Here is a 144,179-nt window from a genome sequence, read left to right on the forward strand (position 1 = left end):
TGGCAGTTGTTGGTGTTTTTGTTGTTGGTTTGGATAGGTTCTTTTCCAAGATTTTAGTTGTTGTGAGGAGGAAAAACATTTTGATAGATCTACAAGCCTGCATTGGGAGAGGTTTGTGGTCCAACTGTGATTTCTTTCTGATCAATGAGGTCCTGCACATAATCTTTCAGCTTCATGCATATGAGGATGGTGTGCCCTTTCACCCTATGAAACTTACAATACTCATTGTCTTTATACCATGTAGCTTTGGATTGGCCTGGGTTGATTTGCTAGGTAGGAGGAAATTTGATGAGGTTTTCCTTGACTAATTTCTCAAAAATGACATCCAATGGCTCACCAAGGGGTGTATATTTTTGAGGTGCAGGTTGGAACTTGGGCTTCGGTCTTGCAACTACATTGATGGCATTAGCTTGATTGTTAGACCCTTGAAAGTTGGGCTTTGGATTGTGGCTTTGAAAGCTTTGTTGATTCTACTGTTGGTTGTTGATCGCTTGTTGATTGTTTGGTTGATAAGGTGGGTTGGACTAATTTTGGGAAGGACCAACAATATTCACATGTTTGGTGTCAGTGAACCCATCTGTTGCAACGTGCTTGTTTTTGTTCCAATACCTAGTCTTGTCATTTGAATGTGTTTGATTTTGGTTGGCTTCTTTGTAAATCTTGACCACACCATCTTTAATGAGTCCTTGCTCAAGGATCATTCCTTTCTCTTTGATATCTTTGTAGGTCTGCAAATAGTTCATAGTCATGTGGTGAGCCAAGCTAGGATGGGCATTATCAATAAACATTTTCACCAAATGGCGCTCTGGCAAGGTGCAAGATATGTGGGTGGTAATGGTTTGCCATCTTTGTAGATATTTAGGAAGGCTTTCTCCACCTTTTTTCTTAGTGTGGACAAGATCAACTACTGATAGTTTTGTTTCGACAAGATGGGCATATTGGGCTACAAATGCCTCAGACAATTCAACAAAGTTTTTAATTGTGCCATATGGGATTCTATAAAACCATTCAAGATTTGGTCCGACTAAGTTTTTGGGAAAGAGACACAAGAGGAAGACATCACCATATGCCACTTCTTGGCAGTGCATGTAAAATTCTTTGATATGTGTGACAGGGTCTCCTTTTTCCCTAAATTTGTCAAACTTGGGTATCTCAAAGTGTTTGGGAAATGGTGTCATGGTAATGGCTCTACCAAATGGGTAAGGACACACATTCTCAAACTTGAAGGTTTTTGGATCATTTCCCTCCTAGATGTTCTTCAAAGATGTCTTCATGGCTTCCCATTTTGAATTAATGGGTGATGGCTGGGGTGCCCCCAATGTAGGAGTGCCTTGAGGTAGGTATGTGCTAGATGGGGCAATGGAATATGGATGGCTTTGAGGTATGGGCTGGTAGGGATTGTACATGGCTTGGGCAACTGAATGGTGGATGATGGGTTGCTGAGGTGGAGGTGGCACATATTGCTACATGTGTTGTGAGGCTTGCTGTTGATATTGAATTTGAGGTTGGGATTGAGGAACATAAGCTGGCTATGGGATAAATGGATTGGTTTGTGGAGGTAAGGTATAAGATGGTTGTGAAGCTTGGGGAAAGGATCAGGGAGCTTGTGAAACTTGACTTTGGATTTGAGGAGTTTGACCAATATATGTGGGTTGTGCCCCCATTTGGCAAGGTATCTACATGGCAAAAGAGGCCAAGTAATTGGTGGTTGGTGGTGGTGGATTTCCTCCTAGAAGTGGCATAGAAAAATAGTTAGTAATAGGAGGTAATGGATTAGTTGGTGGTGGAGTTGGTGGGAATTGAAAGCTTGGAAATGGAACTGATGGGGTGTGATAGCTTGGTGGCTAGATTTGAAAGCTTAGTAGAGTGGTGGCAGGAGCTTGGGTCACTTGAGAGCTTGGAAGAATATTGGTAGTAGCTTGTGGGGTTTGATAGCTTTGTGGAGTGAGGGCAGTAGCTTGTGGATTTGTGGCTGATGGCACTAAGCTCCAAGGACCTAGTGGAAATGATGGAATTGTGCTCTGAGCTAAGGTAAAAAAGTTGGGGGTGATGAAAGGTTGATTACTTGGCCCCATGGGTGGCATCCCAGTTGTATATTGTTGAAGTTGGCCAAAGATGCTAGCACTGATTTTGGGAGATGGGTGGATTTTGAAGGTTGGGTTGGAGAGCAGCAATAGAAATAGTGAAGGGAGTGAATGATGAGGTGTTTTGGGCGAAGGGGGTTTGGGATGGAGTGGTATGGACCAATGGTGGAGTGGTGATGGCTAGATTGGCTTGTAGAGGGAGATTTCAACTTGAGTGGAGGCTGGTATGTTTGGGTCTGTTGGATCATAAGGATTGGCTTGAGGCTCTTCTTTTGGCACATATTAAGGATAATCTAAATCAAAAGAGCCTATTGGGAGTGGTAGTTGTCCAAACAACGGGTGAGATGGATCTGATAAGGGAGGAGGTCTTCCAAAGTCGAAGGCTCCTATATTGTCCCTTCGAAAGTTAGCCATGATTGTTTCTTTATTCTTGTCTATAATGGCGTTCACCAATACTGCATTTCCTGGTTGGTTCATGAAAGCTTCAATGTCATTAGGTGATGGTATAGTGTTCTCTGGGCTAAAGGATGGTTGAGTGCTTAAGGGGAGCGATGCTGTTTGATCCAAATGGTAGGGTTCCATTGTTTCTTTCTTCTTCTTGGCTAAGCGAGTGATAGGTGGCATGAAAATGTTCCTAGGGATGAGATGCAACAATGTTGATGGATGCAAAAGGGGAAGGCTTTTCTATGCAAATGATTTCCTAGGTTGAGGCAAAGCTATATGACTAACCTAAGGAGGATTGGGTTGGGGATGCTAACTTCAAAGATATGTTGCAAAAACATGAAAGGTTTGCTTTCCTATGTGCAATCTTGGTGGTGATTGTGTCAACTTTAAGGATAGACTGATGATCCTTTAGGAAAAACAAGAGATTGACCACTTGTGGATCCCAACGTTTGGCTCAAGGTGATGAGAGATAACAAGTGACAAAGCTAGATTACCCTAGACAAAGCTCTATCAGAAGGATAACCTCGGTGAGGCTGGTGGATTTGCAAGATGGTAGGAATGGAAAACCTTTGGCAAGGTGACAACAATTTTGAAGGCTTGGATGTGAAAATTAGGGTTTTTGGGATGCTAGCTAGGTTTGGGGGATTGGTTTGATTCTAAGGCAAAGACCTAGATGAGATGGATGAGCTAAAATGATTTAAAGGGATAACCTAGGATGGCTGGCTTTCCTAAAAAGATGACTATAAAGTGAAACTTATGGAAGAAGATGTAGAAAAATGAGGGGGCCTAATCATAGAAATCATGCCTAGTTGGTAAGACATAAGCAGGGTTAACTCCTGGATGCTTGCTAAATTTGATAGTACGATCTAACCAGGCATCCTAACAGGTTTTGTCGGCCACTTTGTCTTCTACTTTATGGAGTTTGGCAATTCAAGGGCTTGGTGTTACTTCCTTTCTCTTGGCTAAAATTTCTTGGTATGCTTGAGAGGGCTTGAATTTGGCTTTGTGAAACTTCTGTTTGGGTTTGGGTTGTTCTAACATAAATTCTTGAATCTGTTTGGCTTTAAGAGATCATGGTTGTTTTGCTTCAACTTGTTCAACTTCTGAAATAGGCAGTGACTACGCTAAGTGTGCCCTAAGCTAGGATTGACCAAGTTTGGCAAACATTCATTCAAAAAGTAAAAGATCAAGCAATAGATAGGAACAACCAGATAGAAGTTTTTTGATTCTCACAATGTGATACGTGTTCCAAGGAGTGTGTATATTCTAAAAATGTTTCAATTAGTCACTTCAAACACATTAACATCCTAGATGGTTGTGTAGAAGGCTGACAGTTGATTTAGCCAGGGAGTCCTCGATATATCCAAGGTACATGAGGCCCAAATTCGTAGATGAAACCAAAACAATGTCACATAGCCGAGAGGAGCGGTAACCCACTTCTCCTCTTTCACTTCTCAAGGGTATAAAGTTCCTTGAGGCTTAACCTGAGTGACAGAATTTTGATCCCAAGAGAGGTGTCTTTGGATTCACCTCCCAATCTTTATACTCTGCTGGAATGCTGGAGTTGAGGTTGTCCCAAGGGGTGATGAAATCCACAAGTAGGCCTCCTAAAAGCTAAGGCAAGATTTTTGATCCTAATCTTATGCACCCAAGATGGCCTTGAAAGATGACAAGGGGAGAGAAGACTTGGATGATCTTGGGCTAAAAGACAAAGTTCTTTTCCAACTGACGCTTTAAGTTTTCTGATCTAGACCTTTTGAAAACACACGTGATTTAAGATGCAAAGGTTCAATTCCAATTTGAAATGCGCCAACAAAAGAGAAGTGATCAAAGAATGAATACACTAAGAAGATTTAGTGTCAATAAAAAGTAAATTTGCCTACCCAGAGGCCCTCCACGTCAAGTATTAATTGATTTTCTTTAAGGCATTCAAGATTGAGTGTGAGTTTTTTTTAAGCCCAAAACAAAGATGTGTATAAAGCTCAATTTCAAGCATGCACCCAGAGGCCCTCCATGTCAAGATTTGTTCAATTTTTATGTCCAAATGAAGTGTTAGCAAGACTAATGTGCATTCAAGAAATTTTTTATCTTAGAAAAACCAATAAAAACTCAAGTGAGTGGAATTTGATTTTTGTGGAGCACTTAACACCTTCTTAGGTAGACCCATCCCCATATATGGCACTAATATTGCAACCAATGGTTAGAATGATGCGTGATTAAAGAGGGTGAGTCCAACAAAAAATTCACTTAAAGTGTCTTTATTTGTTTTTATAACTTAGAAAGTTTCTAAAATGTAGATTCCTTTTATGCTCCAAAAGATGAAGTGTGAGATATTTTAATGATTAATTGACCTTTTGCATTCAAGATTGGATTTTTTGTTTTAATCATGCATTCATAAAAAACAAACAAACTTGATTTTAATCCATGGCACTCAAGAGTGATTTTAGCAACATGCATTCAAAGACAAGTGATTAAACATTCAAGTTTTTTCCTTTGAGCATTCAAGATTGAGATTTTGCGTGTTGTTTTAAGAACTTTGAAGTGCTTTGTTTTAACCTTAGATCATTCAAGATTGTTTTGGACTCAAAAGTGAAAATGATTCTTTGGACTTTAGTTTTTATTCAAGATTTTGTGTTCTAGTTTGCATGTTTTAAGCCCAAAAATGATATTCCTAGATTGTTTTGATGCATGAAAAACCTAAGAAACATTCAAGATTTTGCAACAAGACATTTGTTTGGAACAAATAACAAAGCCTTTTAGGACAATTTTGGCAACCATTTAGGACTCTTAGTTTTCATGAGATTTTTAAAAGAACTTAAAAATATTTGCAAATGAGGTTCATTTTATCCTTGATTGATGCTTTGAGTTTGATTTAGATTTTAGTGTGCACTTAGTTTTGATTTTGAACCTTTTGAAATGGAAACTTGAAGTTCTTTTTAAATTTTCAAAAATGAAGTGTTCATAACTTTGCATGAATGCATCTAAAACCTTGATGTTGCAAGGATGCAAATGATTGGATTGGTTTAGTTTCACTTGTTAAAAGATTTTTTTTTTTTTTTTTTTGCAAATTTTTAGTTTTTAATGGATTTAAGTATGATTTGGAGGTTCATTTTAAGCACTTAAAAAAAAGTTTGTATGATTTTGCTTCTTTAAAAAAAAAAGGCCAAGATCCCTAAAGAAGAAGAAGAAGAAGTAGACAGAATAGAAGAAGAATATAGACAAGAAGAGGAAGAAGAATTCCAAGTGCTTCGTCCACCTATAAGCTTGAAAAATCTGCAAACACTATGAGATAGACTATGAGTTCCTTTGTCTTCTTCATGCTCATGTGGACCTAAAAAACCAATTTATACAATCCTACCAATCACAAAAATAAGCAAAATTAGCCAAAATCAGCAAATGACATACAAAATTTGACTAAAAAAGCTAATAAAGATGACCCATCTAGGGTCCCACCGGGCATACCAAAATGTATATGCTACTTTAGTATGTTAGAAACACTAAATTAAAACAATCAAAAAGCATTTGCATACTAATTTAATATAACTTTATGAGAGACAAAGTGAAGTCCTCAAATGAGAATATGAGCCATGGATAGGCTCTCTCAATGAGGATGATCACATGATGTAGAGGTGTGTCTAATAGCTAAGATGGCTTGATTATGTATGTATGCTCAAATGCTCAAATGGGCTTCAATGGAGGATTTTTGATAGATTTTGGTGAATGGATTTGATGTAAAAATGGCTTCTCAAAATGGCATTATGGCTTTACTTTCTAGATTGTGTTAAAATGGCTTGGGAGAGGATTCCTTAAATAGGCAAAGGGCTTGAGGGATAAAGGGCTAGGATGCAAGGATGGGAAAACGCTTATGGAACGTTTAGATTGAATGAGAGAAGAGCACATGGATTGTGCTTCCTTATAGCCAATCAGGGAGTGACACATGTCATAGAGTCATTGGTTAGAGCAAGGGGGGTTGAGGGGTCAACAAAGGAGGCTCAAAGCTCATAAAGACCCTCATAATGGCTTGTAAGATCAATGAATGGGCTTGTAAGAGTCATTTATGACTTTGTGGGCTTCATAAAATTTTATGGTTGGGATATTTGTGAGAGAGTTGAGATATTTTGACTTGGGTTGGATTAAGAAAGTCTTAAGCTTGATTTAGGAATGTACAAATGATTAAGGTTTGGATTAGGCTTGGGTTAAGATTAGATTAGGGATGTTAGAGATGGCCAAGTGGATGGCATTTAATGAGGGTGGGTGAAGGAGGAGATATTTGTTGGCTTTGGCTTGGGGTAGCAAGTCTTAACCCATGTTTAGGGAATGTGACAAGGTTAGGGTGGGGGATTAGGATTAGGGTCAAAGATAAGGATTGACATCTTCTAGAAGAGTCTAGGCTTTGGATGAGGATGAACACTTTCTAGAAGAGTCTAGAACTTCCTAAGATGAGGATAAATAAGGTTTTTAGGAAATAAATAAAGTTTTATTTATTTTAAGGGTTTGGGTTGAGGAGATATTTATTAAAATATTTTTAATAAACATGAGGATTAATATTTAATCTTAATTAAATATTTTGAGTTGGGATTAGGGGTAGGAAATGATGGGATTAGCCTTTAATCGAAATTTAAGAAGGATTAGAAGATTTTGGAAGAGGTTAGCGGTCTTAAGAAAATTGGCCAAGTTTTGGGCAAAAAAAAAAACTTATTTATTTTAAGATTTTTGGTCAATTTATTAATTAAATAATTAATAAATAAGGAAATAATGTTTAAATAAGATTTAAACATTTTTGGGAGGGATTCCTTAATTAAATATTTTTAATTAATATAAAGGGATTTAATGGCATAAAAATAAATAAATAAATTAAATAATTAATTAATTAATAAATGATGATGTCATCAGGGACTTTTTTCAGAAAATAAAAATATTTTATTTTCTAAAGGATTTTTAGGTGTCTATAGGTGGCTTTCCCAAATTAGGTTTCCATGTTAAATCTTGGTGTCATTTACTTGTGTGTATGTTACTTTATGCATGCTATTTTACAGTTATTTATTTTACTATTAGTTGACACACATACATAGAACAAAGAGTTAAAGAATGTTAAATTGCTAATTATATGCTATATTGATTGAGCTATTTTATGAGATTGATTAAATTTTTTAAGGCTATTAAAAGTTGAATTGGTACATTTGGACTTGATGATAATTGATTCACCTCCCTCTCAGTTATTTTAATCATTCTAACAATTGGTAAAAGAGATGTGGTACTTGTAAGGAAATTTTAAAGGGACTCAAGTCAGAGATCAAAACATATAAGAGAGAGATACCTAAGATGAACAAGGAGAATTTCCTAGAATGGCAACACTTTATGATTTTACACTTATCTAGCATTAGAGACTCTTCATCATACTACTTGGTCAATGAATACATTGAGGTACCTATAACTATGATAATTGAACAAATGAAAGAGAAACAAGACCACAACAAAATGATGATTGAACTTGCAAAAACCCTAAGTTATGCTAAATTTGATGATATGAATGATTGCACTACTGTAAAGAAAATGTGGGCTAAGTTGGCACAAATCCATGGAGGAGACAACAATGTATTTAGGGATAAAGCATAAAGCTTTACAGGCAATTTTGATGATATGAGAACGAAAGAAGGTGATACTATTGCACAATATTGTGGCCAAATTAAAGAGGTTGTGAATGCTATTAAAGGTGTTTGAGGAATTATATCTGAAGAGACTCTAATAAGAAAGGTTTTGAAAACTTTACTTCCTATTTATACTATTAGATTTATGCAATATAAGAGTTGAGATGTACACTTGATAATGATCCAACCTTGGATAGTCTAGTTGGTAGAGTCACTACATTTGAATTGTCAAATTTTGATAATTATTCACCTACTAGTATTGAATTTAATTTTAAAGCACAACTAACCCTTAATGGATATAAGAGAAAGAAGAAGAATAGACATGTGGAAAGTGATAGTGAATCAGATGATGATCTTGATAAACTTGAAGCATTACTGGCTAAAAGGCTACCAAGAGGAAAATACAAATACAAATGTAAACTCCCTATAATCTATTTTACATGTAACAAAGTTGGCCATATTATTGCAAGTTGTCCTGATAGAGATGAGAAGGAAGAAAGAAAAGACTTCAAGAACTGAGGAAGGAGAGACAATAGAGATAATTGAGATAACAAAGACTATAAATATAAAGGTAAGAAATCTTGCTAGTTGTTGAAGAAGATGGTTTTGATAGTAATTATGGTGATCATGATGAAGAAGTTTTTTATATTGTAATGAAAGATGATTTTGATGAACACAAGAAAATTGCATTGATTCCACTTGTAAGTAAGATGATAAATGTATAATTGATAGTGGTTTCTCACATCATATGATCAGTGATCAAGTAAGTTTGAGAAGTTAGAACATTATAATTGAAGTAATGTTAGTTTTGGCAATGATTCACCATGTTATGTGAAAGGCAAATGATCAATTATACTGAATGAAAAGATCAGATGTGACAATGCATATTGGGTTGATAGTTTGAAACATAAATTTTTTAGTGTGGCATAATTGATCAATTTAGGCTACCAAGTTTAATTCTAGACTAATAAGGCAAAGATCTATGATGCTACTAGTGAACTAATTGGAAGTGGAGAGAAAACAAGAGGTAACTTATTCTATCTAGACCTATCTGAAGATACTTTTTTATTTGCACAATTTGAAGATATTTGGCTATGGAATAAGATGCTATGTCATGTGAAATTTGATAATTTGGTAGGAATTAGTAAGATGAAGGGATTAAGAGGATTACCAATATTAAGAAAACTTGATAAAGCGATGTGCAAACAATGTCAAATTGGTAAAATGATAAAGTCTAGTTTCAAGAAGACCTATTCTTTCGATGATATTTTAGAGTTGGTTCATATTGATTTATGTGGTCCTATTGGAGTGAAAATCTATTATGGTGACACATAATCTATTCTATTTTCTGATGATATTTCTAGAATGATGACTATGATGTTTCTTAAAAAAAAAATTGATGCATTTCAAATATTTAAGTGGCATTTGGCTAGAATTGAAAAGGAAACAAGAAAGAGTCTACAGTGCTTGAAATTAGACATAGGAGGTGAATTCATATTAGATGAGTTTAACAAATTCTATAATGACAAAGGAATCAAGAGACAAATGAGTGCACCACAAACTCTTCCATAAAATGGAATGGTTGAAAGAAGGAATAGATCATGTAGACTTTTAAAATTGTCCTAAAGATTATATTAATTTATTTAATATTTCCCTTGACATTATAATTAATTATATTTTTCATATTCTTCTACCTATTTAATTAAATTTATTTAATTAAGTAGGTTCACTTTTCTAAGGTATTTAAATTTAATTTAAATACTTCCATCCTTAGTGTGTTAAATTTATTTAATACATAACCCTCCATAAATCCCCCTTTTAAATAAATCTTATTTATTTAATCCCCTACATCTCATTAATTCCTTTAAACCTATGATTAAATTAAATCTTATTTAATTTAATCTTAAACCTAGCCTAAAAACCTAGTCTACACCCATCACTTTCATCTTCCTAAGCCTATCCACCATTTAATTCCACCTAATTACCTTAATAATTTTGCTAAATCCCTTCTTAAGCCTAAGTGTGTGCTCACATATGTGTGAGGACCACTACCACTTCTCACACCTCTTGCAACTTTGTCCCCCACTCCTCTCTCCAGGTTTGCTCACACTTTGAATGTTGACCACTTGCATGACTTGCCTACTTATCTCCTTGTGGCACTTATGTGGATGCCACATAGATTCCACCTCACCAAGGCCTCTCTCAAGCCTATAAATAGAGCCATTTTCTCAAGCATTTTCATCTCCTCCACATGCATTTTTATCATGTTAGTTTGAGTTTTGAGCTTTCATAGTGATTTCATGCTAGTTTGAGTTTAGAGCTTTCATAGTGATTTCATGCTAGTTTGAGTTTAGAGCTTTCATAGTGATTTTCATGTTGCATACTAACCCTTGGTAGCTGATTTTAGATTGCATTTCCATTGTTAGATTTAGCTTATTCATGCATTTAGATCTTCATTTCAATTGCATACTAGTTTAGTTTTCTTTATCGCATTCCATCTTCGCATCTTTGAATGCTTTCAAACATGGCTTCCTCCATAGGCATTGTTTGAGATGTTCTTCATCTCATATAGCATATTTTCATGGTTTCATCAATCAAACTTGCACCTTCACATCAAGAGATTCAAACGTAGTTGTGTTTGGGAGAGCACACCAAACATCCCTCCAATCTAAACACACCAACAAGGCCTCTCATGGGTGCCTTTGTTGAGCTGTTTGAGGTTTCTTGAGGACTTGAGTTGTTGGTTGCTTTGAGTTGCAAAACTCAAGCAAATGTTAGTTAGTTTTCTTTCATTGTTGAATATTTAATGCATGCACATCAACTAATGTTTTTTTGTTAACTCTTGCTTCCAACAAGTCAATTTCTTTAGCATACAGATCAATTATGGACTATGCAAGGACTTAATGATGGAGAGGAATATTTTATAGAAGTACAAGAGAGAAGTTGTAAGTACTACAATGTACACTCTGAACTAAGTTCAAGTGAAGAAAGGTAAAAAAAAAATGCCTTTTGAACTTTAGTATGACTATGCATTTAATGTGAATTATTTCAAAGTCTTTGGAAGCAAGTGTTACATATTGAAAGATGCAAAAAAGGAAAAATTAATGAAAAAAGTGATGAATGTATATTACTAAGATATTCCACTAAAAGAATGACTTATAAGTGTTTGAATTCTAACATTGAAAAATTTGTGGAAAGTGCAAATGTTAGAGTTGATGAATTTGCAGAGAAGAATGAGGAAGACTGCAAGAGATAACATGAATACTATAGGAATTTTATCTATATTTATGAAGGTGAACCTATCACTTTACCTAAATAATAGAAAGAGGTTGCCAAACATTAGTAGCTAGGCACTACCAAAGTTTAGCAGAAGAGTTATGCTAAGCATCAAGCTATAGGATCTGTGTTATTGACAAAGACTGTTGACCATCAAATAGAGGAAGTTGAGTTACAAGAGAGTACACTAGATGCAAATGAACAAGCAGAATTGAGTGAACCACAATAAGAAGAAAGAAGACCTAAACTTGTCTTGGTAAAGCATGTGAGAAGACATCATACACCATATCAAATCAATGGAGACAAAGGTTCAGGAGTCATTACAAGAGGAAGACTGAAGAATGATACATGCTTGTTATGTGAGTTTGAGCCCAAATTAGTTAAATAAGCTTTGGAAAATGAAGACTAGAAAGAAGAAATGAATGGAGAGATTGAGAAAATTGAGAAAAATAAAACATGGACATTGGTACCCAAAATAAAGTATAAGAATATGATTGGAACTAAGTAGATTTTCATAAATAAGTTGAATGAGAAAGGTAAAGTCACAAAGAACAAGGCAAGACTAGTTTGTAAGAGATATGCACAAGAAGGAGTTGACCAACGCGAGACTTTTCTCCAGTTGCAAAGTTGGAAGGAGTGAGAACTTTTATTTTATATTTTTCTTACAAAGGATTCAAAGTATATAAAATGGATGTCAAATATGCATTTTTGAATGGAGTCTTGGAGGAAGAAGCTTATCTTGAACAACTTGAAAGATTTGTTGATCCTAGCAAGATGAATATGGTATGTAAGCTACAAAAGGATTTATATGGTTTGAAACAAGCCCCTAGAGCATGGTATGAGAGGTTACATAATTATTTAGTGAAATTGGTTTTGCAATAACTAATGATAATAGAAAACTATGATTGAAAAGTAAATATGAATGTAAGATATTGCTAGCAGAATTTTTTTTGATGATATCATATTTGGAGGACAAGATCTATTGTGTAAGTCATTTTCTAATGAAATGAAGAAAGGACTTTGAGATGTCAATGTTTGGAGACATTAAGTTCTTTGTTGGATTGCAAGTTTATTATGTCAAGAAAGATATTTACATTACACAATCTAAGTATATCAAGGAGATATTAAATACTTTTGGAATGGAAGACTCAAGACTAGTTGGAACAACTATGGTTACTAGAACATAAATTGTCAAATAATGATGATTCAACTGAGGTGAATCAAATATTATATAGGTCAATGCTTAGAAAATTGAAATATGTTGTACATAGTAGACCTGACATTACATTAGTAGTTGGAATTGTTGCTAGATTCTCTGCTAATCCTAGAGAAAATCACATGATGGTAGTAAAATGGATACTGAGATATCTGAAAGGAACAAAAGACTATAGATTATGGTAGAAGAAAAATGATAAGTTTGAACTAAAGGTTTATATAGATGCTGACTAGGTAGGCAAAATTGATGACATAAAGAGGACAAGTGGAGGAACTTTCTTTCTAAGAAGGAGATTGATTTCATGGACAAGCAATAAACAAAATTATATTTCTCAATCCACAAAAGAGGTCAAATATCTTGTTGTAATAGTTAATTGTTCTAATATTGTATGGATCAAGCAATTGTTGAAAGGTGTATAGCAAGAAATCACTTAACCTATTGTGATATATTTTGATAACAAAAGTGCTATAAACATATCAAAGAACCTTCTGATGCACACAAAGACTAAACATAGTGAGATCAAGTATCATTACTTGAGAGAGATGGTGCAAGAAAAATAAGTGAGATTGGAATATGTGAACACAAAAGAATAGATAGCTGACATAATCAATAAGGCACTGGATGATTTTGAGTATTTAAGAGGAAAGTTAGGGTTCATTCCTCTATCTAAAGAAAACTAAGAAGAGATGTTGCATTGCATTAATTGTTATAATCAGAATATCTTATACATTGATGTAGCAAGTTACACTTTATGAGCTACCTAAAGGTGTTAAAAGAAATAAATTGAAGCATGAAAAGATGTGACTATAAGGATTCAAGCTAAAGAAAAGTGAATTGATAATATTAGTTAGAGTAGTAACACAAGGAGGATGTGTATAGAGTGTAAAATATGAAAATGATGTATTTGGCATTTTTGTTAAAGATAGAAAAGTTATGCAATTACCATGAGTTGATATCATGAATTGCGGGATAATATGTTGCAAAGTTACCAATAGACAAAGAGTTTGTGCTGAAATGAAAGAGGGAGAATTTTTATGAAGAAGATTATTGTCAAAGAAGAAACTATTAACAAAGAGGAAGCATCATACCAGTCGAGAAGAATGAAACATATAAGATGGAGCATCTAGAGATTGCATAGATGAGAATTATAATGAAGCTAAGAAAGAGAGAACATAGAGGGAGCTGGAAATATAAGTTTAGAGGCCACAATGAAGATTTTGGATGGCATGGTAATTAGAGGTTTTACCATCAATGCCAAATTGATTATTTGAAACTACAATTGCAATACTTGTTATGTTTTCATTGATGTCAAACCTACTAGAGAGACATTTACTAACAATGTAGAGTTCCATATCATTTGATTGATGAAGAGGATTTGAAAAGAGGAGATAACAAGGTAAGCTAGTCAAGTTGTTAAGCAGAGAAGTTAAGTATCATAGAATTAGATTGATCACTTGATAAGTTAGTCATTGACAAGATAATGTGTTATTTAATCAGTACATGAAGTTAAGAAGACAAGTGAATTGACGTGTGAGAGAAATGAAAAATAGTTGATTAAAACTCTAAGATTGACTAAGTATTAGTGTTGGTCAGTTAATGAAGAAAATGAATTAGAATATTAAGAAACTTAAGAAGAAGCTAAATAAATAGTATAATTTGAGTGATAGTAATGGCCGAACAAGTTGATGAAGGAGATATTAGTATTGACTGAGCATTAGTAATGACTGAGTAGGATAGTGAATGCCAAGCGAGATAGAATAATGATTGTTGAGATACACAATGATGAATGAGCATAAGAACTTAGTGATTGTTGAGTGACATAAAAAGTTTTAATTTGTGAAAGAATCAAGTTTGAGGTCGACATAGTTCAAGTTTTAGATTTGGAAAATCACTTGAATGATGAGGATTGATGACCTAGCATATTTAATGTACAATGAGAGTTTGTTATGTGATCAAAGGCAAGGATTTAATGAGAAGTTTCTAAAAGGAGAAGAAAAATAGAATGATGGAAGGATTTGATGAATCTAACCTAATCCTAAGATCTATGGTGGTGTTTAAGTGGAAAAAGATTAAAATTACCTATTTAAGGAGGCATATAAGATGATTTCTAAATTTGGTTCATTATTGATTCACGATCTCAAGGAGAACCTATGAAGAATAGAGAAAAAGAGGAGAAGCATGAAGATTAGTCAAGTGTGATTGCTTGAAGAGATGGCAAGAAGATCAGTGATGAAGAATAATGAAGGCCAATGAATGAACCAATGAATAAGCAAATAGAGATATGAATATGAAAATTGAGTTATATTTTATAGATCAAACCTAATATTATATTCTAACCATTGTGGTAGCTAAAATCCTTTAATTTTCAAAGTTGATCTAATAGTCATTGTGTAAATACTTTAATCAAAGTGACATTCTAATGGAATGATCCAAAGTCCTCTAACAAGGCCACTCCTAATAGGGTGATTAAATCTTTTAACAAGGTCACACCTAACAATGTTTTTTGTAACCTTTAATAGGGTTGGCTCTTAAGTGAGCTCACTTTAGAAGAGTAAAAAAGTGGTAGCATGTTACTTGGTGGTTTTTCCCAAATTAGGTTTCTATGTTAAATCTTGGTGTCATTTACTTGTGTGAATGTTACTTTATGCATGATATTTTACAATTATTTATTTTACTATTAGTCAACACACATACATAGAACAAAGAGTTAAAGAATGTTAAATTGATGATGATAGGCTATATGGACCAAACTATTTTATGAGATTCATTAAGTTGTTTAAAGCTATTCAATATTGAATTGGTACATCTAGACCTAATGATAATTGATTCACCCCCCTTAGTTATTCTAATCATTCTTACAACAATCATCATCCTTGAGTAATCATCCATAAATAGTACAAAGTATCTATCACCATAGTAACTATCAATTCTAATTGGACCACATAAATCAGTATGCACTAATTCTAGAATATAATTTAAAGTGTGTGCCTTGCTAGAAAAACTAGACTTTTTCATCTTACAGATTTGACATTCTTTGCACATAACATTTTTAGGTTTTTGCATATTTGATAAGCCTCTAACTCTTTTCTTTGTACTAATTTTCACCATATTTTAAAAGTTTACATTACACAACCTTTTATGCCATAACCATATTCAACTCTAGCAAATAAACATGTTTCAACTATAGGATCAAGGTAAAATTAGTCACCTTTAGTTTTCACTCCTATTCCAATCAAATTTCCTTCATCATCAAAGATTTGATCTTCCCTTTCTCAAATTCTAGCTTGTGACCCAAGTTATTCAACCAAACTATGCTCAAAGATTATATTTGAGTTCTTCAACCCAATATGAATCATCATAGCGATCTTATCATTCAACATTAATGATCTTTACCTTTCACTAAATATGGAACATCACTCCAAAACTTAATAGTTCCACCATCATTAATTTCTTCAAATTTGTCAAACTTAATTAGATTACTAGTCATGTGATGTAAACAACCACGATCAATAATTCAGGAGTCATTCTTAGTAAAATGTGAAACAAGGATAGTTTCATTTTAGTCTCATACCTTTCACCATTTGGCTTTTCCTTGATTGCAACATAGACCATTTTAACTACTTCCTTGCCATCTGTTGAAATGAAGAATATTGATGGAACCTATCATGAAACAATCATTATTTTGTCATTGATGTCAAACCTACTACTTGTTGGTGAGACAATTTCTTACTTTGGTCTAAATGCTATCATTTGATTGGTTGATAAAGAGTATTTGAAAAGTAAGGATGACAATAATACCTAGAGAAAGGTCGAGTTACATGGTGTATAAAAGGAACACTAAGACCAAGCAAGACTTTGATGATATAGTGTATTATTTATCTACTTAAGGCTATAATGAAAGGATAATTGAGAAATGACTAGAAGAAGGCTAAGTAAAGAAATGTGTCTACCAATCTTGATCGAGAAAATAGTGGAAGCCGAGCAAGTTAGTGTAGGCCAAGAAGAAATTTAGTTGAAGCCAAGTGAAGTAAGTTTAGTATGTACCAAGAAAAGATAAATCTAGTAGGTGTTGACATTAAGTTCAATTTTTCTATCAGTGACTCAATACTTAGTCAAATGGTTATATTTCTACCAAGCTCTATAGTTACTACCAAGCCTATTAGTTAGTTTGTAGTGTTAACCAAATGATTCAGTTACTCTTGAGCCAAGTAGTCAGAATACAGTGTCTACGGAGCACCTGATTCAATTTGCAGTGTTTGCCAAGCTACATAATGTTTATCGAGCTTCATAAACAATGTACAATACAAATCGAGCATAGTAGAGGCTACTGAGCTATTTAGTGGAAGAGAAGAAGATAATAGTGTTAACCAAGCTATGGTATGTTAACCAAATTATACTATATCTACTGAGCTCGCAGTGTTAACAATGTAAATCTAGTGTTTAACAAGCCATGTAGTGATGGTTGAGTTTGAGCTACTTGGAAGTGATTAGTATGGACTGAGCTTCAAGTTCAACTGAGCACTAAAGATTATCAAGCATTGAATTTTTTTTTTGTGTATCAAAACATCACCAAGTTTGTCTTCAGAACCCGAGTTACAATAGTTGGATTGACTTTGTGAATTATGATGAAATTGGTATTGTAGCTAACTCTAGTTGTTGTGATTTGGATTGGTATATATTTAATACATTGTATCATATCCAAGAAAGAATGTGAAGAGACATATGATGAATAGGAGTGCAAATTGAAGAATGTTATAAGAAGTATAAGGGACTATAGAGATTTATCTATCATAGTTAGGTGATCATTGTAATACAAGGAATCTCAACAAACAAATCAAAGTTGCAAATCATAAATCAACCACTGGTTTAGTTAAATCTTTTAATAGGGTAGACTTAATAGTCTTTTGATAAATCTCTTAACTAAGTGCATAATTCATTATATATTTTAAAATCCTTTAACAAGGTGGACATCACAGTCCTTCTTGCTGCTAACATGGCAGATCACCAGAAGTTGTCATTTGTAAGCCTTAACAAGTTAACTTTATACTGCGGTACTAAATCTTGTGGGTATCATCCCCACCCCAATTTTACTTTCTATTTGGAAGGTTTCTAAGTCACCATATCTTGTGTCAAAGTGTTATGAATGTTTTAAATACTTTCATTCTTTCATGCTTGCAATTAGATCAGAATATTATATGAAGGATTAATTGGTGAAGTAAGATAAAGTTTATTTGGTTCTTGGTTCACCCCTTCCCTCTCAGTAACCTTGTCTACCTTATATTTTCAACAATTGGTATCAAAGCATTTGGCTCTCACATCAGAAGTTTAACAACTTGAGACAAGATTAGAGGCAATAGAGGTATACAAGTTAGATAACGCTATTGAATATGAAAAGTTGGATATGGAATTGGCTATTGGAAAACTTAAGAAAGAAAATTGAGTTGAAGACATATGTCCAAAAAGACACTTAGATGAAGATGATGAATCAATCAAAGACCTACTAGAAAAGAATTCCAATCTTCAAGAAGAAGTTAGAAAGCTGAAAAGAAAATAAGAAATCCAATCAGTTAGATTATGTGAAATCATGGAAGAAAAAGAAAAAGCCAAAGAAGAGATAGAAGAAAATAACAATGAAATTGAACAAATATCCCTTTAGAAAGAAGACTTTATTTATCAACTCACTATTGCAAATGAAGAGCTTATGAATCTAAGATCAAAGAATGAAAGACTGCACAATGATCTCAACATTGAAAAGAAAACCTATGAAAGAATGATGAAATCTCAGGAAATCATGAATCAATTGAATGAAAAAAGTTAGTATAGACACAAAGGTAAAGCTATAATATGATACACTAAAGAAGGTGAATCATCTCAGAAAGGAGCTCAAAATAATAAAAGGCCTACTTGCAATCATTGTGGTAAGATAGATCATAATCAAACAAATGTTGGAGTAATGGTAAAAAGAAAAATTCAATGAAAAGTGTTACAGTTGCAATAAGCATGGTTATAGAGAAAGTGAATGCAAAGAGATACCTAAGTTTGAAGGTAAATGTCACAATTACAAGAAACAAGGACACAAATATTTAGAGTGCAAAACCAAGTAGTGGAACCCAAAAAAAAATTTTGTGAAAGCAATATTTGGATGAGATTACAACACATGGTGTAAATGTCACTACTGTGGTGAATTTGGACACATTAGAGCAAACTATGTGAAACATCATATGAGGAAAAGAGATACTACAAAAATATGTTTTATTTGTATAGAACTTGGACATCTTGCCAAGAACTATATGAACATAGGTAGAATTGAAGATGAAAAGAAAACCAAAGCTAACAATATTAGAAAGCAAATGAGGTAGCAATGGGTACCAAAATCTCTAAATAATGCAAACCAAGATCATGAAGTAAATGATATCCAAGTCAATGTTGGAATTTACAAGTGGGAAGATTTACTTCTAAGAGGGGAGGGGGATGAATCAGAAGTAACTAACTTTAACCTCTAAAACTTTTTTTAGCTAAAAACATTCACATGCATATAATTCATCTAATAAACATGAAAGTAAAGACATGCATGAAAATAGATAACACAATAATTTGGTAACCTAGAAACCCTCCAAAATGAGAAGGTAAAACTGGGGTGGAGATGACACCCACAAAGTATCACTACAACAAGATGTAACTATTTAAGGTTACAAAGTTTGAAAACTTCCAATGGTCTGCCTTGTGAAAGGCCTATCTTGTTAAAGACTTTGCATCCTGTTAAAAGTGACCTAGTTAAAGGGTTTACAAACACTCCCTTGGAATGTTACCCTATTAAAGGATTTAGCACCTTGTCTAAAGGCTTACAACATGGCTATTAAACCAACCTATCATCATAGGGTTTTCATTCCTAATACAATGGCTAAAGAGTATTAGAAAGTCTTGACCTGATGACTTGCAATCTTCAATTGCTGATTCCAAATCCTTGCTTTCCTCTATCTATTTTGATCCTTGCTTGATCTGATATGTCTCTCCTTAAAATTTTGATACTCTATTCTTGATCAACTAAATTCTACAATGTTGTTTTGTTCTTTCTAAGTCTTTACACACCCCTCTGAACTTCACTATAATTCACCCATACACTTCTCACATATGCATACACACAATGGGGTTTTGTCCTCCTTTTTAAAGGGTTCAAAGACTTAGGGTTAGGTATGAATCTATGATCAGTATTCATTCCTCTTTCCCACTCAATTCATTCACTTTTCCTAATTGGTTGCATGATGATTACATAGGTAATGCAAAAGATTTGATCCTATCTCCAAGATCCTTTGAGATTCATCCTAAGTCAGCTCAAAAATAGTTTACATCTGAGTTTGTGAAGGCACAAACTCATATGCTAATTCTTTGTTACTTGACACTTACTAGTTGCTGATGCTCGACACATATAAGAATTCTGCCTCACTCAGATCCTATAGCAATTCTATTTCACTCGACGTCTATAATTTTCTTGGCACCTGAAGTTCACTTGGAACCTAAAGTTCACTCAAAACCTATTTAATCTCTGGTTCAACACACATTGTAGCTCAACTTTTGTATTATACTCAGCATCAACTTAAGAATTGGTTAAGTGTGTTGACACTCAATTGTCAAAACCAATCTGAGACCAACAATCTCCCCCTTTGACATGAGTGGAATAAACACTTAACTAAGCATTATGCATATGATCTCTATGAGTATACTACCCATTTTGTTCAACATATGTACAAGATTTCAAAAACTTTTTCAAAATTTTGTAGTACCTCAAAAATTTGTAACTCCCCATGAGTTGATATGCCATTTATGTAACCAAAATTCCCTTCCTACAACCAAAGACTCTTGTGGTGAATTTATCTCATGTTGATGTGTCTGATATTCTTTGTCTTCTCATTCTTTTGCCTCTGTTTCTATGTACCTTATTTTTGATCTATTTCTCTCTTTGTTTCTACTCCCCCTTCCACACATCTTCTTGCAATTTTTGCATCCTTTTGGCTTTATTTCCTTATCTCTCCAAGGTTCAAAATTTTACTATTTCCCCCTTTCTTTTGGGTATATCTTCCCCTAATCTACAATTGTATTATTCCCGCATTCTTATTATTTCTTATCTTTATCTCCCCCCTTTTGACACTTATGTCAAAGGGTCCTAAGAATGAATAGAACATTTAGCCAAAAATGTTTTATTTACCTCCATTATCATCTTCAAAGAAGCATCCCAATTGTCTAAGGTAATTTCTAGTGATTTGAGTTGGATGGCTATCTCTGTTGCAAGATGTACTAGGCCTTCTAAGGTAGAAAGATTAGGGTCTTTCTTTAAAACATTTTCTACATAAGCCACTTCTTTATGAAGTACTTCTAGATGTGAGATAATAACAAATTGTATTTTTATCAATTTGGCCTTAATATTGGCCTCTTTTGCTATCAATACAGCTAACTCCTTCTGAGTGTGAAGCATAGTTGCAAAATACTTCTCACTTTGAGCTAGATCTTTATGTATTTGTGTGCTAGATATCTTCAAATTTCTTTCCAAGCTCAGTATTCTCTAGCTAGTTTCTTGTGTGAAATATGATGAGTCACACAATTTGGAGTACAATGAGAATATGTTCTCAAGTATTGTTTTCACTTTCACAACTTTCTTGGCTAGTTCAACTTGTGACAATGTTATCTCATTGGATATTTTCTCATTAACTTTCATTTGAAATTTCTTTTCAGACCATTCAAATAATTTAACATTTGTATCAAGGTCTTCATTTTGTACCTAGTCCACTATGTTGAACAATTGCTCGATGATGCCCTTTGTTTCATTAGGTATATGCAAGCTAATGCATCAAGGAAAATGTCTTTGATTTACACTAATAGTTGCTTTTGTCTATACTCATTTCTGAGTATTTCCTACTTTTTCTTTCTCTCAAGTGCCTCTTGCACTTCATTGATATGTGCCAATTTCATTATTTTGTAGTCATAACTTGGTATGACTATTTCCTCATCAAGTGCATGGTCTCCATAGTGAAGTACCCTTTCTACCTTGGTGGAGCTTGAGCCTGGTGCAGAGATTTGTAGTGGTACCACATCAGTGCTCAGCTGTTTCGTAGTAGTTCCTAAGGTAGGCAAGTTTACTAGTGTCTATATTTCCTCCTGCTCTCTTTCCTTGGAGGTTTTCTCCTCTTCCTTATCTTCTTCTCTACTACCTTGATCAATGATAATGATTTGAGGAGGTGCACCTTGGCTTTGCTCTATAGGAACATCTTGTCCCATTTTCTCCTTTGTTGGCTCCTCGATAGTTGTTGTTGCTATTACTATATGATCAAACTTAGTAGTTGTGTCTTGTACTACTTGCTCTTTTGGTTGATCTTCTGTAGCTATGGGAGGTTGTGAAGGTGGTTCTTGTGTGTTCACCTTCTCCCTAGTATTCTCTTCTATAGCTTTTTGCAATTCTTCCACACTCACCAAAATAGGATTTGTGCACAATTGAGATTGCAATGTGGTTTGGTGAAGGATCTTTTTGAGATCCTTTGTAGTCAATGGATTGATGTTCTAACTTGAGGTGTTAGGAACATCCTTTAAAATTATAGTTTCTATAGTTTCTCTATGTGGAGTACTGGGTAGAGGCAATTGGGTGTCTTGGACTCTCTATTTTGGTTGCTGCTCCTTAGTTGTTGTCTCTTCACCTTGCTGTGTCTTCTCTACCATTTCCTCTTCTTTTTATTTCTCTCCTTTCTCCTCTTTTTCATTCTCCTCTTCTTCCTCATCATTTATTTCCTCAAATGGATCTTCCTATCCTTCTTTAATAGTATTCAATCCATAAATCAGTTTCCACATTTGTGTGGACTTTTGCACATCTTCAATTTGATTTTGCAGAATATGGAAGGCTCTGTATTTGGGTGCAAATTTTCTCCCATGTTTCTTACTAGCCTTACTTATTTGACCTTTAGTTAGGTTAGGCATCACATGAGCCAATGTTGACTACCTTATTTCCTTCAACATTTTAAGGTAGTAATGCCATTTATTTTCTACAATGGAGCTTATCTCCTTAGGCATAGAATTGTCAAGTTCAAGTGGGGTGGTCTTGAACTTGGCCATTATAGTATAGATGGACTCTTCCACTATGTTTTTTTTCTTCTCTAGAAAATTTATTAAAATCAATGGTCTTTAAACCAGTTATATCTACATTATCTCTAATGTTGTCACAAAAATTTTCCAAATTAGACTTGGTAGAATGTCTTACCAATCTAAATTGCTCATTGTTAGATTCAGTCTTTTCTTCATTTTACTCTGGAGGAGCAACATACTTTCTTCTTTTCTTTTATTCTACAGGGCCTCCTTGCTCTATGGCTTTTTGCTTCCCCTATTCCTTTGCCACTTGTGTTGTTGCCTTAGTGTTTTCCCTTGTAGTTGGCTTGACTGGGCTCAACTTTTTTGCTTTCTTCTTCCCCTTGGGCTATGAAACTATCTATTTTTTCACTTTTCTCTTCTTAGATTCAGCCTTGGGTGCTTCTTGCTTAGCACCTTCCTCTTCTTCTACATCCTCACCCATGCCTTGGGTCAAAGCAGGTGTTTCTTGTCCTTGTTCTTCTTCATTATCTTCTGCATTTTCACCTTCTTCTTCTTCTTCTGTAGTACCCTCACCAAATTTGGCCTTTAACTTCTTTACAAATTTATCCTTCTTCTTTAGTGTGGAGGCAGTCTTCAACTCCATATCCACCTTTGACCTTACCACATCATAGGTTACACAATGTGGTGCACTTTTGTCCACTTCCTTAGCTAGTAGTGTAGTTATAGCTACTAAAGCCTCATCTATATTTATTTTGTAGCCAAGAGGTCTTAACCATCTAACTCTTGGTGTAGCTACTTGTATGTATGTATAATCAATATCTACAAGAAAACATACATCATTTACATGTTGTTCAACCAATGAAACTGGTATTCTTAGCCTTTGATTCATGGTCTTCTTAAAATCTTCAAAATAACTAGTCATTAGAGTCTCAAAATTAGCTCCCATTTGTTCAATGTATTCATTAACTTGAGCTATTATAGACCTATTTATTTTCCAGTCAACTTTACTAAAAGAAGGAAACTCATTTTGTACATAGAAGAATATGCAAATCAAAATAGCACCAAACTTGCATTGTGCTCCCTTGGTTCTCCTGATTGTTGCTAAATTCTAATTAATTTGTTGTAGTTGTAGTTTCACAAGGTCATAAGTATGATCATTTTTCACTAATTTGTAACCCACATCCACTGCAATGCAAGGCACACTATTAAGTCTACTGGATTGGTAGAGCTTATGTGCAATAACCCTAACAAAAAAGTCAACAAGAGGGTCTTGAATAGTGTCTATTGTCATCCCTCTCTTGTTCCATTTGGCACCAGTGTTCTTTTTAATTTCTTCCTTAGAATCACTTCTAAGTGTCTTTGGCTGATCTAGGGTTACGTGCCCTATCTCTCTATGTACAATTCTCTTTGTTATTTTTACTAAACCATCCTCCAACCATAAACTTCCATCATGTACCATGCTAAATACTATCCTAATCAATTTAGTTTTGAAAATAATGGGGAAATCTAGGGCACGCGTCAAACCCTTCTTCTCAACAATTTGGTACTCCTCTTTCAAAAATCCATTTTCACACAACCTCTCATAGGCTTCCCTAATCTCCATATCACCTATGGCTCTAATTTTATAGTTGTAACATCTTCTAACATCCTGAACCATAACTACCTTTGGGGGTATAATAGATAGGGCTTCAGTTGGGTCATTTTTATATGCAACCTCCAAGATTGGCTAGAAATTTGGTTGTTTTACTTTGTTTGATACTAGTTGTACCTCAAACAGTTATTTCTCCTATGTTTTCCTAGAGCTAGAAGCCATTTGCGCTATCTAGGGTTTGTACTCAAAGGAAATGTGAAACTGCGTAACTCAACACAAATGTAAATACCTTGAATTCAATGAAATTATGTTGAATTACTATTGAAATCTACTTAAACACTAGATTCTCTACTTTGAAGTCATTTTGCACTCTTCTTTATCTTTTCTCTTCATTCACAATGAAGAAAAATGATTTAAAATGCGATAATATACCCTATTTTCATTGCATTTAATGATTAGTGCATTTATAGCTATCCACTCGGCTTCTTAAGCATTCCTACATTACTTGGCCTCCATTAATTTTCAACCACTCAACATCCATAGAAGTATCCTTCACTCAACCTCAATTGAAATTATTCTTTACTCGACTTCCACTACCAACTCAATAGTAACTAGTCATTCGACTTCTACTGACTTTGATAGTCAACTCGACATGAAATCTTGAAGTTTTAACTTTGCATCTCTATTCATGCTAATCTCTTCATTTCAGTACTTTCTTGTTTAGGAACTAATGTATGATAAAGCTTTGTTAATCAGTCCCTCATTCCTTCTTGTACTCAGTTTAATGAAGTATGACCACTTCAACTTTTAGATGAAGTGATCCCTTCATTTGATGTGTTGCTTCCATCTTTCTTCTTCCATGTCTTATTCATTTCTCCTTTGATGTGTTCAACATCCACCTTTTCTTTTCCTTTTTTGAACTCTAAGTTGGGTACCTTTGACCTTGTTGAGAAATTCCTACTGATATGACCAGTTTTCAAACAATTGAAATATGTGGTTTGACTCAACCATCTGTTGTAGTTTCCTTTGAAATGCATTCTTATGCAATTTTTAAGGATGTGTCCATATTCATGATAGTAATGATAGCTATACCTGGTGTTGTATTTCCAATCGTAGTAATTTCCATGGTTATTTCTCCTTGTTGGCTAACTAGGTGTCCACATAGGCTTTGATCTACACTCAAAAGCTCTATGTCCATACTTACAATTGTAGCAGTGGCCTTCAAATCTTGGTGTTCTGATAGTCCTAGTCCTACAGTTATGTGCTTGATGTCCTTGCTTATTGCATTTATGACAGTGACCCACATTCTTAGGTTAGTCAAGTTGATGGGCATTCTTGCTCCTACATACATTAGAGGTATGTCCATTTTTACCACAGAAATGACAAGTAGGTTTAGTGTTCTTACCTTTGTTACTTCTTTTTTCCACAAGCTTGGATGACTTTCCTTGTTTAGTGCTAGTGTATCCTAGTCCAGAAGTATCATTGCTTGCCCTTGGTGATTTTAGTAGCTACTCAAAGTACTTTATGGCCTCATTAGGTTTGTTGAAGCTCTCTACAATTTACTTGTCTCTTTTTAGATCATTTTGTAGTTGTTCATTTTTCATCTTTAGTGTATAGATCTCAATATATTTGACATTTAGTTCATGTTGTGCATTCATCATCTAGCTAAGGGTGTCTAGCTACATGTTTGAAATTCTTGCAAGCTCAATTGATTTTTCTTCTAGTCTATTGGCAAGGTTTCTCTTGTCTTCTTCTAGCATAGCCTTATCTTCAATAGCTCTTATCTTCTGTTTAGTCACCTCACAAAGCATCATGGCTTGTGACTCTTGTTCAATCTTGAGTGTTCTAATTTCTTCTACTTGGGCTCTATTCTTGTCCATTAGGTCTATTATTACTACATCAAACTCTTTGGAATCTTTATTTGTAAATAGTTTTCAGGTTTCAATCGCCTTGTATTGTGTATCATTCTCAACTATGGCAATCTCTCTTCTTTTCTTTAGGGATTTTCTCAGTTCTTCTCTGGCTTCTTCCAATGTGTATAGAGCAAGTTGTATATCAATTCCCTGATTCTCTATGATCTTCCCAAGTTTGTAGACTTCCATTTCTAGATATATTCTCCAAGCTACAAGGCTCCTCCTTATGAGAACTTAGCTTTGATACAAATTGTTGAAATTTACAAGTGGGAAGATTTACTTCTGGGAGGGGGGGGGGGGGTGTGAATTAGAAGTAACTAACTTTAACCTCTAAAACTTTATTTAGCTAAAAACATTCACATGCATCTAATTCATCTAATAAACATGAAAGTAAAGATATGCATGAAAATAGATAACACAAAAATTTGGTAACCCAAAACCCCTCCAAAATGAGAAGGTAAAATTGGGGTGGGGATGACACCCACAAAGTATCACTATAGCAATATGTAACTATTTAAGGTTACAAATTTTGATCACTTCCAATGGTCTGCCCTATGAAAGGCCTATCCTATTAAGGACTTTGCACCTTGTTAGAAGTGACCTAGTTAAAGGATTTACAAACACTCCCTTGGAATGTTACCCTGTTAAAGGATTTAGTTCTTTGTCTAAAGGCTTGCAACATGGCTATTAAACCAACCTATCATCATAGAATTTTCATTCCTAATACAATGGCTAGAGAGTATTAGAAAGTCTTGACTTGATGACTTGCAATCTTCAATTGTTGATTCCAGATCCTTGTTCTGCTCTATCTGTTCTGATCCTTTCTTGTCTACTATGTCTCTCCTTAAATTCTGATACTCTATTCTTGATCAACAGAATTCTACAATGTTGTTATGTTCTTTCTAAGTCTTTACACACCCCTCTAAACTTTGCTATAATTCACCCATGCACTTCTCACATATGCGTACACATAATGGGGTTTCATCCTCCTTTTTAATGGCTTTGAAGACTTAGGGTTAGGTATGAATCTATGATCAGTATTCATTCCTCTTTTCCCACTCAATTCATTCACTTTTCCTAATTGGTTGCATACCTTCTCCATTTTTCTTATTGGTTGCATGCTGATTACATAGGTAATGCAAAAGATTCGATCTTATCTCCAAGATCCTTTGAAATTCATACTAAGTCAATTCAAAAATGATTTACATAGGAGTTTGTGAAGGCACAAACTCATATGCTAATTCTGTGTTACTCGACACTTACTAGTTGCTAATGCTTGACACATATAAGAATTTTGTCTCACTCAGTTCCTATAGAAATTTTGTTTCACTAGGAATCTATACTTTTCTTGGCACCTATAGTGACTTGGCATCACTTATCACTTGACACTTGAACTTCACTCAGCACCTAAAGTTCACTCACCTATTGAATCTTTGGCTTAGCACACACTGTAGCTCAACTTTTGTATTATACTTGGCATCAACTTAAGAATTGGTTAACTGTGTTGACACTCAATTGTCAAAACCAATCTAAGACCAACATTCAATAAGTTGGATGACTCAAACATTTCAACTTAGTTTTGTATGGAGATTACTGGAATTGTGATTCAGAAAAAGTCATCCAATATCTGTATATGTGAAATGCAGGCCTCAGATCCTCACGCACACTTCAACATGATCATTATTTGAAAGATCATCCCAGAATGAATATGAGATTATTCATCCGAGTAATCCAACAATTTGACCTATTGCCTTCTAACTAGAAGGATTTTGCCTTTGCTCTTAGAATGAGAAGCATGCAACCAGACCTCTATAATGAGGGATTTTAAGCTATATGAGATATGCAAGATTAATCTAAATGTATGCAAGATTATTCTAAGAATAAGAAAGAACAATTAATCTAAATGGATGCATTATTAAACTATATGAGATTGATATGCAAGGATATTTAGCTAAGAATGAAAGAGAAAATGAGTAGATATTCCAACATAATTTTGATGCAAATTCAAATCAACCTCTATAATAAGGAATGGAGAGCTTCTTAAATAGAATCCAAGATGTGATCGACAATCAAGGTTAATCAGAATGGATGATCAAAATTGAAGAGAAGACTCAATCATAATGGAAAATTCCTCATGAAAAGGGAGTCAACTAGTTGCCTTTGAGTGATAAAAGGAGTTAACTAATTTAATTTGAGTGAGAAAAGGAGATAACTAATTTAATTTTAGTGACAAAAGGAGTTAATTGATTTAGTTTCTTTTTTGATATTAGTTCACCCAAAGTTTCCATTTCTGAACTAAAGAGAAGATTTTGGAGAGAATATTTAATTTAATAAAATAGAATATGACCTCATAAATGGATAAACTTTAATTAATTGAATAATTAAATTCAATAATTAAAAAGAGGAGATATTAAATCAAATGTATTTAATTCCTTTGTACATTAGCTAAAGAGGTAATTTTAATTTAATTAAAATATGAACACTTATAATTAAATTAAATTAAATCAATAGGTTTACTATAGCTAATTTGAATTGATATTTAGGAATTAAATAAATAGTATGATTAATGTAGATTAGAGTTTTTTGCATTTGACACCTAGGTCAATTAGCAATTATCAAAATTAGAATTGCCTAGTATAATAGGACTTAGGAATGATTGAATAAACCAAAATTGGTTAATATGGCAATGTGCCAATTTTGGGGTATTTTATTTTGCCTCTCTTTGAATGAATGTGTGAGTAGCACGTTTGATTCAAAGAAATTAGAAGTATAATGAAAAGATCAAGAAATGAGATTGGTTCTAAAATTGATTATACAAAGACCAATTGATAAGATTTTAAAGGTTATCTCCATAATAGAGCTTAATCTTAAGGAATCCAGATAGAATAGCTAGATACCTAGATTAATAAGCTTTTAAAGATTATCTCCAAAATGGAGCTGAATCTCAAAGAATCCAGATAAAACACCTAGATAACTAGATTGATAAGCTTTTAAAGATTATCTCTAGTACAAAGCTTAACCTTAAGGAACAAAGGTATAAGGGCAATCCTATGTCAACCAAAAAAAATGTACTTAGACTCAGTTTCTGTTTCATTTGTTTTCATTTTTGGATACCCATTTGGGTCAAATAAAGGTTCCAATTCTCATAGTTCCACTATCAGTGTTCTAGGATAGAGTTTTTAAACACCTTGGGATATGTGTAAATGTCAAAAAAATAGGAGTATGTAATTGAGCCATCATTTTGGTGAACTAGAAGGTGTAAATTGGCCAGATGAATGTAATTTTAATTTAGAGCATTCCAAAAAAAGAATCAGGTCAAAAGGCCCCACGGTTTGAAAGTTATTGCAGTTTTTCAATTTTTGGAGACCTCCTAAGAATGCTTTAAAGTCAAGTTAGGGGCATTAAATGACCTTGAAAAGGGCCAAAAAATGGGGGATGAGTGAAGCTATCCATAAGGCTATAGAGCACTTTGAGAGCTTTCTGAAAATGTAAACGGTTCGTCAATCGGAGCTACGGTTCAAAAGTTATGCCTCCCAGAAGTTTGGTTACCATTTTTGGATTCTTCTAGATTTGTGTCGACTTCCAAAATAGCTTCTGGAGCCTTCTATTTGGTTAGTGGGTGCCAACTAGCACTTTCTAGAATGTACTCCTAATCCTTAACCCTCTGAGGTCTATTTAAGAACATTTCTGGCATTGTAAAAGGTAGTTTGGAGTGGAGTTTGAGAGGAGGTACTGAAAGGAGAAATTATCTCCAGATTTATACTATTGTAAGCCCATAGGGCATGTTTTAAATCTATTTTCTCTGTACTGAATGTATTAGCTTATTTACAAAGTTAATAAAACTTTCCCTTTCTTGTTGTGTCCATTCTGTGCTTGGGTTGTGTCCCCATCATAATCATAGGAATATGAATGGGACATCTATTCTAGTTTTGTTAGGATTAAATGTAAGCATTTGAGGCACAAGAAGCTAGAATGACTAGAACATTTGTCCCTTTTAACATAGCATGTTAACATAAGAATCAAAGCATAAATGTTAGGATGACTAGAATGTTTCTTGTGTGTAGACACATTAGACACATAAGAGATCCTTTTTATGTTAAGCAATGAGTTAGTTTTTTGTCCACAACAACCCTTTCATTTGTAACCTGAGATAGAAATGTGCTAGATATACTTGTAGTGACCCATACCTTCACTTAGTAGGATGAGTATCGATATTTACTATGGCATAGAGAATTCAATCAAACAATCAAGGAGAAGAACCAACCTCACTAATATATCCATATAAAAGGAGTCAAGGTACACATGACCATACAATACAGGATGAACGCTCTTATAGTGGACCCCCTCTTTATATGGCTACTTCATATCATTGGAACTAAACCACAAACATAAAACAAAAAAAAGATCATGCCCCTAGTCCTTGCTTCTCTATTCAAAAGTGACATCATCAAGTTTCTTAAAGAGATGATAAAGAAAAAGTAAAACAAACAAAGAAAAGCTCAATATAATCCAAATAAATTCATGTTTTGAGTTTAATTTCTATATTATAGGATTGATGTCAAGTGTTAATGTTCAAAACATGTTTGAAATAAATCTCTTTAGTAGGGTGACAATAGTAGACATACACAATGAGAAAAACTTGTGACTGAAGTCAAAGAGGAATCTTTAGTAAGAAGAACCTTGGTAGGAACTCAGTGGCAACAGACAGATATAGTTAGAACAAATGGTGACTAACATAAGAGAGATCTTCCATGAGAGGAATCTCAAGAAGTGACATGAGTGATAGTAGGTAGATGTAGTTAGAATAACTAGTGACTGATGCAAGATAGATCTTCCATAAGAGGAATCTCAAAAGTGACACAAGTGACAATAGGTAGATGCAGTTAGAACAACTAGTGAGTGACCTGATAGAGATCTTCCATGAAAGGAATCTCACTAAGTGACACTAGCAACAATAGACAAACACAATTAGAATAATTAGTGATTGACATGAGAGAGATCTTCCATGAGAGGAATCTCAAAAAGTGACATGAGCAATAGTAGGTAAACATAGTTAGAACAAGTAGTGACTAATGTGAGATAGATATTGCATGAGAGGAATCTCAAAAGTGACACAAGTGATAGTAGGCAGACATAGTTAGAACAATTGGTGATTGACATGAGAGAGATCTTTCATGAGAGGAACCTCAAAAAGTGACATTAGTGATAGTAGGTAAACATAGTTAGAACAACTAGTGCCTGATGCTTAAGAGATTATCCGTGAGAGGAATCCAAAAAAGTGACACTAGTGATAGTAGGTAGATGTAGTTAGAATAGCTTGTGACTATCGCAAGAGATTCCTATGATACTGTAGGGTGTTGCCCTCAAGTTATGACAAGATTCAATTCATGGATACATGAGCAAAAGAAACAAACTAAAGTAGGAAAGCAACTATACATGAGCCTAAAGGTGCACTATAAGATATATCATTGGGAACAATAGGTGCTTGTTTACTAGGTTTTCACCTTCTTGGCAGAAGTTCTATTTTTGCTACCATGATGTTTGTTTTCAAGTTTCCATCAATGACACTTTTTTTGTTTTCAATTTATTTTTGAATTTTTCTCTTTTTGATTTTTTTGTGTTTTTTAAATTTTAAAATGTTTTTGGTATTACCAAGGTGCCTATTGCTAGGTTTTCACCAAGGTAATAATTTTTTTAAGACTTTTTGCAAATTTTAGATTTTTTTCAAGACATTTATATATATACAGAGAGCTTTTAAAACTAGATCAACTGTAGAACCTCTTCAAGTGAAGAGTATTGATGTGCTCCTTAAGCACCTCTCCCTCATCTGTAGAAAGTTGGTAAGCACCAAATATGAATAGTACAGTGACTATGTAGTGACCAAGCTAGTTGGGTTTAAACTTCCCCTTTTTTACCCTTTATTGTTGATTCTTAGGGTTTTCTCTGAGAATGAGATCACCTAGTTGGAAGTTATGTGGCTTAACTTTCTTATTATAACTTCTGGACATACACTGCTAATAAGCTCAAAGATGATCACATGCCACTTGTCAACGTTCATCTAATAATACTAGCTCTTGAAGCCAAGATATTTTATAGTCATCATCAGTAATGAGTCCCTTCATGGAGATTCTAAAAGTAGGAATCTCAACCTCAATGGGAAGCACAACATCCACTCCATATAATAAAGCAAAGGGTGTTATACCTGTTGGAGTTCTAATACTTATTTTATAAGTCCATAAAGTTGGATTAATCTGAAGAAACCAGTCCCTTCCAAATTTGCTAAATGTGTGATGCAATATCTTAAGGATCACCTTGTTGGATGCCTTGACCTGACCATTACCCTTAGGATAATAGATAGAAGACTAGTTTTTTGTAATTTTGAACTTTTTGCATAACTCCTTAAGATACTTGTTCATAAACTATCCTCCATTGTTAGTAATAATAGAGGAAGGTACACCATACCTACATATGATGTAATTCATGATGAACAAAGCTACAATTTTTTTATTTTCTATAGAGAGAGGTACTGCCTCTACCCACTTATGGAAGTGGTCTATAGCTGTAATAATGAACTCTATTTAGAGAAGACAGGTGAATCTGACCCACAAGATCAAAGGCCCATTGTTAGAATGGCCATAAAATGATATTTGAAAGTAGCTCCCTAGCTAGAGCATGAATCAAATTCTCATGGAGCTGACATTATTTGCAAGACTTAGCATATTTGATTTCCTCTTGCTCCATATTCATCCAATAGTAACCATCCCTAATAAGTTTGCTAGCTAGTGTCAAGCCATTAGAGTGAGATTTTCAAATGCCCTTGTGTACATCTATTAATATACATTTGGACTCATTAGGTTCTAGACACCTAAGGAGTGTTCTGTTGAGGCCTCTCCTAAATAAGTCATTGGCAATAATAACATAACATGAAGCATTATAGATAAGGTGACATCTTTCATTCTAAGTTAGATTGTCTGAAATGTTTTGGTCACATAAGTAAGAGTATATGTGGTGGTAGTAGGATGAGTCATGTCCTACAATAGAATATATCATCTTAGATTTGGGAGAGCCATAGGCAGGATAGAGTAACGTTTCCACCAGGAACTCGTGTCGGAGATCATTTTCTAGCATCTGTAACATGGAAGCAAGAGTAGTCATGGCATCAACTTATTTTTTGTCTACCCGAGGAATTTTTTGAAAAGTGATATGAGAAAATTATTTCTTCATGTCATTTAGCATGCATTTATACAGTGTGAACTTTTCATCCTTTGTTTGATATATGTCATTGACCTGATTGATTATGAGCTGTGAATCACCAAAGATGTTCAATTAATATACTCTCCATTCAATTGCCATCTTCATACCATTAATGAGAGCTTCATATTCTACAATGTTGTTCATACAAAGAAACAAAATCTTGTATGCTTTAGGCAGTGAATACTTCTGAGGTGTTATGAATAGTAGCCCAACATCGAATCCCTATTGTGTGAAAGAACCATCAAAGAACATCACCCAAGTTTGGTGTGTAAGCATTAAAATTGATTCATCAAAAAAGTCAATGTGTAGTAGAAGAAGACTCTACATTGGCGCCTCTTCTAACTAATCAACAATCACTTGTCCTTTGATAGCCTTCCATTCAACATATTGAATATCAAACTTGCTTAAGATCATGACCCACTTAGTCAGCCTCCTTGTTAGAGTTTCCTTGCTAAGTAAATATTTTAGTGGATCAATTTTAGCAGTTAGTCATGTACTATGAGCAAGAATGTAGTGTCTTACCTTTTGGGAAGTGAAGATGACTACCAGACAAGCCTTTTCTATAACACTATAGTTCATTTTATAGGAGATTAGTTTGCAACTTAGATATTATATAGCTCTTTCCTTGTTACCATTGTCTTCTTGTGCTAGCAAGATACCTAAAGATGATTCTATTGCTAAAATGTACAAAATAAGAGGCTTCCCATGAATAGGAGGCATCAAGATTAGTGGATGAGCAAGGTATTTCTTTATCTATGTTAAACTCTATTCACAATCTTGGCTCCAATTATATTTTACATCTTTATGCAGAGTTTTGGAGAAAGGTTGCGACCTATCCACTAGCTATGAGATGAATCTACAAATGGATTGAAGTCTTCCTTGTAAGCCCCTCATTTGACTAATATTATGAGGTGGAGGCATATCCATGATCACTTGAACTTTCTCTGGATCAACCTCAATTCCTTTTGTAGACATAATGTAACCAAGCAATTTCCTGGATGTTACCAAAAATGCACATTTCTTGGGGTTAAGTCTTAGACTAAATTTTTTCATGCGATCTACGATAGATCCCAAATCTTGAAGGTTGATATTTCATTTTATGCTCTTAACTAGGGTATCATCAACATAGTCCTCCATTTTTTTATGCATCATGTCATGAAAAATTGTAGTAACTGCCCTTTGATATGTAGCACCAACATTTTTCAAGCCAAATAGTATCACATTCCAATAGAAAGTTCCCCATGCATAACTGAAAGTAGTCTTTTCCTGATCTTTTGGCATAATTTTGATCTGATTATAACCAAAAAATCTATCCATGAGTGAGTACATTTCATATCCTACTATCATGTCCACTATCATATCAATGTTAGGCAACGAAAAATCATCCTTCAAACATGCTAAGTTTAGATCTCAAAAATCTATACAAACCCTGATAAATTTGTCATGTTTGGAGACTGGAACAATGTTTGATATCCATTCAATGTAATCAATAGCATGTATGAACCCAACTTTTAGAAGCTTTTCTAGCTTAGCTTTGACTAGTAATGCAACATGAGGATGCATTTTCCTAAGTTTTTGTTTGACTGGTTTAATTCTTGGTGCAATAGACAAGTGATGCATTATGAGATCAGGATCTAATCCTAGCATATCTAAGTATGTACATGCAAAGTTTATCTTTTTCACTTGGAAGAAGGTAATGAATTCCTCTTTTTCCTCTGGAGATAGTGACTATGCAAGATGTGTCATGTGAGGTTGTTCCTCTATTCTCAAGTTGATCAGCTATGTTGGTTCTATCAACACCAATGATCTTTCCTAAGAATGACTAGGAAGTGCATCAAATATCTCATCCACATGCACCTCAAAGAGATTTTCACCCTTGGATATGTCTTTTGTTTTTAACTTTTTAGGTTCTAACACTACCACAATGTGGTTTTCACCATCAGACCTTTTATTTCTTTTCTTTTTGATTGTATGACTGAGATATTTGATGTCATCTTTAGTCATGTTGACACTTTCTTCACTCATGGAAGATGTTACATGTTCGACAACATTTAAGTAACATGCAAGAGCATAGTCATTCTGGAATGTAGGGACTTTACTAGATGCATTGGAATTCTAGTCTATGAGCTTATGATAGGTGAGTGAAAGAGATGTGATGGGTTTGATTGCATTCATGATATAATCATTAAATGCTTGGACAAAAAATTTGAGACTAAGAGCAACTTCATCCATAAGTGTGTTTGAATATCTCTAAGTTCTAACATCATTAATCAAAGACTCGACGACACTAGTTCAACAAGACTCATTTGACCTAACCCTAGATGCTTCACCTACTTTGAGGAGGTTTTCATAGACTCAAACTTGATCTATATCTTTTTTTAGTAGTTTCTTCTGAGAGAGAGTCAAATTCATATTCTTGAGAATCTATGCTACATGGTGATAGACTATAAAATTCCCCAACATTGATAAGGAAAAACTCTCCTTCATTATTTGGATTTTTGCAAAGGTACTCAATGTGTAGAGCATGACTAGACTCTCCTTGTTCTTTTTGGGTATGATGTGAATCAGAAGTATCATCAGAAGAAACACTATCACCATCCATGGTACTGATACGTGGTACAAAATCATCTGGTTCGGCAAAGAATTTAGCAAGATAATTATGAATTTGATAAGGATAAGGATCCTCATCATCAACATTGTCTTCAAGGTCATTAGACTCAGCTTGTTACTCATTTTTAGATGAATTTTCAAGTTTTGGTACAAATTTGTTGATCCCTAGATGAAAGGGAATCTTCTTGAAGCCTAGACCAGATGTATCTTGGTTCCTCCTAGAAATCTCTTTGACAGGGTCAATTAGACCATTTTTATTGCACCCAACAGGACCAATTCCCTTGTAGCCAAAGCATTTCATGAGTTTAAGACCTAGAGCATACTTCTCAAGAGTAATTTCATGAGACTACTCTATGAGGTCAACTGGAGTTTCCTCTTTGTAGATTCATGCAACAATAGCTTTGTTTTCACTTTCCTCCTCAAGAGGGATAGTAACTTTGACAAACATACCATTATACCTAGTTTGAGGTTTCAACACAAAAGGTCTCTTCACTTAAGATAGTCTCCCATAATGATAGGGAGATTCAAAAAGAGATGTCAAAGATAGAACGATTTCTATGTAATATTCACCCATTCCAATTTCTTTCAACTTTAGTGACTACTGGATTTGCTTTAGCTTGTTATCATGATAATCTGTAGACTCTCTATTAGTAGGTATGAAGTTTGCAAAAAAATTTAGCATGTTATAGGTAAAGCTAGTACTTGTAGGTATAGCGACTTCAGAGCCATGAAATGGGAACTTTACACATTGATGATAAGTGGAAGGTACAACCTGCATCTCATGTATCCATGGTCTTCCTAGGAGAATATTGTAAACTAAGGGAATGTACAAGACTTGGCAAGTGACATCCCTTTCTATAGGACCAATGTGGAAAGTTAACACCACAAGACCTAAAGAATTTCATTCAATTTTTTCATATGCTTTGATAGTTATCTTATGACAGGGATCAATGGATTCTTCAGAATAGTCCAATTTCCTAAGAAGAGCAATAGAGATAATGTTTAAACTAGCTCCATTATAAATGAGCACATGACATACACATTTTTGGTGTATCATGACCTCAATGTGTAGAGGTTCATTATGTAGATGACTCAATGAATTATCGTCCTCCTCAGAGAAGGACATATAGTAAGGTAAAGTCAGATGACCTACCATAGATTGGAACCTCTCAAGATCAAGATCTTGAGGAACATTTGCCTTAGTGAGGGCTTTGTCAAGAATCTACCTATGAGCAAGTGAGATTTTAACTAGTTCAAAGATCATGATTTGAGAATTTTTTTATTGTAACTGATTGAGGATACTGTAGCTAGCAGTCACAAGTTTTGTTCCTTTGCTAGATGCACTAGCAAGAGGTTTGTCTTTGTGTTTTTCTATCTTAGGAGTAGAAGTTGCAGGGCCTTTGAGTACTAACTTGGCATGAGAATGTGTAATAGTGTTGGCACAAGTTTGTGATGACTCGTTATTAGATGTGTTGGAAGTAGGACCCCTTAATACAAATGGTGTCTTAGGTTTAGTTTTGCCTTGTTTACCCTTGATGGTGATAATGTCACAATACTCAACACCTACTGGCTCAACCATGTGGACTATCTCATCATCATTGTTAAAGTATTTATAGTTGACCTTGTTGTTAGGTTTTGATTTTGAGTTTTCTCATTTTTTATATTGAAGTAATGGCTCCTTGAAAGCCTTGTGATCTGAGTTCTTGTTATGTCCATCCACAACAATGTCACCACCATCAATTAGGTCTTGGATTTTGTGATGCAAGTTGATACAATTTATGGTCTTATGACCCTTTTTTTGGTGGTATTTTCAAAATGAAGTCTCATTCCACCATGGTGGTCATGGTTGTGGATCATAAGGATGAGAATTTTCTAATGGAGAAATGAGTTTGTTTTGTAACAAGGTCTTGTAAACCACATCCAAAGGTTCACCAAGAGGTGTAAAATCTTGTTTAGGGCATGTAGCCCATGAGTTCTTTAGTTTTTTTCTAGACGTGTGATTGTCAGAAGGAGGTTTCTCAACATTCTTGGATGCTTTGAGATTATTTGTAAGATTTAATGCTACCTTGGAAAGTTTAGGAGAAATTTTGTCAAAAACTCCATCATGCACAACTTCTTAGTTTTTGTTCACATATTTGAACTTGTCCTTATTAGAGGTTGACCCTTGTTTAGTATCCTTCTAAAGGGTTATCTCACCCTTTTTGACCATGAATTCCTTTATCTTGCACTAGTACATTTGGGTTCATTTTTTGACCTTTATTGGTCAAAATTTAGACCCAATTTTTGACCAAATTCAACCAACCCATTGGTCAAAATTCTTCTTGTCAAAATTTTGACCAACATTTTGGTTGGCCAAAATTTTGAAAAATATATTGGTCAAAAACCTTCCAGAGCCATTGTCCAGGTTCAATCAAGAATTGGTCGAAATTTTGACCATTGAAGGTAGAAAGTTTCAACCAATGAAGGTAGAAATTTTGACCAACAAAGGTAGGAAAAAAATCAGGCATTGGTGGAAATTTTGACCAATGAAGGTAGAAATTTTGACCAACAAAAGAAGGAAAAAATTCAAGCATTGGTGGAAATTTTGACCAACACTTGGGTGCAAATTTTTTTCAGGCATTCTATAAAATAGTTCACATGCCTTGCGTATGATATGACATTTTGCATGCATCCTGCACTCTCTCATCCAACTGATGATGGATTACGCAGAGTGATCTGAAATCATGATGCTAAAAAGCACACACAATCAAATCCAAAATGAACTTGCATTACAAATGGATTGTGGAAATCTGATATTGTTAATTTTGCATGCATGTCTACCAGGAAAAATATATGTTTAAGTTGTGATTGTCCTGGTAGACATGTATGCAAAATTACCAATATCAAATTTTCACAATCCATTTGTAGTGCAAGTTCATTTTGGATTTGATTGTGTGTGTTTTTTAGCATCATGGTTTCAGATCACTCTACGTAATCCATCATCAGCCAGATGAGAGAGAGTGTAGGATGCATGCAAAATGTCATATCATACGTAAGGCATGTGAACTATTTTATAGAATGCCTAAAAAACACTGACAGTAACTAATATGAAGAATATATAATTAGTTATATGATTGAGACAAATCATGTACGTTGTATGAAGGTAGTCCATGGCTGATAGGGCCCACCAAAAGATAAAACATATGATAAAAAGACTCATTTTCATGTTTTGAACATATGGGGTACACATAACATGACTTATTATTGCACAATTCAACTAAATTTAGTTAATTTCCATAGGGATTGTCCTCATTTAATGGTGAACATTTTGCCACATTTCAAGCCTTTTGATTATATAAAGAAATGGATAGCATGAAAAGTTTAAGTAATGTCAAGCCATTTATTTACTTGATATATAATGTGAATAGAACTATTATGTTGCTCAATAACAACAACCAAATAAAATTATCATCATGTACCCAAAAAGGGATGGATGGAATGTCAGAATTGACCTCCAACTAACTACTATCACCATCCCTCTATATTATAAGTTATTGTGGTACTCTAGATTTTCTCTATTCCATCATACACTTACATATCATACACTTTACCATAGTCCATATCAACAAGGTTAGAGAGATCAGTTTCATTTGATTGGTATATGGAAGACCTTGATGTTGAGAAGTTGTGTGATTCTCGTGGAGTGGAAGGTGTTTTGGCCCCTTGGAAGGAAGCTTGATCTCTTTTACTGGCTTCTATATTTTTACTTAGAGAAGCATATTTCTTTGAATTGTCCCCATGGCTCCTTGCAGATGATGCCAAGAGTGTCCTTGCTATTTTCTTCTACCATAACATAATGTTCACAAAGTGTTAGAATTGTCTATAGATGAAAAGAAACTGTAGAGGCTCAATTGACATGTGATCTTAGTTAATGTAGAAGATAGATTATGAAATATCATCTGAAATGTTAATACAAAAGTCTTCCTAAAACAAAAATGTAAACCATATCAATTAGAAAACAAAAATGTAAACCATATCAATCCTAAAAATGATTTATATCATTAATCAATGTAAAAAAGAGTAGAAAGAAATCATAACTGATACCTGAAATGTGAACCTTGTAAGCATTTGATCCTTTGAAATGAACATGTTATCCTAATGAAGGCTTAAACTAGTCTGGATCCCTACAGAAACACATGACATGTAATTGAATGGATAAAAATTTATGGTATAAGCACTTGAAACACTTAGACTAGATACTGCAGCTCAAGTGCCAAGGTCTTGAAAAATGCTAAACACATTTACTTATTGGTGAAATTTATATGCAACATCAAGAAAAAGTTTGTTATATGGTGCAACACATTCACTCAAAGCCAGTGATCAGAACAACAATCATCTTATAAAGGATATCGATCACACTAAAATTGCATAAGATTAAAATTGCATAAGATTAATGTTAAAATTGGCCATCTTCTAGCTAAAATCATCTGTTTAGCAAGAAAAACTCTTTACTATTTTTCCCATTGTTCTTTGCACCATCAAATTTTATTTTAACTATTCTATGTGGAAAAAATGTAATCTGGAGAACAATTTTTGTTCTACCAATAGGTTCCATATAAATAAATGTCAAGGATTTTATATTATTCCAATCTAAAGTGATTAGAAAATTTACCTCAAAGTTTTGCAGATCTATCTCCGACTAGCTGGAAGCTATGTAACAGACCAGTTAGAGCTAAAGAAAGCTACCATATTAAGATGTTGAGGAAGATGGTGTACCTCTATCACTGGGAGCTTGTGTGTCTTCCTCATTACATGCTTGGGATGAATATGTGACTATAGAATCATGTCTCACCTATTAAAAAAATATAGTACATCAGCATGGCAAGAAGGCTTCCATCTTTAGACAATGCATTTAATGAATTGAACATCTCAATTGCAACCAATATAATCAAGGAAAGTGTCATAGCTTTATCTTTTCCAGTTGAGAAGTAATCACATGGATTGCTATCAATGGAAAAAAACTTGTGTTCCTACCTTGAAGGGAGACACAACAAAACCTTCCCAAGAAGAGCACTAGTCCCAGTTTTTGAGCTGGGAAAAGCTCACAAGAGTATGACCATCCTTCAGTAAATCTATGCCCAAAAATGTTCCATGGATATACCATATAGAAAAAATAACAACTATAGCTACACCAACATAAAGACCAATAACCTGCAAAATAAAGATGTGCAATCAAAATTAGTTTTTACTATTATATTATGCCACCTTTCATTTAATAGAAAAATTAATTTGATTGACAGAGTATTGAGAAAATAAAATACCAAGTAGTGGAACAACACCCATGCATTAATCAGAGAATCATCACTTCTTCAAGGGGGTTTCTTCATTATGTCCACATTTGGTGAATTGAAACCCAAAGCCGTTGTAGGTGGCCCATCAGTCACCAAGTTTACCCACAAAATTTGGATAGGTATCAAGCCCTCTAGCATACCTAATGCTATAGTTAAGAATATTGAGACAACTTCACCAATATTTGAGGATATCATGTACCTGAAATCCATTTATCCAAAACCAAAAATCAGAAGTAAATTCCCAAACAATCTAAAATTAACTCTTTCTTAAAAAAATTAATCTGTCGGTAAAGTGAATTGATATTTTTTCTTCTTTTAGATATAGATGTCATTGTAGCAAATAATAATCTTAAAACCAAGGAATTTGGTTTCCACAATTAAAAAGACAATTATGTCTGATAACTAAATAATGGTGATCAATCTGTTGCTTGTGGAAACTCAAAATTTTAAAATGTAGGACAAAATGATTTGATCACAGAACCAACCCATGATGATGATACCTAAAAATACATGTGTAGAAGGCATTTTGTCAAAAAAGGATGAAGAAGAAGGAAACCAGTGAGTTTCACTTGCCAATGATGGAGAAATAGTATAGCAGAATGAATTTAACTAAGAGAAAAGGCATTACTCAACTAGCTGTCATAAAAGTAATTAATTGATTTTTAGAACACTTCAATTTTCATTATAAAACTCCATTTTATTAAAATTATGAGCATTAATAAATAGGTTGTAGCAGGCTCTTTAATATATTGATGTTTTACACAATTATAAGAAAGTTAAAAGATGCCCCAAATTAGGATCTATTTTACAATTTAGTTGGCTCTATAGTTGGAGCCATGGAAATTTTATACATTCCACATATACATCTATCAAAAAGCTTTCTGATTTCTCATATTGTAGAGAAAGCAAATAATTAATTAAGACCCCAACAACTGAGATACATAACATGTCTCAGTGACTCCTCTGACTGTTCTCTTCTTCAACAATGAAGGTCGAGGGCTTCTTCAACTTTAGACTAAGATTGATGTTTGTACGAGGAGAAGAATCCAAGTGTTGCAACATTAAATGATAAAGATGAGAGCTTCTTTGTTGAATCCTCTTCCCTCATCAAATCCTTTGAACTCATTTTCCCCTTCTTCCTTTCTTAGATGAAAAACTTGAATAGAAACCAGTGCTATAAGAGATAAAGAAAAATATGATTTTTGGTTATGTTTGGCTAAAAATGAGTGTGTGAAGAAGATTAAAATAGTGAGAAGTGGGACAAAACTAGTAGCTACCCTTAGTTTCATTCAACTCCCCTTTCTATGAGCTCGAAGGTAAAGCTCATAGTGAAACAATTGTATGATGATAAAAATTAAGTTTTCACTTTCCATGTTAATGTGCCTCAAGGTTTCTGATTCATTACCTTTATGAGTGATCATAAAGAATGATCTAAAGCATTAATTCAAAAAGATAAGCACAGCTGAATCCAGAATCCTTGGGAGTGTAATTGTTTACAAGATTTTCAAATATGACAAGATCTATGAAACATTGAAAGATGTGCTCTAGTTTCATTTAATTTCCTTTGAAATTCATGCACACCCATTTAAAATTCCCTTTTTAGCTATTTCAGATGGATCATGAAGCTTGAACATAAATGTTGATAGTAAAAGATTGACAGAGTCGAATCCAAGAATTTGTGATATGCTAATGTTATGGGATCCCGAATACTTGTTTTTAATCATCATTCTACCTTTTGAATTGGTACCTGTCCACTTTAACATGAAGATTCTACCCGACTCTATTTCACTCACTCTGACTATCTTATCCTCATGATCATAGATAATAATTTTTGAGAGAAACTTTGATGATAAAATATTTATACAATCAATTTTATAAAATTATGATAAAATACTATTGGTAGATTGTTAAAATTGGATTTTTATCGTTATTCATTATTTTGATTTGGTGTTGTTAACATGGACATCCTACTAAACTGTGTTTCACTGACTCTATTTAAGGACTGAGAAGCACTAGAAAGAGCTGCAAATTGAGGTGGCTCAACTATCTGAGCCCTATTGTTAAGAGGGGCAACATAATAGTTGAAGAACAACTTCTCATCTTGGAACTCCATGGGAAGTGGGGCAACAGGTAATTTCTCCAAACACAATTAATATTGTTTAAAGAAAACTATAAGAAAACTCAATTGTTTAGTATATATGAACTTAGATAAGAACCTACTAGAGATAAAAGGCACTATTCTAGACTCTATGTATGCTAAACTTGATCCAAAACTTTCCATGTGAATCAAAGATAATACAATTTGCAATGAATATGGAAATTGCATCCATTATATCTTCCTCTGTATCCCCTAAAAGCATAAACATTGTAAACATCCTATTCAGTCTCTCACTAACCATCATTAATATTTTATAGATCAAGTAAATGCTTTAGAGCATCTATACAAGCTCCAAACACATAAACATCATTGTTTAGATTTGGAAGAAGAGCAGTTACATGAAGAAGCATGGTCTGCTATCTGTATGAGCCATTCTGAAAGATTGGAGACAATTAACTATTTTTTAGGAGACTGGGAGTTGACCTGGTATTCTTCACATCACCAAGAGACAAGATGCATCATCAGTTTTCAATTGGAGGGGTTGGGTGATGGTTTTAGATAAAATTAAAATATTAATGTATTTACTTTATTGTTTTAATTAAATAAAATTGAAGTACTCTATTTATAAAATTACATTGTTATAATTTAATAGTCTCTTTTAATAAAATGGGGCCACCATGAATTTTATGCCAACCAAGGAGGTATAAATGTAATTTGAAAGGGACATTACAGAGTTGATCTAACGACATCAACCAAGCAAAAATACATCTCATGATCTAATTTCAATCAAAAGTCATGTTAGACATTCATCTATCAAACAGTTGCTAAATGTTAACAAATGTTCCAATTTATCTAAATGATGTTTTGTAGACATGTGTACTAGCAGAATAGTTTGCAAATGCTCTTCTCTTGATATACATAGAAAATGGTATTAGTTTGAAATATCAATCAACCACTCAGTCATTCAAGGTCTTGTGAAAAGCCGTCTACCACCAAAAATCCCATATTAATGCAAAAAAAGTATGACAACTAGTCAATTCTAGAAACCAATGACATCCAAATAAACATTATTTAAGTTTTTTTTTAACGAATTAGACATGGCCCAACATGGAAGCTATTATATCCTTGACACAATATTGAAGAGGGTTGGTTATTTGTGGCCCTATAAAAGAGATGAAGGCAATGTCATAGAAAAGTTTAGATCAAGACAATGTTTAAAATAAATTTGATTGCATGAATACCCATTAGTCCTTCATATTAGGTGTAAGGGGTTTTGATTATTTTTTTACTTATAAAAGGGAAAGGTCTAGATGGGGTAGACATTTGATTATCCATCAATTGAAAAAGAAATGGGGCTAGGATTTTGTATTAGTATAATTATTCAAGAACTTGTTAAAGAGATGATGTTAGGATCATCTAAAAAGAATTGATTATTTGTGCACTGGTCAAGATTATACCTCTAAGAAAATAAGTGGTATGGACACCCTTCATTTATTGAACCTAATTCAAAGAAGTTTGGTTATTCATGCAACCATTAGAGGGATGGGTTATGAGCTTTAGTGGCTTGGAGACCATAAGTTCCTCACACTAAGCCAAAGAAGTTTGATTATTCTTGTACTTGCTAAAAAGACAAGGTTGAGTTATACCCTAAAAGGAATTTGAAAATACAGATGCCCATTGTTCCTTGAAATAAGTGGAGGATGTTGAGATAGCATCTTATTTGTGCTCTTGTAAAAGGAAGATGTTGAGATTGAACCTTGAGAGAATTTGGTGGTGTGAAGGCCTTTAGACATTGACATGAGTTGAAGAAGTTTGATTTTGTTCACATACCCATTAAATGGGTGAGAATGAAAGATACCTGAAAAGAGTTCAATGTCTATTGCAGATATCCGCTTTAATGTCCTTCACCTGCTTCTGCAAGTCTTGTGCATAGCTAATGGTGTCTCCAAAAATTGATGCATTTTCCATCTACACAAGAAAAAACAAAAGCCCTTTTTAGAACAAACAAATAGAGAACTTCACACAGAACCTTCAAGAAACAGAAGAAAAAGAAACCAGAAAAGAAAAGAAAACCCCGATTTGGAATATTGCCTTGGTGATTTTGGGAACAAGAGTGCTCAAAAAATTATTCTTGAAATTATCTATTTGCATTATTAATTCTCAATAAGAATAACTTTTATAATAAACAATAGGTTTGGCATCATCTAAATACCTTGGAAACATATTTTTGATCACTGTTCTGCCATAGCTCTTTTATTAAGTCACGACCAAACTCTGAATAAGTCTCTCTTTTTGAAGGCGCATCTTGTTGTCCAGATGGGTTTTGCTCAGGTTTCCAAATATATTCAAACATGGTTATTATTGAAGAAAATATATTAAACGAAAAGGCCTAGTTAGATACTCACAGTGGCATTATCAATATTGTTTAGGTCGTCCTTAATTTGTGTGATCAATCCTCTCATCTCTGGCATGCCCAACTTTCCAACCATTGCCTTGAGATTAAGCATTTGATAGACCAAATATGAAGATCATGTTTGACATAAAAATGTAGAGTGTGCACAGTCAAGAAATACTTCGAAAAACAAACTTTACCTATTCACTAGCTGTAAGTTTTATAGGCACACTCAAATGGTAAGGATTGGTAAATTGGAAAGGCAACTTCTATTTTTATCTCTTTCCATAGTTTCACAATATGAAATTAAGAAACTAGACATTAACTCCTAACTAGTCTATTTAAACAAACCATAAGATGCATGAGAAGAAAAAGCACAAGACTCAAATGAAAGGAAACTCCTTAAAACTTTTTGTTCCTGGCTGCAATATGTAGGGGTGTATCTCCTTCAAATATCTTTAAAAAATGATCTCTTTTTCTAGTCCGATCTGTGCTTTCTCCACTTTGCAGGGGCTTTTCCTCTGGAAGCTTGTCAAGTCCCTTGTTGACCAAGTCTGATAGAGCAACCTTTTTATTCAAGTAATCAACAATTTTCACTTGGCTAACTTGAAAAACTAAGTGCAACACATTCATTCCACAACTATTTGCTATTTTGATAGCGTCTAGCTTCCACTTTATCAACTCTTTTACTACTTCTAGATGCCCTAGTTTTGCTACCATACAAAGCAATTTTTCTTCATTGTCATTAACAAAATAACACAATTGGGGCTCAAACTATATTAGTTTTCTCATTATATGCATGTAGTGTATCTGAGCAGTTACATGCAAGGCACTATCACCATGTTGGTACTTTATTTTTATTAAATCTTTTGCATCTTCTGACTCCAACCTATCAATCAACAGACTCACCAAATCTGTGAAGGAGTCACCCAAAATCATTAGATTGTGGTATTAATTCCTTCTATAAAATAAATACATACATAGAAGTTTAGAACAAAGAAAATAATCTCACATTAGATTCAATTTTATAATTGACCATGTAAAGAGGAAAATAATAACTAACCCAAGTTCTCTTTAATTATTGCAACATATAAATAGGTTCACCCATCCACTGTTATTTGGTATAGACTTGGCGAATGTGCTTTCAGCAGTTGCTTTACTATGGGTAAATCACCACTTTCACAAGCTTTGAAGAGAGCAGTCTCATTGTACTTGTTTCTGATTTCTACATCACATTTTTTTTGTTTGGAGTAGAATCTCCATAACTTTGGAGAAACCTTCCTGAGTAGCCAAGTGCAATGTAGTATTTCCTTGAGCATTTGTAGCCTTAACAAGAAGAGTATTAAGTTGGAGGAATTGTTGAATGAATGGTAGATTTCCAACAGAAGCAGCTAAATGGAGAAGAGTATTTCTTCTTCCATGTGTAATACTATTGAGAGCTTCTTTAAGTTGGGAAATCTCAAACTTTTTTCACAGCGTTGTATTCCCCTCCATCAATCCCTTGGTTAGGATGTTCACTCTTAGCTTCCATGAAGATTTTCTGCTGTTGAAATGACTTTAAACACTTGCCTGCCAGCTCCTTTTATTACACAATAAATAATACCAAAGACGTTAATCGTAGGACTGGATAAGGAAAAAAGAGAATTATTCTTGTCATGGTTAATAGGATTTGGTTCCATAGAAAAAGATGTAGCCTCCATGAAAAGAGGAGAAAAAAAGAGACATGTCAAAAAGAGAGTAAAAGTTATTGAATACCTTCCATTCATTTGGAAAAATATCCCTGCTGACACTAGAAAAAATATATGCCCAATACATTACTTTAATGGAAAGAAATGAGTAGAGTTATTCCTTCTCCTACAAAGGAACACTATAGGAGGAACACTGTAGGAATATGCTCCTAATGGTTGTAAGAGGGAACTTGGAATCTTTATAGTGATCTTTACAAAAGTATCATGAATCATATTTTAGTAGAACATGACATTTTATGCTATCATGGATGTATAAAAGTTTATACTATCATGGATGTTGGTTATACAGATTCATATGAAATGAGTTTCCTGTCCTGCACTGAAGAATCTAGACTATCAAATTTTATGTTTCGGGATTTGATTGTGTGTTTTATTTTGCATCAACTTTTCTGATTACATTCTCTCATCAAACATTCAGATAAGAGAAAGAAAGTATCAATTGAATTTAGAAGCATAAAATTTGGTAGTTTCATATGGATTGTGGAAATATTCTTGTTTCTTAATCTTGACTAACTAGTCCTTCAATGAAGGATGGTGTTTTTAGCCAAAGAAAACCAGAAGCTTAGGTAAACATTGAAAACTAACTTGTAGGTTGGGGTAGTAAAATATGATACTGAGCTATCCTTTGAAGATAAAGGGAAGAAGACATCATACAACTAGCTAGTCTAGGTTCATTAAAGAGTCAAAAGTATTAGATCCAATCAAGAATTTTCAGTAATCATAGAGATTTTTTAGCAAGGGCATTAGCATCTCTAAATTATTCTTCAAATATCGTGCTAAGGCAGTAAGCAATACAAAATTATTTCAAGAATGAAATTTTAATATGTTTATTCATCATGAGATTAACTTAAAGAAAATGAATAAGTAGCTTTTACACATATAGAGAGGGAGAGAAAGCAAGGAGATAGAACTGAATGGATTTGATGCAAGAATATCACTACAACAATCTATAGGTGAAATCAATTTATTCAACTTGAAGGAGATCAGATTATCATTGGCAAGTAAGAATAAGAGTTGCCACAACATAAGAACTAAAATTTAGGGAAGAACTAACTACTTGAGAAGCAATTGTACTTCTCTACTTGATTTGAAAGCATCTACATGTGGAATGGACTTTACACTAGATGTTACCAACCAATCAAATTTCCTCTTGGCAGGTCTTTCTTCCTCTTCATTTTTCATATCCATGAGCTATTGCAATGTAGAAGCCTTGGTCCAATTTAACCACTCGATGGCCATGTTTGGTGTAGGTACTGCAACCTCAACATTATTTTCAAATCAATATAGATAATTGAGAGCAAGAACCTAAAATTGTAGATAGAAGTTAAACCAAAAAAAAATTGGTTGGTATTGTTAGGATAATTTCATTAATCTTGAAGTTAGATTCAAGGAAAACAAAATAGAAAAAAGGAATAAATCAAATGATCCACTTTTACCAAAAGTAATTGAATGACATATCTTTATCTGCAATAATTTCCAGGATTGATGGTGTTTAGATTTTTGTATTAACATTTGGAATCACACTCTGTGATCCATCATCAGGATGAAGCAATGTAAGAAAGCAAGGAAAAATCCTAATGATGATGGAAGCAAAGTAAGAGAACAAAAGAATAAATCCCAATGATCCATCATCATCAGGATGAAGCAAAGCAAGAGAGAAGGACAAATTCTAATGATGGAGCATGGAGTGTGATTCGAAAAGTTAATCAAAAATCCAAACACAATCAATCCCAAAAATTCTTATAGATAATTATCATAAATTGAGGAAATCTTTTCTCATTAACATACCTTTATCTTTAGGAAGGTCGCCAAGCTGCTTACCTATCATTACCATAGTGACAGCTTTAGTCTTGCCATTCAGGGGAAGATTCTCACTTCTACACTAAATATTTTCCAATTCTACCTCACATGGCCAAGGATGCATGGAAGCATATGCCATTTACACATTTCGAGGAAGATGGATTAGCAGGAGAGTTTGTTTTTGAAGCACAATGGCCAAGGATTAATGATGAATGGCTAATGCTGATGAAACCTAATGTGAGTACTGGAAAAAGGTCCTTGAGATGAGAATAGAAGTAAACAAAGTCTTTGAGATGGCCAGAGGTGCAAAGTTGATAGGTGCAAGTTTAGATGCTAAGGTTTATTTATGCAGCTCTAATGTAAACTTGCTTCGAAGATTCCATGAGATGTCTATGCTAGGTGATGACACAAACAAGTTACATAGGATTTTTACAACTTCACAAGTTGAAGTTCTAGCTTCAAAGGAAAATGCATCTAGTACTGGTGTAGCTTATACTAGAATCTATTCTTCACTAGGAGTAGGTGAATTGTGGATTGGGGTATCTCGTGCAGATGGTGCTAAATGAAAAAGATGTTGGATCTACTCTCAAGTAGTTGGCTCATTTGTGGATCATTACACACTTTGTGAGTGATGTTACAAAGTGATCTCAAATCAAATATTGATTTAGGAAGTCCTAAAGTAGCTATGGAAGCCTAACAGTAATTTTATTATCTTAATCATTCATCTTTTGAAAATCTAAATCTTGCAACCATATGGTTCAGTTTTAATAGCTCTATTTTCATTTTCAAATGTGCTAGGTTTTTATAACATTCATTTTTCTACACAATTTGCAGCACCTTTCAACCCTCATGTGCTGATCTTGTAGTCTTTTGGCCTTTTTTCTTATTCAGAAAGGCCTAAAAGACTCCACTCTATTGTTGAGAAAGTGGATTCAGATTGATTGGGTTTCTTGATTCAGAGAATCTAGAGAGAGGAGCTCAAATTCACGACTTTTGGCTGATACCCACATGTTGATATGATCTATTCAAAGTGTACAGAGTTGAGAAAACTTAAAATTTGTAGGTAGTCATCAAGATTTATAAGTGGATTTCATGTTTTGCAGAGTTGAGATGTTTGTATTTGTAGGGGTTGGATTTGGGTTTAAGTGTTGATTAGATATGAGCCTAAATTTGGGGTTAGTGGAATTGATTTTGATATGAATTTGTAGGATCAGAAACATGGGCATGGAATTATGTAGAAGAAATATTGAAACTTGTAGAGTTTTGTGTTTGGAAATTGATTTTAGTTTTTCATCTTCAACCCACATGGTCATGTTTCTTTCAAGCATTTGGTGCTTGTGAGCAACCAATTTTTGTATAACACATGTTCCAGGGTCTTTATGTTGGATTGGAAGAGTCTTGTCCTTCTGGGGATTGCTTTAGAACTATAAGCTTATTATGCAATCAAGCTTTGTTTGCTTGATGTACCATTCTTTTGTCTTTCTAAAAAGATTGTAGTAGTTTCTTTCCTCTTCCAAGAAGAAAACATATAGCAGAGTGTAGAGTTTTCTATTGCTATATATATGTATTATGTTATAGCATCTTGGTGTGTTTGGTGATCTACTAGTATGTGAGCTACCTAACTCTTATAGTAGAGCTGGGTGTAGGTGCCACCAAACATAGTAGACCCTAATAAGACATTTTTACTGTCCATGATAACTTCAGTTGGTATATCTATTTAGGCAATTCTTCAAAATATTGAGGATTTTGGTATATCTATTTAGATAACTCTGACAAGCACAACAATATAAGAAAAATTGAATACCTCTGCTTGTCACTCCTCTATGACAGCTTTTCCAGTTTCTGCTTCTAGCTCACAAGCCTTCCTCCATTTGGTTATGTCTTCTTCTGCCACTGTAATATCCTTCATGAGACCTTCAACCTTTCAAGATGATAGAGTGGATCAATTAATAATTTGTTCCTAACAAAACCTATCCCTCCAAACTTCATAAATAAACATCTTACCACCATATAAATTGAAGATTAAAATGAAAAAATTGATATTTTTTCATTTCTTTTAAAACTAGCATATGAATACACAAAATATCCAAAAGTGTTATTTAATTTCTTGTCAGTGCAATTTCCCTCTCTTCAAGTTCTTTAACACATAACTTAATTTTTGATAGATCTTGAGCTTGGCTTGTTGAAAGTTCTCTTAAATGGTCGACTTCTTCTATGAAATATGACAACAAAATGAAATTGAAGTGAAATGTTTAGCAACTAAAGATTGATATATAACTTCAAGAATGTGTAAGATGCCCTACTCCAACAAAGAATATATTTCAAGTGTGACACATATTGCTTAGCTTCAATTTCACAAGCTACATAAATATATATAAAAACAAAGCAAGCATAAAATTGTGTGCTTAATTACGAAGTTTCCTCCATGATTAAACCCACTATGCTTCCAACTCCATTTGCAAAACTTTCACCAAGTGAGTATAGGGTTGTTAAAATTATGGTAGAAAACTAAGTGGGCTTAATCTTGAAGGAAAATCTATAATTAAGTGTTCTTGATTTGGAGAAATATTGGGATGGGCAACCTTTTGGAATATTCGATGCTTCATGATATGGAACAAGTGCTAAATGTTCTGATGCTTGAGTTGGAGGAATACTTAGATTAGTGACCTCTTGGGAAGGTCTGAGGTTTCACCTAGATGCAATGAGTGATGAGTGTTCCATTCATTCTCATAAGAGATGGGTTCTTGTGAACCACTATTCATAAAACATAGGTCAATGAGTTTGATTTGAAAACTACATAGTTGAATCTTGGTAGCAATATTACAAAATAATGGTTATTTTGTTTGACATGGCCAAATAAGGTGTTGGAAGAATGATTTATAGGGAGAAATTATTATTCATTGGACCACCTAAAGAAGAAGCTTGGCTTCAAGAACATCAAGTAAGCTTCAAATCCAGATGTGTTGCTGCTATTCAAAGTGAGTAGAATGTGGGTTAGGGAACATCTTGGATGGGTCGACCTGGTTGACTTCGATAACAATTATCTTTCTAATATGGCATGTAAAATTTGTTTATTCTAGCTTCCTACTTCTTAGCTCTGTGCCTGTGAAAGAATTTGCTTCTAATGCAAATCCTAAACAACTAAATTTGGAAGGTCATTCTCAATTAGTTGGAAAGGATTTTAGATGACCTTTGGAGGCACCTAAGAGGTGTTGGGAAGAGGAGTGAGATGCAGTGGAAGTATTTCTGTTGGATACCAATTTTGAGTTCCAAAAATGTTTGGTATTGTTCAAAATTTTGTGGGTGTGGTAAATTTTGCTTCTTGTCTGAAGTTGCTGGGGATTTCTATTGGCTTAAGCAAGAACACATTGATAATTGAGCTAGTAAATAGCTACAATAAGATGAGTGCTTCTGCAAAAAAAAAAAGCTTCTGTTGAGCAATTGCTAGGCTTACAGGACTAAATAGATGCCTTAGATAGCCACTGGTTTGGTGGATTTTGGTGCACGTTTCATTATTTATATTACTTTTTCCATGTTTATGCCTTTGCTTAGGATATTGTGTGATGTACATGTAGATGTTGGGTTTTACTCTTGGCTTGGGTTGATGCTGTAAAAGACAAATTTCAGAAATGTTGTTTGTTTGACATGTTTAACTTTAATTGAAACTAACATATTTGTCGTGTGTTAGGGCTATATTCAGAAGCTTTGCACTTTGATAGCTAGATGGATCAATTTGATCACACTAAACCAACTCCCTATTCCCAGCCCAACCACAACCCAAACCCCATCCCCACCCTAATCCAAACATTCATGCTCTCCTATACTGCTAGATGGCTGGGGTCAGGGGTAGTGGGATAGGAGAGGCACAACATTTTAGAAAGTATAGGCTGATTATAATTTGACATTTGTTACACTTGATTTTATCAAAAAAGATGCCATTATTGATATATATTTTTCTAGATCATTAATCATTGTTTAGTTACTTAAAATTTTATTTTACATCAATGTAATAACGGACATATGTCTGATGTGGTGAACTATTTAATAATAATTTAATTGGAATGAGGAATGGCTGAAGTGACATAAAGATTGAATGATATAAATATGAAGTGCAAGAGTTATGATATCAGAAGATAGGTGTATTGAATAGAAAAGGAAGTGGATGGAAGTCAGCTGAAGTTGAATCAATGCATTTCTTGGACTATTCAAAAGAAAAATTAATGTTTCCAAAGTGGAAATGGCTGTGGTAATCTAGTAATGGCAAGATTAAGAAAGGTATAGTTGGTAGTGATGTACAATAGAAAAAGAGATGATGCAAAACATAGCCTTATGGACCACATAACTTAAACATGCATAAATCACATTGCATCCTTGCTGTAGCCTCTAGCTGGGAATTAATATAAGATGATAGTAGCATGAGGAATAGAAGTTTGGATTTTATGTAATAAGCAAAATGCGTAGTGACAAAATGACATGACCCTTTGGAATTTTAAAATTGTATCTATAGAGAATTCAAATAGTTTGTATGTGCAGGTGTGGATACAACACACTAACTGAATATCTGTTAATTGTTGTACATATAACTCATCTTATATTTGAGATTCATAGGAAGATATTTTTATTTGCAACTTTAGTGTTCTTTTTCCCTTATAAATGAATTGTCAAAAGTTTTTCTTGAGATCTGTTAGTAAGAAAGCTTAATATGCAATTTAGATTTATTTGTTGACATGTATGTCTTCTAATGATGGTATTTAGAGTTATTTTCACATAGTCAATGGACCTTTTTCATTCAAATTTTTCTTTCATATCGGGTTTGATATAAACTTGTCTTTTAACTATTGAAAGTTTTTATGGCATTGGTTTGTAAGTTTTTGCTTCTTCTTGTTAACCTAATTTTGAGTTTTGACTTTTTTTTCTAATTAAATTCATCAAGCCTTTCCATATCTCTATGTTCCTTATGATAATGACCTTCCTCAAAACCTTGAAGAAGGTTAGTGATTGTCACATTATAAAATTTGGTATATGCTTTTGTTTCTAATTTTGTCAGTATCAAAGTGCAAGACATCTGTTTTCATGATAAATGTTGTGGTTTTTATTGATTGCACTATAGCATAAAAAAACAAATAATGTATTGAAATTATATCCCAAAATGTGATGTATAAGAAAACATATGTTATTACTTACACATAGATGTTGATGTGTAAGAAGGGTCTTACTAAATCTTCACATAATTTCTGATCTGGAGTCCTTGTGAGCTTAACATGTATGTGTATTTCAAATTTAACTAATGTGCCAATCTTTTTCTTGCCTTCAATAATGTTTTTCAATCCAAAACATCCTCTACCTGCTCTCTAAAAAGGAATCAACCTAACCACATTTGTGGAGTCTTTCTGCATAGATAAAAAATTTGTATGACACCCAATAAGTTGAAGAAGAGAGGTTGGCTAATTTTATTGTTAGGGAGAAAAGTGCCTTATGTTTATTATATATTTTTTTGCATACTGACTTTCCTAGGGTTTACCTTTCTGGGTCAAATAGTTTTTATTAGTTTCTTTTGCTCCCCATATTTATTTATGGATAGCTTTGATACTTAATTTGCTGCAAATAATGATATGTTCATAGAATAAAACACAAATATTAGCTAGAAGATAAAAATATCTCAAGGAAAGTAGAATAAATTGTAAGACAAATGAATCCAATTACAAGCTAGGTAAGGTTGTTCTAGGGAAAATAGAGTAAAGCAAATAAAATGAAACAAATGAGTTTTAATCGTTAATGATAATATTTTATTGATAAAAAATTAAGGTTACAACCATAGTTCATACTGCAAAACACTTCAATTAGACACATCTGCATTCACCTCTACTCCTATCCATCTGCCAGACCTATATCATGATAAAGCCTCTTACATAGGCATATAACTTATAAGCTATAAACAACCAATACAAATAGTCCAATGCTCAAAATTTGGACAAGACTACTTATTTACTACATACATACTAAAACTATTAATAAGAAGCCCTTTCATCATCGAGATGTAAAAGAAAACACAGATCGACAACACCTCATTCCAGTCTGCCTTCCATAGAGCACTCATTTCTCATTTTCTTCGATTTGCAGGTTTCCATTGCCATGCTCAAGCCCTTTGGGATCATTAGTCCTCCCTTTGGTTTTTGCTTCCCACCCTGCTACATTATAGGATGATCCACAACTCCCTTTCTTGCCATTTTTTTTCTCATCAGATGCTTCTTCGCCCACTTCACCTCCTCCACTTCCTTCTCTTTGATATGCTCCTTCAAATCATTCCAAGCATCTCAAGGCTCAAAAATCCTTAGCTGATCCTCTGAACATATACGAAATTAAGAAAGGCTGATATGTATCCCCCAACCCTATCAACAACCTCCATCCTTCCTTTGCAACTAAAAAGGTGAGCCCTCATTTTGCATATGTTAATATGGCTACCATGCATCTCATCCATTCACAAATTAAAACTTAAACCCTTAACCATCCTCCCGCTCCTTCGCACACTTAGTGAAATGGATTTTCATTTTAAAGTTAAAGCCCATGTTGGTCAAAATTTTGACCAACACAGGTTAGATTTTTAAAAAATTGAAAAATTTCCTTCTACAATTCGACCAAACTAAACCTTTTTAGTTGATTGTCAAAAAATTTGGTCAAAAAATGGGGTCAAATGTAGTAGTGTTGTGTGGCCATGTCTTTGAAGGTATGTGGACCTTGAAGTTAAACTCTATACTCAAAATTAGGTAGGAGATTATCCAAAAAGATGTCAAGTTTCTATGTTTCTAGGATTTTACGTGACTATTTGGTGTAAAGTTATCTCCATATTTGAAGAAATGTGAGGAAAGGTTCCCCAACTCTTTGTTTAAGTTTGCACAAATCTTGAATGTTCACCAGTTTTTGTATGTTGTGAGAGTAATATTGGACAAAAAAATTAGCAATCTCATCGAATTTTTTGATACCAATAGGCAAGTGTGAGAACCACTCCATAGCCTAAACAACTAGACTTCTTGGGAACAAACGCATGATATATGTATGATTATGCATAAATTCCATAGAGAAGACCTTAAATTCTTTCAAATGATCTTGGGGATTGGTAGTTCCAAAAGTATTTATCGTACTTAGGTAACTCAACTCCTCTTGAAAAAGGAGGAATGTCTATACTCTTATCAAAAGGAAATGGACAAAGAGCGTCTAAGGTGTATGTTTTTGTAGGTTTGTCTTTATCACGCATCATTTGAGCTAATTGGTCTTGCATGATTTTCAATTACTTTTTCAATTTGGAAGTTTTAGTTTCCTCTTCAGGTGTAATGATAGTTTCAATGTTAAAGTGATGAGGCAGCTTGGCTCCCTCTTGGGAAACTTTGAGAAATTATTTCTCTTTCTCTTTGTTAAGAAAGATTTCCATGACCTTTTGGAAGTTTTTTGTCCTTATGAAATTTCTCAATATGATCAAGGAGTATTTCCACCTCTTCTTCATTCTCATAAATAAAGAGAGGTTCCTTATGTTATTCATCCCTAGGTTGATCTTGGTCTCTACTTTGTTCTCCATGTTTAGTTTCTTGATCAACCATTGTAGGAATGTGACAAGTTTCAATGTGTTTTGGTTGAAAAGGTTATCTGAATAAGATTTTAGCTATATTAATTGGAGATGTATGACCTTTTCTCATTTTAGGATCCTCTTTATACAAGGGGTTCCTAGTTTGTTGTAAGTTTATAGAGAACATTCTCTGAGCATGAGATGATCTGACAGGTGAGGGAGATTATGAAGATTCCTCACTAGATGAACTAGAGATAGACCATGTGTGAACTAAAAAGTGACCTCTACCATGATTATGATTCCTAGCTCTACCTTGTCTAAGTCTAAGGGGATAAAACAAGTTTCCACTTCTTGTTGTCATAGTCATAGACAAGAAAAAAGAATGAAAGCTTAAATAGGGACTACACTAGAATGTAGTCTCAAAAAAGAAAGATAAGTGTATTGTATACTAAGGAACAAGTTGTCAAGTAGTGGCCAGAACAACCAAAGAATATGACTATCGTGACACGAGGTATGACAAGCACAAGAGACCAAGGATAAAATAAACAAGAGACAAGACTAGTTTGTGTGTAGGTCACAAGTCGTTAGCTAAGTAAGAAGTTGCTATTTGACACTATTTGTAGGCAGAGAAGAGGAACAATGTTATAGATAATAGATTGGATTTAGAGCACAGGTAGCTCTAATAGAAAAAGTTGACAATTCACAAGAAAAATTATGTGTGAGGATTCCCATGGAACCATGTGGAAAACACAGAGAGCTAGGTGAAGATTCAGAACAACAATTTTTGGAAAGATAGTTTTCAAATTTTTGAACAACATTTTGGTTGTTTGAACAAGATAGTTAGTTTTTAGATAAACATTGGAAGCAATCAGTAGTTTCAAACAACCTAATTGAGGACAAAGCAACTTAGAGGGGTGGGAGAGTCTTGATCTTTAGATTGTTTGATAGGTTTAGACAATGTTTAAAGACTCAATAAAAAACACACTTTTATCCCTAAAACAAAAATTGGTAGAGAAGGCAAAACCTTTGTCCCACAACTTATGTGCATGTGTTCACCTCACACAATCATGTCACCCCACTAGAGGGCACTTATGTTTTTCGTATATTTCAAGGGCTCAATAACATATACACTGAATGAACACCCTTTTGGTAGGGGTCAAGTGCATATACCACCTTCCAATGCCCAGGTACATGCCTATGGTGAGTTCTACAAGAGAGATCCTTCCCTCTCCTTGCACAAAGATTATGTCCCCTTTTGGAGGTGAACTGGGTAGCAACTAACTAAGAAGTTTTTAATTGGCTTCCATTCATATTAAACCTTGGTGGCTTCACAAGTGAAGTTGAGGCTAGAAACCCACACCAGCATTTGTAAGTGTACACACTTGACTAGCAAGACTAGGGTCAGTGCCGACCAGTGCAGTTTATAGAGCCTCTTCTTGATATGTGATATTAGAATAAAGAAGAGGAAATTAATATGGCTTTGGAGTCTTTCACTCAACAAAGATTCTTTATTAGAGTGAGGTGGAATCTCCAGTGAAAGGAGTGTGCTCAGTTGGGTCATTCTTAGAGGTTGGATCACTTTGGCTGGCCCTCTGAAGGTTGACTTGGACTAGTGGTTCAGATCTAAGGGTCCAAGTTTTTGATTTCCCTCAAGGGAAAGAGCATATTACTCTACCTTGTCACCTTACCCAAATACACAAGACATGTTAACCACTGAGTTAGCTTATCGATCCCACCTTGTCCTATTCCAAGACTTTGATTCCCTAAAAGGTAATCATCATCTCTTCATTAAAGGCTTCATTTGGGAGAGCTACTAATTTTCTTGCCTCCCTTGGGTACCGTCTTTCAGAGGCTTTTATGTTTTTTATTTACCCTTGGGCATCACTTCCAAGTAGTAAAGATCATACTTCCCTATTCCCTTATCTTGCACCCTACAAAGTTCACAAGCCCTATTTATACTATGTGTGGAAGCAATAAAGAAAACACAACATTTTAATGGGTTTGAAATGAGTCTTTGACATGTGTATCTTTGAGAAAGCTTCCTACAATCACACAATTAGTACTTGTTTCAAGTGCTTTAATAAGGTGTCTTTGATGTGCATCCTACAAACCACTGTCAAGTTGTTTGAAAACCAAAAATCAAAAATAAAATGCTTCAGAAAATATCATTAGTCAAAAAAGAGCTTAACTATGGGAAAATAAAATTTAACTTTTTTTGTTCTTTTTTATACCCATAAGATAGCTTAGAAAATGCCAAAAATTATGAAAACATCAAAAGTCAAAATTTGTTTTATACTTACAATATATATATATATATATATGAATGTCCTACAAACCACTGTTAAGCTAAAGAAAAATAGAAATCCAAAAGAAAATTCTTTAGAGAAAATTGTTAGTCAAACATAATAATAAACTAGAATTTGAAAAACTATATTTTGCATTGTTGTAAAATTCTGTGTGAAATCATGTACAAACCCACGTGAAGAAATGATGTGCACCACATGAGAATCCATGCAATTATGCACTTTTTCACATGAGGAAGTGTAGAGGAAAATGCAAAATCTTCAATTCTTCATGCAAAAATGAAATTTCTCATGCGGAAATCTAGAAAATTGTAAGGATGAACGCAGTAGAATCATAAAAAATGTAAAAAATAGAGAAATTGAGGCCAGAAAAATTGATTTCTTGGCCCTACGGTGGACGCCAGAAATGTATATGTGGAATGTGGGCCTCAGATCCTCACACACACTTCAACACAGTCATTATCTAAAAGATCATCCTAGAATGAATATGAGATTATTCATCTAAGTAATCCAATAGTTTGACCTGTTGCCTTCTAACTAGAAGGATTTTTCCTTTGCTCTTAGAACAAGAAGCAGGCAACCAGACCTCTAGAACAAAGGATTTTAAGCTATATGATATATGCAAGATTAATCTAAATGTATGCAAGATTATTCTAAGAATAAGAAATAATAATTAATCTAAATGGATGCATTATTAATCTATATGAGATTGATATGCAAGGATATTCAACTAAGAATGTAGGAGAAAATGAGTAGATATTCTAGCATAAGTTCAATGCAAATTCAAATCAACCTCTATAATGAGGAATGGAGAGCTTCTTAAATAGAATCCAAGAGGTGATTGATTGTAGAGATTAATCAGAATGGATGATCAAGACTGAAGAGGAGACTTAGTCATAATGGAAACTTCATCATGAAAAGGGAGTTAACTGGTTGCCTTTGAGTAATAAAAGGAGTTAATTGATTTAATTTGAGTGATAAAAGGAGTTAATTGGTTTATTTTCTTTTCTAATTTTAGTTCACCCAAAGTTTCCATTTTTGAACCGAAGAGAAGATTTTGGAGAGAATATTTAATTTGATAAAATAGAATATGACCTCATAAATTGATAAACTTTAATTAATTGAATAATTAAATTCAATAATTAAAAAGAGGAGATATCTTATTAAATCAAATGTATTTAATTATTTTAGATATTTTAAGTTAGCAAGCACCCTTCCATCAATTTTTTAGACCTCATCTGGGCACTCTAAGGCCTCTAATGGTGAGTCTCCTAAAGATTTTTCTACAAATTCTTCCACCAAAAATATGTAATAACTTCTCTGATACTTGAGCTAGAGAAATGAGATTTTTATGGTAGCCTTATAACTCTAAAATGAACCTTCATGTAGAAAATGAGAACATTTTGAGCTCGTATGAGAAATTTACTAAAAATTGTAGGTTCCCATAAATAGTAATGACCCTATCTACTAGTCCTTATTAAAATAGAAAAGATTGAAAATAACATATTTTTGGGTGATGCAAGATTGCTCTTATACCCAAGATGCTCCTACATCAGACACCTATGGTAATTTGAGAAGTTTCTTTGTCACGTCTCAAGTGTTCAGAGAAAAACCAAGATGGTTAACCTCCTCCCTTGCTAGCCATGATGAATCATCTACTAGTCTCCCTTTCTAGTTGACCAAGTATTCCTCATAAGCTTTGTTCCTTGTTCTTTTTCCAACACGACTATCAGGTATCTCCTCAATCTCCTTTGTAGCTAAACTAGCTATTGGAATACTCCACTACGCTTCTGTAACTTCATCTCCATCACCTCCTTCATAATACTTTATCAAATTTGAAATATTAAATACTGGTCAAATATTCAATTCAACGGAAAAATCCACTTCATAAGCATTTCCAGAATAATGCCTTTTTACTATCTTGCATGGTCCAAACTTCTTCATCTTCAACTTATTATAGGTACCCCCTAGAAAAGGCGCCTTTCTCAAATGAACCATGACTTCATTTCTAATCTAAAATTCCTTATACCTCCTTTTCACATATTCCTTAGCCTTATATTGTATGTTTATCTTTATGATGTGCTTCCTTACCTCCTCATGAATATTCTTCAAATGTTCAAAAAAGTCTTCTACTTTAGTACTACTTATTTCTCCTTTATCCAACTATGACAATTTAGACGCATTTCGGGGACTACTCCCATATACAATCTAGAATGGTGATTTCCCAATACTCTTATTGATGGAATTATTATATGCAAATTCTTCCTATGGTAAAATCATATCCCATCCTTTTGGCTTATTTCCAACCAAACATCTTAGCAATTTTTCCAAACTATGATTCACAACTTTTTTTTGTCCATTAGTCTGGGGATGATGTGATGAATTTAACTTCAAATATATCTTCAACTTCTTCCACAATATATGCTAGAAATACCTTAAAAATTTGGTATCTTGATTTGAAACTATACTCTTTGGCAGATCATGTAGTCTTACTACTTCTCTAAAAAACAACTTTGCCACATGAACAATATCACTAGTCTTCCTGCAAGGAATGAAATATGTCATCTTTGAAAACCTGTCAACCACCACAAAAATAGAATCATTCCCTCGCTATGTCCTTGAAAATCCAAGAAAAAAATCCATGTTGACATCCTCCCATGACTTCTCTAGTACAGGTAATGGTTGATACAACCCTATATTCTACTTTACTCATTTTTCCATTTGACATACTCTACAACTTTGTACAAATTTCTTCACATCTTACTACAACTATGGCCAATAATAGTTCTCAACAACCAAAGCTATGCTTTTATCTCTACCAAAATGTCCACAAAATCCTCCACTATGCTTCACTTTGATAAGATTCTCTCACATTGAACTTATGGGAATTCACAATTGGCTCCCTTTGAACACCATACTATCCTGGATCATGAAATCCAACCACTTTTTCCTATCAAGTGTAATAGGCTCTGTACAAGCCTTCTGCACTTTACCAAAATCAGGATCATTTGGATACAAAGTATTGAGTACCTTGAACCCAACAACCTCTATCTATATTTTTGTCAGCAAAAGTTGTCTTCTACTAAGAGCATCTGAAACTTTGTTAGACTTCTCACTAATGTGTTTCAAAATAAATGTATAACTCTTCAAAAACTCAACCCACTTCAAATGCCTTTGGTTTACTTTTCCTTAACTATTCAAATATTGAAAAGCATGATGATTAGTATACAAAACAAACTCCTTAGGAAGAAAATAGTGTCTCCACTTCTTCAATGCTTGAACTATAACATAAAATTCCTAATCATAAATAAAATATTTTCTTTTTACATCATTCAATTTCTCACTAAAATAAGCAATAGGTCTACCTTCTTGGGTCATAATAACTCCTATTGTAGTACCACTAGCATCACAATCTACTTGTAACACCTTGTTCAAATCTAGAAGTGCTAAAATAGGCTACTTAGTAACTTTCTATTTCAAAAGATTAAAACTCTTATCTACTCCTACAGTCCACTTAAACTCTTTCCTATCCCCTCTCATTGTTTCAGTCAAGGGTCCACAAATTCTACTAAAATCTCTTATGAATTTTTTGTAAAAACTAGCTAGTCCATGAAATGATTTTACCTCTATTACACTCCTTAGAGTAGGCCATATAAGGATAGCCTTCACATTTTCTGGCTCTATTTTTAAACCTTCTTATGAAACTAAAAATCCAATGTACACCAACTCCTTCTTTACAAAATTGCACTTTCTTTAGGTTTATCAATAATTTTTCTTCCCTCAACTTATCAAACACCTTGCAAATATGGATCATATACTCCTCTAATGTCTTACTAAAGATCAAATTATCACCTAGGTAAACAATGAAATACTTACCTAGAAACTCCTTCAGTACCTCATTCATGAGCTAAATGAAAGTGCTCAAAGCATTGGTTAGCCCAAAAGACATGACTAACCACTCATACAATCCTTCTTTGGTCTTGAAATCAGTCTTCCACTTATGTTCACTCAAATAGTCCATAATATCATCCATCCTTGGAAATAGAAATTTTTAGTTGATTATGATCTCATTGATAGCACAAGAATCTGTGCACATCCTCCATTCTCCATTCTTCTTTGGTGCTAATACTATTAGTATAACACATGGACTTAGACTCTCTCAAGTCAAACCCTTCTATAATAACTCATGAATTTTTCTATTCAAATCTTCACTTTTTGTTAGTATCATTTTGTGTGCTACCTTGTTTGGCAAACTGGCTCTTAGAACCAAATCCATCTGGTGACTAATCTTCCTCATTGGGGGCAATCCATCAAGTACATTATCTAATACAATATCAGAAAACTATCCCAACATATCTGCAACTTCTGTAGGTACCTCCTCTACTTCTTTACTAGATTTTGGAATTATAGCAAAACACATATTCTCACACTTCATACTTTTAAGAAACTCTTTTCCATCAACAAAACATATTTTGGCAGCAATACATACCTTTTATTCTTTCTCCTTCAATGACTTCAACTTATGTTTCACTCCATCCTTGGTTAGAGTGTAGGTATTTGCTCGCCCATCATGTACAACATGCCTATCAAACTGCCATGACCTACCTAGCAACATATGACATATGTCCATAGGTATGATATCACATAGGTCCTCATCCTGGCAGCTTCCAATCTTGAACTTCACTACGCACTACTTATTGACCATGACTTTATCATCATCTTTTACCCAAGCAATACGGTATGGACATGGGTATTTCTACCTCTTCATCTTCAACTGGGTGACCATTGTTTCTAACACTAGATTTTTAGTACTTCTGCCATCAATAATCACATCACAACACTTATCTTCACATCTGCACCTTGTGTGAAATAATCTCCTTCTTTGATTAGGATCATTCTCACCATTCAGTAGGACTCTTTTATTAACTAGGACTTCTCCTCTTTCAGTGTCTTCAGAATGTGAGGATCTAGCATCTTAATGAACATGTGCAACTCTGGCCTAGCCTTCTATTCTTCAATCTATCCTTCCATGGCACTAGATACATTCAAATGCTCTATGTCACTCTTCTCTGTAGTGAAGACATTTCCCACGAAAGCCTCATATTTTAGATCCTTGTCCTCTACCTCTTCCTCTCTATTATTTATTATTATGATCATGGAAATAATTGGAATTATTTCCCCTCTAGTTATGATTGCTACTCCCAACCTCATCCTTGTTCTTCTAATCATCATTACGACCACCATAAGATTGTCCACCAGATCTTCCACCATGACCTCTTCTACTCTTCTTATTGTCAAACATCTTGCTCAGTTTTTCCTCAACTCTTAGGAAAAACTAGTATGCCTCCTCAATATTGTTCATTCAAACCAGACTCAACTTGTCCAGAATACTTGGCCTTAACCCATTAAGATAACGTGACACTTTCTCCTTATCAGCTTTTACATGGCCAATTCTAATGAGTACTCGATAGAACTCTTTAGTATACTCTTGAACAAATTTTCTTACTTGCTTCATGCCTTGCATCTTCTTCAATAGATCAAGCTCATAATCCATGGGAATGAATTATCACTTCAATTTAGCTATCATCTAATCCCATCTGGTGATTTTGTCCTTCCCCTTCCTATTTCACTCCAACTAAACCTCCTGCCACTAGATCTTTGCATGTCCCTTCAGTTTTGCCTTCGCAAACCTAACCCTATCAGGATCTTCAATATCATCATACTCAAATTAATCCTCTAGTTCATTGATCTAATCAATCATTTCCTCTGGGTTAAGATTTCCTAGAAATGTGGGAACCTCAAACTTAGGTCTTTTTCCAATCTTGGAGATGGCCCTAAAAAGCCTTTCTTCCTCTGGGTTTAGAACTGCCTCTACTTCGACATTTTCTTCTACTTCATCCTCATCCTCACTTTCATCTCTTACAAGAAGATTTATTCCTCTATGCATTTATTCTTCCAATTCTTGCATTTTTCTTTGGAAGGCTCAGAAACCCTTAGGTGTAACACCTACAGCTCTTTCACCATGCTCTCTTTGTGGAGGCATTTTTCATGCTTTTGCTGAAACCCTAGTGCAAACTACCTCACAATTGGTGATCTATCTACATGCTTAGCCCAAACCACGGACCTGGTGTGAACTGCCTCATAGTTGGCAATCTATCCACACACTCAAGAACTCTAGCTCTGATACCACTAAATGAAGGGTGCTCCCCTTAATACCATAAACCATAACAAAAACAAAGAAACAACAACAATTGCGAGAATAAAATATAGACTTCTTATTTGCACCACAAATGTGGGATTATACAATTCATAAGTACAATATGCTAACCCACATGGGCACCTTCACTATAGTAATTAGCAAGACTAAGCTATGAACTACCACCTTGAGCTCTTCTAGACAATGTTTAGGCATTTCTTAAATAGGCAATTTTATGCTACCCAAGAAGGTTCTAGACATCAAAACTTAATACCTAGGGCTAGCAGACCCTAAAAATACATATAGAGTCAACCAAATACATCTTTGAATTTTATTTTAGATATTTCAAGTAGCCCAACTTTGAAAGATCATAACTCATAAACCATTGCTATAATTAGCTATTATAACCACTTTTTGGAAATGCTAGCTCCTGATCTATAGGATCAAAAATGGTGCAAATGCCCTTCTATCAAGTTTTCAGACCTCATTTGGGCAATCTAAGGCCTCCAACAGTGAGCCTAAAGATTTATTTTGTAAATTTTTCCATTGAAAATCCACAATAACTTCTTTGATACTTAAGCTGGAGCAATGAGATTTTTATGGTAGCCTTATAACTCTAAAAAAAACCTTCATGTAGAAAATGAGAACATTCTGAGATTATATGAGAAACTTACTAAAAATAGCTAGTTCCCATAAATAGTAACCACCCTGTCTACTAGTCCTTATTAAAATAGAAAAGACTGAAAAGAAAATATTTTGGGGTGATGCAAGATCACTCTTATACTCGAGATACTCCTGCATCATAGTTACTACTTAGTGTTGATAAATATACTAAGCTATAGATGTCTCCTAAGCATTAAAGAATAAACTGAGTGGAAAATAATCTATCAACGAGCAAGTATGAAGTATGAAGCTTTAATGGCAATCAAAAAGATGAAATTTGTTAAATGGGAAGAAATCAATTGCATTGTTTCACCAAAAATTTCTAGAGCTATTTGTGAAGAACAAATTCAGGGCCCCCAAGAAATTTAAGTATTTGTTGTTGAAGAATTCTCAGAGTTTTCAAAAACCCTATCGAGCATGCCATCTTTAAGCAGCAAAGTGAAGAAAGGTTCTAAAATTTTGATTCATGGAGTTAATTTCAAGGCACCTAAATTGAGTTGAGTCCAGTGATTGTAGAGGTGCTTGACCCAACTAGTGCACAGTCTCAAATTCTACTTAAGGTGTTACTCATGCATGACATCCATTCTTTCTACCACTATTCTATTTAGGAACTCAAAAACCTAGAGATGAATGAAGTGTTCAATGAATTGTGTGTGGATGGTGCATTAAAGCTTGAACATCAACATTTGGAAACCAAGTGCTTAATGCATATTTCACATATGCCAAGAGACTTTCAAGTCAAATGGATTAGATATGCTCTAAGAAATGTACACAATGGGCAATTATGGTTGGACCAACCCATTCAAATTTTGAAGAAAATGATTCATAGAATCATTGGGCTTCCAATGCTAAATAAAGCTAAGACAACCAAAACCCTAGGTTGGGAAGAACTAACCAAGAAGACTATTGTTGAGTGGGATGGAAGAGCAATGAAGCTTAGTGGAGTAACTAACATGGAGCTGAAGTATGACATACATGTAATTGCACACAAGATATACAACTCTAGTTGGTTAAACAATGTGTCATGTGAAGCTATCAATCTTGCATACAAGGTTGTAAAGAATAACCTACCCTTCGACCTTGTCAAGTTGCTATTGAATTAGTTCAACAAAAACATGGAGAGTATTAGAGGATCAAAAAATAACCCATGTAAGTTTGAATCACTTTTGAGATGTTTATTCTTCTTTGTTTAGAATTTTTTGCCTTCGAAAGGTACAGTAGTATGAAGGAAAGATGTTCCTGTTTTATATCAAATCAATGAATATATAGATGAAATAGGTGAAAATTTTGATAGAATCATGGATAACTATTTTGAGTCATTCAAAGAAAAGATGCATAATAGATTTAGGATCCCCAGGGAAATTGTAAAAGATTACAAGGATGATATCTATTTCATGGTGGACTATGACAGAGCATATATAGGCAATAAGACCTAGAGTGGCATGGGTTAAGCCTCTAGAGTATCAGGTTAACATTGATGACACTAAGGATATCATAGAGGCTCTGTTGAATGAGCCTACAAATCCTAAAGCCACTCATTTAAAAACTTATGATGGGGCAAAGACAAGAATTGAGTTTGAGATCAAGCTACCTCAAGTAATGAGTAAAGGAAGGAAAATAGTAGAGAAGCTACTAAAATGCACAAAGCAAGAAATTTCTCCTCTAATACTTACCAAGGGAAAAGGTGGTGATGTAGAAGATCATGATGAAGAGGATGAAGAAGAGGAAGAAAAATCTAAGGATGAAGAACCTCTTAGGAAGAAAGGTAAAGTTATTATAACCAAACTTACCAAGTCATCCCCTACTATATTCACTAGAAGGGCAGCCAAGTCCAAGAAGAAGTTGAAGTTAGGTGAAGATGAATGTGAGCAAATTATCTTTAAAAGATCTAAACCTACAATTCAAGAAAGGTTAAAGAAGATGGAAAATGAAACTAGCTTGGCATGTTTCCAATTTCTCAAATATGAGACAAGTAATGAGGAATAGAAAAGGTAGATTGAGGATGTTATTATGAACAATCTAGGTAAGTTGAAGTACTCAATAGATGAGCTTGCACAACAAATTTCTAATGAAATTTTGCAAGCAATAAAACCTAGATAGGAAAATGCATAGAAGACTACCAAGGACATCTGTGAACAAATTTTGAAGTAACTCATGCAAAATCATAATAAGAAGAAGGTAAAAGAATCCTCGAAGAAAAATGAGAAGAAGTTCAATTTCAAGTAAAAAACTTTTATGATATTGTTTAAGGACATTGAATATGTGGTGAATGCAGCTACAATTACATGGAAAACCATCTATCAGTTGTATCAACCTAGTGACTTTGTTATACATTTTGATGACAAGGATGATGAAGATGAGGAAGATGATGTATAAATAAAAGATGATGAGTTAGATGATGTCAATTTGGATGATGAGGAGGAAGAATAGGAAGCTACTAGAGGAAGCCTTCCAGAGATACAAAGCATTAAGGAAATTGATGTAGAGAAAATTACACCAATAGTCATGGCCTTATTTGCTCACTCTCTAAGCAAAGCCTTAGTTGAATCAAGCTTAGAGATACCTTCTACCAAGTTGGTTGTGGATACCACTACTATAAAAAGCACCCAAACAAGCTCTAAATCTATTAAGATGAATGTTACATTGACTAAAGTGCCAAACACTTAATCTGTCAAGTAGCAAGATCCTCCATCATCAGGCTTGACTGAGTAGCAACAAGGTATTTTTGTTGTTAGTGTCATTTCAACATTTTTTACTAGTCCATTATTTTACACAATTCTTTCTAATTCCAATTGTATCCATAGATAGTAAAATGACCATTGAGAGCTAGTCTCAACTGAGTATTGAAATCTTAAACAAGGGAAAGCAAATTATTTCCACCATTCTAAAGGTAAAGGGAAAAGAAGTAGAAGCTATTGATCTAGATGAGGATATAGTTATTCCAAATTGGGATATCTCTACCCTCACCCTTGATCAAATGGATACCATGGGTGAATTATTGAAGAAGAGAGCTAAACAGAAAAAGCTTAGAGAAGAAAACAAGAAAGAAAATCAAGTTCTTGAAGACATAAAGAGCATATTTATTGATGTTCTGAGTATTGAGGTTAATGGAAAATAACTTATTATGTACCGGTTAGTAGAATTTGTTCATAAATTCAATGAAGACTTGAAAGGATAGGAGAAACTACTTTAAATTAGAGCTGAAAGAAAGTTTGAGAATAGAGTTTTGGAACAAGTTGCACAAAGAATTGCTATAGATCAAGTAGAATTATCTACTATTCTTATTTCACTAGAAGCCTCTATGAATAATTTTGTTTCATTATTTGTCAAGTGATATATCTATCTTTACAAAGTAAATCAAGGAGAAATTGTCCAAGATAGATGAAGAATTGAAGGTAAGTGCACACTAGCTATCACTTGACCCAAGTCATAGTTACACATATTACACAAAGATCTGATATCTAACAAATCTACAAGTAGAATTATTGTAGGAAGAAGCTAGGATTAGGGCCACATTTGAAAAAATATAGGGAATGATTCTTCCAATATGGATGCATTGGAGAAACACATTGCACATGCAAAGACACTCATCCATGATAACTTCTCTATAGCTGATCACATGGTGGAATTATCAACAGAAGTTCAAATTGCATTGCATGTAAGTAAGGTACTATAGGAGAGTTGTGACAAGAAAATGGTACTTATTCTAAAGGTGCATTTTGATTTCTTATCATGTTTTGGTATTAACATATAGATATTATGCACCTTTGGCATTTATGTCAAAAAGGGGGAGTAGTAATATGGAAAGAGGGAAAATATATTGTAAATGAGGAGAAGCATATTATACTCCATGTGTATGTATATAGGATATATATATATATATGGGGGAGTAGTATAATATCATAAAAATAGAGTATATTATCGAGCTATAGCTTTAGGAAGTCAAATTGAGTTGGAGACACAAAATAATGATAAAGGAAGTTTTTTTTGACTTATAGTTTTGAAGTTCATATTTTTGGTTTGATAAGTGTTATTGTCACTAATGCCAAAGAGGGAGATTGTTGACATTAAGGTAAATTTGTCTATCAATGACTCAACACTTAGTCAAATGGTTACATTACTACCAAGACTATTAGTCAGTTTATAGTGTTAACCAAGTTATTTAGTTGTTCTCAAGCCAAGCAATCATAATTAAGTGTCTACCGAGCACCTGAGTTAGTTTAAAATGTTTCCCAAGCTACACAATTTTTATCGAGCTTCATAAACAATGTAGAGTGCAAACTGAGCATAGCAGAGGCTACCAAGCTATTTAGTGGAAGAGTAGAAGATCATAGTGTTAACTAATCTATGGTATGTTAACTAAGTTATACTATGTCTACTAAGCTTGTAGTATTAATATTGTGAATCTAGTCTTGATTGAGTCATGCAGTGTTAACCAAGTGATTCAACAAGTACCAAGTTTCTCAGTGTTCACCAAGTCACACAATGCTAATCGAGTTTGAGCTACTTGGAAGTGATTAGTATGGACCATGCTTCAAGTTGAACCGAGTACCAAATATTGTAAAGCATTGATAGTATTTTCTATGTATCATAACATCATTGATTTTGTCTTCAAAACCCAAGTTACAATAGTTGGGCCAACTTTATGAATTATGATGAAATTGGTATTATAGTTGAATCCAATAAGTTGTGATTTGGATTGTTATATATGTAATACATTGTATCATATCCAAGTAATAATGTGAAGAGACATATGATGAGTAGGAGTGTGAATCGAAGAAGGCTACAAGCAATATAAGGGACAGCAGAGATTTATTTATCACAATTAGGTGATCATTGTAATACAATGAATCTCAACCATAAAACTAGAGTTGCAAATCAAAGATCAGCCACTAGTTCATCCTAATAGGTGTATTAGCTAAATCCTTTAACAAGGTAGACTTAACAGGATTTTGTTAGATCTCTTAATTGAGTGCATACTTCATTGTATGTCTATAAATCCTTTAACAAGGTGGACCTCACAGTCCTTATTGCTCCTAACAAGGTAGATCACTAGTAGTGGTCATTTGTAAGCCTTAATAGGTTAAATTTATATTGCAGTACTAAAGCTTGTGGGTATCATCCCCACCCTAGATTTACTTTCTATTTGGAAGGTTCTAGGTCATCGTATCTTATGTCAAATTTTTATGAATATTTTAAATGCTTTTATTCTTTAATGCTTGCAATTAGATTAGAATATTATATGAAGGATTAATTGGTAAAGTAAGATAAAGTTTTATTGGTTCTTGATTCACCCCTTCCCTCTTAATAACCTTTCCTACTTTATATTTCCAATGGTAGGTGCCGAGTGAAGAAATTGTTAGAGTAAATAATTAATTTATTAATTATTTATTCTATTACTTAAGCTTACTTAGGTAAATGCATTTATTTAATATTTTGTATTTAATGCATGTAGTGGTTAGTTGTTGACAACATGGGAGTTTGTTCCCCTCTAGAATGTTCCACCTTTTGTGGATATGTGTTGAGTTTTCATCCTTATCTTCTACCACCTTCCAGCTTGTTCTACAAGCTTCCATGAGCTCTCTCATTATATAAAATAAGGCATTGTGCATACTGTAAATACATTTTCTCTTGTGTTTGCACATATTGTCTCTCATGTCTGTTTAGGGTTTTTCCCTTGCTCCATGCTCTTCCTCTCCTTGGCTTCTCTTTGACAGGTTCTCACATGCAGGTGATCTTGGGCATCTTTAGAGTTGGCTTTCATCAACTCCGACATGGTATCTGTCATGTCCCCTTTTCAAATAATTTTAAAAAAAGAAAATCTTTGCTAAGGCAGGCAGGCCCAAGAAAGTGAAGTTTCGGAAAAAGGGAGTTAATCTTTGGAAACCGTTGGACTAATAAATGATAATTATTATTAAAATATGTTTCATTAACCTCTCTTGGACGTTAGTTACAGTTATGCCCTTTTTAAAGAGGTTTGGAGGCATTTTGGGGGGATTCCAGACTTGATTTTCGCTCATTCTTTGTTATTCTTCAGAGGCTGCCAAACCTGTGGAGAAGGAGACCCAAGAACGGGAGTTTGCAGGTTTCCAGGGAGACCCAAGAACGGGAGTTTGCAGGTTTCTAGGAAGGCTAAGGATGGGAGTTTGAAGCCATTCCATGTGCATGCTCATACAGAGTTTGCCTTTGTGCTGAACAGTGCAGATTTGTGAGTTTCCGGGTGTATTTTTTGTAAGAGTTTGGTGTTTCCGGTTGAGTATTTCATATCAGTTTTGGTTGCTGCTGTATTTTAGACTTTAAGCTATTAAAATAGATCTGAATATATATATTGGGACGTGATTAAACTTCTGAGATAGATTATTAGTGTTCTTGTGGTGTTTCCGGGCATATTTTGTGCTATTTCGGGAGCCCGATGAGCATAGTTTTGGTCCTACATTTTTGAGCTGTTGTGTAAAGGCTATACGGATCTGGAAATGTCAATTTGTAGGCTGTTATGCTGCTGAAAGTTCTATAAAAATTTCCATTTTCAGATTTATTAGTAATTGGTGAAGTTGTGAAGCTTTTGGCACAATTTCTGGCATACCCGATTTGGGGTTTCTTGAGGAATTTGGTGGATCTTTGGGATATTAGCTATTTGATTTTAAACATCTGATTAGAGGTTGAAAATATTATGAAAAATCAGAAAAGGGACATTTCAGTATCAGAGCCTTCCTGTTGCTGCTTCGTTGAAGGTTTTTTGAAGCTGTGATTTGAAGTCACAAACCTTAGTTTGTTTGTGCATTTTTTCTTCAAATCAAGGGATCAGCAAATTTTTAGAGCACATTGGGGCCAAACAGACACCATCATTGGATCCGGAAGGCCATTTGCAATTAGGATTCATATAAAACTTTTTAATTTTGAAGACAAAGCTCTGGGAGGAAAAAAAATTTTGTTGTAGGTCATTTCCGTACGGATCGTATGGATTTCTGAGCGAAATTATAAAAAAAAAAAAAAAAGGTTTTTTGGCACTGCCGTCGGGCGGCCACCCAGCGACCGTCATCACACCACCACAGCCCCGCCAGCAACGGTCGTGCCACCGTATTAGAGCCACCATTGGCGGGCCACCCATCGGTCGCCGCGGCTGGGCTGTGCCCCCCTCTACACCAGCGACCTCAGCCTCCAGCTCCGCTCCACCGGCACTGCTCTCCTCCACCACTACCCATTGTTGTGTCAACAAACAACCTGCTCACTCTGCATTTTTTTGCATAGTCAGCACCAATCTGTGACTCACACATGGCACAGGTGCCACGTGGCACTTTGCCACATGGCCCCTGCCACATCAACCAACCACCACGTGTCATCCACGTGGCCTCTTTTTTTGCCATGATGTCTAATAGGCTGTCAAAAAAAAATTTGTCAAATGCTGATGTTAGCATGACATCAGCACTACATCATCATCCTTCTTGCACCTCTCCTTCAGGTTCTATTTTGGACCTATCTTTGGTTTTTTGGCCATAACTTGAGCATACAGAGGTATTTTTTTGACCTGAAAGAAGCACCAGAAAGTTAGTTCTGAGATAGAGACATTGGTGTAGGTATTTTTAGGTTTTGATGCTTTTTTATTACCCTTTTTTTTTGTTGAAGTCCAAAGTTCTATTTTTGACTCCGGCAAACATATCTTTTGCGTCCCATGCCCATTTTTTAAAAAATTTATATTTTTAGAAAGCTGGTTTTGTTATATTTTCAAAAATGTGGTCATTTTTCTTAGTTTTTTGCCCATGCTCTTTCTATCATAGTTTTGGCATTTTTGCTATATGGTGGATATTTTGAGTGTTTTAGGCCCGAGGATCATTTTCCTGGCATGGTTTCATTTGTTTTAGGTTGTACTTTGTTTTGTTGTAGCTTGTTTTTAGTTTTAATCATTGTATCTATCATTTTGAAGAACTTTTATCTATCGCACTGAGATAAAGTGCCACTTGTGCATTCCGGAGATTATGAACATTGTTTTTGAGTCAGTTGTAGATGCACTATTTTTATAAAGCACCATGGGGGGGATAGTTGTTTGTTGTTTTAGGCATTCTCCCTTTGTCAAGTGAGTGTCCCTTCCACAACATTAGCCCCATGCAAAGTTAGTTTGACCGTGTCTTTATAGGTGTCTATACCTCTTTCCCTCTCTCGTCATTCTTGGTTTGTCTGCAGGAGACTTTGGCCCATCTTCTTAGTTGCTTGTCATCACAACCTGTCTGCATTAAGGGAGGGTTATGTTGTTGTTCTAATGCATCCTTGGTTTGATGGTTTGATAGTGTGAACTATGTATTCAGTGGTTGATCCTATATACAAGGCGATTGTAGTGGCTGGCTACCTATGCATTTTGGTTAGATGGATCATCTACCATATAGACATGCTTGGTTCATGCCTTCTTCTTCCATGGAGGTTTTTCAAATTAGCAATTTGGAAGATTTATGACTTCTTCATGCTTCAGTGATGCTCTTCATGATCACTCATTGTTCCTATTTTAGGGGGCATTTCCCTAGTTGGAAGCTTCTTCATTTCTTCACTAGGTTCTTACCTCTTTTGGGGGAGGGTTTTTCCCACGTGGTTTTCTCTTTTTCCCCGCTTACAAAGGTTGCATTTTATTGCATTGTACTTGGGTACCTAAATGACCTCATTGCTGGGACCCATTCTGCATTTCATTTTAGTTTTGTGAGCTTAAGGAATTTCCCTAAGTTGCACTTAAGGGGGGGTGTTACAGTAAATAATTAATTTATTAATTATTTATTCTATTACTTAAGCTTACCTAGGTAAATGCATTTATTTAATATTTTGTATTTAATGCATGTAGTGGTTAGTTGTTGACAACACGAGAGTTTGTTCCCCTCTAGCATGTTCCACCTTTTGTGGATATGTGTTGAGTTATCATCCTTATCTTCTACCACCTTCCAGCTTGTTCTACAAGCTTCCATGAGCTCTTTATATACAGGCTCTCTCATTATATAACATAAGGCATTGTGCATATTGTAAATACATTTTCTTTTTTGTTTGCACATATTGTCTCTCATGTCCATTTAGGGTTTTTTCCTTGCTCCATGCTCTTCCTCTCCTTGGCTTCTCTTTGACAGGTTCTCACATGCAGGTGATCTTCGGCGTCTTTGGAGTTGGCTTTCATCAACTCCAATAGAAATCTTAGTATGTGTCAAGCATCAAAAGATGGCTATAGTGACTAAGAAAAACTTACTCAATGTTGAGCAACCCAGTGTTGACTAAGCATTAGAAGACAATGTTTACCAAGTAAACATCATGTTATTGCTAAGTGACAGTAAAATGAGTTTGATCAAAGATTAGACAATTTTGAGCTGATAAAGTTAATTTCTTGAATTGTGTGAAGTTTTTGGAAGATAAGTATGATGAGTTGGTGGCATAGAATTTAAGATAAACTATCTTGAGACAAATTCAAAGAGGATTATAAAGGAAGTTTCTAGGAGGAACAAAATTGAAAGATGGGAAGATTCAATGAATCTGACCTAACCCTAAAATGGACAATTGTGGTTGAGTAGAAAAAGATCTAAATTCTCTATATAAGGAGATAATATGCTAGAAGAAATTGGTCAAGAGTGTGGACCACAGATAGACAAGAAGTCTAGGGTGTTTCTTCATTTGTTGGCCAAATGAAAGAGTTTGTAGCTGGCATACTAAGTAAGAATTCTCAAGGAGGTAAAGGCTAAAGGGTGAACAAGTTATTAGAGATGAAAAGGATGAATTCCAAGCATAATGGAGGACTAAGCAAGTGATCTATAATTTTCAAGTGAATTTTTTTTACTAGATCAAGTCCTGCTATTACTTTCTAACAGTTGTATCAGTCTAGATAAATCCTTTGGACTAAGGTTGACCTAACAATCATAAGTAATCCTTTAATAAGGTGACATTCTAACAGAATGTTCTAAAGTCTTCTACAAGGCTCACTCCTAATAGGATGATTGAAATCCTTTAATCAAGGTCACATTTAATAGTATACATTATAATCTTTAATAGGGTTGGATCCTCATAAGGCTCACTTTAGAAGAGTAAAAATTGGTAGCATGTTATTGGTGGTTTTTCCTGAATTGCATTTCCATGTAAAATTCTTGTGTCAAAATGTGTGATTGATTTTTTGGTCTTTCATGTTTACATTTTTGCAAAGTTATTTTGACCTAGGATAACTGTTGGCATTAAGTTATATCTATCATTAGTGACAACACTTATTCAACTCTGTATGTTTATCAAGTTCATCACTCAATCTCTAGTGTTTTTTGAGCAATCCAGTGATAACTAGGTTTCACAATTCATACCGAGCATTCTAGAAGTTACTGAGTGAAAATAGATAGTGTGTAGTCCAACAGTTATTGTAATACCTCAAAATTGGCTCATTGCCATGATACCAATTCTAGTCTATTCCTGATCAATCTTAAGTCCTATGTCACTAGGAAAATTTTTATTCTGCTACTCGCTACTTGACTTAATTGTCAGATGCAGAAAACCCTAATCTGCATTCATCAGGGTTATTATTTAATTCCTATAGTATTTACTCATATTAGTCACATTAAACCTATTGATTAATATTTAATTTAATTATTAAGTATTTATACTTGAATTAAATTAAATTATATCCTAAGGCTAATGTACTATGGAATTAAATTTATTTAATTTAATAAATATGCCTATTTTAATTAATTAAACAAGATTATTTAATTAAATGGATAACTTACTTCTAATTAATTAAATAAAGTTATTTAATTAAATGGGAAGTCATTTCTAATTAATTAAATGAAGTTATTTAATTAAATAAGAAAAGTACCTCTAATTAATTAAATAGAATTTTTTAATTAAATGAAAAAGGTAATTATGAGAGCATATCTCATTTTATTAAATTAAATATCTCTCCAAAATCTCTCTTCAGTTCAAAAAGGAATTTCCTAGTTCACTGTTGATCAAATTAGAAGTGACCCAGATCACTTGCTTTTACACTGAAGTCTATTTGAGTTGACTGACTCTTACACTCAGATCTGAGCCAGTTAACTCCCTTTGATTTGGGAATCTTCCTTTATGGCTGAACTTCATCTTCAATCTTGACAGTTGATTGAAATCGATCTCAATCATTGATGGATTCCAGGAAAGTCTATTTAAGAGACCCTCATTTTCTCATTACAGAGGTTGAAAATTGAATAGTATTAAATTGCTATCAAATTGAGTACTCATCTTATTCCACATTGCTATTATTTTAGATTCTCATCTAGCTTAATAATGCATACATTTAGCTTAATGTCTTTTATTTCTTAGATTAACTGCTTGCGTTTCATCTAGATTATTTGCATATCATATAGCTTAATTACATTCAAATCCTTCATCCTTAGAAGGTCTAGTTGCCTACACCTCAAATCTAAAGACATTAATTAGGCAAATCCTTTTAGATAGAAGGTGACAGGTCACTTTGTCGGACCTCTTGGATAAACAACTCAATGTTTATTCCAGGATGATTTCGCAAGTAATTACTATGTCGAAGTGTCTGTGAGGTTCAGAGGCCCACAATTCACAAGTACATTTCTAGCGCCCATTGTGGGGTAGAGAAAATAAAAAATTTTGGCCTCTTTCTGCATTTTTAAAATAATTTTTGTGTTTCTTGTCCGTACTGTTCTACACAGATTCAAGAATCTTCGCATGAAATTGTTCATTTTCGTGTGAGGATCCAAAATCTTCGTGTGAATATTCTTTGTGGGTCACGCGAGAAAGTGCCTGAGAGCACAAAACTTCACGCAGGCCATGAAACAATTTTGTGCGAGCCTAAAATAAATTCACGCAGCTCTGTAAGAGATCTCGCGTGAAATCTTGTGACAGTAGTTTCAATTTTAAGCATTATTTTTTGATCTTCAGGTTGTTTGATTTCACTAACATGCTTGTCTTGATATGTTTCTTTTGATTTCTTGCAGCTTAACCATTGTTTACAAGATGTATTGCCAAAGATTCCTTTTAAAACCCACTTGAAAATAGACTGATGGTTTGCTTGCAGGACACTGTCAAAGACATGCTTGTCAAAGATCAATATTTTCAAACCCACAAAACAATGTGTGTCTTCCTTTTCTGTTTTCAAAACTAGTCTAATTAAGAGCTTGTGAACTTCCTAGGGTGCAAGATGGGAGAATAGGGGAATATGCTCTTCACTTCTTGGAAGTCATGACCAAGAGTGAATAAGAAACCTAGATGCTTTTGAAAGATGGCATTCTAAAGAAGGCTAGTAGCTTGGTGGTTCTCCAACGCTTATTCTCTTCTATGATAAGACAATGATTTTCTTTTAGGGAATCAAAATATTTAAGGAAGAATGAGTTTGGATTGATTAAGCCAAGTCAGTAATTAACTTGTCTTGCATGTTTGGGCAAGGAAATAAGGAAGAGGTTATGCTCTTTCCCCTTGAGGGAAATCAAAAACTTGAACCCTTAGATCTAAACCACCAGTCTGTGTCAATCCTTTAGAAGGCCTACCAGAGTGATCCAATCTCTGGGAATGACCCAAGTGAGCACACTCCTTTCATCGAAGATTCCAACTGACTATAATCAAGATGCTTTGTAGAGTGAAAGACTCCAAAGCCAGATTAATTTCTTCCCCTTAATTCTTGATATCGCATATCAAGGGGAAGCTCTGTCTGTGCACTGGTCGGTGCCGGCCCCTGGCTTGTTAAGCAAGTAGTGTGCACTTTCAGATGTTGGTGTGGGCTTTTGGCCTCAACTTCACTTGCAGAGCCACTGAGGATTAATTCAAACGGAAGCCAAGTAAAAACCTCTTAGTTAGAAGCCACACAGTTCACCTCCGAAAGGAGGCATAATCTTTGTGCAAGGAGGGGGAAGAATCTCTCCTGTAGAACTCACCATAGGCATGCTACTAGACATTTGAAGGTGGTATACACACTCGTCCCCTGCCACAAGGGTGCTCATTCAATGTATACTATTGAGTCCTTTGAATATACCAAAAACACGAGTGCCCTCTAGGGGGTGACATAGCTATGTGAGGTACACACATGCACATAAGATGTGGGACAAAGGTTTTTCCTTCTCTACCATTTTTTTTAATAGGGATAAAGCATGTCTATTATCGAGTCATCAACAAAGTTCAAACCATTTTATCCCAAACAAAAGTCAAGACTCCCCTATCCTGTCGAGTTGCCTTATCCTCAGTAGGACTATTTTCAACTACTACTTGCTTCCCATTGTCTTCTTTGAACACTTTTCCTGAATTGAAAACTTGAAACTTTGTCCAAACATCTTGTGAGGTCAATCTCGTTGTCTATCCAATTGAACTTGTCTCAAAAACCTGCCCAATCTATCCAAAAAGTCCAGAAACCTTGTCAAAATTAGTTGATGTTGTAAAACTGGTCTGCTTTCTCATGCGAAATCATTTGGGTCTCATGCTAAATCATTCAATCCTCATGTGAAATCATTTTATTCTCATGCAAAATTAAAATTTTTTCATGAGTCTTTGTGCGACCCTGTAAACTTTCTCATGCAAAATTAAAACATTGTCATTAACCTTCGCATGATCTAGGAAACTTCTTCGTGCGGCCTGTAAAAGTTTATTGCGTGAGACTTTGTGTCATCATTATCAATTTGGGTTTTTTTTAGCTATCTGCAGCCTTTTATCACTCTTTGTCTACAAACAGTCCTAAAACAGTGACACCTCTCTTAGCTGAAGACTTGTGTCTTGTACTTTGACTGGTCTCATCTCTTAAGTTACCTTTTGTCTTCATTTCTTAATGCTTGTCACACTTTGTGTCACATTGGTCATAATCTCTAGCTGTTCTAGCCTTTAAATCATACCATTTGTGTTAGTGTATAGCATTCTTGCTATTATCTTGTCCTTTTTGAGACTCAGTCTTAGTGTAGTCCTTGTCTAGGTTCTAGCTTCTTGTCCTCGTCTATGATTGTCGCAACCAGAAGCGGCAACATGTTTTATCCTTATAACCTTAGATGTGGTTGTGCCAGGCATCATAATCAAGGCAGAGGTCACTTACCTTTCATTACACAATCTATATCTAGTTCGGCTAGTGAGGCATCTTCACGATCCCCCTCACCTGCCAGGTCACCTCGAACTCAGCAAACATTTTCCATAAACCTGCAACAAGTTAGGAATCCTTTGTACCAAGAGGATACTGAGACAGGAAGAGGTCTTGCATTACCAAACATGATGTTTGATCCTTTTTTCAGAGGACCTTTTGAAACATGACACACTAAAACTAAACACATTCCTATAATGACTAATCGTGAACCTGAACATAGTAGTCATAGTCGACATCAAGAACCACCTAAGAATGACAAAGAGAAAAAGAAAGACTATGACACCGATGAGGAATAGGAAGAGGTGGAAATACTCCCTAAACACATAGCAAAATTTCAAAGAGACAAAAACTTCCAAAAGGTCATGGGAATCCGACTCAATGAAGAGAAAGAAAAGTAGTTTCTCAAACTTGCCCAAGAGGGAGCAAAGTTACCTTCTCATTTCAATGTGGAAACCATTATCATGCCTAAAGAAGAAACTGAGACTTCAAAACTCCAAAAACAATTGAAAATTATGCAAGACCAATTGGCTCAAATGACGCATGAGAAAGAGAAACCCATAAAGACATACATATTGGATGCTCTTTGTTCATTTCCATTTGACAAAAGCATAAACATGCCACCTTTCCCACGAGGCATAGAGCTACCCAAATATGATAAGTACTTTGGAACTACTAATCCCCAAGATCACTTGCACGAATTTGGTGCTTTGTCTATGGAGTTTATACATGATCAAACCTACCTCGTGCACTTATTCCCTAGAAGCCTAGGTGGTCAGGCTTTGGAGTGGTTCTCACATTTACCTCCTGGTATCAAGACATTTGACAAAATTGCCAATCTCTTTGTTCAACAATATTCTCATAACATTCAACATCCTGTCAATATTCAAGATCTATGCAACCTTAAACAAAAAGTTGGTGAGCCTTTTCTCACATTCCTCCAACGGTGGAGACAACTATACACTAAGTATTCTCACAAAATTCTAGAAATAGAGAAGCTTGACATTTTTACTGATAACCTCCTACCTGATTTCGGATACAAAGTCCAAATTCTAGGTCCACATACCTTTGAAGACATGATTACACAGGCTATCCATATCAAGGAATTTATGGTCAAGAAAGGTGAACTCACTCTTCAGAGAGACGTAAAAAAGGTTCCACTTCCAATAGGGATAAAACCAAAAATGTCAACAAGAACCAAGAAATTGTACATGATGGAGTTGTTGACAATGTCACACCCAAAATTTCTAAAGCTGCATTTAATCTCATAGATGGCCTCAAAGAGGCCAAAAATGCTGAGAAACCTCCTCCTAACAATAAGACATCTGGGAACAAACTGAGAAACTCTTGGACAACACGCCCCAAGCAGGAATACATGCCTTTGGGAGAACCCTTGGATGTGGTTTAAAAAATATTGCTACAACACAAGCTTATTTCACCAATGGATAACCCTCATCGATATGATCCACAACCACGTCCACCATGGTGGAATGAGACCTCATTCTGTGAGTATCACCAAAACAAGGGACACAAAACTATCAACTATATATAGTTGCACCATAAAGTCTAAGACATGATTGATGCTGGTGATCTTTTGGTAGATGGAAATAACAAAAACTCAGACCATAAGGCGTTCAAAGAACCTTTCCCGACTTATGAAAAAGGAGAGACTTCAAAGCCAAAACCCTACAACAAGGTCAATTATACCTATTCCAATGATGACAATGTCATTCATATGGTTGAACCTGTGGATTCTGAATATTGCAACATTATTACTATTAAGGGCAAGCAAGATAATGACAAACCTAAGACACTATTTGTCTTGAGGGGCCCTACTTCCAATGCAATGATTAATGCACATTTGCAACACTGTGCTAACACTATTACTCACTCTCGTGCCAAGTTGGTGCTCAAAGGCCCTACGCCTCCTACTTCAAATCCTAAACAACACAAAGACAAAGCCCTTGATGGTCCATCCGATAAAGGTGCAAAACCCACAACGAACTTGATTACAACCAGTTATAGTGTTCTCGATCAGCTAAAATGAACTAATGCTCAGATTTCCATCTTTGAGCTACTTAAAATCTTGCCTGCTCACAGGCAGATTCTGGACAAAGCCCTCACTGAGGCAAATGTTCCTCAAGATCTTGATCTTGAGCGATTTCAATCCATGGTAGGTCACCTGACCTGACCTTATCTTATGACCTTCTCTGAGGAAGATGACAACTCGTTGAATCACCCACACAATCAGCCTCTACACATTGAGGTTATGATCCACCAGACACGTGTTTGTTAAGTACTCATTGATAATGGCACTACCCTAAATATTGTCTCTTCTACTCTTCTTAGATAATTGAATTATTCTGAGGACTCTATCTATCCTCGATGAAAGATCACTATCAAAGTGTATGATGAAGTGGAATGAAAGTCTCTAGGCCTTGTGGTTTTACCCATTCGTGTCAGTCCTATAGAGAGGGATGTCACCTATCAGGTGCTTGAATTCCCTTGGCTTACAACATTTTGTTGGGATAGCCATGGATACATGAGATGCGTGTTGTGCCATCCACATACCACCAATGCATCAAGTTCCCATTTCATGGCTCTAAAGTTACTATCCCTGCCACTACTAGCTACATCTGCAATATGCTTAAAGCTGCTAAAACTTTCATCCCTGCTAACCGTGAGTCCACTAATTATCATGACGATAAGCTGAAACAAATTGAGAAATCATTCAAATTGAAAGAAACTGGCAAGGGAGAGTATCACATTGAACCAGTGCTATCATTGACATCTCTCCCAATGTCTCCTCGAAATTATAAGAGACCCTCAAAGGCAAAGAAGCCATTTGTGCTGACACCTTAGGCCAAGTATAATGGCACTTTTTTCAAGGCTACAGTTCCCTTAGAAGATGAAAGAAAAAATAGAGCCATTGTTGCATGGCTTTACAAAGAAGAGGCTCTAGTGGACCTAACAGAACAAGCTCAAGAAATTACTCCTAAGAAATATGGGCCTGGCCTTTGGCTTATGAAGCATTTTGGTTACAAGGGAACTGGCCCTATTGGCTGTAATAACAATGGCCTAATCGATCCTATCAAAGCAAAAGCTCGAAGCAACAGTGATACAACTAGCCTAGGATTTAAGAAGGTCCCTTTCCATTTGGGATCAAACAAATTCATACCCATACCTGAGATTTCATCTAAAAATGAGTCACAATCTGAGTTAGGTACTCAAGAGGAAGAATCTGATGATGAGGATTCCTACCCTCATCCTATTCCTTATGATCTCACTAAATTCTTTGCTAAGCCAAATGACTTTGTGCCACATATTAGCACTATGGATGATACTAGTGATTCTTCTAAGGACAATACTGAGAAACTCAAATATCATTCAGAAAAGGGAGAATCTAGTCAGTCATGCTACATTGAGTATTTGTGTAAGAACCCAAAGGTTGAAGGAGAGTATGTCCCTATCACTGTTGGGGAGTTCTATAGTCTCTGACCATGTAGCACCGATTCTCATGAATATGAATTTGACTCTCTTTTAGAAACTACTAATGATAAAGACATTGACCAAGTACATGTCTATGAAAACCAAATTGAGGTGGGTGAAACGTCTATGGTTAGGTCATGGGGGTCTAATCCAACTAGTGTCCTAGAGTCGTCAATTCCTGACGTTAGTATTTTGAGGCGTTTGAACACACCTATGGATGAGGTCACCAGAGGTCTTGAATTGTTGTTCCATGTACTTAATGACTATACTATGAACATAATTGAACCAGCCACTACTCTCTCACTCACACATCCCGAGCTTATAGACTGGAACCCCAATACATCTAGCAAAGTCCCCACATTCCAGAATGACTATGCTCTCTCCTGTTACCTAAATGCTATCGAACCCATAACGTATTCCACTAATGAGCAAAGCATCAACATGACTAAGGCTGACATCAAATATCTTAGTCACACAATTAAAAAAAAATGCAAGAGGTCCGATGGTGAAAACCACATTGTGGCAGTGGCGGACCCAAAAAAAGTAAAAACAAAAGACGTATCCAAGGGTGAAAACCTCTCTAAGGCACCCATGGATGAGATATTTGATGTCCTTCCCAGTCACTTCCAGGAGAGATCATCAGTGTTAATAGAGCCGACATAGCCAATTAATCTAGGCACAGAAGAACATCCTCATCTGATACATCTAGCACAGTCATTGTCACCTAAAGAGAAGGAATAATTCATTTCTTTTTTCAAAGAAAAGAAGATAAATTTTTCTTGGACATACTTTGACATGCCAGGATTGGATCCTGATCTTTTCATGCATCATTTTTCCATAGCACCAGGCATCAAACCAGTTAAATAGAAGCCTCAAAAAATGCACCCTCATGTTGCATTTCTCGTCAAAGCAGAATTGGAAAAACTTCTAAAAGCTAGTTTTATTCATGCAATTGATTATGCTGAATGGATATCCAATATTGTTTCAGTTTCCAAGCATGATAAATCTATCAGGGTTTGTACAGAGTTTCGTGATCTTAACTTGGCATTTCCTAAAGATGACTTTTCGCTGCCTAATATTGATATGATTGTAGACATGAGGGCTGGCTATGAGATGTACTCACTTATGGATGGTTTTTTTGGATACAATCAGATAAAAATTGCACTAGAAGACCAGGAGAAAATGGCTTTCACATGTGCATGGGGAACCTTTTGTTGGAATGTGGTGCCATTTGGTTTAAAGAATGCTGGTGCTACATATCAGCGGGTTGTTATTAAAATTTTCTATGACATGATGCATAGAACCATGGAGGACTATGTCGATGATACCTTGGTCAAAAGCGCTAAACGCAATGCTCATCTGCAAGATTTGGGACCCATCCTAGATCGTATGGAAAAATTTAGTCTTCAGCTCAATCCTAAGAAATGTGCATTTGGTGTCACATCAGGAAAGTTGCTTGGATACATTATTTCTGTAAAAGGAATTAAAGTAGATCCGGAGAAAGTACAAGTGATAATGGACATGCCACCACCTCAAAACATCAGTCAGATGAAAGGACTACAGGGAAGGCTTCAATCTATTTGCAAATTTATTTCACAATTGGCAGATAGATCACAACCCTTCACAAAGACCTTACATAAGGGTGTGAAATTCAATTGGAGCCAGGATTGTGAGCAAAGCTTAACACAGATCAAAAAATATCTTGTCAATCCTCCAATTCTTATGCCTCCTATTCATGGGAAGCCTTTTCTTTTGTACATTTCAGCCACAGAAACATCTTTGGGAATCCTGTTGGCTCAAGAAGATAAAGACAACAAAGAAAGAGCTATTTGAGTTGAAAATTGATTTCTTATGAGAAGAACTATAGCATTATTGAGAAAGCTTTCTTGGTAGTTGTCTTTGCTTCCTAGAAGTTGAGACAGTACATGCTTTCCCACACTACATGGCTTGTGGCTAAAATAGATCCACTAAAGTACTTGCTCAGTAAGACAACTCTCATAGGAAGATTGGCTAAAGGGGTCATGATACTTAGTGAGTTTGACATCCAATATGTTGAATGCAAGGCTATAAAGGGATAGGCAATTGTAGACCAGTTGGCCGAGGCACCCATACAGAGTCTTCTACCAATGAAAATTGATTTCCTAGATGAGTCAATTCTAACACTCACGCACCATACATGGGTTATGTTCTTCAATGGGTCCTTCACGCAACAAGGATCAGGTGTTGGATTACTCTTTATTACACCATAGAGATACTCATTGCCCAAAGCATACAAGATTCTATTTCCTTGTACAAATAACATTGCTGAATATGAGGCTTTGATCAATGGCATGAAAATTGTAGCTGAATGGAGAGTGGATCAGTTAGACATCTTTGGTGACTCTCAACTTGTTATCAACCAAGTAAATGATGTGTATCAAACAAAGGATGACAAACTAATTCCTTACAAGCGCAGGGTTGATGATTTGAAGAAGTATTTTACACACATCACCTTCCAGCAAGTTCCACAAGCATATAATAAAGCGGCTGATGCCATGGTCACCCTAGCCTCTCTGCTACAAATGCCTAAAAAATGATCTCCAACATGAGTTCTTGGTGGAAGCGTTACACTACCCAGCTTATGATACCCCTGATTCCAGGATGATCTGTTCTATTATAGGACAAGAATCATCCCACTACCATCACATCTATTCCTACCTTCATAATCAAACCATTCTGAAAGGTCTAACCCAGAATGAGAAATGTTACCTAATTCGTAATGCTTCACATAATGTCATTATTACTGATGATTTGTATAGGAGAGGTCTCGATAGAACACTCCTTAGGTGTTAAGAACCCGATGAGTCCAAATGCCCACTAATTGACACTCATGAGGGCATTTGCGAATCTCATTCCAATGGCCTGACACTAGCTCAAAAACTCCTTTGTGTTGGTTACTACTGGCCTAAAATGGAGCAAGAAGCTATCAAGTATGCTAGGTCCTACAAGTAGTGTTAGCTACATGGGAAACTCATTCACGCTCCAACCAGAGAGTTGATTCCCTCTACTACAACATGGCCATTTCAACAATGGGCCTTTGACTTGGTGGGGTAGATTCACCCAACCTCTTCTAATGGACATAAGTTCATCATCACAGCTACATATTATTTCACAAAATGGGTAGAGGTGGTCCCTCTCACAGTTGCTGATGGAAAAATTGTAGCACTTTTTATCACAAACTACATCATCTGTAGATATGGTGTACCATCCTCAATCATTACTGACAATGGAGGATAGTTCAAGAATAAAGACCTCAACAAACTATGTAAGAAATTCAAAATCACAAAACATTGGTCTTCTATTTATTACCCCTAGGGTAATGGCCAGGTTGAGGCATCCAATAAGGAGATCCTCAAAATTCTTCATCTCACAGTCAGCAAATCAGGGGGAGATTGGCATCTCTAGATCAATCCAGCTCTGTGGGCATATAGGACAAGCATTAGAACTCCAACAGGCAGAACTCCCTTTGCATTGGTGTATGGGGCGGATGCTGTGCTTCCAATAGAGGTCAAGATTCCTACCTTGAGAGTCTCTATGAAAGGCCTTATCACTGATGATGACTATAGGATAGCTCAGCTTCAAGAGATTATGTTACTAGATGAACGATGACAAGTGGCATGTGATCATCTGCAAGCATATCAACAACAAATGGCGAGAAGCTACAATCAGAGGGTCAGGCTACGTGACTTCTAGTTTGGTGATCTCATCCTGAGAGAGAACCCCAAGAATCAACAATAGTAAGTACAAAAAGGAAAGTTTGAACCAAACTGGCTCGGTCCATACATCATTACTACAGTATATGGATTTGGCACCTATCAACTTTCCACAACCGAAGGAGAAGTGCTTAAAGAACCTGTCAACACTCTCCACCTAAAGTGGTTTTTCAGTTGATCTAATATCAGCAAGCTATTTGTACATATATATGTCCTAAAAAAAAATTCATAAAAATCAGAAAAAGTCCTGAAAAAATTGTTACCTTGGTGAAAAACTAGCAATAGGCACCTTTGTAACACCAAAAAAATTGAAAAATATCAAAAATACAAAAAAATCAAAAAAGAGAAAAATACAAAAAAATTGAAAAACAAAAAAAAGGTGCCATTGGTGAAAACCTGGAAACAGGCATCATGGTAGCAAGAAAAAAGGAAGATCCTACCAAGAAGGTGAAAACTTGGTAAACAGGCGCCTCTTGTTCCCAATGCTCCATCCTGCAATGCACCTTCAGACTCTCTGTATAGTCAATTTCATGCTTTCACTTTCCTGCTTTTCTTGCTTTCTGCTCATGTATCCATAGATTGAGTCTTGTCACAGCTCAGGGGCATTCCCCCTTAGTGTCACTCTTTTTGAGATTTTCCTCATAGAATCTCCTTCACGATAGTCACCAGTGGTCCTCATTGCGTCTGCCTACTATCGCTAGTGTCACTCTTTTTGATATTCTCCTCATAGAATCTCCTTTACGAAAGTCACCAGTGGTCCTCACTGTGTCTGCCTACTATTGCTAGTGTCACTCTTTTCAAGATTCTCCTCATAGAATCTCTTTTGCAATAGTCACCAATTGTTTCAGCTGTGTCTACCTATTGTTGCTAACGTCATGTCTTTAGATTCCTTTATGGAAAATCTCTCTTGCATTGGTCACCAGTCATTCTGGATGTGTCTATCTACTGTCACTCAGTCCTTCTTAGGTTCTTCATCATGAAGATTCCTCTTTGACCTTAGTCACCAGTCATTCTGACTGCATCTGCCTACTATCGTCACTTTACTAAAGAGATTTCTTTCAAACATGTTCTGGACACTGACTCTTGACATCAATCCAAAAACATTGAACTCAAAAATGATATAATTGTTTGGATATGCTGAGCATGTTCTTTGTTTACTTTATTTTTCTTTATCATATCTCCTCGAGCAACTTGATGATGTCATCTTTGACTAGAGAAGCAATGACTGGGGGTATGATCTTTTTCTTTGCTTTTTGTTTGTGGTTTAGTTCCAATAAGTTGATCTATTCCTATAAAAGGGGTGTCCACTATAAGAACTTCCATCTCGTATTGGATGGCCATGTGTACCTCGAACCCTTTTATACGAATATGCCAATAATGTTGGTTCTTCTCCTTGTTTGTTGGAGTGAACTCTTCATGCTATAATAAATACCGATACTCGTCTTGCTAAGTGAATGTACAGGTCACTATGAGTATATCTAGCACACTTCTGTCTCAGGTTATGAACGCAAGGGTCATTGCAGATGGAATGAATACTAAATACTTAACATAAGAGGGATCTCCTGTGTGTTTGGTGTGCCTGTCATGCAAGCAACATTCAGGTCATCCTAGCATTTATGCTCTGATACTTATGTTAACTTGCTATATTAAAAGGGATAAATGTTTTGGTCATTCTAGCTTCTTGTGCCTCGAATTCTTACATTTAATCCTGACAAACTAATAACGTATGTTATATTCATATTTCCATGATTACAATGTCAGTGGGAATTTTATGACCTATGAACTTTGTTCTATGATTCAATATTGAAGCTTGGTAACCAGACCTAGGGATACATTTCACCTAGTCTTGCATTACATTCTTCACTTGCATAAGCACGTAATTCAATGGTCATTATGTTCCTACCCTTTGTGATGAAAGATTGGGGGCATCTCCACATGTCAGATTTCTTCACGATTGCACAAGCATTTGGTTTGTTGATTCACGCTCCTCAATGGAATACCTATCATTTTCAAGTAAAAAAACATGCAACACTACGTGAGATGCCAGTCCATACATATGCATTCTATCCAAGTACAACATACATCTCATATACATCAAAGTAAAGTAAAAAATAGACAATGACATGTACACAGGAATACTCGACTCAAGATCTCGTATATATATATCAAAAGAATGGATCAGTACAGAAAAAAAAGGGCACCACTCAAGTGTAATTGATCAAAAATGATACATGTGGTGCTGGCACACCAATTGATACATAGCTAGACATCAAAATTATAGTCAAGCACAGAGAATCTAACTCTACCCCATACCCTCACCTCCAGGAGGAGCAGGAGTAGTAGGTGGTAGAGGCGGCAGTGGCATATCTGGTCTGACAGGAGGACGTGCACCTCCAAACTCTCAGGCATATTGAGAAAAGCATTGAACTTGAAGTGTCTCATCAAGTACTGCACTCATATATGTAGCATAATAGTATGCTACTCAATCTGATTGGAAGCAGACCTCATCCTGTACCAACTCTAATCTCTTCTCTGCAGTCTCAGTGCACTCTCTCCATCGATTTGTATCCCACTGTCTCTCTACCAATTGTGCATCTTAGACTGCCACTAAAATTTGTAACTCTCCCAACTATCGAGAGGCCACATGAATCCACTCTCAGTATAGCTGTACCATGTCCTATACCCTAGCTGCAGGCTGATCTGGCATGTCGTTATCAAGCATCTCAGGTGCCTGTCACTGTGGTGGTTCTTGCCATTGTGGTGGTGCATGTGGCTATGGTGGCACCTGCTACTGTGGAACCTCCTGCTAAGGGGCCTGCTCCTCAATCCTTTGTCTTTGCCTCGACTGTGTCCTGTCTCACTAAACCTAGCACCTAGGTCTAATCCCATCTGACATGGGGGAATCTGCATCTACTAAATCCGGTGCCAGGCCCATGACTACTACTATGGCTGACCTACCGACTATGGCTATGCCTGTTGCTACTGGGGTACCTGCCTCTATCCCTACCCTACCATCCCCAGTGGATCTATAAAACATGGGAATGGATGGCTGATAAAAAATGCCTGATATGCAGGCATCATCCTGGCATCTACTACCTCTGGTAGGTAGTCCCACTAAACTATAGCTAGTCCCATCTACTATCTATCATGGATCACCCTAGATCCATCCATGGTGGCCATCCTCGCTCAACATCCTTCTACAACCTGGCATAGGCGCAATACTCAGCAAAAATTTCCAGTGGTCGGCCATACTGCCGCCACACTCATGATATCACAAATCTCTCAATAACTAATGTAGTCCTACCCACTAGAGGTCGAGAACTGAACATCCATGGTAGCTCTCTGGGGGCATCATCCCAATCCTCTGTCTCTCTCCAGGGTCGCCATACAATGGAGACTAGGTCATCAAGATGTGTCTGTCAATGCTCAGTCTTACCCAGGTGGACCTGAGTAATGTGCCCTCTATATCTGCATTTATACAGCTCCATGGGCTCTCTGGCATCCTCAAAAATTGGCCTACACATGGGAAGATTCTCCTAGGCCTAGATCTACAACACATATACTCCAACTGCCATAGTCTTCTTCTTGTGGAAGATGACCTCGTGCATCTCATGGAAAAGGTGAGCCAACATGTACTGACCCTACCCAAAGATCTTAGGTGCCTCCAACATCCTATGAAGCATGGCACCCCACCCACACTCCAAACCATGTTGTCCTCTGTTAGGACATAAGAAACAGCTCAAAAATATAGCTAGCACTAATGCTAGCCTGTGTGTCATTCCATAAGTGTACATTAGCTCATCCCAGCTAATAGCCTTGCCCCTCAGTAGCTCTCTCCCAAACACAATGGATAGTGTCTCTGTCCTTGCTCAGGGCACTGTATCATAGATGACCTAGGCACCGTGAAAGGGAATCTACAAGATCCTCCAGATGTCCTCTAGAGTGATAGTCATCTCACCCATTGACAAATGAAATGTGTTCGTCTCCAAATGGAAACGCTCTACCAATGCAGTGAGAAGGTCATGATTCACCATCATGGCTAGAATTCGGCACAAAGAAGACAAACCCAATCGGGCAATTTGTGCCCAATTAGCATCATCAAAACTCCATAATAGCTCCCCATATGGTGGGTAATGAGACCTGAATGTGATGTCACCAAAAACCTCTTGCATGCATAACAACAAAAATGACAAATGAAACAATCAATAACAAGTCAAAACGGTACATCAAAACAAATTAAAATACAATTTTTGAGTGTAAAAATAAAACTTTTAAACATGATTGTCATGGGATTTCATGCAAAATCCATGAAATCTTGCGTGAAGTTCTCAAGTTTCGCGCAAAAATATTCTTTCTTCACGCAAAGAATCACGTCATCATGTGAGAAAAGATCTGTCCACGCGAGAAAAGAATTGTTCGCATGAGAAATGAATTGCCTCGCGCAGAGAATCTCAATCTTCACACGAAACCGAATGCTTCCCACACGAAGATTCTCCCATTACGCGCAAAGAAACAATGCACCCTATTTCTTTGCGTGAAGAAAGAACATCTTTGCATGAAAAGAGAAAGGTCTCGTGTGAAGATCGATTAGACAATCCAAAAACATGTTAAAACGTGCAATAAATGACATCGAAATGCATGAAAGCAAAAGTATGAAGGAAGGGATTCGATAACTCACCGGTGGTCCATAGTCTGCTAGCCAGCTATGACGTTTGGAGTGCTCGAATTGATGATATCTCACATTAGTTTTCATGTCTCTCTTAGAGCTCAAAATCAATAAAAGACAAAAAGCACAAATGAATTGAAATGACCCCTTGGGCCTTTATATAGCTGTTGACCAAAATTTTCAAAGTGCTCAAATTTGCGCAAAAATCACACCCCTAGCTAATTTGACCGTTCTGAATCCATTTTTGAGATTGAATTTGAAATTTGACACACCTAAGAGCCTAAAAAATGCATTTTAAAATTTTGGGGATTGACGCAATCGAACACTTGCGCAGCCCAAATCTTTTTGATGCTTTGTGATTCTTGGAATCCTTACAACTCTACATTCTCCATGATTTCACACCTCATTTTGGAAATTGTCAACTCAAGTCAACTATGGCTAAATATGGTCAACTTTTGGTCAAACTTGGTCTTTTAGACCTCATAACAACTCTGAATTTTCTTTAGATCATTATGATCTCTTCTCTTTTCTTCAGATCATTCTGATCTCTTCTACATTCTGTTAAGCCTCAGATTTCTTCTATATCTCATGATATACTGCTTCATATCATAATTTTGGTGTGTCATCTTTGGATTTCACTCCTAAGGGGGCAAGATGATTACATCATTGACTACCTATTTCTTGGGGCATCTGGTTCCCATCTTATGTCCTTGTCACTTGGGGCATCTCATCACTCGGGGCATCTTGTTCCCTTCTATCTGGCATCTTTGCCATCTATCTTATCTTTGCATCGATTGATCAACCTTATAATAGCTCTTCTCAAAGTTTGATGGATAGGTATTGGGACAGTCTAAACCTCGACTCCTGAGGATCAAGCCTCATTCTAGTGATGATTCTATGACTCATGATTGGACCTTGTTATCTTTTCTTTTCAATCTCTTGGGTATATAGGTGTTCTATCTGGATCCTTGAATGTTAAGCCCCGTTCTGGAGATAATCTTTTAAATGCTTTCAATCTCAGGTATCTAGGTGTTCTATCTGGATCCTTGAAGGTTATGCTCCATTCTAGAGAAGATCTTCTAAATGCTTATCAGTCTCAGGTATCTAGGCGCTCTATCTGGATCCTTGAAGGTTATGCTCCATTCTAGAGATAATCTTTTAAATTCTTTCAATCTCAGGTATCTAGGTGTTCTATCTAGATCCTTGAAGGTTATGCTTTGTTCTAGAGATAATCTTCTAAATGCTTTCAATCTTGGGTATCTAGGTGTTCTATCTGGATCCTTAAAGGTTAAACTTCATTTTGAAGAAACCTTTTAAATGCTTATCAATTTCAAGTATCTAGACGTTCTGTCTGGATCCTTAAAGATTACGCTCCATTCTAGAGAAAGTCTTTTAAATGCTATCAATCTTAGGTATCTAAGTGCTCTACTTGGATTCCTTAGGATTAAGCTCTGTTCTAGAGATGGTCCTTAAAAGTTTATCAATTGGTCTTCGTGTCATCAACTTCAGAACCAATCTCATCTTTGCATCACACTTTCTAATTTTTTTTTGAATTGAACGTGCTACTCACACATTCATTCAAAAAGGGGCAAAATGTAATACCCCAAAATTGGCTCATTGCCATGATACTAATTTTGGTCTATTCCTAATCAATCTTAAGTCCTATGTCACTAGGCAAATTCTTATTTTGCTACTCACTACTTGACTTAATTGTCAGATGCAGAAAACCCTAATCTGCATTCATCAGGCTTGTTATTTAATTCCTATAGTATTTACTCATATTAGTCACATTAAACCTATTGATTAATATTTAATTTAATTATTAAATATTTATACTTGAATTAAATTAAATTATATCCTAAGGCTAATGTACTATGGGATTAAATTTATTTAATATAATAAATATGCCTAGTTTAATTAATTAAATGAAATTATTTAATTAAATGGAGAACTTACTTCTAATTAATTAAAAAAAGTTATTTAATTACATGGGAAGTCATTCCTAATGAATTAAATGAAGTTATTTAATTAAATAAGAAAAGTCTCTCTAATTAATTAAATAGAATTATTTAATTAAATGAAAAAGGTAATTATGAGAGCATATCTCATTTTATTAAATTAAATATCTCTTCAATTCAAAAAGGAAATTCCCAATTCACTGTTGATCAAATTAGAAGTGACCCAGATCACTTGCTTTTACACTGAAGTCTATCTAAGTTGACTGACTCTTATACTCAGATCTGAGCCAGTTAACTCCCTTTGATTTGGGAATCTTGCTTTATGGTTGAACTTCATCTTCAACCTTGACCGTTGATTGAAATTGATCTCAACCATTGATGGATTCCAGGAAAGTCTATTTAAGAGACCCTCATTTCCTCATTACAGAGGTTGAAAATTGAATAGTATTGAATTGTTGTCGAATTGAGTACTCATCTTATTCCACATTGCTATTATTTTAGATTCTCATCTGCTTAATAATGCATACATTTAGCTTAATGTCTCTTATTTCTTAGATTAATTTCTTGCATTTCATCTAGATTATTTGCATATCATATAGCTTAATTACATTCAAATCCTTCGTTCTTAGAAGGTCTAGTTGCCTACGCCTCAAATCTGAGGACATTAATTAGGAAAATCCTTCTAGATAGAAGGTGACAAGTCGCTTTGTCCAACCTCTTGGATAAATAACTCAATGTTTATTCCAGGATGATTCTGCAGGTAATGACTATGTCGAAGTGTCTGTGAGGTTCAGAGGCCTACAATTCATAGGTACAGTTATCACTGAGCAAATAGTGATCACTGAGCTTCATAGTGTCTACCAAGTCATCAATTACTATGATGTGAAGCTAGTGTCTACTAAGTGATGAGATGAGTAGTGTTTACCTAGTGTCAGCAAGGTAAACATAGAAATCAGTTTCCACCGAGTGATACTATATCTATTGAGTCTCTAATGGTCACTCAGTTCGAAGCTATGTTGTGTGATTAGTATGGACCAAGCTTCTACTTCTACCGAATGCATGATGATGTCGAGTAATATAGTGGATGTCGAGTATTAGAATTTCACCAAGTCAGCTTATAGAACCCAAGTTTCTACTGTTTGGCCGACTCGGTAATATTTTGCTTACTTGTGTCTTAGCCAAACTTGTAATTGTAAATATTGGAATGGTATATATGTAATTTATTGTATCATTTTCCATGTATGGATATAGAATTTTTTAAGAAGAGTGAATGTGAATCAGCAATAGAGCAGAGTATTCAGCAAGGTCTATAAGGAGTAGTAAAGTTATATCTATCACAAGAGGTGATATGTACTTCAAGGATCTAATCAACAATCAAGTTGTAAGTTAAATTTACTATTTCATCCTAATAGGTGAATCGATTTCTATATCCTTTAACAAGGTAGACTTAATAGTCTTTCTTTAAATCTCTCAAAAGAGTGCATACTTCATTGTATGTTGGTAAAACCTCTAACAAGGTGGATCCAGTAGTCCAAATTGCTCTTAATAGGGAAAATCATCAGAAGTGATCAATGTAAGCCTTAATAGGCCAACTTTATGTTGTAGTAGTGAAGTTTTGTGGGTATCATCCCCACCCCAATTTTACTTTCTATTTGGAAGGTTTTTGGGTCACCAAATTCTGTGTTCATGTGTCATAAATATTTATCTTTCAGTTTCTCATGCTTATAGTAAAGTAGATCAATTAATGGTGAATGATTTATATTGTTAAGCGCTAAATTTGTGAAAAGTTTTTGAGGTTACTGATTCACCCCTCCCCTCTCAATAACCTAGCTAGTCTTAATTATTTTTAGAAATTAGTATCAGAGCATTGTGGTTCCCAAGATAAAGTTTGACAACTTGAGCAAAGATCAAGGACAATGGAGATATTTAGACTTGATAAAGCTATTGATAATGAAAAGCTAGATCTAAAGATGGCCATAGCTCAACTCAAGGAAGCAAAAGAGCATCTTTCCCAATCCCTAAAAAGAAGGAAGGAACTTACAAAACAAATGAATGACCACGAGTATATTGAAGAAAAAATTGAAGATTTTTTCTCCTCAAGCAGTTTAGATGAAGCAAATGAGGTAATCAAAGAACTCCTAGAAAAGAATGGCTCTCTACAAGAAGAAGTAAGAAAATTGAAAAGAGAACAAGAAATTCAGTCAATAAGAACGTGTGAAATCTTGGAACAAAGGAATAAGGCTAGTGAAGACTTGGAGACAAGGAACAATGAAACTCAAAGCTAATCCCTTTAGCAAGAAAGTATTATCAATTAGCTCTCCAATACAAATGAGGAAATCATAGTCTAAGATCTGAAAATGAAAGATTAAGGAATGATTTAATCATTGAAAGACAAATCAATGAAAGATTGAAAATTGATCTAAATTCTGGAAAGCAACTCAATGAAATGATAATGAAATCCCAAGCAGACATGGATCAACTAAATTAGCAAAGTGAGTAGAATCTTTATGGGCAAAAAGGTAAAGCAGGACTTGGATACAAAGAAGAAGGTGAATTTTCTAAACAAGGTTCTCAAAGGAATTAAAGACCTACTTGCAATCACTATGGTAAGATAGGTCATACATCAAACAAATGTCGGAGCAATGGAAAGGCAAAATTCAATGGAAAATGTTACAATTGCAATTAGCACGGTCATAAAGCTAATGAAGGCAAGGAGAAACCAAAGTTTGAAGGTAAATGTCACAAATGCAAGAAACAAGGTTACAAGGCATCTAAATGCAAATCTAAACCATTCAATCCAGCTGAACAACTTCTAAAAGAAATATTTGATTAGGACTACAATACTTGGTGTAGATGACATTATTGTGGAGAATATGGACACATTGGCATAAACTATGCAAGGCATCACTTGAGAAAGAATGATACCACAATAAGATGTTATACATGCATTGAACTTAGTCATATAGCTAAGAACTACAAGAATATAGGTAAAGTTAAAGATGAAAAGAAAGAAAAAGTTGATAACATTAGGAAGCAGATGAGACAACAATGGATACCCAAATCTCTCAAGCAAACTAGTTCAAATGATGGTCATGTCACTCAAGAAGTGGGTGACTCCACCATTTCTAATTAGATTCTTAAAGGAAGAACTAAAATTGCACTCTCAGGATCATATCTCAAATAGTTCCAATGAAAGGAAGCAATAGATCCAAATCAATATTTCAGATACAGAGGGATCATAAGAAATTAGGTCATACCGAGCAAGGTTGGTCATAGACTCTATCGAGCTAGGTCAAGAGTAATAAAAGATTTGTTTGATCACTAAGTTATAAGATTTTACCAAGCACAGTGAGTGGATGACAATCTGTCATGCACTATGTCATTATGGCACCAAGCATTAATGAAAAAATTTCATCAAAAAGGGTAGAATTTGACTTCATTTTTTACTATGACTTCAGTATACCTAGAGCAGAGTGATTTCTAGTGCATCCAAGCAATCTCGAGCAAATTTGCAGCAAAGAATTTTTTGAAGAATTTTCTCATTTATTGAGCAACCATGGCATCCAAAAGTAGCAGTAGTAGCAAGATAAAAATTGGTTTTGAGATGTTGGTGAAAGGCGTGGAATGGAAAGTGCCAAATTTCAAATTGGTACCAGCAATTGTAGTCACTTGTCCCAAATGGAGCTCAATCAAAAATTCCTCCAAAGGTACTCTTATTAATGATATTCACACTCATTTTAAGTGTACTATGCAAGAAATTATAACCCTAGAGATGGATAGTACCCTAGGAGAAATGTGTGTTGATGGATCTTTGAAACCCAAGCATAAGCATATAGAGGTCAAAGGATTAACCCATTTCCTGCATCAGCTAAGGAATTTCTAAATAAAGTGGATTAGGTATATTTTGAGCCATGTGTGTAATGGTCAATTATGGTTAGAGCAGCCTTTGTTGATCACAATGAAAATGATTCATAAGATCATGAGTCTCCCTATGCTCAAAAAGGATAAAATAACCAAAACCCTAGGTCAGGATGAGCTTTAAAAGAAAACCCTAGCAGATTGGGATGGCAGAGGTCTGAAGATTAGCAATGTATCTTACATGGAACTAAGGTTTTGTATTCACATCATTACACATAAGATATATAGTTCAAGTCAATTGAATAGTGTTCCATGTGAGGTCGTTGATCTGGTATACAAGGTTGTGAAGAAGAACCTAGAATTTGATCTATCAAATTTATTGTTGAAATAACTAAACAAGAACATGGAAAGCATTAAGACATCAAAGAACAACCCTTGTAAAAAAAATTCATTGCTAACTTGTCTTTTCTTTCATGTTCAAAATTTTTTCCCATCCAAAGGTTCAGGTGTATGGAGGAAAGATACTCCCATCTTGTATTAGATTAATGAATTCATTGTAGAAATGGGTGAGAATTTTGAAAAATGTTATGGATAATTATTTTGAATTTTTAAAGAAGAAGATGAAAAATAGGTTTTGGAATCCTCCTAAACTAGTTGAAGATTATAAAGATGATGTATGTTTCATGGTTGATTGTTATAAATTTTATATCCAGGTAGTCAGGCCTAGAGTTGCATGGGTGAAACCTCTTCCATATGAGGTTAACATTTATGAGACAAAAGACATTATTGAAACCCTATTCAATGAGTCAGTAGACCCAAGGGTGCCTATATTTGGAACCTATGAAGAAGAAAAAACTAGAATAGAGCTTGAGATCAAGCTGCCTCAGGGGGTAAACAAAAGTAAGAGGAAGATAGCAAAGCTAAAAATTGCAAGTGCCCCTCTTATGCTTACCGAGGGAAAAGGAGAGGATGAAGAAGAATTAGAGGATGAAGAGCAAGAATCAAAAAAAGAGGAAGTGCCTGTAAGAAAGAAATGCAAGGTGATCATAACCAAGCCACCCAAGCCCTCCATAGCTGTGTTTACTAGGAGATCTAAGAAGAAAGGAGGCAGTGAAGTTGTGCTTATTAAGCCCTCTCTCACCTTCCAAGAGATATTGAAGCAACTAGAAGAAGGGGTTGGTATTAAAAACTTCAAGGCATTAAAATTTGAAACTAGGACAGATGTAGAGAAGATGCAGATTGAGGAGCTAGTGCTATGAAAGATGGGAAAATGGAAATATTCCCCAAATCAAATTGCCCCATAGATTTTCAATGAATTTTTAGAAAGGTTGAAACCAAGATAGGAATTTTCTACTCAAACTGTCAAGGAAATATTTGAGCAATCTTTGAGATAGTTGCTACCAAATATTTCTAATGTAAAAGTTAAGGTAGCATTGATAAAAAATGAAGAGAAAATGATGATGATATTTCATACTTGTTTGATTTTGGTCAAAGATATTGAACATGCAGTTAAAGATGCTATAGATATATGTAAAAATGTTTACCATTTGCATAAGCCAAGTGAAGACCTAGTTGAGATCAAGGATGATGATGATGATAGTGATGATGAAGAAGATAATACACCATGTGTCACTTTTGATGCTCAGGATTATCAAGCATTGAAGGATGATGAAGAAGAGAAAGAGGAAGAAGCTAATGAGGAAGATAAGGAAGGAGATGAAGAGAATGATCCAGTGAGGATAGTTACACAAGTAATAGCCTCCCTTCCTCATTCCCCACCAAAGGCTGCTACATCATCTAAGATAGCTTCAACAAATGTGATCACAACTACAATAGACACATCATCTACTTAGTTACTATTTGCTCCCTCTTAGCTCCAGGTGTCAATAATGGAAGTGTCTACCACTTCATCTATTGAGTTGTAGCCCTCTTCTTCAGCTACCAAGTTAGGAACTTCATCAATAGCATGTGCAGTAAGTTCAACATCCTATTCTATAGTTTTATCTACTACAACTTTGTTTGCACCATTTTTTCTTCTTGTAAGTTCTTCTATTGTAAGTACTTCAGTTAGCACTGCACTTATTATTTCTTCAATTTTGGATTCTTTTAGCACTCTTGCAAGTATTTCTTTAGGATCTCTACAATTGTTTCTATTTCTAAGTCCAAGGCAATAATGTCAGAAGTTGAACCAAGAACACCCCTAAAACTTCTGCTTACTAGAAAGGAAATTGATGAAGATATAGATTTGGACAAAGAGATTGTAATTCCTAAGTTGGATCTTGATACTGCTATAGTTGAAGAAATGAGATTGGTCAACCAGCTTTTGGAATAGAATACAAGGCAAAAGCAGTTAAGAGAGGAAAGAGACAGAGAATTTAGAATAATTGAGAGTGTAAAGAACATTTTGACATAAGCTATAGGCATGGATGTTGATTCTAATCAACATAGTTTGCTATAGTTGGAAGAAGCAATTAATAAGTTCAATGAGGACACATCTAGTCAAGAAAAGTTAATTAAAAAGGCAGAGAAAAAGTTTGATAATAAAGTGCTTGAGCACATTGCCATAAATTAGGTACAATTATCCTCCATTTTGGCTAACATTGAAAATTCTTTTACAAATGTGACATCACTTTTTTCTAAGTTATGTGATGTTACTGGGTTCACTAAGGAGGTAAAAGAGAAATTGAATAAGATTGATGAAGATATGAAGGCTAGTGCTCAAAGGTTGTAGCTTGACGCAGCTCAAGCTCAACACATCACATTAAGGTGAGATTTTTATCAAATATGTAGGCTAAACTACTAAGAGAAGAAGAAAGGATCAAATCCACATTGATAGAGATCCAAAACATGATCCTTCCAATCATGGACACAATGCAAAAACATATTGCATATTCAAAGTGATTGGTCTAGGATAAAAAAAATTCTATTGCAGATCATATGATTGAACTCTCAGCAGAGGTTCAAGCAACTCTCCATACCTACAAAATTTTGCAAGAGAACTAGGATAAGACATTAGCTCTTATTCTCAAGGTACATTATGAGTTTCTCTCTCATTTTGGTGTCTCTGTATGAATATATTGTATAACTCTTTGGCATTATTGTCAAAAGGGGGGAGGAAGAGATATTTTGCAGAGAGACAAAGGGGGAGAGAATAGATTGATATATGTATAGAATAAAAGGGAGAGGCACTATGTATATATTATGTCTTATGTATGGGAGAGATATGTGCAAATGTATATACAACAGCTTTACAAAGATAAATTTTGAAAAATCAAAAATCAGTATGTTAGTATACATAAGTCTTGGCTTATAAATGGTTTTGTCACTAATGCCAAAGGGGGAGATTGTTGGCATTAAGTTATATTTTTCATTAGTGACAACACTTATTCAACTCTGTATGTTTACTAAGTTCATCACTCAGTCTCCAGTGTTTGCCGAACAATCCAGTGATAACCAAGTTTCACAGTTCATATCGAGCATTCTAAAAGTTACCAAGTGAAAATAGATAGTGTGCAGTCTAGCAGTTATCACCAAGAAAATAGTGATCACCAAGCTTCATAGTGTCTATCGAGTCATCAATTACTATTATGTGAAGCTAGTGTCTACCAAGTGTTGGGATGAGCAATGTTTACCGAGTGCTAGCAAGGTAAACATAGAAATCAGTTTCCACCGAGTGACACTATATCTATTGAGTCTCCAATGGTCACTGAGTTCAAAGCTATGTTGTGTGACTAGTATGGACTGAGATTCTACTTCTACCAAATGCATGATGATGCTGAGTCATGCAGTGGACACTGAGTATCAGAAGTTCACCAATTCAGCTTATAGAACCCAAGTTTCTACTATTTGGCCGACTCAGTAATATTTTGTTTAAGAGATTAAATTTCCACAATCCATAGCAATTAGACTGATATATTTCTGGATTTGATTGTGTAAAGATTTTTTTACCATCAACGTTTCGAATCACACCAAGTGATCCATCATCAGGATGAAGAGAGCAAGAGATGTCAAACAAAAAAAAAAAAAAAAAAAATCCTTGTTTGACATCTCTTGCTCTCTTCATCCTGATGATGGATCACTTGGTGTGATTCGAAACGTTGATGGTAAAAAAATCTTTACACAATCAAATCCAAAAATATATCAGTCTAATATTTTGTTTACTTATGTCTCAGTTGATCTTGTAATTGTAAATATTGGAATGGTATATATGTAATGTATTGTATCATTTTCCATGTATGGATATAGAATGTTTTGAGAAGAGTGAATGTGAATCAGTAGTAGAGTAGAGTATTCAACAAGTTCTATAAGGAGTAGTAAAGTTATATCTATCACAAGAGGTGATCTGTACTTCAAGGATCTAATCAAAAATCAAGTTGTAAGTCAGATTTACTATTTCAGCCTAATAGGTGAATTAGTTTCTAAATCTTTTAACAGGGTAGACTTAATAGTCTTTCTTTAAATCTCTTAACAAAGTGCATACTTCATTGTATGTTTGTAAAACCTCCAACAAGGTGGATCTAGTAGTCCAAATTGCTCTTAACAGGGCAGATCATTAGAAGTGGTCAATGTAAGCCTTAATAGGCAAACTTTATGCTATAGTAGGAATTTTTGTGGGTATCATCCCTGTTGGTGTTTTAAAATGCACTAAAACTACTACGCAACAAAATGCTTAATACCAAGATGATAATACTCATACAACCTAAAGGTCAGCCAATTCTTGTTAACAATTGCATGTGTAAAACATTTGGATCCAACTTCTACAAAACCAAAGGTGGTTTTCTACTATTTTGGCTCTACAAAACCAGGGTGGGTATACCCAGGGATGATTCAAAACTGGAAGAACTGTATGAGGACTATTCTTAGTTTCATTCTGATTCTCATTTCAAAATCCTCAAACATATACATAATTCTTACTAACTTGATAAACACATCCCATAAAACAGATTTGGCCAAGAATTCTTCTATAGATCTACAGATGTTCTTAACAGTAGTGGCTAACTGGAGCTAAAACATTCCATGTAGACAAGTGTTGGCCAGCTTTGAAGATCTACAGGAAATAAAAGTAAAATTTGGTTTGATGCTACATTTTGATAATCATTTATGATATATTCCTCCTTCATCTGAATCAATTTGATCAGTGCCTAATCCATTGGGGTTCAGAGTCTATAGCAAATTCTCAAATCTAGTTTGTTGCCTTACAACAAATTCTATCAGAAATTCTTATCAAAATTCATCATTCAAAACCCTTTCCACTACTGAAGAAACCTTACCACATTTACCAAAGCTTTTATTTAATCCATTGAATTAACAGCAATGATAAACAGATATACAACCTAACTGGATTGCATTCAATTGCACAAGCCTTTACTTATACAATATCAAGATAACTAAGTAATAAAAAGGAGACAAGATTCAAAAAAGAATAATATGGGGACAGTTCACAATTTGTATTTATTTTCTTTGAAAACTTTATACCATTTACAATAGACTCAGAATGACCTTCAAAAAGAAACACAGTTCACTCTATATTCATGTATCCTCAGAGAATTGACAGAGAAAATACATCATGAATTTGCTTTCAAAATTTGGACCAAAGATAGTCTAAGCATATCACTTAGAAAATTAGAATTTGGCCCTCTCTTTTGCCTTGGAATCTCACTTAAATAGTGTGAGATGCAACAAGCTTCAGGCTAAAATAAAGTGACAGGTGTCCTTTACAAAGAATATTTACATACACCTACCACAAAAAAGACAAAATGTGGGTAACAGAAGATGTCTAGATCAAAACATTCTTTTAAGTGAGTCAGCTTCTGTTATATGTTTTAGTGTTGCTTATTGGTTATTGATCTCTTTTTGCTGCATAAGTAACTGCCAAATTAGCCAATGATGAAGCTTGTTCTGATGATGGCACATTAACTTCCACCTGTATGCTTCCTTTGTCTTTATCTTGGGTGGTAGGAACAACTTCTATCTTGTCCTTTTCTCTAGCCATATCAGCATCCTGTGGTCCCAGGTTTGTAACTGAAAATGACATGTTTTTCTTGTCTTCTTCTTCTTATTGGGTTTGAGAAATGATAGTGTCAGTGATTTGGACTTCCTCATCCTGCACATCATCACTGTCAGTTTCATCTGTATCCAACTATTCACTAGAAGCCATTTCTGCCACCCACCTGTCAAATAATGCATCATCTAGCCAATTGAATTGCAAAATATCCTTCTATTTTTTTATTACATAATCAGCCACATTATTAATATCAATGGAATCCTGTTTTAAAGAATCAAAGAATATTTTGGCTTTCACCATCTCTTCTGTTGTGGTGGCCCACCATGCATGCTCAGTTTCATTTACTACTTGATTCATTCTTAAACAGAATGCATCATCAAGTTCTTTTGCCCATTCCTCTTTACTTTTTAAATTATTTTTCTTATCTAGGGCATGATGAAATAATTTGAAATTTTGACTCTTATATTTGTCTAAATGGCTTATTATCATCTTCTGTAAATGTATCCTTTTACTATCAAAGTCAGCAAGGTCAGAAACAATATCAAAGATTTTTTCAATCTGATCATGAGAATTATCTATAATAGATAAGCACAAAAAAGTTATTGTTTTTTCCCTTCTTACCCATTTGTTCACAATAGGCTTTAGAGCCTCATCATTTTCTTTTAACTCCTCCCAAATGTTAATCACCTTGACCAATTGATGATGGATTAATGGCCATTCAACTTTGTCTCCCAGATATGTAAGAGCTTTTCTTAGTTTATCTTCATACTTAGATTCTAACTCTATATGTAAGGCCCATAGTTTAGCCTTTTCTTCTTCAAATTCCTCAGCAGTGTAATATCATGGCCCCTGGGGTGTATCTGGCATTTCAATGAGGGGGGTAGACTTAAAGGTTCTACTGGGGGATGAGGGTATGTTATTCTAGGCCTGGTGGATTGTTCCAATAGCTTATTTTCAAGCTCAATCCTCCTCTTTACCTCTTTGTTGTATGCATCCACCACTGTCTCATACTTGCTTTGTAATTCAAGCATGACCTATTCATCCTTCTTAGTAGTGGCCAAAAGAAACTAGGAAGAATCCACATTCCAATAGGCTGCCTGTACATGGGAGGTTTCAGTAACCCTTCTTACAAGTATGTTTCCCATCAATCTAGACTCATCTAGTTGCGATGATGTAGCTCTAGATCCTCTTTTCAACAACCAACTGACCAATGCAGCTTGATCCTCAATAAATGCAGTTCCTTGAAAATATTTTTTATTTGGGTCTTGCAATTCCAATTTACTTGAAACAGAATTGAAAATTAAGGCATCTGCAATATCCCAATTTGGCAACAATAATATGTTAGAAGTCTTTACCATTTGCCTTCCTTCTTCAGGAGTAATGTTCTGGAATTCCTTCATCATTTCTTCTTTAATCTTCTTTTGTATGGAAGTTTCATCCATTTATGGATGCTCTATCTTCATCCTTTTACATTTCTCCTCAAAGATGTTCATGTTTGTCCTCCATGCAAATTGCTGAAAAGCTCTTGATTTTACAAAATTGTCATCAGTCAAAATTTGATGAATTTCTTGTTCTAATACAGGGTCCAATTCCCTACCTCTATAATCAGCTCTTGTTAGATCCAAACTTGGGAGAGGAGGCTCTAGAGGGTTATCTTCATCCAATTCTGCTTGGGTAATAAAATCACCTCCCTGTGATCCAATCTCTTTAACTTGCTCACCTATGAGCTGCTCTTCTCCAATTCTCAAAGGAGATTGGGTGGGTGAATATTCCTTAGTTTGAGGTCTCCCTTCTCTTATTATCTTTTGCCTCTTTGGGCTAGGCTCATCAGGTCTTTCCTCTAGAGCTATGCTGGTGGATCCCATTATTTGTTTGCCCTTATCTATAGGAGCCCTTTTATTCTGAATTATAGTGTAACGAGGTTTTTTCTGTACAATTATTTGACCAACCCTTATATTAGGAGTGAAAACTAACCTCTTCATGACTTCTCTAGCCTTATCAGGAGAAGAATTAATAAAAAAATTATTTCTTCTCATTCATGGTTTCCATTATTGCAGGGAAATTATTTATGAGCTTGTTTATTCTGTCAGCCTCTGTATTGGCATTGTCTAAAGGACTATAATTCTAATCAAAACAATGAATAAATTCTAGGACCCGGGAGTAAACTCTCCACTTTTCTTTTTTAGTTTCTTATTCTTGTAAAGAAAAATCATTTCTTATAATGTCTTCTGGGTAATATGAATCATGCTTTACCGGTCCCAGCTTAATCCTATGCCTCAGAGTCTGATTGAAAAATCCCTCAGAATCACAAAAATGGGGGTGGGAGACAGCCATCATATACTGATCCAAAATTTTGTACAAAAAGAGCCATCCTCCTTTAGTAATCACAAACTGATGGGCCACTGTGCAGGTAGGGAAAATCAACCCTAGTTGCCTTTTTGACAAGAACATCTCCTCTACTCCTCCTAGTTGCCATAAGATTTTTGCCATTCCTACCTTTAGAGGCACTTGGTAAGGCAAGACGTGAGGACTCCCTTTAAAACAATAAATTCTAAAAACTTAGAAATAGGGTAAGGAATAATATTTCCCCAATTGTCTGAAACTTTCAAATTATGGGGGCTATCCATAGGTCTAATGAGATTCATCAATACTTTAGGGATCTTGGGATTATCACTCAAAAATATACATCTCAATTTAGAAGCAAAGTATCTATCAAATCTGACAAAACTGGCTTTATTTACATCCCAAGTCATATCTGCACTCCACAACTAGACTGGCAGTGTTTCCCCATTTTCCTCTCTCTTCAATTTCATTTCATTACCAAAATATGTTACCCCTTTGAACAAGAACATATGCATTAATAAGGAATAGTGGCCAAAAAGTTTTCTCCACCTTACGTCTCGCAATTCCAACCAAACTGATGTGAATTTCTTTAGCTAGAAGGAGGCAAAATTAAAAATGACATCTACACCGAAAGAGGCAATTTGAATCATCATATACATAAGGTCAATGGGTATGAAATCCTGCTCATCTTCACCAAGAACACAGCATAGGGTCCTGTATATCTCTACAGCCCGGGAAGTGAAAAGGCTCTTCTTGAAAGGTTCTTTAGAGGCTGCAGTTATTACTGGCAGAGTTCCTATGGTACCAATGTGTGCCCTCAATGCACCTCCCATAATTATATCTCTCTTTGCTTTGTATTCCTTTTCTAATTCTAGCAAATTGATTGGCATGTGAAAATCTGATAATGGTTCTAAGTGAAAAACCTCTCTAATTTGTTCAAGGCTAATTGACACTAGAGGCACACCATCATTTCTTCTCACAACCCTAATGGCTTGGTCATAGTTCTTGGCAATGTCTTCTAGCAAGTCGTAGTACATGAAAACATTAGGAACTACTAACTTTCCCAAGTCAAAATTCCATATATTAGCGTGAGGGGCAAATAGATTCCTCTCTGAAAACCACTTTTTAAATAGAACAAGGCTAGTCTGATTGGTTATTGCATCCCTTACCCAGTTCCCCTTGTCATATAAGCCATCAGCAATTTTAAGCCTAGGATTTAATGAAATTAATCTTTTGACCTGTGCAGACTCTGTAGTGGATCCTGGGAGTAATTCTAAGAAATCATCATGGATATTCCTATTCATATAGTTAACTTGCCCAGAGAATGATTTCTTAGGAGGCATCTTGATTTAGATAATGGGAATTGGAATGTTGCAGAGGTTATGATCAAGTACTTACTTGATTTTACCAAAATTATCCTCCTTTGAACTTTTGCAACTACTTTCAAATAGATATGGAATTATTTTCGCATCTTCACCAATGCTTAGTCACAACGTGATCGACAGGTGCTTATGCTCAGAGGAAATGAAATCTTTGCTGGAGTGGACTGTAATGAATAATAAAAGAAAATCTTACAGATTATACTCTACTTTTCTCTCACACGCGAAGTCTCCATTCATCATAAATGTGTGGGACAGAATGTCACCACACTTCCTTTTTTTTTTAAAAATGCGCCATGATTCTTAGAAAATCTTGCGATCTGGTAATGACAACTAAGTTGGCTCATTTTCTTATTAACATATTTGCAATCAAACCAATAGAATAGCTCCACCTACACCTTTCCTTCAATGTTGGCGCTTTAGATTGGGCCCACGGATGGCCACGAACATGGGTCATCACGTCGCTAACTCGCTATACTTATACCTCGAACATCTTTCCATGGCAAACTAGTGATAGCCTTTGATCTTTTGTTAATCGTGTGGCAGACATTTGAAATGACTTTTCAAGGAATCAATGGTGGGCCATCACTCACTAACTCACCATGCTTAAATTTTGAGCACTTCTTCATGGCAAGCTAATGAAAACCCTTGATCTTGGCCCAATCTCATAGTTGAAAATCCTTGTATTACATTCCTGGTAAGTGGGTCCACAGTACAGCTGTTGCTGAGCTGGTGTAGTGCACTGGCATACATATATATATTTTAATCATCCTCTATCTTAGGTTCTGCCATATTTTTTTTTACTTTAAGGTCAGTCATTATGTCGCTACCAGTAAAACATAAAAATACCTGGCTAGCGATGCAATGACCCACCGAAAAACATACGCCGAGAAAAGTAGCACAGCCTGCACAGAATTTTTTCGAGACTTTCCAAATCATTTTTGGTCATAAAAGAATGCTGCATTTGGTGATGATTACGTCCTCGCTATGTTGCTACCAGTAACTCGCTTGTATATTCTGATAGCGACTTAGCGACTGTCAAAGTTATTTGGATGCTAAATTTATCAATCTCGATGACCACAGACACATGTCATCATGTCGCTAATTCACTACACATATATCTCAAGTATTTTTCGTTAGTGAATCAACAACAACAACAACAGATTTAAAGGAAATCTGACAGTGGGGTAAAATATTTTCACAAGGATTAAAACAATGATTTCAACAAAGGTGAATAAAGATCATTTGCTTAACCCCCTTCCCCCCCTTTTTTAAAAGAATTTTCACGCCAAGGAAAATTTAAAAGTAAAAAGGGACTAGCTAGAAAATAACATAAACTTAGTTGGGAACCTAGTCACCATTAAGGGATCACAATCTAAATTTTTTTATCTGGGCAAGACGAAACCTATTATACAAAAATTCAGACCAAAAATCCCCACCTCATTTTTACTTTCTGTTTGGAAGGTTTCTAGGTCACCAAATTCTATGTTCATGTGTCATAAATGTTTATCTTTTAGTTTCTCATGCATGCAGTAAAGTAGATCAATTAATGGTGAATGATTTATATTGTTAAGTGATGAATTTATGAAAAAAAATTGAGGTTACTGATTCACCCCTCCCCTCTGAGTAACCTAGCTAGTCTTCATTATTTCCAACAAATAACAATATGCAAAAGTTTAAGATATTGAATGATCAATGCATGCATAAGTATAAGTTGAAATACTAAAAAAAATTATTTGTACATTTGGACCTTGGATAACTGATTCACCCCCCCCCCCCCACCCCCAGTTTATTTAAACATTCCAATGGTCACCATCAAAAAAATTATTTTTAATCCATGTTCTTATATTCTTTCTTTTTGTTTCTATTATTTCTATCATGCTTGCTTCTGTTAGGACATTTAGTAGCAAAGTGACCAACGTCATTAAATTTGAAAAAAATCAAGGGAAGTTTACCTTTGTATTTGTCTTTACCTCTTGATAACCTTCTTCCAAGCAATGCTTCAATTTCATCCAGATCATCTTCAATTATAGACTCACTTTCTCCTTTGGTTTTCTTCTTTTTCTTTGAATTGTTGATGGTTAGTAAAGACTTAAAATATTTCACATTGTATCCATATTGTTATCATAATTTATTGACTCAAATATAGTCAAATGACCAATTAGACCATCAAGTGTCATATTATTCCCAGGCATAGCTCTTACTTCTTGAATAATGAAAAATTTGATAGCATAAATAAGAAGAAGAGTTTTTAAAACTCTCCTTACAATTTTAAAATCTTGGGAAACTTCACCAGTGGCTCTTATTGCACTTACAACATCTTTGATTAGGTTCACATATTGTGCAACATTCTCACCTTCTTTCATTCTCATGTCATCATACTTACCTATGAGACTTTAAGCTTTGGCTCTTGTTACATTGTCATCCCCTCGATACACAAGATTTAGTTTATCCCACATTTTATTAGAATTGGAACAATTCTTGGTATCATCAAAATCAAGATCAGTGAGAGAGGATGTAATCTCAATCATCATGCTATTGTTATTTCTTTTCTCATTCATTTGTTCCATAGTTAGGGGAACAACAGGTGTAACATAGTCATTATCCAATCAATGTATAACATTGTCTCCAATACCAAAAAGATGCAGCTTCATTTGGTCTTTCCATGAGGAAAATTTATCCTTGTCTAGTTTTGATGTGTCTCTCTTATACATCTTGGTAACTTTAAACTTCTTTCTTCAAGTACTCAAATTTTATACCAAATTGTTAGATAACTAAGAGGGGGGTGAATAAATTATGCCTAGATATCTCAAATTCCCTTCAAACTTTTCAAAATCATCAAAAACATTAAAAATAATAACTTTAATTACTTAGTATACAAATCTAACTCAATACATAATCCATTCATTCACTTCTTTAAAAACTATTATCAAACTATTCCTTGGATTATCGACTGTTCATAAATTTCCAATTATTACCTAGTGATATCTTAGATTTTACCAAGTTGTAGTAAACTTTTAAAACATGTAAAATAACTTGCAACGCAAATACCAATCACACAAATGGACACCAATATTTTAACATGGAAACCTTATTAAGGGAAAAACCACCTGGGACCAGCAACCCAAAAATCTCACTCTTCTAAAGTGATCTCTGCTAGGAGATAACGTTGTTAAAGGTTACATAAACTTTGTTAAAGTGACCTTGTTAGAGTATTTCACCAAAATATCAGCTAGACCTTATCAATCCTTGTCCTTGACTAAAGAAGAGTGGACTAATTTAAAGGACTTATAAATACCACTAATTGATGTCACCATATAGTATTTCATAGACTTATTAGGTCTACTTAGTACTTCTGAGATTTTCTGCTACAATGGTTAAACAATAATAGTATAAAGTGATATGTTAAGAATAGCAACCATCTTTACTTGTTTGAGATCTCTATTCTTATTCCTTCTTTATCTTTTACTCACTCAGTTGATTCTATCTTTCACAATCTTCTTCCTCTTCTTGTCTTCTCTCTACTCTACTTGGCTCACTCAGTTCAACACTTAGCTCTTTTCCCCTTCTTCAACTTTGTACTTTAATCTCCTCTTTCTAATACAATTAGAAAAAACTTTGAAATTAGAAATACAATAAAATAAACTCATTAACCTAAACTGCCTTGTTCTTCTCCTTAAATAGATTTCTCAATTATTCTAGATCCTTCTATCTTTTTTTTCTTAATTAAAATCCTTGATCTTTGGTTCACTACATAATTCCTTCATACAATAAATTTAGACACATATAAAATACAACCTTACATAGATTTGTGTGTCCATCCTTATCCTTTTTCAATTTCTTTCATTAGACCCTTCTTGATTTTTCTCAACCATAAATCTTGCAACAAACTACAAACTTTTATTCTCCCTTTAGACCTTCTCAAACTTTCCATATTTCCATCAAAAGTCAGCCTTAGATTCTAATTTTCCAAACTTTTTCATTTGGATATTACTTAGTAACTATTATTGTGTCCACAACACATGCCCCATTCCTCACTAGGAATGGGGACCCCCTACTTTTTTTGACTCCTGGACTCACAATTCGAGTGTCAGGAGAAGAAAAGTTTTGTTAGGATTAGGATTTTAGAGTTGAATTTTTTCTTTTTTAAATGTCTACGTGCACATCACAAAGGGATTCTCATGCACCCAAAGGCCCTGCACATGCACCTAAGGGCAGCACGTGTCACCATAGGTCGCATGCATCAGAAAGGGACCCCCTACTTTTTTTGACTCCCAGACTCACAGTTCAAGAGTTGGGAGAAGAAAATTTTTGTTAGCATTAGGATTTTAGAGTCGAAACTTTTTTTCTTTTTTAAATTTAAAAATTAAATTAAATTAAATTTTAAAATTTAAAAAAAAAATTGCTGTGTGCGTGCCCAAGGGCCGTGTGCACCCAAAGTCCCTGCGTGTGCACCCAAGAACCGCGTGCACCCAAAGCCTTGCATGTGCACCTAAGGGCCACACACACCACCAAAGGCTACGCATGCACTCCCAAGGGCTACACATGCACCATGACACGTCAAATGCTCATCTACGCTCACCTACACTCACCTACGCACACTGCGCACTCCACATGCGCACCATGCCTCCCATTCACCTTTGATTTTGTTTAAACAAATAGTTTTTCAATTTTTTTTATTTAAGTGTCATTAGGTGTGTCTTAATTAAGTATTTTTCAACTCTATGGACTAATATTTGATTCTTTTTTTAGGTAAAAAAAGGTATCCTTAACTTGTCAGGGTCATAACTTTTGACTCGAAGCTCAAAATTCAGAATCGTTTACACTATTGGAAAGAAGAACTGAAGATCTAATTTTAGTCCCTAAAATAGGTTCCTTTGGCTACCCAATTTTAGGGACCAACAAAGGTCTCAACTTGAAATTTTGAACAGAAGACCTCTGAAAAGGCCATTTAAAAACACTTAGAAAAAATTGTGAAAAAATATGAAAAAGTTTCAAAGATTTGATCATTTTGGATAATCTAGATCACTTGGTTTCTCACTAGAAAGGATAGGGTAGTTGGACAGAAGACAAAGGTTGAAGATACAAAGGTTGGACACATGAAGCAAAACAAGTTCCTCATCTTATGCAGCTATTAATGACAAGATTCAATGCAGGTGCCTTGGGATTTTAGATCAAAGAAGTGGAAGGAGTTCAAGTTTATGAAAGTGATTGGCTATAAAGAGGGTATAAATCATCAAAAAGGGGTAAAGAATGTACACAAAAGTGATCTAAAACCCCATATGAGAAAAACCCAAAAACTTTTTTCAAAACTGAGAACTTTGATTTTTTGGCAAATTGAGCTTCCAAGGTGCATAGGTCCCCAACTCTACGTTTTCATGCAGCTCCGTAGCTCTACATTTTCATGTAGCTCCCTAGCTCCGTAGGTATGCAAGTCCATAATTTAGAGGTGTGCTGATAGTTAACTACCAGTTTCAAAAATAGCACTTTCCATGCATCAGGAATGCATTTTGACGATAATTTAACTCCAACACATGCCTAGTGAAGGGCTAGCTTCTATTTTTGGCACCTCCATATACTTCCACTTTGACTGATGGCTTCCTCCTACTTTATCTCTCATGCTTTCATTGTTTTTGACATGTAAAGGGCTCATGCATCCAATTAATGAATAAAATATGGATGGAGTCCCTCTAAGCACCAGTTAGATTGTTAGTTTGTATATATTTAGTTTGTTTTAATGTGTTAAAAGGTATTTTATTGCATAAAGATATCTCTCACTCTCAACACAAATTGAGGAGATAGTTTCTTATAAATACCCCATTGTAAAATGTAACAAGGGTTGTCGTTATTATGCAACAAAAATTATGCTTTTGGTGCTTGCATTTGGAGTGTAGTCATTCTTGCCTGAATGTGTCATTGTTTTATGGATTTTATTCATGAGATTGTGATTGAGCCAAAGATTTATTGCGTTGTTTCTGGTTGTGCGATCTTTTAGTTTTGGTGTTTGCTACAGATATACAAATTTTGTTGATGTAACGAGCTTGAGAAGAGATCACCCAATTGTGTCTACATAGATTTTCATCTCACATGAGTACACTTTTTGTGGCCTTGTGATTTGATGAAGAGTGAAACATCATTCGATTTGTTAAAGATTCTCATCGACGATTGCATCAGTGGATTCTAGGAAGCGTCGCTCCTATTTTCATTGGTTTCTTACCAATTTCTTCAAAGGTTTAACTCGCAGTGTGTTGTGTTTTGTAGCTTATGTCCATTTAGGAATTCCAATTTCAAGTCATTTGATTTCATGTTATTTTCTTTTAGTTTCATTATTTTCTTTACTAACCCCCTGTTAGAATAGGACCTCATAGTAGCTGCATTGTTAGAATTGCATTCATTGAAAAAATAGAAAAAATACAAAAATATTGTTCTTTTGGTGTGATATTTTGAGACAGTGAACAAATTTATTTCAATTTCAAGACAAAAGAGTCTTTGGTACCAGTAAAGGCCTCCTTGTGAACACTCACATTTATCTTCTACTGAGCAGATTTTGGTACGTCGCAAGAAAAATATTGAACCTTGGAGCAGATCCTTAAAAATATTTTCTTTTCAAGAGAGGAATTACGCAATGGATTACCATTGTTGACCTCGTGCAAAATGAACGCCCAACAATAACCATTGTATTTACTCAAGAAACATATAACTTGAGTAATACCAACTCGCTCGACCAACACTATGTTCTCTCTTCTTTTGCAATTGCTTGGGCAATACCATGTTCACTTAGTGAATGCAATCTCCCTTCATTAACCTTGTGACTTTGTTAAGCTTGTGGTATTACATACATTACAATAATATATGATTGTAAAATAATCAAACCAATATTACATAATGTATATCCATCACATTCAAGTACCCATTGAATACCTAACATATCAATTGTGTATTCATGATACTTTCTTCAAATCTTCTCCATCAATCAAATTGTCTTCATTGATTTAATGATATGGTACTTTTTTGAGTTAGCATAATGTCTAGCCAACTAAGAATTTGACATCAATGACAATATAATAATTGATATGAATCTTTTACATAGATTCATAGCATCATCATCTAACAATCTTCTCATTATTAATTACAATATCAGTTGGAGCTAACAAAACATGTGTGTGTGTGTGTGTACACACATATCTTCTATTTTAAATTATAAAAATTAATTAATTCAAAAATGTTAAGGATTTTGGATTGAAAGGATAAATGTAATATATCTAAATAAGTAAATTATCATTCTATATTTTTGCTCCTTGGTGCTCTTGCTTTCAATACAAAAACTCAAAGTCTTCTTCTAAATAGATTAGAAGCAACTTAAGGAATGGGATGGTATGCATATTATCGAGAGGATTAGTATGGATACCATAAGAAGGGTTAATATTGTATCATGGGAAGCATGTATATTTTTTATAGGGATTAAAAATCTATTGCTAGAGGTTAATATATATTTGTGATTTAATCACTAGAATAATGAAAGAATTATAGTTTCTATTGTTGACCCAACTGACCACATTAGCATTATGAAGTATAGTTGGCATAAGTGTTTTGTCATTGATTGAAAATCAATTGAGTAATATACACCTCTTAAGTATTGGTGGATATCTTCACCAGTTTGCATGAAAGAATATGACTAGGCTAAGACTAATCTAGTCAACATGAGGAGTCATCATAGTGACATGGAAGAATAGGTATGGTGAGAATTAAAATTAAGTTTATATTCTGACAAGAATGACATATTGCAAAAAAGGTAGACAAATTGAGATGAGACCTACACTTAATTAAAAATGCTACCAATCTAGATCCTACAATGTAGGTGTCAGGGGTTTCTTGTGTACCACTCAACAATTCTAATTCAAAATTTGAACCATTAGTTTAAGTGGGATATTCTCCGAGGGTTTTGACACCTATAGATAAGAGGTGACTTCACACATTGTGAGAGTGTGGATGAGAATGTAGAATGTAAGACAATTGAAAAAGAAAGTTTAAGAGCTAGAGAATAGAGGATAGAATTTTGCACCAAAAGTAGAGGAGAAAAAAAAACCCAGAATGATAGATGAAAGATATTGAGGAGAAAATTGAAAAGAGAAGAGCCACATCTAACCATAGGTAGTACAATATGCTACAAGTGAAATCATATGAGATAAAGGAAGAGTGATATAAAGGAGATCACTTAGTATGCAGATTAGACAAGGGGAGATCACAACATCTCAAAGGTATTCACTACAGATCTACTGAGCAAAAAAGTACTACTTACTATAGATCAAACTTGATTTCTCTCTAAGCATTGTAATACATTTTTAAGCTCCTAAAAAAGCATGCTTCAATAGAAAGCATATGCTAAATCCTTTAACCATGTGCCTCTCAGAAAGAGTGCTAAGTCCTTTAACAAGGTAACCTTAATAGGTTGATTAGAATCTTAACATATTCCAGGCATTCCTAATAGGATGTGTTCTTAGAAGGAAAAAGTTGTAGCTCCAAATAGGGCAACCTTTTATCTGCAGTAAAAGGCTAGTGGATAGATTATCCCCATCATGGTTTTCATCCTCACATTGAGGGTTTCCACATACAAAATATTTGTGTCAACTTGATGAATGCTTTTGTGTGTGAGTTAACCTAATTTTATCATACTGTATTTACCTTGTTTCTAAGTGTAAAGTAGGTTGAATTAAGAATAGTTGGAAGAATCAAGAGAATAACTAATTTTGCAAATGGTACTAATTCACCACCCCTCTCAGTACCAATTGGGATCAACAACTATTACTTCAAGCAACTAATTGCAATTGAAATTTCTCTACCACCTTATAATTATATGGAAATAGCCCTACCATCGATAACTATAGTCCCACCATATTTATACGGTGGGGTTTTATATTTCTCCTACTATGTTCTTAATATTTTCTACCTTGTTCAATATTTGACTAGATTCAACATAGACCCTTGACAAGAAATATGTATATATATGTGTATATACATATATATATATATATATATATGAATATATATATACATATATACATATATATATATGAATATATATATATATATATACATATATATATATATATGAATATATATATACATATATACATATACATATACATATACACACACATATATGTATATAAATATACACATATATACACACTTATACATGTGCATATACATACATATATACATACATAGATATATATATATAGGTAGATATGTGTATATGCATATGTATGTATATATGTATATATATATTTATATATTTATATATACACATACACATACACATATATGTATATATACTTATATATACATATATATAGATATATATATATATATGTATGTATGTATGTATGTATGTGTATATATACATACATATACAATTAGAACAATTATTATATTGTTATTGATGTCAAAATTAATGGTGAGATAGTTTGCTATCTGATCTAAGTGTCATATCTATTTGATTGATGAAGAGGATTTGAGAGGTTTTTCATAACAAAAGCATCTAGAAGAAAGGTTGAGTTATGAAAAGGAAACTATAAATGGACATTTGATTAGCTAGACTTTGACAAGATAAAGTAATTGTTTAAATGATGTTGAAAGAGGAGAAGACAGTAATGTACAAGTCTTGAAAGTGTGAGAAAAGATAGATCAAATGTTTAGCCTTGACAGAGTAACAAAGTGGAAGACTAAAGAATTTTGATGAATATGTCAAGTGATGCAAGTGTCAACTGAGCTATAGTAAGTCCCCAGAAAAGTTATTTTTGACTGAGCATCAATATCGACCAAGGGACATCATTGATGCTAAGAAAGAAGTTTTAATAGCGACCAAGTAATTCAGTGATGACCAAGTGTTAGAGCACAGTGTTGGATGAGGAAGAAAATTTTAACTATTTGTGAGGAATCATAATTTCCATCTGACCAAGTTGATTTCTTGGGATATAGAAAGTGTGTCAAAGATAAGGATCGATGAGTTGAATCATTTAATTCTAGGAGAGGGTTAGGTAAATGATCTAAGAGATGAATTCAAGGAGAACTGTTTAGAAAAGAAGAGATAAATAGAATGGTGAATAGATACAATGAATTTGTTGGATCAAATCATGAACACTAAGATCTATGGTGTTGATTAAGCATAAAAAGATCAAAATTACCTATTTAAGGAGGTACATAGGCAAATGTTCTAAGTATGTACAGAGGCTATGCATGTGTGAAGAAGTTTTAGAGAGTTGGAGCTGTTACTAATGTTGTTGAGTGTTGAATCTAAGTGGGAGGTTTAATTGAGTTGAGAAGAAGTGAATGATTATTTCTTGAAGGGTTTCCAAGTGAATTGAGATTGAAATGACTATGAAGGCCAGACAGTGAATTAGTACATGAGAGCTAAACATAGATATGTACATGCAAAGTGACTTGTACTTAACAGATCAAATTTGTTGTTACTTTCTAATCATTGTGAACAATATTTGAAATCTTTTAATCAAGTTTGACCTAATAGTCATAAAGACTTAATGGTCTATGCAAATCCTTTAACCAGGTGATATTCTAATAGAATATTTTAAAGTCCTCTAACAAGGCCACTCCTAATAGGGTGATTAAATCCTTTAACAAGGTCATATTTAATAGTGTGTATTGTAAGCTTTAATAGGTTTGGCTCCTAACAAGGTTCAATTCAAAAGAGAAAAAATTAGTGACATGTTGTTGGTGGTTTTTCCCAAATTGGGTTTCCATGTTAAATCTTGTTCTGGTCTCACAAAATATGCCCCATTTCGAGTCACAAAATGGGGACCCCCTAGTTTCAAAACCCTCTATGAGGTGTTGAATTAGGCACCTCATTGTCATTTAGTGTTAGAATTTTTTAGAACAACTGAGAGAAGGGGGGGTGAATAAATTACTCAAGGTCCTTAAGTACCATTTTAACAATCAAACATAAACACTCACTATTCTACTTATCTCGCTGTAAGTCGGTCTCTACTAAATACTAATTAACAAAATTACTAGTAGGTCATTGTCCTATTATAACAAACTTTGTTGAATGTAAACATGTAAATGCAAAACATTATAAAACATTCAACACAAGATTGGCACTAGGATTTTACGTGGAAACCCAATTTGGGAAAAACTACTAGCAACATGTCACCACTTTTTCACTCATTTGAAGTGAGCTCTATCAGGATCCAACCCTATTAAAGGTTACAATACACACTGTTAAATATGACCTGGTTAGAGGATTTAATCACCCTGTTAGGAGTGGCCTTATCAGAGGACTTTGATCATTCCATTTAGAATGTCACCTTGTGATGCAGGAGCATCCTAGGTGTAAGAGAAATCTTGCATCAACCAAAAATATTTTATTTTAGTTGTTTGAATAAGGGTTGTCTTAATGCAGAGTTATTGTCTATGGAGGCTTTCTATTTAGTAAGTCAGTAATACGAACTTGGAATGTCCTAATTTTAGAGGTTGATGTTCATCTTGGATATACAGTGTATTAGTTGAGGCTCAGTTCCATATCATGAGTATTCATGGATTTTTTGTGGATTTTTTGTTTGCAATTTTGGTATATAAACTTCAAGCTCATTGTTGAAGGCCTAAAAGTGCCCGGATGAGGTTTGAAAACTTGATGTATGGGTGCTTGCACAAATTTGAGCCTATAGATCAAAAGCTAAGGTTTTTGAAAAGTGGTTATAATAGCCAATTAGAGAAAAGATTTGAGATTTATGGCCTTCCAAAGTTGGGCTGACCAACACTTTCAAAATAAATGTTAAAAATGTATTTGGCCAACTCTATGTGTATTTTTAGGGTCTTTCGGCCCTAGGTATTAAGATTGAATGTCTAGAACCTTCCTGGGTGGCAAAAAATTACCTATTTAAGAAATACCCAAACATTATCTAGGACAACTCTAGGTGATAGTTTGCAACTTTATCTTGTAGATGTACTATAATGAAGGCACTCATATGGGTCAGCATATTGTAATTTTGAATTCTATAGTTCTGCATTTGCAATGAGAATAAGAAGCACATATTTTTTTCTCACAAATTATTGTTGTTGTTTTTTTTATGTTATGTGTTTATGGAATTAAGGGGAGCACCTTTCATCAAGTTCTATCAAAGTTAGAGTTCCTAAGTGTGTGGACAGATAGCCAACTGTGAGGCAGTTCACACTAGGACCATGGTTTAGGCTGAGTGGATAGATAGATTGTCAATTTTGAGGCAGTTTGCATTAAGGTATCAGCAAAAGCACAAAAATGCCTCCATGAATAGAGCATGGTGGAAGAGCTATTGGTGTTACACTTGAGATTTTTAGAGCCCACCAAAGAAAAATGCAAGCATTGGAAGAAAAAATGTGTAGAGAAATAAACCTTGTTGTAAGAGATGAACAATAGGATGAGGACGAAGAATAAGAAAATGCCAAAGTAGAGACAATTCTAAACCCAAAGGAAGATAAGATTTTTAAGGCCATCTCTAATATTGGTAAAAGGCTTAAGTTTGAGGTTCCCACATTTTTGGCAAATATTAACCTAGAGGAGTTGATCGATTGAATCAATGAATTGGAGAAACACTTATAGTATGAAGATATTGACGATCTTGATAGGGTCAAGTTTGAGAAGGCAAAACTGAAGGGACATGCAAAGATCTAGTGGTAGGAGATTCAGTTGGACCAAAATAGAAGAGGAAAGGATGAAATCATTAGATGGGATTGGATGATAGCTAAATCAAAGTGAAAATTCATCCCTATGGATTATGATCTTGATATACTATAGAAAATGCAAGGGTTGAAGTAGGTAGGAAGATCTCTTCAAGAGTATACCAAGGAGTTCTACCGAGTTCTCTTAAGAACCAACCATGTGGAAGCTAATAAGAAGAAATTTTTCCATTATCTTAATGGGTTATGAAAAAGTATTGAAGATGAGCTGAGTTTGATTTGAATGACCAATATTGAGGAGGCATACTAGTTTCCCTTAAGAATGGAGGAGAAGTTGAGAAAAAAATTTGATTAAAAAAATAGTGATAGAGGTCACGATGAAAGATCTAGTGGACAATCTTATGGAGGTCGAAATGATGATCAAAAGAACAAGGTTGAGGCAAGTAGTAGCAACTAGAACATAGGGGGAACAATTCCAATTGTTTCTATGAGCAAAACAATAGAAATCAAAGAGGAAGAGGTAGAGGAAAAGGATCTAGATGAGGAGGCTTATGTGGGAAATGTTTTCACTATGGAGAAGAAGGGCATAGAGCATTTGAGTGTTTCCAACTCCAAGGAAGGAAAAATTAGAGAACCAAAGGCTAGGACAGAGTTGCACATATTGATGAAAATGCTAGATCATCACATTTAGAAGATGCTAAAAGAGGATAATTAATAGTTAATAGAAGAGTCTTGTTGAGTGGTGAGAATGAACCTAATCAAAGAAGGAGCTTGTTTCGCACCAAGGGTAGATGTAAAGATAAGTGTTGTGATGTGATCATTAATGGTGGAAGTACTAATAATCTGGTGTTAGAAATGATGCTCACAAAGTTGAACCTAAAGAGGTGGAAGTACCTATGTCCATACCATATTGCTTGGGTGCAAGATGACCACAAGGTCATGGTTAATGAGAAATGCTTAGTGAAGTTCAAAATTGGAAGCTACCAAGATGAGGTTCTTTGTGATATCATACTGATGGACATATGTCATATGTTTCTAGGTAGGCCATGGTAGTTTGACAATCATGTTGTACATGATGGGTGAGAAAATACCTACACTCTGAACAAGGATGGAGTGAAACATAAGTTGAAGCTATTGAAGGAGAAAGAAGAAAAGGTATGTAGTGCTGCTAGAATATATTTAATGATGGAAAAGAGTTTCTTAAAGGTATGAAGGATAAGCATATGTGTTTTTGCTATAATCCAAAAAGATGGTAAAGAAGTAGAGGAGATACCTATAGAAGTTACAAATTTGTTGGGAGAGTTTCTTGATATTGTGTCAGATAATGTACCTAATGGATTACCCCAAATGAGGAAGGTCAATCATCAGACGGATTTGATGCTAGGAGCAAGTTTTCCAAACAAGGTAGCACACATAATCACACCAACAAAAAGTGAAGAGTTGAAAAGATAAGTTTATGAGTTGTTGTAGAATAGATTGATTCAAAAAAGTCTAATTCCATGTGTTGTACCAATATTATTAGCACCAAAGAAGAATGGATAATGGAGGATGTGCACATATTATCACGCAATCAACAAGATCACAATCAAGTATAGATTTCCATTGCCAAGGATGGATGATATTATGGACTATTTAAGTGGAGATGAGTATTTCACAGAGATAGATTTGAACAATGGATACCATTAGATTCACATTAGAAAAGGAGATGAGCAGAAGACTGCCTTCAAGACAAGAGAAGGATTGTACGAGTGGTTAGTCATGCCTTTTGGAAATGCATCGAGCACTTTCATGTGACTCATGAATAAGGTACTGAAGGAGTTTTTGGGTAATTTTTATCATTTTTTACCTTAGATAATATATTTATATTTAGTAAGACATTCGAGGAGCATTTGATGCATATTAAAAAGGTATTTGATAATTTAAGGGAAGAAAAGTTGTTGATAAACCTAAAGAAGTGCAATTTTGTGAAGGAGTTGGTATACCTAGGATTTTTAGTCTTAGTAGAAGGTCTAAAAATAGACCTAGATAAAGTGAAGGCTGTCCTTGAATGACCTACTCCAAAGAGTGCTACAGAGGTAAAATATTTTCATGGACTTGATAGTTTTTACAGAAAGTTCATTAGAATTTTTAGCAATATTTGTGGACCCTTGAGTGAAACAATAAGAGGAGATAGGAAATAATTTAAGTGAATTGTAGGAGTAGATAATAGTTTTAATCTATTGAAATAGAATGTTATAGAGCAACCTATTTTAGCACTTCTTGATTTTAACAAGGTGTTCCCAGTAGATTGTGATGCTAGTGGTACTGCAATAGGAGTTGTTTTGAGCCAAGAAGGTAGGTTTGCTACCTATTTTAGTGAGAATTTGAATGATGCCAAAAGAAATATTTTTTTTATGATATGAAATTTTATGCTATATTTCAAGCATTAAAGAAGTGGAAACACTATCTTCTTCCTAAGAAGTTTTTTTTTTTTTTTTTGTATACTGATCATCAAGCTTTGCAATATTTGAATAGTCAAGGAAAATTAAACAAAAGGAATTTGAAGTGGGTTGAGTTTTTGTAGAGCTATACATTTATTTTGAAACATAGGAGTGGAAAGTCTAACAGAGTTGCAAATGCTCTTAGAAGAAGACAACTTTTTTTGACAAAAATGCAGATTGAGGTGGTTGGGTTCAAGGAACTTAGTAATTTGTATCTAGAGGATCCTAATTTTGGTCAAGCGTGGAAGGCTTGTATAAAACTTGTAACTCATGACATGAAAAAGTGGTTGGATTTCATAATTCAAGATGGTATGTTTTTCAAAGGGATCCAATTGTGTATTCCAAGAAGTTCAATGAGAGAGAATCTCATCAAGGAGAAGCATAGTGGAGGATTGGCTGGACACTTTGATAGAGATAAAACCATTGCTTTAGTTCTTGAGAACTATTATTGGCCATAGTTGTAAGTAGATTTCAAGAATTTTATACAAATTTATAGAGTATGTTAAATGGAAAAAGGAGTGAAGCAGAATACAAGGTTGTATCAATCATTACATGTACTAGAGAAGTCATGGGAGGCTGTTAGCATGCATTTTGTTCTTGGATTACCAAGAACTCAATGAGGGAATGATTCTATTTTTGTGGTGGGTGATAGGTTTTCAAAGATGGCACATTTCATTCCCTGCAAGAAGACTAATAATGTTTTTGATGTGGCAAAGTTGTTTTATAGGGAAGTGGTAAGACTACATGATCTGCCAAAAAGTATAGTTTTAGATCGAAATACCAAGTTTGTTGGGTATTTCTAATGTACATTATGGAATAAATTGAAGATAGATTTGAATTTTAGTTCATCAAATCATCCACAGATTGATGGGCATACAAAAGTTGTGAATCACAATTTGGGAAACTTGCTAAGATGTTTGGTTGGCAATAAACCAAAAGGATGGGATTCGATTTTACCACTAGTAGAATTCACATATAATAATTTTTTCAATAGGAGTATTGGTAAATCACCATTGTAGATCTTATATGGGAGTAGTCCTAGAAATGCTTTTGAATTGATGCAGTTAGATAAAGGAAATAAGTAGTGTTGAAGTAGAAGAATTTGTTGAACATTTGAAGAACATCCATGAGGAGGTGAGGAAACACATTATAAAGATGAATACATAGTACAAGGCTAAGGTTGATGTGAAAAGTAATTATAAGAAATTTTAGATTGGAGATGAAGTCATGGTTCATTTAAGAAAAGAGTGTTTTCTAGTGGGTACATATAATAAGCTAAAAATGAAGAAGTTTGGACCGTGCAAGATAGTGAAAACGTATGCTTCTGGAAATGCCTATGAAGTGGAGTTGCTTGCTGTACTAAATATTTTACCAATATTTAAGGTTTAAAATTTGAAAAATTATTATGAATGAAGTGATGGTGATGAAGTTACAGAAGTGCAATGGATTATTCCAGCACCTAGTTTGACTACAAAGGAGATTGAGGTGATACTAGATAGTTGTGTTGAAAAAAGTAAAAGGAATTTTTTTTAATGAAGAATACCTAGTCAAATGGAAAGGAATGCCAATAGAAGATTCATCATAGCTAGCAAGGGAGGAGGTTAATGGTCTTGATTTTCCTCTGAACATCTAAGACATGATGAGGTCACTTCTCAAATTACCTTGGGTGTTTGATGCAAGAGAATCTTGGGTGTAAGAGAAATCTTGAATCAACCAAAAATATTTCATTTCAATTGTTTGAATAAGGGTTATCTTAATGTAGAGTTTTTGTCTATGGAGGATTTATACTTAGTAATTTAGTCATACAAGCTCAAAATGTCCTAATTTTAGAGGTGGATATTAATCTTGGATATATCATTCTACCAGTTGATGCTTTGTGCCATATCATGAGTATTCATGGATTTATTGCAATTTTTTGGTTTATAATTTTGGTATATAAACTTCAAGCTCACCATTTTTTTCCAAAAAGTTCTTGGATGAGGCCCAAAAACTCGACAAATGGGTGCTTGCACTGATCCAATCATGTAAATTAAAAGTTGAGGTCTTTAAAAAGTGGTTATAATAGCCAATTAGAGAAATGGTTTGAGACTTATGGCCTTCCAAAGTTGGGCCAATCAGAACTTCCAAAATAAATGTCAAAAATGTATTTGGCTAACTCTAAATGTATTTTTAGGGTCTGTTGGCCCTAGGTATTAAGTATGAAGGTCTATAACCTTCTCAAGCACCATAAAATTTCTTATTTAAGAAATGCTCAAACATTGTGTAGGACAGCTCTGGGTGATAGTTGGTAGCTTTGTCTTGCAAATTATTATAATTAAGGTGCCAATGTGGGTTAGCATATTGTAATTATGAATTTTGTAATTCCACATTTGTAGTGATAATAAGAAGCCCATATTTTATTCTCTCAAATTGGTGTTGTTTCTTTATTTCTATTATATGTTTATGGTATTAAAGGGAGCATCCTTTATAACCTTGATAAAAGGATTTACATAGATTGTTAAATCCTTCAAATGACTATTAGGTCAATATCTATTAAAAGGATTTCAATACAATATGTTTTCAATCATGAGAAACAAAATAATAGGGTTTTGATATGTATGTTTACAACTCAATTTAGCTGGTTTAGATCACTGTTCCACTCATTTTTTGATTCATTGATAAGTCCCCATTGTCAACTCTATCTCTTAACTTGATTGGAAACTCTTCAAGAATTCATCCATCTTCACATCAAACTTAAGCCTTCTACTTAGATTCATTCATCAACTTAAGAAGCATTTGTGCAAGCATACCTTTTTCTTTTCTCTCACACTTATACACTTTTGTTCACCCTTGTACACCTCTATTTCACCTTTATCCATAAAAATTTATTTTAAAATTAGGCTCTATACCTCCTTAAATAGGTAATTCTTACTTTTCTATTTTCCATGGTCACCCTAGATCTTAGGATTTGCAATCTGGTTCATCACATTCTTTCTTTCTATCCATCTTCCTTCTTTTCTAGAAACTTCTCATTCATCAAATTTAATCTTAGGTATTCTACCTAATCCTCTCCTTGAATTTAATGATCCAACTCATCACTCTTATCTTCAACATGGTTTATATATCCCAAGAAATCAACTGAGTCGGCTGGAAATCATTATTCCTCAAATGCATTCAAAATAATATTACTTGGTAATAACTAAGTTCTCACACTCGGTCATCACTTAATCACTCTATCACTATAGAACTTCTTGGCTCAACATCAACTAGCTTTCATGGTCAATACTGATGCTTGGTCAACACTAACTTTGTGATATTTCTTTCAGGATTTAACTATGTGATTTTAAGTCAAAATCATTGACCCATGTTTCATGAGTAGTGATTCAACATGAATTCATCTTTCATGAGAATAAATGGAACACTTAGCACTCATTGGATCTAGGTTATGCTTACAAGGGTGAAGCACTAAGACTTCCTAAGAGGTCACCCATACCAATACTACTCCAACCTGAGCGTGCTTAACTACATAGTAATGGAATGGGTGACCTCCTAGGAATTCCTAGTGCTTAATCCCTGTGAAAATCACCTAGATCCAATGAATGCTAATTTTTCCATTTATTCTCATGAGAGATGGATTCATGTTGAATCACTACTCATGAAATATAGGTCAATGAGTTTGACTCAAAATCACACAGTTAAATCTTGATAGCAGTATCACAATTTGACTTGCTATGGACATGATCTCCTACTTAACACTAAATTTTATTAGCACCTACTATGGCTCAGTTGACACTAGAATCACTCAACATTCCTTAGACTTTACTCTATTTCTTAGTTAAGCTTTACATTAATGATATAAAAAATCATTTTGTTTTATTAGAGACTAACTAATCAAATGTCTATTATAACTTGTTTTTCATAACTCAACCCTTCATGTTAGGTGCTATTGTTATGAGTAATCTTTCAAATCCTCTTTATCAATCAAAATAGAGATGACATTTAGATCAGATAACAACATGTCTCATCAGTAGATTTGACATCAATGAAAAAACAACAATTTTTCCAATTGTAGTTTCCAACAATATCTCTCTTTCACATTGATGGAAATAGCTCAATACATATTACAATATACGAATACAATCTCCCTCTTTGTTACCATACAATCCAAAAAAATTTCACTATTAAGGTCATAAAGTCCCGCTATCATTTTGTGTCAATCTTCATTCCCTTCTATGATTTTATTCCACTTGGGTACATCTCTCCCTCCTTAGTATATCTCTCCCTCTTTGACAACAATTCCAAAGATACTTAGCTTTCTTGGCTTTAATTAATGCATACATCTAGATTATGTAGATGTTTTCATGTTTGGCTGAATTTGGTCATATGTCTATGATTAATCTATTATGTTGGTCTTCTTCTTAACTTCACTTCCTTAGGCATCTCTTAAAGTAGAACTATTTTGCATCAATGTGCAAGGTATTCTGATTAGCACATTTGATGCAATGCACCTTATCTCTTTAAGTTGCTTTGTTTAGGGGAATCACCCCTAATTTACATATAAGATATTCATGAGCATCTTTAGGTAAGGCTTTACTGAAGATGTTAAAAATTTATTCTTTGGTGTTCACATATTTTAACTATTTAGGTTTGTGACATCTTCTTACAAACTTGGCTAGCACAGGTGGTTTCTTTCTTTGTTCTTCAATAGGTTCATCTTGAAATATAATCTCAAGTTTATTATCTCTTGCTTGGTCAAGTTCTTGTCTAGGCTCTACATGTTTGACATTGTATCTCTGATGGTCAATATGCCTATCTATGACTCAACACCTTCAACCTATTGCTCGACACCTATTATCTACTACTAGGTAACCTGTTGTAGCACCTTGACATTCCTTGTCTACTAGGAAACTACAGCTCTATTTGTTTGTTCAATAGGAGTGCTTGGAGCATCATCATCCACATAAATGAATGAACTTTAATCTTTAGGTTCTCCTTTATATGTAATATCATTTCTTTCTACAAATTCATCAACTTTCACATTTGCACTTTCCACAACTTTCTTAGTGTTAGAGTTCAAACACTTATAAGCTTTACTCTTAGTGGATTATCCTAGGAATATGCCTTCATCACTTTTTGCATCAAGTTTTCCATTCCTATTATCTTTGAATATGTAACATTTTCTTCCAAAGATCTTGAAATATTTCATATTAGGAGCATATCCATACCATAGTTCAAAAGGTGTAGTATTTGTACCTTTCTTGACCTATTCTCTATTTAGGGTATAGATAATATTGCTAACAACCTCTCTCCAATATTTATATGATGCATTCTTCTCCATCATCAATGTTTTTCACACAATCCATTATTGATCTATTCCTTCTTTCAACTATCACATTCTAAGGAGGGGTCCTTGGTGTTGACATCTATCTTTTAATTCATATGTCATTGTAGTATGTATTGAACTCATTGGAAATGAATTCACCACCTCTATCAAATCCCAGACACTTCTAAATCTTTCCTATTTATTTTTTAACATTGGCCAAATTCTACTTAAATAATTGAAAAAGCATTATATTTAGCTTTAAGAAACATCACAATCATCATCCAAGAATAATCATCAACAAATAGAATGAAATATTTATCTCTACAGTAGCTTTGAACATCAATAGGTCCACATAAGTTAGTATGAACCAATTCCAAAATATCACTAGAAGAGTATGGTTTGTTCTTGAAACTAGACTTGGTCATTTTTCCCAATTGACCTTGTTTAAACATAACATTGTAGGGATTTTTTAGTTTAGGAAACCCTCTTACTTTCTTCATTTTACTAATGTTTATCAAATTTTCAAAATTCACATGACATAACCTTTTGTGCCATAACCAAACATCTTCTTGTTGTGCAAACAAACATGTCTCATTGGATGAATCTAGATAGAACATGTTACCTCTTGTCTAATCACCACTTCCAATTAGCTTCCCATCAACATCATATATCTTGGCCTTCTTGTGATGGAATTCAACTCTATATCTTGATTTGTCTAGCTATAAAAATACTAAATAGATTATAGTTAAATCCTTCAACCCAGTAAACATTGTCACATTTGATCTTGTTTGTTAGTTGAATAGTACCTTTACCTTTCACAACACATGGAATATCATTACCAAATTTAACACGTCCACTTTTGTATGGCCCCAACATCCTTATTTTTTTTTATCACCAGTCATATGGTTAGGAAAATCACTATCAATTATCCATCTATCACTCTTATTCACATAAGAGATTGCAATTTTCTCATCTTCATTAGAATCTTCTTTCATAGAAACATAGACAACTTCATCATCATTAATTTCAAATTTAGTATCAATATCTTCTTCAACAATATAACAAGATTTCTTACCTTTGTCATCCCTATTCTTTTGTAATCTCAGTCATCTCTTCTTTCTTTGTACATTCTTTCATTTCTTTCATCTTTGTTTTCTCTGTCAAGACATCTAGTAGAAATATGCCCAACATTATTACATAAAAAATAATAATGGTTAATTTAACTTAGCCTCTTCTAAATCTTTTTGTGATAAGCACTTCTATTTCATCAAGCTCATCATCAGAACTATCATTGTCGCTCTTCATATATTACTAAGAACCAATTGAGACTTAAAAGCACATTCAATAGTAGTAGGTGTGTAATTATCAAATTTGGACATCTCAAATGTAGTAATTCTACCAATTACACCTTCTAAGGTCAAAGTATTACTTGGAGTGCATCTCAATTCTTGTATTACAAAAACTCTAATAACATATATAGGGAGTAGGGTCCTCAATACCTTGATTATCACGATTTCATCTTCAATTGTTCCATTTACACCTTGAATAGCATTGACAACTTCCTTGATTCTTGTGTAGTATTGTACTATATTATCACCTTTCATCATTCTCATTTCATCAAATTTACCTCTCGGGCTTTCTAATTTGGCTCTCAAGACATTGTCTTCTCCTCCATATATGGCCTTCAATTTGTCCCACATTTTCTTTACATTGTCACATTCTTTTATGTCATCAAACTTGGCATAGCTTAGGGCTAAGGCAATATCCAACAATACTTGATTGTTTTCTTGCTTTTGTTTTAGTTGATCAACTGTTACAGGTGTAGTCATTATCTTCACATACTCATTGTCCACAAAGTTTATAGCAATATCGCCTATACTAGATATATGCAACCTCATCAAGGTTTGTCATGTAGGAAATTTCTCCTTGTTCAAATTTGGTACCTCTCTTTTGTAAGTCATGATCTTTACTTCAAGTATCTTCAAACTTCTCTTTATAAGCATGGAGCTCTATTACTAATTATTAGAAATGTTTAGAATAACTAGGGGGATGAATCAATTACTCACGGTCCTTAAGTACCATTTCAACAATCAAACATAAACATTCCTTATTATGCTTATCTTGTTACAAATCGGTCTCTACTAAATACTAAATAACAAAATTACTAGTACTTCAATGTCCTATTATAAAAAACTTTACTAAATGTAAACATCATAAAATATTCAACACAAGATTGACACTAGGATTTTACATGGAAACCCAATTTGGGAAAACCACCAACAACATGTCACCACTTTTTCACTCTTTTGAAGTGAGCTTTATTAGGATTCAACCTTGTTAAAGGTTACAATACACACTACTTTGATCAAGTAAAAATAGGTTTTGAAATGACCTAAAACCTTTTACATAGAGAAAATCATACTATCAATAAAAGTCCAAGAGGAACTATGCAACATCACCAAAAAAGACAAACAAGCCATAATATAAATTCATAAAACAATAGGTAGATGAAAAGATAGCAAAAAGATAATAGAAAGATAGCAACATGACAGCTATAATGTCTTTAGCAAGTTAACAACCTAATCAGCCAAAATGTTCATGTTCACAACTGAAGCCCTCAGCTCATCAATCTCTTTATCGTCCATGACCTCTTTCTTCTTAGAATTTTCCATTGTGCATTTATTGGGGCCATGATAATCCTTCATCTCCTTTGTACCCTAGTTCTTTCTCCCATGCTCTAGTTTGTGTAGCAAAATCTTGATATTATCAACAATAGCTTTCAAAATGGAACAACTCTGATCAGCAATTTTTTTTCAAAAAATTCTCAATGCTCTTAATTCTACTATCCAAAATATCAACCTTCTCCTACATATCCTTCACCATATGATCAATAGCTCTAGTTTTATCTTCAAGAGGTGGGACTCATCTCAATATATTAGTGACTTCTTTAGCATTCCCAATCACATCCGAAAGTCTATCCAAATGTTGACCTAAAGTCTTATCACCCATATTAGTTTTGCTTAGATGGTCGAACTCCCTTCTGCAATCCTACATTTTCTCCTTTATAATATTAATGTCCCTCCTCATCACACCAGGTTTTCTAAATACACCCTTCCTATAGCCATGATCTTCCAAAATAGAGCTTTGATTTAGATTATCCTCATCCATGTCTAGATTGTTTTTCTCATCATCAACATCATAATTATCTTTGCCCTCAACCTCCCCTTGAGGCATATTCTTCTTACCTCTCAAATCCTTCTCATTTAGGGGATCATCATCCAAGGGGATGTTCATACATCTCTCAAGTTTCTTCATTTTATTTCTATTTTTCATTTTTCCACCAATTGTTCCCATGATAATATTTTTCCCTTACTCTTCTTCCCTTTTTCCTCCACAGTCTCCTCCTTGGTGCCAGTCTCCATTTTGTAGTCAACCTCATTATTTTTCCTTCTCTTAGATGATGAGCCCTCGGGGGTTAGATTCTTTCTCTTTTTCTCCACTAATGCAAATTCTTCGTTCTCAGTTTCTTCTTCATGGGCCTCTTTAGAATCACTCCCCTTAGTATCACATTCTAATTTCTTTTTACTTAAACAAGGTCTATCCACTTTCTTTGATTTTAAAAAACTCATAATCAAAACCATTAGTCCTTCATGACAAGTGTGATCCCCATCTAGGTCATTCTGAAGGGCTAAGATAGTACTATCCATAAATTGCCAAAGATAGAAGGCAAAATTTATCTTAATGCCATGCCTAAAGTGATTAATCAACATGAAATGGTGGCCATAAATCTTGGTAAAGTACCCATCTAGAGTAATATACTCAATCAAAACAAATAGAATGAACCTCCAAGGTCTAGAAATAGATTTATCTTAGAAGTAAGAATTACTAACTTTGAGCAACCTATTTCTCTCCTTGGCTAACTCCACAAATTCATCCACAGCTCTATCAGACATCTTCCTATCCTTGTAGAAGTTAATCCCTTCCATGTCTAGGCCAGTGGCTTTAGAAATGGTATCATCCATGACCTCCATTCTTTGATTTCTAACCAAGATGTTATTGTTCTTCCAAATTTTGAGAAACTATCTGGTAATAGATGGTTTACATCCCTTTAGTTTCTCGAAATATCCTGTAAACTTTCCCTAATCCAAGATATCCCATATCTCTAGTTTTTGCTTCCATTCCTGACAATTCCCATGCTCACACCTCTTTCTCCTACCTCCCATGTTTCTAGTTCTACCAAAAATTTTGATTTTTCCAAAGAACTCAAGCAAGTTCAAGTTCTTGGCTTCAAAATCATAGCAACCTTTTCTTTCTTGCAAAAGAACCCACAATCTATGTGGTAATAAGTGAGTAGTCACATCATATATAATCATAATCCATAAACGTGTTCTCTAATAAATTTCATAATTACTCCTCATTTCCATTACCTTCATCATTAAAACAAGTTTGTCCACTTCCAATCCTATCATACCCCATCAAAGATAATCGATTAATTGGAATATTATTGTCATTATCCCATATCATCTTTATGTTTTACAAGCCACATTTGTTGCCAAATCAGTCATTTTATTAGTTTCTCTATAATTATGAGTAACAATACATTCAACAAAGATATTGATCAAATTTATGGCTTTGCAAATAATATTATGAATAGTCCATGAGGGGGTAGTGACCTTGTTGAGAAAATAATGATATTTAAAGAGTCCCCCTCTAGCCAAATTTCCTCCATATTCATACTCTTAGCATATAAAAGTCCATAAAGGGTAGCACTAGCTTCTACTATGTTATTGGTTTGTTTTCCAATAGGGGTTGCCATTACACCATTACTATACCCATTTTCATTTCTAATTGTAATACCACAACCCATAATTTGTGGGTTGCCCTTTGAGGTCCCATCAAAATTTATCTTATACGAACCCTTGGGTGGAAAATCCCATTTGGAATTGCTCCTAAGACTTCTCTCACTTTAAGGATAACTAGTCCCATCCACATTCCAATTCTTAATAACTTTGGTTTCCCACTCATCTTGAGGCTCTTGGAATTTTCCACTTAGCCTAACATTCTTCATCACTATCCTCAATGATTGGAATTTGACTCCTTACCCCTAAATACCTTATCTTTTCTTTCCTTCTAGATACCCTAGCATAAATAAGGTAAAATGTAATTCCATAAGTTATTAATCAAGACATTACGGGAGGGAAATTTCCATGCTAAGAATAAATCTTGAATATTGTAAGGGAGAATCCACTCCATTTCCAAAAGTCTAAAGATCCTTTTCCATAAATTTCTAGTATAGGAACAATGAATGGCCAAGTGATTGACTGACTCCTACTCCTCCTTGCAAAGATAACATCTGCTAACAAGATAAAGACCTTTTCTTTTTAGATTTTCAGTAGTGAGAATTTTATCTTGCAACAAGATTCCAAAATAGATGTTAACTTTAGGTTCCATGTCTTTGAACCATGATTTAGCCCATCAAGGTTCATGATAGTCTTCAAAAGTATTACCATACAAAGAAGAGAGAAAAAAAAATCCATTAGGATTAAACTTCCAGATGAGAGAGTCTTCCTCATTGACTAAAAAGACAACATTCAACATTTTATTAAGGTCATTCAAAGAGTCATCCACTCTAGTAAGGTCCACCCATTTATCACCTTCCCAATAGTTAGCAACAAATGACCCAAAAGTAGTCTTGCATTGCATCATATAGCCATTCCACTACTGATTAGAACTAAGGGCATGATCAAGAATCCAAATATCATCCCAAAATTGAATAGTCATACCATTGCCCACCTTCCATCTAACCCCTTTGTCCATCATTATAGAGTCCCCAAATGAGCTTAACAAGTAAGAAATCATTCATATTATTTATCTTGTTTAACCCTATAACACCTTTTTTAATGGGCTTGCAAACCTTGTCCTAGCCAATAAGGGTCATTCTTTTCTTTTTTTCCATACCTATCCATAAGAAGTTTCTCTGAATTCTTTCTATAGCCACAACATATTTTTTGGGTATCTTAAAAACAATTAGAGCATATAGTGGAATATTTTGAATGGTATATTTTAACACAATTATCTTTCCATTTTGATTAAGGAGGGACCCTTTCCATCCAGCCAACTTGGTATGGATTTTATCAATCAACGAACTCCAAAAAGATTCAGGAGGGTCAAGGTAGATAGATTGGCTAAGATTAGATCTTGAAAGGCTACCCACCTCACATCCCATAATTCTTTGGATTTTAGCTTGTCTTTTCACATTAACATTAATAAAATAAATAGAGCTCTTATTCTAATTTATAATTTGTCTTGTGGCCTACCCATAATCTTCAAGATCCTTTTAATATTCCTAGCATTTTTGACTGAGTCTTCTCCAATCACAATTGAGTCACCAAAAAATTGTTGGTGTGAGCATGTTTGTTCCTCTGAAGAAGGTCTTAACCCCACAAAATCCCCCTTTTGAACCATTCTCTCCACATACCTTCCCAAACATTCAATCATTAGAATAAATAAGATGGGGATAAAGGGTCCCCTTGTCTTAGACCTTGGGAAACACAGAAAAAAGGAGTTGGAGTCCCATTAATGAAAATAGAAAAAGTTGCAGAGGAGACCAACATGGAACCATATCCAAGAATCTATTATTGAAAACAAAGGCTTCCGGGACACACCTTAAAAAATCCTAATCCACCCTATCATAGGCCTTAGACAAATCAAGCTTCAATAAAAACCCTTCTTTGTTTGATTTGTAAAGGTGGTGAATATTTTCATGGACTGAGATAATAGAGTCTACAATTTTCCTTCTTAGAACAAAACCATTCAGCCATCTCGAAATCAAATAGGGTAAAAAAGTCAAAATCTTAAAAGTGAGAACTTTGGATATGATCTTATAAAAAGAGTTACATAAACTAATGGGTCTAAACTGATCCATACTATCTACCCCTAGCTTTTTGGGAATCAGGGCAAGAAAAGTACCATTCAGTTCTTTTAGAAGATTTCTAGAACCAAATAACTCTTTAACCCCTTTGATAACATCCTTCTTTATGATGTGCCAATAACTTTGGAAAAAGAGAAAGGGGAAACCATTTGGGCTAGATACCTTGTCTCCCTCAAAGGAAAAGACAACCTTTGTGATTTCCTCTTTAGAAGGAATGACAATGAGGCATTTGTTTTGATCTTCAGTTATGCTCTTGGGAATACATTGCAAGAACTCTTTCTATTTATCCTTATCAAGTTAAGGTTCTCTGCCTAAAAGACCACTAAAAACCTAATAGATTCTCTTTTGATCTCCTCATCATCCTCAATGATAACATTATTCACTTTTAATCTAGAAGTTTTGTTAGCCATTCTATGTTTCATATTGGTCATATTAAAATACTTTGTGTTCTTGTCCCCTTCTTTGATAAAATATTTCCTAGATCACTGCCTCCAGTAAATCTCCTCCTTCGTGATAATGTCATGTAATTTGATCAACTTCAAGTCCTCCTCCTCTCTAGTAAATTTCTCATATCCCTCAACCTAAATGTTGTCTTGTATCCCTTTTAGTTCCTCAAGTATATTTTTGCTACCAAAGATATTTTCAAAAGTATCTCTATTCCATCTTTTAATGTTATCCTTTACATTTTTCAGCTTTTTTAAAACTTTAAACATTTTAGTTCCCTTAACCTTAACTCCCCACCATTCTTTTATAAGATTTTCTAGCCTAGGGTGTAAATGCCACATTTTTTCGAAATGAAAAGGAAATTTATTCTTAATAGAGACAAGGTCAGCCAAAAGAGAAATGGGATAATGATTAGACCCTGCTCTAACATGAGTTGTTAAGGAACAATTATAACTTTGAAACCATTCATTGATAATAAGTGTTCTATCAAGTCTAACTTGAATAAGATCCTTACCCATTCTTCTATTTGTCCAAGTATAATCTAAACCTTGCAAGTCCATGTCTTGAAGCATATGATTGTCAACGAACTCCATCAAATCCATTCTAGTATCCAAATTGGGCTAACTTACCCCTATTTTCTCATTTTCTTTCAAAGGTGTGTTCAAATCCCCTATAATTACCTAGTCTTCATCTACAAAGCCCCTCCTCTAATTAGCAATATCTATCCAACAAGCTTTTCTTCCCCATTTGGTATTGGGCACATAGACATTAGTTTGGACCCAAGAGGTGTTGTCCTAAAAATTCCAAAATATGATTAATCATATTAATGATTTTAGATATAAGTTCCCCATGAATATTTTTACCATTCCATATAACTTCCATACCCCCAAAGGCCCCCTTTTCATCACCACCTAAGATCTTACCGTTGCTAAAGAAAAACAAACTTTCTACCTTATCCTTAGGCATCTTAGTTTCTTGAAGAAGCATAATACTTGGTTTATTATCTCTAATCATATTCCTCACCATGTCTTTCTTATGAGAATTATTTAATCCTTTGATATTCCATGATATGATCTTCATTGCTTATAGAATTCTTTTGAGTCCAAGATAGTCCTTTGAATACCATCTTATATGCTTCTTGCCTCTATTTTTTTTCTAATTTGAAGGCCTCCCTATTGGTGTATGAGAATAAGCAACATCCCCTATTTTGTTGTTCCTTGTGCTTCAAATAATCATTCGATTTTCTTTATTAATTTTTTGGGTAGTCTCCTTTTTCTTATTCTTCATTGTTTTCTTAATACAGATTGTTAAATATGATCTAGTTAGAGGATTTAATCACCTTGTTAGGAGTGCCTTTGTCAAAGGACTTTGATCATTCCATTTAAAATGTCACCTTACTAAAGGATTTATATAGTCTGTTAAGTCCTTCAAATGAATGTTAGGTCAAACTCTATAAAAAGGATTTCAATATAAACTATTTATAATTATCAGGAAGAAAATAGTATAGTTTTGATCTATACAACTCACTTTTATAGGTTTAGATCACTGTTCAGCTCATGTGTTGATTCACTAATAAGTCTCCCTTGTCAACTCTATCTCTTAACTTTCTTGGAAAATATTTAACCACTCATCCCTCTTCACATCAAACTTAATCCTTCTTCTTAGATTCCCTCATCAACTTCATTAACATTTGTGCAAGCATACCTTTTTCTTTTCTCTCACACTAATATACTTGTCTTCACCCTTGTGTGCCTTTTTTCCACCTTTCTCTATGCAAATTCCTTTTAAAATTAAGCTCTATACCTTTCTAAATATGTTATTCTTTCTTTTCCATTTTCCACAATCACTATAGATCTTAGGGTTCACGATCTGGTTCATCAGATTCATTATATCTTTCTATCTTCCTTCTTTTCTAGAAAATTCTCATCCATTGAATTTTATTTTAGGTATCCTACCTAATTTGATCCTTGAATTTAATGATCCAACTCATAAATCTTATCTTCAAAATGGTTTCCATATCCTAAGAAATCAACTGAGTCGACTAGAAATCATGATTCCTCAAATGCATTCAAAATATTGTTACTCAACAATGACTAAGTTCTGACATACAATCATTACTTAATCACTCAGTCACTATAAAACTTCTTGGCTCGACATCAACTAGCTTGCTTAGTTGCTAGTGATGTGTGGTCAACACTAAATTTTCTCACCTCTTACTGTGGCTTGGTTGACACTAGCATCACTCAGAATTCCTTAGACTTTACTCTATTGCTTGGTTAAGCTTTGCATTAATGATATAAATAATCATTTTATCTTATCAAAGTCTAACTAATCAAATGTCTATTGTAACTTCCTTTTCATAACTCAACCTTTCCTCTTAGGTGCTATTGTTATGAGCAATCTTTCAAATCCTCTTCATCAATCAAAATAGATATGACATTTAGATCATATAGCAACATGTCTCATTAGTAGATTTAACATCAATGACAAAATAATAATTGTTCTAATGGTAGTTTCCAATAATTTAGGACTCTCCTCTAGGACTAGGTCAAACCCCAATCTCTGATCAAATAGTATTAGGTACATGGACAGCAAAAAAATCAAACCTTGGATTCCTTAGTAAATAAAGTATGCATATGTGCATATGCACATGTGCATTAAGTGTGCAAATGTGTACTTTCTCCCTTCTCCAAGGGGCACACATGAGAACATTTGTATGTGCACACCATCGGAGGTGAATACTAAGGAGGGTCAAGGCCTATATAAACTTCACCCCCCTTCTTCTCCTCACTCAGTCTTTACTCCCTCTCTACTTGCACACCTTCAAACCCTCCTTAGTTACACATCTTTTCCACTTTTCTCATCAAGTTCTTAGATCCTCCAACCTTTCTAAAGGTTAAAAAACACTCTTGAAGGTGCACACTTGTACATGTGCACACCCTCAAGAGGTGCACATGTGCACACCTAAAACATCAAATTCCCCCTTTTAAGGCAACTAAACAACACATAACCTCGTAGTTGTGCACCTTGTATACATAGAAAGGTACACAACTATGCACATTGTGAATAAATTAAAATATCTGAAGTGCACTATTGTACCATGCACACTTTTTTAGGTGCACTAGTTGACATATGAGGCCCTTAGCAGGGATTTTGATCAATTTTCATTATTTTTTGCTAAGTTTTTGTCTGATCCAGGTATTAGTTGACTGTCATTATGGTCTTCTCACATCAATATACTATTTATTCTCCCCTTTTGTGTAGATACAATGACATCATCATCATCCTCTATGGTCGAAATGATGACAACAAAGCCAGTAGTGTTCAAATACCAATGAGCCCTAAAGAAATCCAAATTCTAGGACAAACACATAGAGATCTGACACATAGAATTTGGATACATTGACTGGAATGCCTTCTTAATCCTCTACAACAAACCAATAGAAAGATCAATGATGGTGTTACCCTTAATTTAGAGTGGGTTAGTGAATGCTAGTTCACACCCTACATCAATTCAATCCTTTGAGTTAATCATGACACTGCCTCAACATTATATGCTAGACGAGAAGGTTGTGAAAAGTGTGACCAAAGAGATAGTTCTTGATCTAAATCCATGAAACATTGAGAAGGATTTTTACCTCTCTAAGGAAGACCAATACTTTTAGATGTCTTAGGAATGTGTAGACAAATGGTATAGGGAGAACAAAACAAAGGACAAGGAGTTGGTAGAATATAAGTACCTAATTGATGGGAAACCTTTAGGCCAAAGAGTAGGAAAGGTTGATATGACATAAGGATACTATCTACTCAATAGTTCTCTTGAGTAGAGTCATGGGCCTTCCTGCAAAAGGCCACTTAGAGACATAGATGGTGCACTTCATTGAAACCATTAGAATAACAAAGTTGCCTATTTCTTGGACCACTATCCTAAGTGACAATCTAGATGAGAAACTAATCTCAATCAAGAATGATCTACATTTTTACATGACTTCTTATATGGTGTATCTATTGGTAGCAAGAACCATAGACTACCCAAGGTTGTACAGGAAAGGAAGCATGAAAAATGAAAATGCTTGGCCCTATGTAGTATATCCACAACTTGTTAAGAAGAAGCTCTGACTACAAAGTGTGGAATACAAGGTGGTAAATGATAGTTTCATATTCACCATCATTATTTTTATTGAAGGTGATTATGCCAAGAGGATGTCAATAGAGATTGCAAAAAGGATGATTGAAGTTGGTGCCTACTACATTTAGTTCAAGACTTTCTCCTATCTCTAAGTAGTTGGTACTCTTATGTGTCCTAATAATTTTTTAAGATACCCATCAAATAGGCTCATACTACTTGATATAGCTTGCCAACTCACCTCCACATATGATACAGTGAGAAAACAACATAAGAAAATATGGGTTTGGTCGATCACCATTGGAGAATTTGAATAAAGTAGAAGCAAGATATTGTTACTTTCAACTTAGAATAGGATCAGTATCCCCTGGAAGATTATCAAGCTCCCCACCCTTATTTTGAGAATATTAGGATAGTGCAACATCTAGTGGGAAATAAATTTATACATGAGGAAACACTGGAAGATCATTGGGTACGATACCCCTAAAGGCTCGGGACAAAGATGTCCCTGAGGATAATGGATCCCTTATACAACAAGGATATGATTTTGACTGACTCATCATGAACTGAGAAATAGGGAGTGAGATAATGATGAAATGGATTATTAGGGTCAACATGTAGTTGAACTCACAAGTGAATGGATCAGGAAACCATTTCAAATGGATCTAGATCTCCAAGTCATACTAGTGTTGGAGCACAAGGCAGACAAGGGGTCTAGTTAGTGAAATCATCAATTTTATTGTGTAAGAAAATCTAAGGGGAAAAAAAAAAGATATATTGAGCCTAGAGATCTTAGTGGTAATGTTTTATAGGTTGGTGAACTCATTTGGAGGCCAAAAGATCACCTAGTGTTTGTTTGTCTAGGTTGTTCTAGGTTGGTCAAACATAGTCAAAATTTAGTCAAAGGTTGACTCAAGGATGGATTGGTAATTTTTGGTCATATTTAGTCCTTAGACATGATTTGGGATCATCTCATACATAGTTGGCATCAAATTTCATAATAGTGCAAAAAGTTGCTAAAAAGTTGCAACTTTGCAATTTTGGCAGTTTTTGTAATTTCTTGTAAAAGTTGTCAGGAATGCATAACCAAGTGAAAATTTGGTTTGGAAATGACCAAATTACCTAGAGGAGTGTATATATGTTTGAGATCACCATATTTTTACGTTGGAATCAAAGAGACAAATTTTTGAGAAAGTTTTTGTGCCTTCTAGAGTGTTGATCAATACTTTTCAAGCAAGTTTTTGGTTTTATGTGATGAACTAATTGAATCTAGTGATGAATGCAATTTAAAATAGTACAATACACTAGGGTTTTCTTCATTTTTCTTCATCTTTTGTGTTTTCTTAGCAACTAGGTTTTTGAAGCTTTCAATGAATTCCTAGCAATCCATGGCCTCTAACTAGCCATAGCTTTGTGGATGGATAGGGGTGAGGGTAAAATTACTATAAATAAGTGCTCCAAACTTTCCTTCTTGGTTGTGATGCCAAAATGGTGAGTTTATGGCTGAACAAGTGTAGTGATGAGCCATTACAAGAAGGAAAAATATGCCTAAGGTATCTTTGTGAGTTGTGATACAAGGTTTGGAACCTTAAATGAATAGTAAAGTTTAGTATGGAATATTTAATCCTAGTTTGGAAGTTTTATGAAGATTTATTACTATGAAACAAAGTAGATTAAGTTTAAACCCTATACTTAAGCCTAAAAAGGAGGGTATTGTGATTAGGGCACCTCTGTATGGAACCTAGACGGGATTCTTTGAAATTTGATAGTTCTTCCAAAAGGGTATCCAAATATGAAATTTTTTGGGGGCCTTGTTAAGGTCAAATTTTAGGTATTTTCAAAATCTTTAATTTGTAGGGCTAATTCTAAAAGGTATATTTTGGGTAGACTATAGAATTGCTAAACATGAATTGGGAAAAGAGTGAAAGCCAACTTGGAGAATGGAAAAAAGGTTCATTAATGTTTGTAGAAGGTGTTGGACACCTTGAATTGCAAAGATCCTATAGCAAGGGTGTGGGGGTGTTGATGAGACACTAGGGTATCTTGGAGAGCCCTAAAGACTAGTGTGAATGGTGGGTTAGTTTGAAGAGTTCTTGTCTCTAGGAGAGAAAGGACCTAGGGAGGAGTCATTGGAAGTTCCTACCCAACTAGTCCTTAGGGGATTGAGATAACCCTAACAACTCAATTGTTGGAGTTTTCAAGAATGCCCAAAGTCTTACTGCATCAGAGTGTTATCAAAGCCAAGATTGAGTGGAAGTGTATGTCAAACATAGAGGATTCAGTGTTTGCAGGGGAAACTGGGGTGGAAAGAAAGCCTCTAAAGGATATTAACATGGATGTTTTCAAACAATTTGTCCAAGAAATTTTGGATGCCCTAAAGCAAGAGTTGAAGGGTGACCAAACTAAAGACAAGGAAAAGGGTAAGATCACTAAATGGGGTGATGTGACAAATGATGAAAAATTACCAGAAGAAGAAGAAGACACTTCTTCCACACTAGCAATAGTTGAAGCTGATAAGGAACACAAGATGTTTCTAGATGCCTTGAAGTCATTAAACAGAGACCATTTTGATAATTTACCAATGTATAATGAAAGTTTTAATGGTGAGGAACTCCTAGATTAGATTGATGCATTGAATAGCCACTTTTAACTTAAAAAAGTGGATGAAGACAAGAAGGTGAGCATCTCCAAGGCAAGATTGAAAGGAGCAATAGTAATATGGTGGAATGTGATGCAAGAAGAGAGAGTCCACCAAGGTAAGAAGAAGATTAATTCTTGGGAAATAATGGTGATCAAAATTAAAGACCAATTTCTCCCAATTGATTTTAAGTGAAAATGTATGAGAAGTTTTAGACTTTTAGACAAAGAGATCTTGATGTGAATGGATACACTAAAGAGTTCCATAGAATCACTTTGTGGTCCAAGAAACAAGAAAGTGAACCTAAGAAATTGGCAAGATATTTGAATGGGCTAAGGACTAAAATCATCTTTATGCATCCTAATACAGTGAACAAGTGTTTCCAAATTTCCTTGAGAGTAGTAGAAAAGTTGAGAATGAAAGGAGAGAAAAATCCAAGAGGTAGGAATCAAAGAGGTTTTAGAGGAAGAGGTTTCTTTGGTAGGGGACAACCTAATAGTGATAATAAAGAGAATGTGGCACCAGAAGGAAGTGGAGAAAGCAGTATAAGAAGTAGAAGGGGTAACTATAGAGGCAGAAGTCTATCAAGAGGTAGATTTGGTGGATTTGAAAGAAGTGGAACTACTATGTTAATTGGGAAATGCTATCATTATGGTAAGATAGGATACACTATGGGAAGATGTCTAGAAAAGAACTCCTCGCAAACAATGGATGGAAGAACCACCTTTGTGTAAGAAGATGAGGTTAGTAGTGTTACTTCTCCTATGGGAAAACTCAAACCAATCCAAGAGGGATAAAACTTGATGCTAAGAAGGAAATTGTTGAAAGTATCCCAACTCAAAGAGCCACCATAAAGGAAGACATTATTTAGAACTACATGAAAATCTCATGGAAAGGTATGTAAGGTTATCATAGATTCAAGTTCTACTAAAAATATTGTGTCTCTTGAAATGGTAGAAAAGATTAAGTTGAAGAGATTACCTCATGTTACTCCCTATAAGGTATCTTGGCTTAACAAGGGTCAACAAGTGCTTGTAGATGAGCAATCCTATGTAGAATTTGAAATCAGAGAGTACAAAGACAAGGTTCTTTGTGATGTGCTACCAATGGATTATTGCCATATTATTCTAGGATTTCCATTGTAGTATTATGTCAAGGAAATGCATGATGGTGAAAACAACTCCTATATTATCACCAAACTAGGTAGGAAGTTTTAGATTGATCCATTGCCAGATGTGGTAGAGGATAAAGCCATAGATTCTAGTGTCATGTTATTGAGTGGGAAGGAATTCCTCAAGGTGCTTAATACTAAACCAATACAAGAAGGGTATGCCATAATCATGAAACCAAAAGAAGAATCAAAGAAAGAAAAGGTCACAAAACTTCCTAGAGATGTGCATAAACTATTAGATAAATATCAAGATATAGTGGTCAGTGAGATACCAGATAGGTTTCTACCTATGAGGGACATAAGTCACTATATATATTTCATACCAAGGTCAACATTACCCAACAAGGCAACATATAAAATGACTACTGCTCAAAATTCAAAGATAGGTAAACAAATGCAAGAATTTATGGACAAAGGGTTAATTAGGAAAAGGTTAAGCCCTTGTGTTGTGCCTATTGTACTAGCTCCAAAAAATATGGAAAGTGGAGGATGTGCACTAATTCTAGAGTCATCAACAAGATTATAATAAAGTATAGGTTACACATGCCTAGGATAGAAGACTTGATGGATTATTTGGGAGGAGCATGCTACTTTTCCAAGATTGACTTGAAGTTGGGTTATCATCAAATAAGAATTAGACCTAAAGATGAGTGGAAGATAACCTTTAAGACCAATGAGGGTTTGTATGAGTGGTTGGTGATGTCATTTGGGTTGACCAATG

At 34.7% G+C, this 144,179-nt stretch overlaps 1 pseudogene; it reads right to left on the reverse strand.

The window, feature by feature from the left end:
- Window positions 1-40,924: 40,924 nt before the first annotated feature.
- LOC149537835 (calcium-transporting ATPase 1, endoplasmic reticulum-type-like) lies at window positions 40,925-90,193 on the reverse strand (annotated as a pseudogene).
- Between the last annotated feature and the right edge of the window lie 53,986 nt (window positions 90,194-144,179).

Source organism: Cupressus sempervirens, chromosome 9 (assembly GCF_028749045.1).
Source record: "Cupressus sempervirens isolate cs-2001-9-10 chromosome 9, ASM2874904v1, whole genome shotgun sequence".
Lineage (NCBI taxonomy): Eukaryota > Viridiplantae > Streptophyta > Pinopsida > Cupressales > Cupressaceae > Cupressus > Cupressus sempervirens.